The sequence below is a fragment of the Pelophylax lessonae genome (genome assembly GCF_965119305.1).
Source record: "Pelophylax lessonae genome assembly, chromosome: 13".
NCBI classification, from domain to species: Eukaryota; Metazoa; Chordata; class Amphibia; order Anura; family Ranidae; genus Pelophylax; species Pelophylax lessonae.
Window position 1 is genome coordinate 44,143,082 of NC_138780.1, and position 144,179 is coordinate 44,287,260.

Sequence of the window (144,179 nt, forward strand, 5' to 3'; positions counted from 1 at the left end):
ATATAGCAGCTTAATTAAAAAAAAAAAAAAGTTTTGGTATTAGTGCCGGTTCACACTTGTGCGGTTTGCGAGATTGCATGTAATTCGGAGCGCACTGCTCCTAAATTACATGCGATCTCATGTGCGGATGCGAGTTCAGCCATACATGAGGCTTTTTTTGAGCCGCCTCAGAATCGGATCGCACAGTGGTAAGTGGTTCACATTTGTGCAATCCGATTCTGTGCGAACTTGCAGATCGCACTGCAATATGCAATCGCAACTGGGGGTGTCGTTAACTTTTAATTTGCACCCCCTGCGTATCGCATATGGCAGTGTGAACTGCCAGATGTGCGGATGCGATGGCCTTAGTGCCGGTTCACATTTGTGCGATGCGGGAACGCTGCGAATATGCAGCGTGTTCCCGCATCGCATCCGCACATCTGGCAGTTCACACTGCCATATGCGATACGCAGGGGGTGCAAATTAAAAGTTAACGACACCCCCAGTTGCGATTGCATATTGCAGTGCGATCTGCAAGTTCGCACAGAATCAGATCGCACAAGTGTGAACCACTTACCACTGTGCGATCCGATTCTGAGGCGGCTCAAAAAAAGCCTCATGTGCGAGTTTGCTGTGGTTGCGCTGCGAATTCAGCCATACAAAGTGTATGGATGAACTTGCATCCGCACATGAGATCGCATGTAATTTAGGAGCAGTGCGCTCCGAATTACATGCGATTTCGCAAACCGCACAAGTGTGAACCGGCACTAACACTCTGTTTATTCATTATTATTTTAAATAAATGAAAAAAAAAGGCACATTGAGTTTTTTTATGATTTTAATCCGATTAATCGATTAATCGAAAAAATAATCGGCAACTAATCGATTATTAAAATAATCGTTAGTTGCAGCCCTAATGGACTGGTTAATGTGTTAGGATCTATACTGGTATGGACTGGGTAATGTGTTAGGATGGTATGGACTGGGTAATGTGTTAGGATCTATACTGGTATGGACTCTGTAATGTGTTAGGATGGTATGGACTGGGTAATGTGTTAGGATCTATACTGGTATGGACTGGGTAATGTGTTAGGATCTATACTGGTATGGACTGGGTAATGTGTTAGGATCTATACTGGTATGGACTGGGTAATGTGTTAGAATCTATACTGGTATGGACTGGGTAATGTGTTAGGATCTATACTGGTATGGACTGGGTAATGTGTTAGAATCTATACTGGTATGGACTGGGTAATGTGTTAGGATCTATACTGGTATGGACTGGGTAATGTGTTAGGAAGGAAAGGATGCCACATTGTTTTATGTAAATGAAAATTATCCCCCTACAGAGGGCTGAATTCAAAGACAGGTGAATAAAGTGTGAAATGTGCTCAGGTGTGACCATACAAAAAATGGAATATGTAAATCTAAATAAAGTGTTAGGTGTAAATAAGTACAATAAAACCTAATTATACCAGATAGTATAATCGTACTTATTTACACCTTGCACTTTATTTATATTTCCATATTACATTTTTTCTATGGTCACACCTGAGCACATTTCACATTTTAGAATTGCAGGGAATTGTGATGAGAATTTTAAACTTTAGGCAGAAGTGCAGCTGAATGGGAGAATTATTCCAACTCTGCTACTTTGGCCTTAAGTTTTCAATTCCCTTTTCAATTTCCTGTAATTTTCTCTTTATGAAGTAGACCCTATAATTTGATAAGTAGGCGGAGATTAATTATGCGGAGTGGGCGGACCTTCAGGGAAGTGGGTGTGGTAAGTAATTGATAGCTGTGCTGCAAAGTGTCCCTGGAAATTTTTTTCAAATGTTGGCAACTATGTATTCTGCCAACTGACAACAATGGGAAACCATTTCTCCCACTGACACCAACAACGGGGCGCTATTCCTCCCCCTAATACCAAACATGGCGATGTTTATTCTCACTGATGCCAGGAAATATTCCAATCCCATTGGACACAGTCTGGCCCCACTAATGTCTGAAGGATGATAAACTGGCCCTTTGTTTAGAAAGTTTGGAGACCCCTGATCTACAGACTAGGCAGGTAACAAAGGTCAGATGTTGCAGTGATAATACCGGCGCTGTATCTGCAGGAATTTGAATACAGGTTGGAACAACTTGGAAGGGAAAACTGGGGGTAAAGGATCGGGGATTCATACCCCATCATCATTTTCTTACCACTCTTTGCAGAAGTTCCATAAAACTGGCTTTCCAACCAATCAGGGAGCTTGGCATATGGTCCCATTAGCTCCCGCCAGCTGTCCTGATTGGTTTTAAACCCTGTACCACTCTCCCTTGTGGCACATTGCCAGTCAGAAAGGAGATCTTTCCGATCTCCCTGCCAGCATATTATGTGCCTGCCTGCAGATTCAGAATAAAAGAGAAGTACTGCCTTCCACACTTCTCATATAAGCAGTTGCTCAGTGGGAGATCTTTCCCATCTTCCCGCTGCCACAGAGCTATAATGGTAATGCACAGGGGGTGTGCCCAGGCACATCTGGCACACCCCATGCGCACTCCTATGATTTTCATACATGTCTGTGAGAATGCAGGACCATCTTAAAGCAGGTCACCTGCAGATCCAATGCACCTGTTAATAATTTCTGAACAATCAGAGAAGTATCTCAAACTGATATCCATCTGATACCACTGAAAGAAGCCCAGAGCCCTACAACACAGGTCCTTACTTTGTCTCCAGCTGGTTCTCAGGGGTGGGAATCGTCATTCTTACTAAAAAAACATATTAAGTTTTTTTTTCCCCCTTTCAAACATGGGACCAATCTCCTGACCAGGGTCTCATGTTGGGGGAGGATTTTAGGATTAGGGATGTGATCCTCCTATTGAATGTGATCCATATTTTGATTTGTTATCTCTTGAAACTGAATAAATATTATTGAAAGACAATAATACACGACTTAAAGCTTTAAATAGTCCATGCTAACAAATATCTTCTTTGTTTTCAGCATCAGAAATGAGCCTGCCAAGGCCGCTACGCTTGCCAAGGCCACTAAGCCGGCCAAGGCCACTAAGCCGGCCACTGCACCGAAGACACCGACCGGCCAGCCACAACATCAGCAGCTGAGGAAAGAGTCGGTTTCCAGCTTTTCCGAAGCTACGGGAATGTACCCAAGATGGGCCAAACTGTAAGTTTTTTTCTTAACATTTTTTGGGGTTCTTTGATATTTACAATGGAAAGAATAGTCATAAAAACGAAAAAGTCCTCAAACCCAGATAACCTTGTGACTGGGTCAGTAAATAATATGAGGCTTCCTTCATAAAGCTTTATCACCAGGATTAGTATACGTCTTTTCAAAATGGAAGTTCATTTCAGATAAGGCCAAAGAGGTTTGAACATTACAGTCATATGGCTGAAAAAAGAGTTCAGATGTTAAAGCTTTGTGAAATGTCAATAAAAATGTAAATATAAAGGCAAGCCATTGCCAGAAGCGACATGTTAAAAAGCATTATATAAAAGATTTACAACCTTCATAAAGACAATGAAAAATCTACGCAGTTCCTTATCACTGAATGAAGGTTTCCTGTCAGCTTTATCCCACAATGCAAAGTCTTAAGGCACTTATAGAAAATAAGGATGATTGGATCTTAATTAGAACATATATATTTAAAATATTGATGTTTCTGAAGCCAGTCTGAATTATGCAGGAAACATCATATGAAGACAATGTTTTCATTAACCAATTTACCACCGGAGGATTTTGCTGTCTTACGTCCAGGCCACTTTTTGCGATTCGGCGCTGTGCGACTTTAACGGACAATTCCGCGGTCGTACGACGCTGTACCTAAACTAATTTGACGTCCTTTTTTCCCACAAACAGAGCTTTCTTTTGGTGGTATTTGATCAGCTGTGCGATTTTTTGATCACGCGCTATAAACAAAAAAAGTGCGACAATTTTGCAAAAATAACAATATTTTTCACATTTTTTTATATGAAATTCCCAAAAAAAAAAAATGTAAAAATCAAAATTTTTTAACATTTTCGGCCAATTTGTTTTATGTTACATATGTTTGGTAAAAAAGGGAAAGATTTTTGTCATTTTTGTTTTTTTTAACACGTAATGGCGGCGGATTTTTTTTGCGGTACTGCGACATTGCGGCGGACAGATCAGACCCTTGACTGACATTTTTGACACTTTTGGGGTTACCAGTGACATTTCTACAGTAATCAGTGCTATACATATGCACTGTTACTGTAAAATGACACTGGTAGTGAAGGGGTTAACTTTTTTTGAGAGAGAGGGGTGGTGTGTGTCCCTAGGGGCGTGATTCTAACTGTGATTGGCTGTGGCTTGAGCTGTAGGAACAGTGATCAACGGTCCTACATAGCAGAACCGTATTATCACTGTTTCTACACAGGGGAGAATGACAGGCGGCTTGTTTACACTAGCCGACTGCCTTTCTCCCTCTCCACCGACGATCGCCGAGTGACCGGCGGACATCGGGTCCGCCGGTCACAAGCGCGGGGGGGTCCGTGACCGCGCGGGAGCGGGAGCGTGCCTCCGGCGGCGCGCGCTCGCTCCCCAGAGCCTCACAGGCTAGTGACGTACCTATACGTCACTTTGCCTGTGAGGGGCTGACCGCCGCAGTATATGTACTTGCTGTGGTCGGCAAGTGGTTAAAAAAAAACAATGTCTCCTAAGTTCAGAGTCGTCTTATAGTCTACTCCTGACCTGCAGGGTCCTAAATGGTTCTCTGGATTCCCCCGTCATGCACATCAATATAGGCACCATTTTGGAGTTTGGCCTCAGTTCTACAACATATTCTGCCCCGTGTCATTTAGCCTTACTAGAGCAGAATTGAGAAGATGTAGCCTGGTTGAAGAAATTGGTCTGATCACTTTAGGGAAAGTCCATTACTATAATCTCTGTTGTAGCATGGACTTCTCTTTACAGCTGAATCCGCCCAGAACTACATTTCTCTTTTGGTCTCTTATGGTTTAGATGGAACCTTTTATAAAATGTCAATGTCAATTCTTTGTGGATTTAACAGGGCTTCTGGCAATGAAAGGGAACCCATCAGATGGGAGGAATTTCACATTCCAGTACATATATTTGGAATGTGTTGGGTTTTTGAAACAATATAAATGACTTTCTTCTTTACGTGTCCTATTGTTATATTCTCTGCACCTTTTCTTACCAATATTTTTTTTCTAGGTGTCTCAGCCAAAACAACGGTGACTACAATCAAGCCATGATCATCTTCCAGAAGATGAAGGCTAAAGATGAAATCCCCAGCAATTTCTTTTTCAACGGGGGAAAAGTGGAGTCTAACCATGACGAAATCCGGGACAAGTTCATTGAAGCCACCGGAATGTTTGAGGAATACGCAGACAAGTAAGTTTCTGTTAAATCCATTGGAACTCTCAGTTTCTGGGGAATGGTTTTCACATACATTTTTGTTTTCCATTCTTTAACATCTAGGTCTGACAAGTTCTTATATGAGACTGTCAGTCCCATTTAGCTTCAACAATATGAACATGTGGAAACCCAGCAAATGGTTTACCTGTATTACTTATTTAAATGGGTCCATATGTCATTTATTTTTTACTTTCATCAAAATCAAATATTCTCTATTATGTCTTCTACAACCCGTCCTAACCTCCATTTGTCTTTACAGGTGTCTTCGGGAGAACAACTGGGACTGGGTCCAATCTTTGAATGATTTCAACTCCCTGAATTCAGGAGGCCAAATTCCCCCACAATGCTTTTACAGGCATGAGGGACAGAACATCTTCCCAACAAAGAAAAACTTGATGGTCTTTGAATTTGCCAGCCTGAGCAACATGCGCCCTCAGTGGGCGGAAAAGTAAGTCTATTTCTATTTTATTGTTTTTTATTCTATTAAAGCCGGCCATACACTAGAAGATTTTCATCAGGAGCCAGCAGAAATGATCTCCATGTGTGGCCCCCCCTCCCCCCTCCTGCCTGACATTCTTTGATTGAAAATGTTTGGACCAAAAACGACTGCATGCAGCTGCTGTTTGGGTATTCTGAAGGCCGTCACCAGCGGCAGTCAAAATACACAAGGAGCAGCAGGATGGATAGAGGAAGCTATTCAATTCTATTATTATTATTATTCCGCAGAATTACTCTAGTGATCTCCAAGTTTGCATTTTATGTTGAGGGGCTTTTGTTCACTTCAGGTGGATTCTGCATTCACAAACAAGTCAATAGGAATGCAAAAACAGTATGAAGCAGGTGAAATGCAGGTCAGAAGGAGTCCAAATGCAGGTCATATACACCTGTGAATTCATTCTGAATCATCTCAGAAATCTCTTCAACTAATATCAAACTGATGTCACAGCCACAAGCCCAAAACCCATCTACACAAGCACTTTGACACCAGATTTTCCTTTTCTATCGGCCTACTTTTTCTTGGTGGTACAAAACCTTTATTGTACTTGTCCATAGTGGAATTTTCACCTGCTCAGAGCAGAGTGTAGTCCTTTACTGCTCTTCTGTATGAAGTCTAGGCTGTTTATAATATCATCGCCCCTTACCAATGAGATAATCCATTCGCTGGATCTCTGACAAAATGGAGGTGACCCAGGAAGTCAGAGGGAAATTCTGCGCTTACCATTCTTCCCACTACATATACATGCTGCTTAGAAAATAAATGCCGAGTTTTGTGTATTAACCTTAAATATATATATATATGTCCTGTCATTGTATTGTCTGTTACTAATCTCACTGACACTTTTTTTTTCAGGTGCCTTTCTGATATGAAGTGGAGTTGGGAGGACGCAGAGGCCATCTTTACAAAGATGAAGGTAAGTAAGACTATCAGTATATAACTAAGGGGGGCATTTATAAAGTACAGCCATGGGGTTGTGAGAAATAAAAACTGGGGGACAGCCTGGTTATTTGACCGGACGAACACAAATGACCAGCTCTCCTCCAATCATAGAGCAGCTCAATGAACTATCACAGAGCACAAACTGTGACCCCCACATTGAAAGTTATCTATAAAATGTGGAGCACGGTGTGCATAGCCCTATGGAGTATAATGGGGAGCAGACAGCGACATCTGCCCTCTGCTATAAATAGGACCCTAAATTTACTTCTCTCCACAATAGCTTCTTTCTCAGTTTTTTAATCGTATTTCATTTTGATGTTTTGCAGATGGAAAACCAGATTCCGGAGGACTTCTTCTACAGAACCAATGGCTTTTATGACTTGGACGGCCCAAATGCAGCTGAAGCCTTTATTAAAAAGTTCTCAATGGGATCTGGACTTACAGAGGATTGGGCCAGAAAGTAAGTTTCCATTATTACTTCTCTTTCTATTCTGTTTCTTTTCTTTGGGGTTCAGAATCACATCAGCTATAAATGGATGGAGCTGCCTGGTCTGAACATCCTATAAAGTCTATTGCCAGATTTAGTTGTCTGTTCATTATGTTTATATGGTTTACTTCTTTATCTTTCAGATTCCTGGAGAATGCCCAGTGGAATTACATTCAGGCAAGACGTGACTTCGCGTATATGAAGGTAAGAACATTCGACTAGAACTAGATTTGATTTTTCCACAATACTTTATCACCCAGTAAGCCCCGGACTGTTGCAATTTCATATGAGTTCCAGAACGCATAGAATCGCATGACAAGTGAAATTACACGACTTTCTATGGTGGCCATTCACATATATGGAGTCCAAATGCAATGCATTATTAATAAGGGTCCTGTGTGTGTGGTGCGATTTACATCTCTATAGAGTCTAATGGAAACTGCATGGAAAACGCATAGGTGTTCACTGACTAAGCAATTCCAGTGCCCTTTCTAGCAGGCTATAATGTCTTTATGAGCTAATTTTCATAGAGAGAGATAAAGAGAGAATCGTAACTGTATCCAAATCACATTGTAATCTCTCGTGAATTTGCATGAAGTCACATTGGAAATTATCCTTGATATCACACTAAACATTGAACTGTATAAGTGTGAATCTAGGCTAAGAGTTTATTCACACAAGCAGTGTTGCCCAACACAGTTTAAATGCAGGCACAAGGAAAATAGTCTTGTTTTCTATTGTTTCAGATTACCCTAATACCCTCCATTGGTTTGCACTGAAAAAAAAAAGGACGTAGTAAAAGAGAAAAGGTAATAAAATGCACTGGAACACCTGCAAAAAATGCATTATAGTGCAACTTAACCACTTAACGAGCAGCCACGTAGACCTACGTCAGCTGACTTTAGGTGGTTCTAGCTAGAGGCATCACCCCAGTACGGTTCTTTAGAGCCGGTGGTCGGCTTCCGGCGGTAACAACCGATGTGGCCAGGACAGGAGCCGCTCGATCATTACCCCAGTGAGCGGGAGGGGACACCCCCCCCTCCTGCGGCTCTGCTCGGGTCTCCCGTCCCACCGGGAGACCCATGCAACTGCTGGCTGGATGGATTTCCAGTCAAAGCCGAATGCGGCTTCGATCGGGTCTCCGATGACGTAACCCGAAAGGCGGCGTTCATGACGTCACATCCGGGTTACTCGGCTTTTAAAGGCGCCGGATTTAAAAAGTGAATGTATTCAAAAATGCAGTTTTTGGCGTTTTGAATACATGGAAGTGTATTGGAGGGGTCTGGGGTCTTTTAGACCCCAATCTCTCCATAAAGAGTACCTGTCACTGCCTATTGCTGTCACAAGGGATGTTTACATTACTTGTGACAGCAATAAAAGTGATCAGAGTTTTTTTTTTTTTTTTTTTTAAAAACCTGTGGTAAAATGTAAAAAAAAAATAAAATAAATAGGAAAAAAATATATATATTTTTAGCCGCCCCCGTCGCCGTGAGCATATACGGAAGTCGCGTTGCAAATGAAATTGCTGTTTAAACCACACATGTGAGGTATCGCCACGATCACCAGAACGAGAGCAATAATTTAGAAAGAAGAGCTACACTCTAACTCTAAACTGGTAACTGTTAAAAATTCTCAAAAACGTCGCCTATGGAGATTTTTATTGACTGTAGTTTGTCGCCATTCCGCAGGTGTGCGCAATTTTTAAACCATAACATGTTGGGTATCTATTTACTCGGCGTGACATCATCTTTCACAATATATAAAAAGAAATGGGCTAACTTTACTGTTTAAGAAAAAATAAAGGATGGCGCTCAAGTGTATTAATAACTGGTGATTACCCCAAAAGAGACATAGATAAATGGTCCAATAAAAGTTTATTCTGTGAATCCAAAGATAAAGAAGCAATATGTATATAAAAGAAGTAATTCCTCCTACCAGTCCATGAAGCCTCTGTGTGTCACTGCTGCCTCAGCACGATTTCCTGATGTCAATCCCAAGGAAGGGAGAAAGCTGACAGATGGAAATGGAATGTGGCGCTCACAGCGGGCGTCAGCGTAGTACAGCGTGGGCTCCGGTCCAGGAAGCGGCCGCACACCGGACCGTGTGAGCCCCCACCTCCGCTGGGACCCGCTCCTCTTTTCCACTGACTTATGCCACATTCCATTTCCATCTGTCAGCTTTCCCCCTTCCTTGGGATTGACATCAGGAAATCGTGCTGAGGCAGCAGTGACACACAGAGGCTTCATGGACTGGTAGGAGGAATTACTTCTTTTATATACATATTGCTTCTTTATCTTTGGATTCACAGAATAAACTTTTATTGGACCATTTATCTATGTCTCTTTTGGGGTAATCACCAGTTATTAATACACTTGAGCGCCATCCTTCATTCATTCATTCATTTTTTCTTCATCACGTTTACAAGCTATCCAATATATAGGATTGGGCGAACAGTGTTCTCATGGACATTCGTGTTCCACATACTCGTATGTATTCTCCAGGAGACTACCTTTGGGAGTAGCGCCAGAACTTCTCTTTTGAGCTATAACTTTACTGTTTAGTTTTTTCAAATGCAGTGAAATGTAATTTTTTGGAATTTTTCCCCAAAAAATGGCATTTGAAAGACTGCCGCGCAAATACAGCGTGACAAAAAATATTGCAATGACCGCCATTTTATTCTCCAGAGTCTTTGCTAAAAAAATTTAAAAAAAAAATATATATATATATATATAATGTTTGGGGGTTCTAAGTAGTTTTCTAGCAAAAAAATACTGATTTTAACTTGTGAACAAAATGTGTCAAAAATGGGCTGGGGCTAAAGTGGTTACAAACACATGCCAGCATGCACGGCAACCATAACTTACACACTTTCTTTTTTATATTTTGCAGGCACAAAAGGACATTCCAGCAGATGCCTTCATTCCTTAGTTCCATAGGAGCATTCAAGATTTGGACCCTGTTCTACAGAGACTTTTAATGGAAACAGCCAAGAGTGTTACCCTGTTCTACAGAGACTTTTAATGGAAACAGCCAAGGGTATTACCCTGTTCTACAGACTTTTAATGGAAACAGCCAAGAGTATTACCCTGTTCTACAGACTTTTAATGGAAACAGCCAAGCGTCGTACCCTGTTCTACAGAGACTTTTAATGGAAACAGTCAAGCGTCTTACCCTGTTCTACAGAGACTTTTGATAGAAATCAGCAAAGCATATTGGACGTTGTTCTAAGAAGAAACCACCAAGCTCGGCAATCCAAATATATAAACCAACATATCTGGCTAAATCAAACATTTATGGAAGACTGCCCCAGCCAGATTTTGCTTATTCCATGCCTGCTGCCCATTTAGACAATGCTGATTCCCTGCCTGCTACCCAGCTGGATTCCGGTACGAAGGTTAAGCCCCCGTCTGCTGATGGGTCTGACACTTCCAAGTTTCCATTACGGTCACATACCTTACATGGGTTGCCTGTCTAGCCTAAGATTCTTCCAATATTTGCATTATTCAAGTCCCTTTTGGAGCGTATTTCTCCTGTGGTTTCAAAGCCTGGTGGTCCAGACATTTCAACTGTAACCAGTAGCTGTATTTGCCATAACAACCCCAATAATAGCACTATTCTGGGTAGTGGTCGAGTACCAAATGGGCTTTGTCACGACCCAGATGAAATTGCTGTGCATTTGCCATAACAGCCTAGAAAGTAGCAATCTTTTGGGGGGTGGTCGAGTACCATATGTACCTTGTCACATTCCAGATGCTCTTGCTGAAACTTCAAGTGGACTTGGGGACCTTTGCTGGGTAACCAGAGCCTTGGAAAGACCTAGGTGGCAGTTGAAATGCCGAACAATTTTTTGGGGACCAGGCAAGCTACTTGGTTATAACAAGACACCCTGATGTCAGGGCACCGATACTGTCAAATGACTCCAGTGCTAAGTCTTCAGATAACCCATGGCATCTGAGCTTTGGGGTATCTACTGTGTTGAGGCACTGAAATTTTGCAATTTTGTATCTCTTAGGAAATCCAGATAACAGGACACCCAACCAGTTGCCAGACCCCAGCAGTTGAGCATCTAGCCTCATAACTGATTCTGAAGGCAGGGCATCTTGCTGGTTACCAGACTTCAGAAGAAGGGAATCCGGTACGTCTTTCGAGTATGGAAGATTCTTTCTTTCAACTTATTTAGCAAGTGGATATCTCATATGGACTTGTTTAATAAAGTCTGGTTGGAGCATCAGGAGGCCACTCTTTAGAGGTGGGAACTGTCAGGCAGAGCTGCCATCGGGAGGGGGGGGTGGAATGGGGGGGTTGACCAATACACAAATGAGGGGCCTGGGGCGTCTCCAGGGGCCCAACTGCCGAGCAGGACTGGGAGGAGCCTGGTTGCCCTGCTGTCTTTCTCTATGTTCATTCCCAAAAGAGTCGGCAGCTGCTGCTCTGTTGCTTTTCTTATATCTGGCTCTTTACTGTCACCTGTGGCTGTTTCCTGCATGTGCAGTCCTCATGTGAGTACTGCTTGTATGTATTATGGATTGTGATTGGCTGTAGCTCTTCTCTGAGTCCCAGGGACATGTGTCAACTTTGTGAAAACGAGCTGGGACTAGGAAGACCTAATTTATATGTATGATCTGTGTGTATAAGTGAGGGGATGGGTTGTTTCTGTACTGGGGGGGGGGTGGGGGCTAGATTGCTGTATGTGTGCTGTGTGTGTGGTGTGTGTGGTGTGTGTGGTGTGTGTGTGTTGTGTTGTGTGCTGTGTGTGTGTGTGTGTATATTTAGATAGATAGATTAGTATAGTGTATGGACTGGCCAGAGAGGGATTCCTTTGACGCAGCTGGCCAGCTTAAAGATATATTGCAATGCATGTGAACCAAAAAAAGTTTGCAAGAAATGTATAAAAATGTTTTTTTTTAAAGAAATCACCAAACTTATGTATTCTGTTCTACAGAGAATGTATGTTATCTAATGAAAAATCTGCTTTATTCAATAAAAATTTTTTGGAAAAAAAAAAAAATAAGTTTCTATTTCTGTACAAAACTGATTGTACCATTTGATGTTGCAACTCTTTCATTTTGCTGTATGACTTTGATTCTTTATTCTATAAAATTATTTTGGAAAAAAAAAAAAATCTGTTTGACCATGTGAGGGACAGTCTGATTATTTTACTTGTCAAACACCCATGACCTCCTCCAATAACAGGGACACCCTGTGAACTACAATGCAACTTTCCACATGTAGCCACACACCGAGTGTTGGCCTGTGGATGTCCGAGCTGGACACGGCTATATGGGAATAGCTGAGGCCGTTGTCAGCCTTTCATTAGTTTAAAGAGGCTGACCGCCCGCTGCTGTTCATATTATTAGGTTATTAACCCTTTCCCAGCCAGTGTCATTAGTAAAGTGACAGTGCATATTTTTTAGCACTGATCACCGTAATAATGTCACTGGTCCCCAAAAGGTGTCAAAAGTGTCAGAAAGTGTTCAAATTGTCTGCCACAATATCGCAGTGCCGCAATAAGTCGCTGAGCGCCGCGATTACCAGTAAATAAATAAAAATATCCCATTTTGTAGACACTATAACTTGCGCAAAGCAATCAATATACACTTATTGGGATTTTTTTTACCAAGGATATGTAGCTCAATACATTGGCATGAATTAGTAAAGAATTTTGATTTTTTTACATTTATTTATTTATTGGATGTTTTATAGCAGAAAAAAAAATATGTTTTTTTTTCAAAATTTTCGGTTTTATAGAGGAAAAAAAAAACGCAGTGGTGATCAAATATCTCTGTGATCTGTGGGTGTCTGGGGCAATGCAGAGGCTCCCACAGACTATTCCTTTAGCCCCAGGTCTGTATAAAAGGTAACAACCTTTGGTTATGGGACTGCAGGAAATAATCAATGGACTACGAGTGCAGCAATGTCACCACACTTGTACTCCATTGAATAAATGGTGGCATATGGAACTTGTAGTCTTTCCTAACACAGATCTGAGTGAATGGATGATATGACTTAGGACAGAGGGGGGCAGATAGAGGGTAGGGGTCTGGAGAATGGCCCCATGATTTATGTTACACTACAGGTATCAGTGTAACATTGGTATGGTCAGAAAGGTGGAAATAGCTTTTAAGAGAAGCTACAGGTGATATTATCTAAACTATAGCAAAGAAGGATGGCGCACTGTGGCGTGCATATTAAAAATGCTGTATAGATTACTGACAAGAGAGTGTCAAGATGAACCATGGAAGTTTAATAAAGTCAAGTTATAAAAAACAAATATAAATAGTCAGCCAAACCGGTCCTGGAGTATCCGGGTCTCCCTGGGGTGCTGTGGGAATCCCAAGTTGTAAAGGCATATAAAAGGGGGGAGAAGGGCGGGACTTTAAATGAAACGCACGGTGGGAATGGCCGTGCGCCTCCATCCCTAATATCAGTTGAGACAATACAAAAAGGTTGGGACTTTGAATGAGAGACATGACTTGGTAAAAAATGATATCACATTTATTGATACATATAAGGGTAATCATGATGTAATACAAGTATAGGCTGAGATGATATGGTATTAAATAAATAGTAAAGTACATAGTTATACACCCCAACAAAGGCAATCTCAAAAGAACCAGCATAACAATGAGACAGTAGTAACAGAGTAATAAAATGACATCATAACATCCATAGACTGACGCGTTTCGTGGACTACATTCGCCACTTCTTCAGAGTCGGTGTATGATCATATCTATGAAAGTAAATAAGTATATGCGTATAGGTACATTGTATTAGATGGTAATTTGGAAATTGGGGGAGAAGGGGAGAAAGGGGGGATAGGAAACAGAGTCCCCATGATCCCTAAACTTACACGGTAGTTCCAACAGTAACTGGTCCTGGAGGTGGGGGCATCAACCCAGATGTCTCCCCCGGGAGCTGAGGGCACGTGGGGCCCACGGGTGAGGCGAAGGTGTCACATACAGAAAAGGATATGAGTAAGTTTTGTTGAAATGTTGCAGGGTAAGCAGAGTATATCTAAATAGAGTAAATAATAATAATGATAATGGTAAATAGTTGTATTGTATACAGAAGACGTAGTATTACTGAACTGATATGTATGGTGAGGGGAAAGTGACAAGGTGATGTGGGCATAAGGGATGAGTTGGGTGGAGGGGGGGGGTGTGATAAGGAAGTGAACTGTTGAGGAATAATAAGTTGATCGTAAATATGGTAAGAGTATTACTGAGTAGCCAGAGTGTGTCTATATAGAATGAGTAAAAATATTGGCAGTCGTAAGTAAGTATGTACTATATAGAGGTCGTAATGCTACTTAAATAGTATGTATAGTAATTATATACCTGCATGATTATATACTATGTAGAGGTCATGATGCTACTTAATGATATGTATGGTAAGGGAAATTGACAAGGTAATGTGAACCTGAGAAATTAATGAATGAATTGAAGTGGGGGTGAATATATGGTAAAGTGGGCTAATTAAGCAAAAAGAGGGTGATGTGAAAGTGGACTGGTGAGGGTTGTGAGTGAGATGAAGGGAATTAGATGAAGTCGGATGCAACCGACTAACAACTGTGCCTGAATTATAGGAAGTGTAGTGGTGACTGAGTGGAAGAAGGGGGTAATGGGGGAAAGGAAAATATATAGAAAATATAAAAGATATTGAAGGTAAGTTGAAGTAACCTGTAGAAGAATGAATCCAGAAGAAGGAAGAGAACGTGACACAATAACGCAAAAACCCGCCGGCCATCAAGCGCCCAGCGTCACGAGGTGCATAGACATGGAGCCGCACAGCGGAGGCAGACGCCATGCCGCCCTGCTGGCTTCCTCTTATGCACCAGATGGAACAGCAGCCGTCGGCGTGCGGCGCCAAAATGACGTCACACGTCGGCGCAGAGCGTGACGCCGATGTGCGTCGGGACCGCCCACCCGATCCGCCGTGCTCAAGAGAGCCTGGGGGGAAGGGGAGGGCACCTGTCACACATCGCAGCTCCCGAGGAAAGCAAGGGCGGAAAAGCCATCACCGCCAGCCAGCAAAGTGGGAGCAAGCTGGAAAGCAAATTGTATAGCCACATATCAGCCAATAAAAGTCAAAAGAAGGAAGAGAACGTGACACAATAACGCCAAAACCCACTGGCCATCAAGCGCCCAGCGTCACGAGGTGCATAGACATGTAGCCGCAGAGCGGAGGCAGACGCCACGAAACGCGTCAGTCTATGGATGTTATGATGTCATTTTATTACTCTGTTACTACTGTCTCATTGTTATGCTGGTTCTTTTGAGATTGCCTTTGTTGGGGTGTATAACTATGTACTTTACTATTTATTTAATACCATATCATCTCAGCCTATACGTGTATTACATCATGATAACCCTTATATGTATCAATAAATGTGATATCATTTTTTACCAAGTCATGTCTCTCATTCAAAGTCCCAACCTTTTTGGATTGTCTCTATTGATATTAGGGATGGAGGCACACGGCCATTCCCACCGTGCGTTTCATTTAAAGTCCCGCCCTTCTCCCCCCTTTTATATCCGAATCAGGGATGGAGAGACATGACAGGTTGATACATTTTTGTTTCACTGTGCATTGACTGCACATATTGGCTTACATTTTTTTGAGCCTAATGTGCTGTGTCAATATAGATTCCCCCCGTATGAGTTGGGGGTTTCTTTGCACTTTAGTTACATGTATAAACCTGCGCTATATATCTATATTTTTTTTTTTTATACATACTCCAAATACTGGATACATAATTGACTTTTATTGGCTGATATGTGGCTATACAATTTGCTTTCCAGCTTGCTCCCACTTTGCTGGCTGGCGGTGATGGCTTTTCCCCCCTTGCTTTCCTCGGGAGCTGCGATGTGTGACAGATGCCCTCCCCTTCCCCCCAGGCTCTCTTGAGCACGGCGGATCGGGTGGGCGGTCCCGACGCACATCGGCGTCACGCTCTGCGCCGACGTGTGACGTCATTTTGGAGCCGCACGCCGACGGCTGCTGTTCCATCTGGTGCATAAGAGGTAGCCAGCAGGGCGGCATGGCGTCTGCCTCCGCTCTGCGGCTCCATGTCTATGCACCTCGTGACGCTGGGCGCTTGATGGCCGGCGGGTTTTGGCGTTATTGTGTCACGTTCTCTTCCTTCTTCTGGATTCATTCTTCTACAGGTTACTTCAACTTCCCTTCAATATCTTTTATATTTTCTATATATTTTCCTTTCCCCCATTACCCCCATCTTCCACTCAGTCACCACTACACTTCCTATAATTCAGGCACAGTTGTTAGTCGGTTGCCTCCGACTTCATCTAATTCCCTTCATCTCACTCACAACCCTCACCAGTCCACTTTCACATCACCCTCTTTTTGCTTAATTAGCCCACTTTACCATATATTCACCCCCACTTCAATTCATTCATTAATTTCTCAGGTTCACATTACCTTGTCAATTTCCCTTACCATACAAATCATTAAGTAGCATCATGACCTCTACATAGTATATAATCATGCAGGTATATAATTACTATACATACTATTTAAGTAGCATTCCGACCTCTATATAGTACATACTTATGGCGCTTTTCCACTGCATGGAACCGTACCGGTTCGGCACGCTTTTGTGCTTTTCCACTGCGGTACCGCATGGTATAGGGTCGGAACGGTTCGGTACGGTACGGTATAGGTTTGCTTTTCCACTGCATGGAACCGAACGGTACGGTACGGCTCTGAAAAAACAGTACCTACTCGATTGTGGTTCCAACAGGTACCAAACTGGTACCATATCCCACAATCCTTTGCATGCAGTCACTACTAGCCACTGATTGGTCAGAGAATCACACCCACCCCGTTGTTATCCCACCCACTTAACTTTAGTACTACTTTAGTGGAAAAGCAAACCTATACCGTACCGTACCCAACCGTTCCGACACTATACCATGCGGTACCGCAGTGGAAAAGCAAACCGGGCCAAGCAGGGCCGAGTAGAGCCGAGCCGGTACTAGCCGGTACTTGCAGTGGAAAAGTGCCAATACTTACGACTGCCAATATTTTTACTCATTCTATATAGACACACTCTGGCTACTCAGTAATACTCTTACCATATTTACGATCAACTTATTATTCCTCAACAGTTCACTTCCTTATCACACCCCCCCCACTCCACCCAACTCATCTGGGAGACATCTGGGTCGATGCCCCCACCTCCAGGACCAGTTACTGTTGGAACTACCGTGTAAGTTTTGGGATCATGGGGACTCTGTTTCCTATCCCCCCTTTCTCCCCTTTTCCCACAATTTCCAAATTACCATCTAATACAATGTACCTATACGCATATACTTATTTACTTTTATAGATATGATCATACACCGACTCTGAAGAAGTGGCAAATGTAATCCACGAAACGCGTCAGTCTATGGATGTTATGATGTCATTTTATTACTCTGTTACTACTGTCTCATTGTTATGCTGGTTCTTTTGAGATTGCCTTTGTTGGGGTGTATAACTATGTACTTTACTATTTATTTAATACCATATCATCTCAGCCTATACTTGTATTACATCATGATTACCCTTATATGTATCAATAAATGTGATATAATTTTTTACCAAGTCCTGTCTCTCATTCAAAGTCCCAACCTTCAAGTTGTAAAGGCAGGGCAATCCGATCACAATGGATAGTACCAAGCAGGGAGAGGTAATCCAGTGTGCCAAAGGACATCGCTGCGGTAGTGGGAGACAGGATGGGTACTGTGTGCGGCCGCTACACAGACCCAGAGCCGGATCCTCCGCAATCACCGCATCCTATGCAATCGCCGAAAGTGGCACGCAGTTGATGTCACCGGAAGTGACGGCCGGAAGCTCAGTAGGACGCTGGGCTGGATGTTGGCGGTGACACGCAAGCTTCTGGTTGCCGCAACTACATGTTTCGCGCGCATGCGCTTTGTCAAGTTGCGTCAACTGGCAACCAGAAGCCATATAAAGCAGGAATAGTGGGCGGAATTGAAACAAGCGGCCAATAGCGACCAAAAAAAGAAAAATTGGGGGAGGAGAAAACAAGAAAAAAACGAGGAAAAAACGGGAATCCCAAAGCAACCCTGGAGATATGGGATATACTCCATTGGTTAATGAATTAAATAAATAACAATATTAAAAGATTAAAAAAGAATACGGCATAGATCTATAAATGTATATTATACATAATTACAAAGTACATCATCATTCAGTCTCTTGTGGTATAAAACTATAATTATTGATAAAAATGTTTAAATATATTAAGAGATCTATAAGAAATAAATAAATGAAAAATAATAATAATGGATAAGAAGGGCTATCCATAGCAAATGCCTGTGCATATCTCACCCAAATATACACGCATACCCATAGATGTCCTCTCATTTGTGTACCAAGATAAATAGACCAAGGATCAATACCTAAAGTCCATTAAAAAATTAAAAACTATCAAATTTCATATAGGAAATACATATAAAAATTTGACACATGTAAAAATTTGAATAAAAAATGGAAAGAGAAGATTTTTATTGGTCACATTCCTAACATCATAGCCATCTGGATTTATGACCTTTCAGGAATCTGTTCAAGGGATTAGCGCCTGGACCATTTTTTGTTTGAGGTGATATTATCTGAAGATCCTAACCAGACAGATATACAGAGCTCTACATTTTATAGGCCAGTGTGGAGCAGCAGATGGGTTTGGAGCAGCTCCTCCACGCTGGGCTTAAGGGAGTTACTTAGGCCAGCCAAACATGGATCAATATTCAGCTGCTTCAGCAGGGACCGGCTGATATTCAAACCATGTATGGACACTGTGCTCTATCTACTAATCCACTTCTGTACATCCGCCCTGTCAGATTTCCCCCACTCGATCAGCTCTGCAGGCTATAGCCTACAACACTGATTAGGGTACTATGATGGTGGGGAAGTCTCCCTGTCATCAGAAAACAAAAGCTCAGAAGGGAGCAAATAGCTGAAGTGTGTGGAAGGGGGAATCCAGGCTGTTTTTTTGCCAATTGAACCCATGGTTGAATGGAAAAACTGACTTATCTATGGGCTGTCTTACACTGACACCATCCTTTGGGCCACTTAAAACATGAGGGGAATCTCGTTACCATTTTTCTTAAAAACATAAAACCCTTAAAGATGAACGAAAGCCTTACATTGAGTCTTGCACAGTTGTACAAAATCCTCTCCTATACTTAAAGGATGAGTCCACCCTAACACTGAAATCCCTGTATCTATAGACCTCCACTATCTAACACTAACCTATCTAGCCCTGTAATGAAGAAATCAGTATAAATACCTTTTTTGAAGCCGATCCAACCCGATCCCACTCTGAGCTGTCAGTCGTGGCTTCACTGTGCAGGCGGGTGCAGAGGACACAGCCAACAACGGAAACCCCAAAGTCTATGGGTGAGGTCACTTCCCATTCATTTCATAGCCGCTGTCAGCCGTGTCGTCCGCAGAGCTTCCGCCGCTGGAGACCGGATTGGATCCACTTTAAATAAGATCTGTATACTGATTTCTTCTTTATAGGGCTAGATAGGGTAGTGTTAGATTGTGGAGGTCTATAGATGCAGAGATTTTACTTTTAGGGTGGACTCATCCTTTAAAGTATAACAAAAGACAAAACTTTTTCTAGATTTGGAAAGAGTGGAGAGGGATTAGAACATCTTTCAGGTTTTTATTGATGTCCCAGTTAGGCAGATTCACCCTCTCTTTGTCCTGATTACTGTTGTCACCAAACATGAACGTAAAAGAAAAACACAAATTTTGGGTTGTCCCCAGAACAGGAATGGAGGGGAAATATTCCAATGAAGAAAGCAGTTCTGGTGACAACCAGGGAGTCCTTTACTTTGGAGGCATATTCTCCCACTTCATGTTTTGACTATAGGACAATAAATGATGGGAAATTTCCCAATGGGACACAGACAGCAAAAATAAACCTTACAGGGGTATAAATTATTCTCTACATACTCTACTATACTCTAAATACTCTATCCAAAATGAGCGGAGGAAAAAACTTGCCTATAGTTCTACTTGAAATATCTTTCTCTGATTTCACTGCACACTGTGAGCTTCTCACACTGTGCATTAGAAGCTGCAGGAGGTCAGATAGAGCCGGTCTCATTTCCTAGCTGTGGAATGTAAAGCACCTTCTAGTCCTTTCCTCCTTAGCCTGACTGTCCTTGGCTGTCCTTTTCATTCCTTGAATTTCAGTTCCTTAAATTATGGAGGCTCAGCATCACATGTGGGCATTACCCAAGGTGGTCGGCATGAAAATCCCAACTGCCTAGGAAGGCCCACTTCTCTAGACTAACAATCTCCCCATTAAAATATTTTTATATTTCCATAACTCCTCCAAAGAGTCAATCCACTGCTTGTATCAGAGCTGAGAGGTCCTGAGAGAAGTACTGAGGGACGGTGCTGGGAAGTTTTCAGGAAGTTATGTACAATATCCTGCCAGATCCAATCAAACTAATCTCAGCCTCAAAGTAGTTTAAAGTCCGATGTCCCTGCCATAGCTATACGTGGGTATCCATACACTATGGCCAAGCTGTATAGAAACCCATCAATATACCAGAATGTTTCTGAGCCATTACCAACCCATGTCCCTTTACACATTGTCTGACTACTCACAGAGAAAGTAGATGCTGGACTCGGGTCTGCGAAGCTCCTTGATCAAATATTCTACATTTTCCTGTATGGGAAAAAGAAAAACATTGGATTTTAAAAGCCGGTTCCCCTAACACTCATCATGCACAGGTTTAGTTTAAAAGGAAGCTCCACTTTTCTGGAAAAAATAGCAAATAAAAAAATAATATAGCATATACAATTGCTGCACAAGTCCTATGGTAATTGCAGGTTATTGTAAATGACGTTTCCTTTCTAATCTACAGCGCTGTCATTTTCTCTAACATGCAATGTAATATGGTGACAGAACCCCCCCCCCCCCCCCTCCCTCCCAAAATATAATTTACTGCTTGTGTGATTGGCTCACTGATTTTCCCAGAAGTCTGCACACTAAGATAAAATCCTTTTTGGTGAGATACTCCCAAAGGTTAATCACTTCTAAAGGGGTGCAGATGCTGCCACTTTCCTCATCGGAATCCTTCAAGTGCTGCAGCTGATGATAATTATAAAATCTCTCCCGTTCACATTCACTCATGGACACAGACAGACAAACAGCCTTTTCTTCAGAATAACAATTAGTAGGAATCTACTATAAAGTTCATTAAAATCTGTGCAAAGTACACAGATCACCCAGAGGGGAATGTTTTATTCTCAATAAAAGTGGAGTTACTCTTTACAGCCTACATCCAAGATAGGCAGCCCCCCGACCTCTTTGTAGCACCCCCTTCATTCCTTTGTTAAATAAAGGAATATTTATTGGATGAATTAACACAAAGCTAACAGAAAAGGGAATAAACGTTCAGCATGTAATGCAGTGTAAGTAACTCAATATTTCACATTTTAAAAAACATTTTCTATGCACATCTTTATTGAAGCCGTCTTTGCAGCAGTCACACATGACATCCTGGGGTCCATTAGAATGCAGAAAACCCGGATTGAATAAGAGGGGGAAGTTTTAAACTGCAATTTGTGCTTGACTGTATGCAGTACAATGGGGGGGGGAGGGTCAGAAGTATTTGAAAGGTGGAAGTTATAAAGACTAAACTTCTACTATAAAGTGAACCTGTCATCGCTGATGTTTAGCGTGTTAGTTCCTTGGCTCTCTTACTGCAATTTCAGAGTCCCTTACATTACATAGGTTTTCATGACGGGGACAGGAGGAAAAAGATAGAGGGGTTATGTTACTGACAGAGTACAGCTCCCTATGCTGAAAAAAAAAATGTTAAGGTCAATTAAGTTATAATTGTTGCTGGGCCAATATTGAATCAGTGCTCACCGCTCCCCCACCCTACGGAAACCCAAGACATTGCAGTCAAAGAAGAAAAAGGCATGGCCTGACCACCAAGCTAGCGTAAACCAGGGGACTCCAAACTTTCTAAATAAAGGGCCCTTTTTTGTTCCTTCAGACTTTAGGTGGGCCGGACTGTGGACTCTGGGAATAGAAAATCCATCAGGCTTGATGGTCAGTGGGAGTAAAATAATTGCATCGCACCCCAGTGGTTATTAGGAGGAATAGCGCCCCATTGTTGGTGTTAGTGGAAGGAATAAATATCTAATCGGCAGTAGTAGGAGAAATAGTGTCCCGTCGGTGTCAGTGGGAGGAATAGCATCCCCATCATTTGACATCAGTAGGAGAAATAGCGCCCAATCACTGGCATCAGTGGGAGGAATAGCGCCCAATCACTGGCATCAGTGGGAGGAATAGCACCCAATCACTGGCATCAGTGGGAGGAATAGCACACCATTCTTTTGGTGTTAGTGGGAAGAATGGTGCCCCATGATTAGTATCAGTGGCAGGAAAGGTGCCCCATCATTGGTATCAGTGTGAAGAAAAGCTCCCAATCATTGGTATCAGTGGCAGAAAAGGTGCCCCATCATTGGTATCAGTGGGAAGAATAGCACCCCATCATTGACATCAGTGGCAGGAATGGTGCCCCATCATTGGTATTAGAAATAAAGAAGGGTTGGGACTTTATATGAGAGACACAATAAGGCTGGTAGGGTAAAATATAACACCTTCATTGGTACATACATATATATATACACAAGCATGACATGTAAAATATGTACAAAAAACAAGATAGTAGAGAAACGTGTAAGTGGTCCCCAGTCCAGATTCAGAAGAAACATCATGGCAAAGTACCAAAGGTAGTGGTTAACTGTAATCATAACATCAGCAGACTCGACACCAGATGTGGTGCGCCTACTCTGTGCGCCCTCAGCTCCCGGGGGAGACATCCAGGGTCATGCAATTACCTCCAGTGCCCGGTATTGCCTGAGTTGCAATGTAAGTCTAGGGAATTTGGGGGCTCTGTTGTCCCCCCTTCCCCCCTCCCAGCTTCTTCTAATCATCATTGCTGAAATTTTTTTCATACTCATATATATATTTTTTATAGACACATTTCATACATCTTCTTATGATTAAGTGGCATTTCTATTCCATGAAACGCATCTGCTGATGTTATGATTACAGTCAACCACTACCTTTGGTACTTTGCCATGATGTTTCTTATGAACCTGGACTGGGGACCACTTACAAGCTTCTCTACTATCTTGGTTTTTCTATATATTTTACATGTCATGCTTGTATATATATGTATGTACCAATAAAGGTGTTATATTTTACCCTACCAGCCTTATCCTGTCTCTCATATAAAGTCCAAACCCTTCTTTATTTCTACTTGAATAGTGATGAAGGTGCACGATACATCCCACCGTGCGCCTCATTTAAAGTCCCACACCTCCCCCCCTCTTTACATCATTGGTATTAATGGGAGGAATGGTGCCTCATTATTGATATCAGTGGGAGAAATGGTGCCCCATCATTGGTATCAGTAGGAGGAATGGTGCTCCATCATTGGTATAAGTGAAGCAAAGGAGACCCGTCATTGGTATTGGTGGCAGGAATGGTGCCCCATCATTGGTATTAGTGGGAGGAAAGGTGCCTCATTATTGATATCAGTGGCAGGAATGGTGCCCCATCATTGGTATCAGTGGGAGGAAAGGTGCCTCATTATTGATATCAGTGGGAGGAATGGTGCCCCTCCACTGCCATCGGTAGGATAAATGGTACCCCATCATTGGTATCAGTGGGAGGAATGGTGCCCCTTCATTGGTATAAGTGAAGCAATGGAGACCCGTCATTGGTATTAGTGGGAGGAATGGTGCACCATCATTGATGTCAGTGGGAGGAATGGTGCCCATCATTAATGTCAGTGGGAGGAATGGTGCCCATCATTAATGTCAGAGGGAGGAATGGTGGCCATCATTAATGTCAGAGGGAGGAATGTTTCCCCATCATTGGTGTCAGTGGGAGGAATGGTGTCTTATCACTGGAATCAGAGGGAGGAATAGTGCCCCATCACTGGTATCAGTGGGAAGAATGGAGCCCCATCATTGGTATCAGTGGGAGGGGAGGAATAGTGCATCATCACTGATGTCAGTGGGAAGAATAGTGTCCCATCACTGGTATCATTGGGAGGAATAGCACCTCATTTTTTGGCGTTAGTGGGAAGAATAATGTCCCAAGAGCCAAATGAAGACAAGCAAAGGGCCGCAGTTTGGAGACCATTGGCATAGACAATGGTGGTCACAGTGTAAAGGAGGAGCTGAAGGCACCGATAGGGAAAGATTTGCAGGACATCCACCCAAACAATGATATCCCATTCACACTCTACTTTGCTGTTGCTTTTTATATTGACCCCAGCCTTCAACTTCACACATGTGCTCCTACCTGGAAGTAATAGAAAGCATGACCTGCTGGTCTGTGCTGAGGGTCAGACACAAGAAGAACTGCTGCAGGAAAGAAAGACAAATTCTTCCACTTTAATTGCAAAATGATTTTGTTGTATTGTTATTATAACTCATTAAAAAGTCACAGAGGTGTCTTTGGGGCCATTTACCCCAGTGGTCTCCAAACTGTAGCCCGCGGGCTGAATGCATCCCTTTGTTTGCATTTATCTGTCCCTCTGGGAACCATTTCTCCTAATAACACCAACAATGGAGGACTGTTCCTCTCAATGACACCAAAGATGGGGCACTATTTCTCCAATACTAATGATAGTTTATTATTCCTGGGTCTTTCTGACAAAAGGTGATATGTCTCTTTTTTTTTTTTTCACTCCCATTGACCACCAAGTCAGAGGCATTGTTTATTCCCACTTTCGCTGGGGCATTTTCTACTCCTGAGGGACCACAGTCCAGTATGCCTAATATCTGAAGGACAATAAACTGGTCCTTTGTTTAGAAAGTTTGGAGACCCCTGATCTAGACAAAAGGAGGATAAAATAGATGGTGAAGGAGAGACATGCTGTGGACTGTTAGAGGTAATGCGGCCTCTTGTGGTAGGCTGCTAAAATTGTGACCTCTAGTGGAGAGATGGAGGAAGTTCAGGTAAGAGAGAAAATAAAGCACCAGGGAGTGACCCAGAGGAGCTTTGTGTGTGTAAAGAAGCAATAACTGTGCAGAGAGGTATTCCTCTAGCATATAGGCATACAAATACCCAGTGAAGATAATAAAAGTCTAATGATGTACAGTATCTCATAGAACTAAGTACATCTCTCATATTTTTGTAAATGTTTTATTATAGCCTTTTATGTGACAACACTGAGGAAATGACACTTTGCTACAATGTAAAGTAGTGAATGTACAGCTTGTATAACAGTGTACATTTGCTGTCCCCTCAAAATAACTCAACACACAGCCATTAGTGTCTAAACCACTGGCAACAAAAGTGAGTACAACCCTAAGAGAAAATGTCCAAAATGGGCCCAAAGTGCCAATATTGTGTGTGGCCACCATTATTTTCTAGCACTGTCTTAACCCTCTTGGGTATGAAGTTCACCAGAGCTTCACAGGTTGCCACTGGAGTCCTCTTCCATTCCTCCATGAAGACATCACAGAGCTGGTGGATGTTAGAGACCTTGCACTCCTCCACCTTCCGTTTGAGGATGCCCCACAGATACTCAATAGGCTTTAGGTCTGGAGACATGCTTGGCCAGTCCATCACCTTTACCCTCAGCTTCTTTAGCAAGGCAGTGGTCATCTTGGAGGTGTGTTTGGGGTCGTTATCATGTTGGAATACTGCCCTGCGGCCCTGTCTCTGAAGTGAGGGGATCATGCTCTGCTTCAGTATGTCACAGCACATGTTGGCATTCATGGTTCCCTCAATGAACTGTAGCTCCCCAGTGCCGGAAGCACTCATGCAGCCCCAGACCATGACACTGCCATCACCATGCTTGACTGTAGGCAAGACACACTTGTCTTTGTACTCCTCACCTGGTTGCAGCCACACACGCTTGACACCATCTGAACCAAATACGTTTATCTTGGTCTCATCAGACCACAGGACATGGTTCTAGTAATCCATGTCCTTAGTCTGCTTGTCTTCAGCAAACTGTTTGCAGGCTTTCTTGTGCATCATCTTTAGAAGAGGCTTCCTTCTGGGATGACAGCCATGCAGACCAATTTGATGCAGTGTGTGGCGTATGGTCTTAGCACTGACAGGCTGATCCCCCCCCCCCCCACCCCTTCAACCTCTGCAGCAATGCTGGCAGCACTCATACGTCTATTTCCAAAGGACAACCTCTGGATATGACGCTGAGCTAATGGCTATATGAGCCCAATTTGGGCATTTTCACTTAGGGGTGTACTCACTTTAGTTGCCAGCGGTTTAGACATAAAAATGGCTGTGTGTTGAGTTATTTTGAGGGGACAGCACATATACACTGTTATACAAGCTGTACACTCACTACTTTACATTGTAGCAAAGTGTCATTTCTTCAGTGTTGTCACATGAAAAGTTATAATAAAATATTTACAAAAATGTGAGGGGTGTACTCAGTTTTGTGAGATACTGTAAATCCAATATTACATAGAAGATGTGAATGCATTGTTGTTCCTGTACAGAGTATTTGATCTGGCTATAATATGGGAGGACATTTGGAGGACTGTCACTTGGGAGTTGTTTTATCAAGGTGTGAGAATGGGGAAAAAGCACAAGCAATGTCTCCAGCTGTTTCATTCTAACCTACAGAGTGCCAGCAACCATTCTGCCATCTGTTTTAGGGATACTTCATTTACAATAGAGCAATAGATGTTTTCTATAGTGTACCAGTCAGCCACACCACCCTTTCTTAAAGTAGAACTGAAGGTAAAACTTTTATCTTTATTTTGGATAGAGTGGAAATAGATTAGAACACCCACCAGGTTTTTATTGCTGTCTGTGTCCCCATTAGGGAGATTTACCCTCTTCATTTGTCCTGGTGACCATTATAAAGAAAAAAAAAAACTTAAAAAAAAGGTGTCACCATAATAGAAATAAAGAGGACATCTTCAAATGGGGACACTAGTTCTGGTGACAACTAGGGATTCCCTGACTTTGGAGGGATTTCCGCTCACTCGCTGTTTTGGCTATGGGACAGGAAGTAAAGGGAAATCTCACTGGGACACAAAAAGCAAAAACATGACAGAGGTTTAAACCCTCCCCTACTCTATCCAAAATGAAAAAAAAAAAGAAGCCTTTAATAACAGGATACTTACCGGCCCAGGAATCCAGCGCTGTCCTCACCCAGGCTGGTTCTTTGTGTTCCTGGCACCGGCATGTTTAGTGTGGGAAGTCGGCCGTCACTCCTTGCGGCTTCACAACTGGCTTCTCAATGTGCATGAGCAAAATGTGCTGCACAAATGATCCCTCAGCCTCCTAGGACCTGTGACATGTCCCCAAAGGTTGTGGGAGGGAACTTACAGTAGAATGGTCTCGTTTTTTTAAGTACGCACCCCCCCCAAAAATAAAAAGTTTCAAAAGAAGAAGAGCGGAGGAGAAGTGGAACTTCCCCAATAGGGTGTAATTCTGCTTTAATGATCTGAGAACCCTGCTAATGATACAGGAGAGCTATTCCCAATCACACCCACTGGAAGGGACTTCTTGTCTCTCACATGCAGAAAACCCGATGTATCCGAGTGTCAGAACAAAGACTTCTCACATTCCACAATTAACCACTTCAGCTCCAGGAGGTTAAACCCCCTTCCTGACCAGGCCCCCGTGTTTTGCCATACGGCACTGCAATGCTTTACCTGATAATTGTGCGGCCGTGTGAAGCTGTACCCAAATGAATAAATATTTGATCACTGCTGTGAAAAAGTAAAACTAATTCAGCCATCAGATCTAAGGACAGGTAATACTCAGCTTCCTTTCCACTGCTCTGGGATGATGCCGTCTCAGCTCTGGAACACGGGTCTGGGAATGATATGTCCAGCTCTCACCGGCTCCCCCTCCTCTGTGTACCACCATTCTGTATCGGTGGGTTTCCTGAAGAAAAATCTCTGGTTAGTATGAAGCAATATTCGATCACCGAAATCACACCCCTATGGACGCCAGATAACATGGAAAGGAGGTCAGTGATGTCTGACCAGCACAGATGTACAATAGGACAGTCCTGAATAAAATGTATGTGATCCCCTGGACCTCCAATCTTATCCTGACAATTCACCTCACCATAGACTCAGGATGATGTGTACACAGATGTTAAACGCCACGTTCTGATCTGCATAGTGCTTTTTTTGTACAGATGTGAACACAGCTCAATGATAGCTGATGTGTCCATACACTCAGAAGGGTTTAGCAGAAAGTATGCAAAAAGTATGCAGGGTTTTAAAAGTATGCAAAATCTCAAGGCAATCCAGTCTGACATTGGGTTCCCTGTCACATCAGAGACCTCAGTCACTGTCCCCAAACTTCTGTCTATCAGACTTTAGAGGGGGCCAGACTAGGGCCAATGGGAGTAGAAAATGTCCTGGCATCCAGTGTGGGTAAGCAAAGCCCCATTGTTGGTGTCAGTGGGAGGACTAGTGCCCCATCGTTGGTGTCCGTGGGACAAATTTTTGCCCATCGTTAGCATTAGTGGGACAAATTCTGCCCCATCATTAGTGTCAGTGGGAGGAATTGTGTCCTTTCGTTGGTGTCAGTGGGAGGAGCAATGCCCCATCATTGGTGTCAGTGGGAGGAATTGTGCCCTTTCATTGATGTCAGTGGGAGGAGCTGTGCCCCATTGTTAGTGTCAGTGGGAGGAACAGTGGCTCATTGTTGGTGACAATGGAAGGAATTTTTTCCCCACCATTGGCAGTCACAGACGCCCTGCAGACCAACGGGGCCACATCCAGGGAGGCTTTACGGATATACTGCAACCCCTGTATCAACTGGTCCGTCAATTCCGCCAGCTCCGGGGGATGTTGACTCCCTTCCAAATCCTGGCGCAGGATTCTAGCCCATTTCGTTAAAGTCGGAGAGACCAAGGCAATGGCGAACACCGGCCTCAATATTGAACCTGTCACAGTGAAAAGATGGCGGACCAGGGCCTCAGCCTTCCTGTCTGCAGGATCTTTAAAGGACAGAGTGTCCTCCACTGGTAACAAGGTGGCTGTAACGGAACAGCGACCCACACTGTGTTTGTGGGCCTCCGTCAGTATACCGCTTCCTCCCACTCTTAAACATAGATATCAAATATCCTAGCCGCCACCATACAAAGCTAGCCAACAACTTAGCTTGTACAAGTTCTGGAACCTTCTCTTTATTAAACAGTTTCACACTCAATATATACAGCACAAGGAAACATCCCCCTCCTGATCAATCTACTACCCCAGGTCAGGTGGGCCTGATTACATTATCATATGCAGATAGCCTTGTATACAGAATTATAATTACCCTGAACTCATTATCTAAAGGACAGCCAACACAAACAGTATTCTACTTTTCTACCAGTAACTAATAGATGACAATGATTCAATCAACCTGAGCCAATTACCTAGCAGACTGCCGTCCTCGAGCTTCTGAAATACAATACACATTATTATGAGTGTAAACACAGAACCCATTGCAGATAACAGGTGAGTAAATCAGCTTATTCAACAATGTCTGGAAGACAAGTGGTTGAGTTGATATTAGCATTTGCCTTGAGTCTTACTGTCTTGGGGAGACATGGACTTGAATCCAAAGTAACATTACTGCAAATGCCCCACATATAGTGTCTGTCTTTAATTCCCAGTGATGGTGAGTAACGTCACAATGGCCTTCTTCAGCCTGGAAACCTGTGAATCTACCACCAGCAGAACCGTCAGTTTCTTCAAGAGGGAATCCTCAAAGGGGTACCTCTGAGCCAAATGCTTTTGTATCCCAACCTTTAATTTTGGGGAACTCCACTCACTAGTGACAATCTCATCAAAATAGGGGGGAAACAGAAATGCCTTAATCGCCTTGGATGGTCTGCGGGTACCTAACTGCACCGGCGCAGCTGACGTAGCGCCGGCTGTGTCTTCCATCTTTAAAGTTTCCCGCACTGATACTATCAGTGCCTCCAGAAGTGACTTTTCTTGTGCGGAAGACGTGGAAGAGGGCTCATCCTCACTATCAGAGCCATCCATTGCGTGGATGCAGACCCCATGGGGTTGCTGGCGTCCACGGCGGCCACATCAGCCTTTAGAACAGTGGTTCTTAACCTTGTTGGAGGTACTGAACCCCACCAGTTTCATATGCGCATTCACCGAACCCTTCTTAATTGAAAAAATAAAATATGATTTTTTCAAATTCAAAATATAGGTATATATTTAGATATATATTTATACATAGGTGCACAAAATGAACAAAACCATTAAAAAAACAAAACCATAAAAAAAAAAAAAAAAAAAAAAAAAAGAAAAAGGCTCCATAGCTCAGGGGTTAGAGCACTGGTCTTGTAAACCAGGGGTCGCGAGTTCAAATCTCGCTGGGGCCTCCCTGCAAGTGTTGGCGACTGTATCTCAAAAAACAAAACCATTAAGAACAAAGAACAAAACCATTAAAACATGGGGTGTCAGGAGGGCACACCATGGGGTGTCAGGAGAGAACACACTGAGGGGGGAGGTGTTGGGAGGGCATACTATGGGGTATCAGGAGGGCACACACTGGGGGGAACACACTGGGGGGAGGTGTTGGGAGGGAATTCCATGGGGTATCAGGAGGACATACACTGGGGGGGTTGGGAGGACATAGCATGGGGAGTCAAGAGGGAACACACTTTGGGGAGGTGTTTGGAGGGCATACCATGGGGTGTTAGGAGGGCCCACATTGGGGGGAGGTGTTGGGAGAGCATTCCATGGGGTATCAGGAGGGCACACACCAGGGGGTATTCACAATGCTTTATTGAGCTAAATGAAAAGGACATGCATTTCCATCTGTCAGCTAACAGCACCTCTATGCTAAGCTGCAGTAACTCAGCAGACGTAGCATAGAGGTCCTTGTACAAATCCACCATGTACAGCTAGCTGAGCCTACCTCCAGGAACATTCACTCGGCTCCCTCTGCTCACACTTCTCTCTTCTAGGCGGGCGCGATCTCCGTGGTCAGGTACATCCCCATCCCGCCCACTCACGCAGCAAGCAGCCTGCAGGAGATAGGCTGGAAACCTGTTGGGGGAGGTACAGGGGGCGGAGTGTCAAGTGTCTATGTGTAATGGCTGTGAGTTGTCCCGACCGCAGCTCTGATTTCCCGGGGTGCGCTCGGCCTCACAATCAGTAATATTTTCTCGGGGGGGCAATTGCCCCTTTGTCCCCCCGCCGAACCCCGGAGACTGACTCACCGAACCCCTGGGGTTCGATCGAACCCAGGTTAAGAACCACTGCTTTAGAATCTGAGGACACAGAGGGGGCAGGTGACGGTGGAGGGTGCTTCTTTCCCTGTCTGTTCTACAGGGTCAAATCCACCTTTGATACCAGCGACTGCAGGACCGCCATCATGGCCGCCAGGGCGGACGTAGATTTGGAGGGTCCCGCAGCCTCTGAGAGTGGGTCCGGTGGTGACACTAGCTCTGAATGTTCCATTGAGCAACCTGGGACCACTAGATTTGCAAAAACATTTTGGTCAAAAAATGTTTGTAATATGACCACTTTAATTGTGGCACTACAGCTCCCAGTCACAGCAGGAAGGAGGGCCGCATACACCCCCGTAGACTCACCACACTGCACAGAGTGAGAACCAGCAGTGTCAGTCAGCCTGCTCCATGCCATTCTTAAAAGAAGTGGAACGGCTGTGTCACCACTAGAGGCCCCCACTGCACACTGCTCCCGTGCCTACAAGAAAATGGCAGCCCATAAACTTCCATGGGAGCCTCAACAAACATGGCTGCCGAGTACAATGTATGAACTACAATAAAATGGCGGCACCACGCGCCGGAAGCGTGGCACACTAGACCCCAGGGCTAATTGCAGGTATTTAAAACTTCAATGGAGGGCTTACCAGGGATCCCCTACCATGATCAAAACATGTGCTATTTGTAGCGGGAGCTGCTGCATTGTGCTCCCAGCCCCTGCCAGCCACAGCTCCCCATACGCATCTTACACCACCAAGACAGCCTGGGGGGGTAGCACGGAAGACCTTCTTAGAAATGGGGTACCAGAGGGGTCGGGAGGTCACAGGAAGGACCGACCACCTCAGAATGGGCCACTTAAATCTTGGAATGGGGGAGCTGTGGGCCAGGGGTATGCTGCGACTCAGGCCACGATCTGGTCATGTGCGTCCTTGTGAGGTGTTACACTCATCGCCCAGCCCCCTTCCAGTGGGGCTATATCATGGCCGACTGAGCGCAGAGCTACAATCTGCACACACTCGCTGGCCAGACTGGGAGGACCGTAAGGATCTAGCATATCCAGTGCGTCATCTAGTCCGGCACTTGATTCTAGTTCTCACAGGAACAACTTGATTGTAGAAGGAAAAAAACAAAAAAAGGAAAAAAGTTCCATTCAGTGGCGGCAGGCCGATAGGGGGCGCCACCCCCCCCCCCCGACAAAAAGAAGAAAAAAAAAAGTCAATTTTTAGCCCACTAGGGGCGCCTGACTTAGTGGTGGGTATAGGGGGGGGTGTGGTTTTGCCTCCCCCGTCAGGCAGACAGAGGGGCTGATTGGCAGCCTTCTGGGGGTCTTCGGGGCACAGAGCAATGCGCCCCGACACTCCCCTTTTTAATGGACCCCTGGCTGTGATTGGTCCAGACTCCAGCTTGGACCAATCACAGGAGGACATCCCGGGACGGTCCTGTGGTCACGTGACATGTGGGGGGCGGTGCACCGCCCTGGCGTCACGTCCTTCCCACCCGCCGGCACAGAGTGAGAGCCTGAGAGCCGCATGGAGAACGGACAGAGTTGGACTATCGTACCGCCGCGGCTGCCGCTATCATCAGCAAGCATTCCATTGAAGTTCGCAGTCAGCATCGGCAAGAACTGTCTTGAAGCTGCTTGTGAGGTGAGGAGACGCTGGTGACGTGAGCGGAGTGTGTCGGACCATTGGAGGACCAGAACGTTCCGTTCGTCTGATCGTCATTCGTCTCTCGGCCCAGACTTACCCGCCTCCTAATTTCTGGACTGGAGCCTCTTCCTTCCTTAACAGGTAAGCAAATTCAATCCCCAGGCCTGCCCTGAGCTAGCTTGAACTAAAAAAAACAACAGACCAGTCATGACTCATGAGAGACCAAGACTACACTACAACAAACCCATGCTGATCAGGTCACTGTGCATTGATGGGACATGCTTATCAGGTCACTGTGCATTGATGGGACATGCTTATAAGGTCACTGTGCATTGATGGGACATGCTGATCAGGTCACTGTGCATTGATGGGACATGCTTATCGGGTCACTGTGCATTGATGGGACATGCTGATCAGGTCACTGTGCATTGATGGGACATACTGATCAGGTCACTGTGCATTGATGGGACATGCTGATCAGGTCACTGTGCATTGATGGGACATGCTGATCAGGTCACTATGCATTGATGGGACATGCTGATCAAGTCACTGTGCATGGATGGGAGATGCTGGTCAGGTCACTGTGCATTGATGGGGCATGCTGATCAGGTTACTGTGCATTGATGGGACATGCTTATCAGATCACTGTGCATTGATGGGACATGCTGATCAGGTCATTGTGCATTGATGAGACATGCTGATCAGGTCACTGTGCATTGATGAGACATGCTGATCAGGTCATTGTGCATTGATGGGACATGCTGATCAGGTCACTGTGCATTGATGACACATGCTGATCAAGTCACTGTGCATCAATGGGACATGATGATCAGGTCACTGTGCATTGATGGGACATGCTTATCAGGTCGCTGTGCATAGATGGGACATGCTGGTCAGGTCACTGTGCATTGATGGGACATGCTGATCAGGTCACTGTGCATTGATGGGACATGCTGATCAGGTAACTGTGCATTGATGGGACATGCCTATCAGGTCACTGTGCATTGATGGGACATACTTATCAGGTCACTGTGAATTGATGGGACATGCTGATCAAGTCACTGTGCATTGATGGGACATGCTTATCAGGCCACTGTGCATTGATGGGACATGCTTATCATGTCACTGTGCATTGATTGGACATGCTGATCAGGTCACTGTGCATTGATGGGACATGCTTATCAGATCACTGTGCATTGATGGGACATGCTGGTCAGGTCACTGTGCATTGATGGGACATGCTGGTCAGGTCACTGTGCATTGATGGGACATGCTTATCAGGTCACTGTGCATTGATGGGACATGCTTATCAGGTCACTGTGCATTAATGGGACATGCTGATTAGGTCACTGTTTATTGATGGGACATGCTGATCAGGTCACTGTGCATTGATGGGACATGCTGATCAGGTCACTGTGCATTGATGGGACATACTTATCAGGTCACTGAGCATTGATGGGACATGCTTATCAGGTCACTGTGCATTGATGGGACATGCTTATCATGTCACTGTGCATTGATGGGACATGCTGGTCAGGTCACTGTGCATTGACGGGACATGCTGATCAGGACACTGTGCATTGATGGGACATGCTTATCAAGTCACTGTGCATTGATGGGACATGCTTATCATGTCACTGTGAATTGATGGGACATGCTGATCAGGTCACTGTGCATTGATGGGACATGCTGGTCAGGTCACTGTGCATTGATGGGACATGCTGATCAGGTCACTGTGCATTGATGGGACATGCTTATCAGGTCACTGTGCATTGATGGGACATGCTGGTCAGGTCACTGTGCATTGATGGGACATGCTTATCAGGTCACTGTGCATTGATGGGACATGCTTATCAGATCACTGTGCATTGATGGGACATGCTTAACAGGTCACTGTGCATGGATGGGACATGCTGGTCAGGTCACTGTGCATTGATGGGACATGCTGATCAGGTCACTGTGCATTGATGGGGCATGCTGGTCAGGTCACTGTGCATTGATGGGACATGCTTATCAGGTCACTGTGCATTGATGGGACATGCTAATCAGGTCACTGTGCATTGATGAGACATGCTGATCAGGTCATTGTGCATTGATGGGACATGCTGATCAGGTCACTGTGCATTGATGACACATGCTGATCAAGTCACTGTGCATCGATGGGACATGATGATCAGGTCACTGTGCATTGATGGGACATGCTGGTCAGGTCACTTTGCATTGATGGGACATGCTGATCAGGTCACTGTGCATTGATGGGACATGCTGATCAGGTCACTGTGCATTGATGGGACATGCTTATCAGGTCACTGTGCATTGATGGGACATGCTGGTCAGGTCACTGTGCATTGATGGGACATGCTTATCAGGTCACTGTGCATTGATGGGACATGCTTATCAGATCACTGTGCATTGATGGGACATGCTTAACAGGTCACTGTGCATGGATGGGACATGCTGGTCAGGTCACTGTGCATTGATGGGACATGCTGATCAGGTCACTGTGCATTGATGGGGCATGCTGGTCAGGTCACTGTGCATTGATGGGACATGCTTATCAGGTCACTGTGCATTGATGGGACATGCTAATCAGGTCACTGTGCATTGATGAGACATGCTGATCAGGTCATTGTGCATTGATGGGACATGCTGATCAGGTCACTGTGCATTGATGACACATGCTGATCAAGTCATTGTGCATCGATGGGACATGATGATCAGGTCACTGTGCATTGATGGGACATGCTGGTCAGGTCACTTTGCATTGATGGGACATGCTGATCAAGTCACTGTGCATTGATGGGACATGCTGATCAGGTAACTGTGCATTGATGGGACATGCCTATCAGGTCACTGTGCATTGATGGGACATACTTATCAGGTCACTGTGAATTGATGGGACATGCTTATCAGGTCACTGTGCATTGATGGGACATGCTAATCAGGTCACTGTGCATTGATGGGACATGCTGGTCAGGTCACTGTGCATTGATGGGACATGCTGATTAGGTCACTGTTTATTGATGGGACATGCTGATCAGGTCACTGTGCATTGTTGGAACATACTTATCAGGTCACTGAGCATTGATGGGACATGCTTATCAGGTCACTGTGTATTGACTGGACATGCTTATCATGTCACTGTGCATTGATGGGACATGCTGGTCAGGACACTGTGCATTGATGGGACATGCTTATCAGGTCACCGTGCATTAATGGGACATGCTGATTAGGTCACTGTTTATTGATGGGACATGCTGATCAGGTCACTGTGCATTGATGGGACATGCTTACCAGGTCACTGTGCATTGATGGGACATACTTATCAGGTCACTGAGCATTGATGGGACATGCTTATCAGGTCACTGTGTATTGATGGGACATGCTTATCATGTCACTGTGCATTGATGGGACATGCTGGTCAGGACACTGTGCATTGATGGGACATGCTTAACAGGTCACTGTGCATTGATGGGACATGCTTATCAGGTCACTGTGCATTGATGGGACATGCTTAACAGGTCACTGTGCATGGATGGGACATGCTGGTCAGGTCACTGTGCATTGATGGGGCATGCTGGTCAGGTCACTGTGCATTGATGGGACATGCTTATCAGGTCACTGTGCATTGATGGGACATGCTAATCAGGTCACTGTGCATTGATGAGACATGCTGATCAGGTCATTGTGCATTGATGGGACATGCTGATCAGGTCATTGTGCATTGATGGGACATGCTGATCAGGTCACTGTGCATTGATGACACATGCTGATCAAGTCACTGTGCATCGATGGGACATGATGATCAGGTCACTGTGCATTGATGGGACATGCTTATTAGGTCACTTTGCATTGATGGGACATGCTGATCAGGTCACTGTGAATTGATGGGACATGCTTATCAGGTCTATGTGCATTGATGGGACATGCTTATCATGTCACTGTGCATTAATTGGACATGCTAATCAGGTCACTGTGCATTGATGGGACATGCTTATCATGTCACTGTGCATTAATTGGACATGCTTATCAAGTCACTGTGCATTGATGGGACATGCTGGTCAGGTCACTGTGCATTGATGGGACATGCTGTCAGGTCACTGTGCATTGATGGGACATGCTTATCAGGTCACTGTGCATTGATGGGACATGCTTATCAGGTCACCGTGCATTAATGGGACATGCTGATTAGGTCACTGTTTATTGATGGGACATGCTGATCAGGTCACTGTGCATTGATGGGACATGGTTATCAGGTCACTGTGCATTGATGGGACATAGTTATCAGGTCACTGAGCATTGATGGGACATGCTTATCAGGTCACTGTGTATTGATGGGACATGCTTATCATGTCACTGTGCATTGATGGGACATGCTGGTCAGGTCACTCTGCATTGACGGGACATGCTGATCAGGACACTGTGCATTGATGGGACATGCTTATCAAGTCACTGTGCATTGATGGGACATGCTTATGTGTCACTGTGCATTGATGGGACATGCTGATCAGGTCACTGTGCATTGATGGGACATGCTGGTCAGGTCACTGTGCATTGATGGGACATGCTGATCAGGTCACTGTGCATTGATGGGACATGCTGATCAGGTCACTGTGCATTGATGGGACATGCTGATTGATGGGACATGCCGGTCAGGTCACTGTGCATTAATGGGGACATGCTGGTCAGGTCACTGTGCATTGATGTGGGACATTCTGGTCACTGTGCATTGAATAGGAACACGCTGGTCAATCTTGAACCAACCTAATGATTGTTTGTTAAGTCACGCGTTTTTTGCCGCGAAGCAATACCTAAATTTTTAGAGCACCCCAAAGATTTTGAGCACCAGCCGCCACTGGTTCCATTTAAATTTTGAAAAAAAAGCTAAGGCCAGCAAGGAGCTAGGTCCTTACTCCTGAACAGGGAGTGGGAGTATACCCCCTGGGACTGCCCATGGGCGTAGTCAAAGCCTCGTTAAATAATGTTAACCCTTTTTTCACATAGTGTCCTACTCCTAGGAAGAGCAGCATAACCCAACGGTCAATGAAGATATGAAGCTGTGTCCATCAATGAATGAATGAAAGAGAAATATTGCTTTTTTTCAAAATCGTTGCTCTTTTTTTGCTTATAGCGCAAAAAATAAAAATCGCACAGGTGATCAAATACCACCAAAAGAAAGCTCTATTTGAATGAAAAAAAGGACATCAATTTTATTAGGGTAAAGCGTTGCACACAAGGAAGAGGGCCGCTAAGGTGCAAGTTCAGAACCTGGTGCAGGTCGGATCCGCCGTCCAAGCACAGAAACTTCCAAAAGATAAAGACCGCACTCAAGGTGTTTAAGATGAAAACAATCGAACTCCTTTATTCTTCATAGATGAAGCAGACAGACAGTACAATGCACAAACAGACGTGTCGGGTTGACGCGTTTCACGATGTAGATCGCTTACTCATAACCAGTAGCAGCAATGTGAGCAGAGTTAAAGTGGTTAATTTCCTGAAGTCACAGGAAGCAGCTAACTGATTGGACGCTGATCCCCCTTGTGACTCGAGGCAAAGTTTATTAAGGCTCTGGCTTCCAGATTTGGCACACTGTATACGAGTGGCTAGTGTAGGGACAGGTTCCCTGTCTGACAGAGACAGTACATAGAGGTAGGGAGAGGTTCCAGAGGAGTGGGGATCGTGTGGGGACTAAATCTATCTTGCTTCAGGAAACCTCCTTTTTGAGTGTGGATCAGCCAGGCCCCATTCCGCTCCTTGTTGCAGACACGGACAGCACCTTTCAAGTCTACAGAGCACTGTTACAGTTTGTAAGTGGCTCCGCATGGTTGCACCTGCCCGCCGGGCCTAACTGTGCTGTTTGACCTTCCTTTAATGGATTGCTATTGCCTAACCTGGACTGAGGTTGATTTACTAAAACTGGAAAGTGCAAAATCTGGTGCAGCTCTGCATAGAAACCAATCAGCTTCCAGGTTTTATTGTCAAATCTTAATTGAACAAGCTGAAGTAAGAAGCTGATTGGATGCCATGCACAGCTACATCAGATTCTGAATGAACCAGTTTTAAAGAGGAAGAAGAGCTTAATACTTACTGCGCATGCGTAGCAGGTTTGCTGATGTGACAGAATACCTGCAGTCAGAAGGCGGCAGCAGACACGTTACTACACTCAGCAACGTCTTGAATTTCACAGTCATTTTAGCAGTAAACTGAGTGGATATAAACATATATAGTATATTGACATTTGTGATGCTGTTTTGAATGTTACATTTTTAATGAAGCTGGATGCCAGAAGTAGGAAGGTGGCGGAGGCCATCTTGGTACACCCCACACTAGTCAGCGCTAAACCTTTAGGCATTGAAAATGTAACATAAAAACAGCATGACAGATCTCAATATACTATACTGATTTATGTACGCTCACTTTATTCATTAAATGACTGTGAAATTCAAGACATAGATGGGTGTAGTAAGATGTCCGCTGGCGCCTTATGGCTGCAGGTGTTTTGTCAAATTAGCAAACCTGCGCATGCCTAGTAAGTATTCAGCTGATGGAACGTCACTTCTGTTAGCTAACCTGACGGGTCGCCTATTCTGACAGAACACCAATTATTGGCTTTCCTTGCCCCACACTGACAGAGTGTGAGGAGAGGAGAGACGATCAGTGGCATCTCCACACAGGGGAGACCTGTACAGATAATCAGTGCCCTGATTATCAGTACAGCCCCAACAGTGCTCAGCAATGATGCCAGTCTGTGCCCAACAGTCAAGGAAGCAATAAAAGCTATTTCCTGCTAAAGGAAAAAAGAGAAGGAGAAAATATTGCTGTGACATGATCTACGGGGGAAGAGGGAGGTTTGGGGTTATATTGGTAATGCCTGGACATAAACTTTACCCGGGGGGGGGGGCAGAAACTCTTCAATTATGATCTACCATTTGATCATAGGCATGTTACAGGTATATAACAGACCCCTTTGTGCCATCCACTGCTATCTACAATGCAGGGGGAGGGGAAGAGGGGTAGACAGGGCAATCCCTGACTGTCTCTAGGATGTCTCTTCACAAAGTTCTGCTGGCCACAGGATCAACTACTGCCACCGCAGAGCATCTAACCACAGTGGCTGCCAGCAAGTGGAGAAAAATCCAGTAACAACCAGTAAATAGGGCTACAGCTGGGACTGGGAAGACTGGATATTGGACATGTGTAGCACTGGAGTAGTGGCAAGCTGGATGAGCATGTTGAAGTATGAGCAGTTGATGCTGTTAGGTATGCTGGGATTTTTATTTTTCAGTCAGTGATTTAACTATTTGGGTATTGCTGCTGTGATTGTGTTCATTTTCTAAATTCCTAGTCTAAGTAAGCTGATCTATTGCCTATACTGGGGATCGGCAACCAGCAGATCGCACTGCCTTAACCTATTTCAGGACTACCTGGCACTGAGGATAACATCATACACAGTATACACCACAGCCTACAATTAGCAGCTGCCATAGATTTTCAAGCAATGTAAAAACATCCAAACACCCATGTTAGGGGTCACGTAGAAGGGCATTTCTTTCCTGTGTTTGACATGTGATTGGAACGGATGTCAAACGCAGGCCAGCAAAATGCTACTGACTTTGAGTAGTAGACATGGCAGGTGAGAAGTTATGTTGAAGCGTGTCTGGCCTCAGACAAAAGCAGAATAAATGGAGCCTTTTCTTGTCAAATGTCACTTCTGCCTTTCAAACACGTGTTTGCATTTGACTAGATGATGCAGCATTTGATAAGAACGTCCATTGACATGAGTCAGATGGACTATGCACAGTATGAAATGATTCCAGAGGGAACTTACCTGTCTGGGGGGCCACTAGTGACACCTGATATACCAGGAGAGGGGTTCACTCAGTAAATACTGGAAGTCCCCCAACCTTCTGATGGAACAGCAACGCTGAAGAGTGAAAAAAAAAAAGAAAAAACAGGTAAAACTTATTTATAAAGTGTATGTAAACCCTAAAAATATCTGTCGATCCTACCGGAGTCAATTAAGCTCCTAATTTCCAATGCAATGTGCCTCTGCTGGCTGTTATCAGTTACTCTATTTCCAGCTCTCTATGTGGACTACAAAACAACCCCCACCTCCCTTATGTAACGGGGAAGAGGAGAGAGGGAGGTGTTCTGTAGTCATGTCTTAGGGTGGCAATGCTGCTTCTCCAGAGATACAATATGGTGAGCATTTTCTAAAAAGAGTCACTGGCAAATTCACAGGTAAAAATAAAAAGCCTAATAAATGAAAACGAATGCAGCCATTACATTGAAGAACTGGTATGATGCAATATATTAACACCGATCCTTAAATCTGCCAAAGTTCGACCTGCTCTGACAGATCTTTGATAGTGCTGAAGTATGCCCGCCCCTTTCCCACCATCTTTGAGTTCCTATTGGTGAATAGGGTTGCCTATCATACTGATGAACCAATAGGAGTGTGGCGGAGTAAGCTTCAACACTGCTCAGAAATGTGAGATCTTCACCTGTCAGAAGGACCTGGTGCCATCCAGGAAGGTTTAAAAGGCTTTGGTAGGTATGAGCACCTCTAGGTACCGGCACTTCATGACAATGATTGTTTGCTCCCCTTTTCCCCCCTTTAACCACTTCCCTACAGGGGCAATTTTTACATTTTTCATACACGTAAAAAATCACCTTTTTTGTTAGAAAATTACTTTGAACCTCCATACATTTATTTTCTGAAAGCAGAATCCCCTATCTTCCCCCTCAAGCATTCTTCATGCACTTCTCCCTTACTCTCCTAACATCTCCAACCACCCCATCCCCCCATCATTTCCCTTTCGTACATCCCCCCTTACCCTCTGAGTCCTATTGAATCTTCTTCCATTATGACTTCTATTATAGGGAGTTTGGAATGTCCCCAATACACTCCAGGCCCCACCTAGGCAACCACAAGAGCCTTGGATCAGGTTGCCACCCTGCCATCCTTTATCCAGAGGTGGCATGCTCCACCATCAGCAGTCCCAGATGGGTCCGATCTGTCCAACCCTAACATGACTTAGCTGTGTGCCCATCGCTTTCTATACCCGCTGGTAGGAGCCAACTACATGCAGCACAGCATCAATTATAAACCTATTCAAGATTCCGAACTTTTCCAGGGATCCCCACCTTTCCTCTGTTCATGTGTTTATAAGTTCATATGTCTGTAAGTATTCCTTATCAACAACTCTTCATCTACAGTGCCTTGAAAAACTATTCATACCCCTTGACATTTTACATATTTTGTCATGTTACAACCAAAAACGTAAATTATTTTATTGGGATTTTATGTGATAGACCAACACAAAGTGACACATAATTGTGAAATGGAAGGAAAATGATAAATGGTTTTCATTTTTTTCATAAATATGTGAAAAGTGTGGCGTGCATTTGTATTCAGCCCCCTTTACTCGGATACCCCTAACTAAACTCTAGTGGAACCAACTGCCTTCAGAAGTCATCTAATTAGTAAATAGAGTCCACCTGTGTGTCATTTTAATCTCAGTATAAATACAGCTGTTCTGTGAAGCCCTCAGAGGATTGTTAGAGAAGCTTAGTGAACAAACAGCATCATGAAGGCCAAGAAACACCCCCAACAGGTCAGGGATAAAGTTGTGGAGAAGTTAATCACTTCTGGACCAGAAGGATTTGCCCCCTTAATGACCAGGTTTTTTTTGGGGATTCGGCACTGCGTTACTTTAATGGAATATTGCGCGGTTGTGCGACGCTGTACCCAGATGAAATGTTCTTTTTTTCCCACAAATAGAGCTTTCTTTTGGTGGTATTTGATCACTTGTGCAATTTTTATTTTTGGCGCTATAAACAAAAAAGAGCGACAATTCTGAAAAAACAAAAAACAATATTTTTCACTTTCTGCTATATAACATTCCCCCCAAAATGTAAAAATCAAATTTTTTTCAAAAATCTTAGGCCAATTTGTTTTCTGGTCTAAGGCGTATTTTTATTGGTTTGCGAAAAATTATCGCATCTACTAACTACGGGAAAGATTTTTGTCATTTTTATTGTTTTTTTTTACTAGTAATGGCGGCGATCTGCGATTTTTAGCGCGACTGCGACATTGCGGCAGACAGATCTGACCCCTAACTGACATTTTTGACTCTTTTGGGTGGACCAGTGACATTACTACAGTAATCAGTGCAATTTGCACTGTTACTGAAATAACAATGGCAGCGAAGGGGTTAACACTGTGGGTGATCAAAAGGTTAAATGTGAGCCTAGGGGAGTGATTCTAGCTGTATGGGGGGTGGGGATTATGGAATGACCATAGAGACATGTGATTCTATATTGAAGGATCACAGGCACTCTGTGACCATTCCAGAGAGAAGAAGGGTTTACAACAGCTGACCGTTCTTCTCTCTCAGTGGGGAGCGCTCGCCCCCTAGCTGCATGTGTATGACTGACATAGCCCTACGTCGGTTCACGCAGGAGGGACAGCCTGCAGCAGTATATCTGCGGCGGGCAGTCCAGAAGCGGTTAAACAGGGTTGGGTTATAGAAAAATATCCCAAGCTTTGAACATCTCATGGAGCTCTGTTCAATCCATCATCCGAAAATGGAAAGAGTATGGCACAACTGCAAACCTACCAAGACATGGCCGTCCACCTAAACTGACAGGATGGGCAAGGAGAGCATTCATCAGAGAAGCAGCCAAGAGGCCCCCCATGGAAACTCTGGAGGAGATTCAGAGATCCACAGTTCAGGTGAGAAAATCCTTCCCCAGGAGAAGTATTAGTCGTGCTCTCCACAAATCCGGCCTTTATGGAAGAGTGGCAAGAAGAAAGCCAGTGTTGAAAGAAAGCCATAAGAAGTCCCGTTTTCCATTTGTGAGAAGCCATGTGGGGGACACAGCAAACATGTGGAAGAAGGTGTAATATATATTGGGAATAAAGGGAAAAATGGGGAGGGAAAGGGGGCAATAGAAGGAGGGAAGGACAGGGAGATGGGACTTTATGTGGAAGAAGGTGTTCAGGTCAGATGAGATCAAAATTAAACTTTTTGGCCTAAAAGCTAAATGCTATGTGTGGTGGAAAACTAACACTGCAAATCTCCCTGGACACACCATCCACACCGTGAAACATGGTGGTGGTCGCATCATATTGTGGGGATGCTTTTCTTCAGCAGGGACAGTAAAGGTGGTCAGAGTTGATGGGAAGATGGATGGAGCCAAATACAGGGCAATCTATAAAGAAAACATGTTAAGAGTCTGCAAAAGACTTGAGAAGGGGCAGAGGTTTAACTTCCAGCAGGACAACGACCCTAAACATACAGCCAGACCTACAATGGAATGGATTAGATCACAGAATATGCATGTGTTAGAATGGCCCAGTCAAAGTCCAGACCTAAATACAATTGAGAGTCTGTGGCAAGACTTGAAAATTGCTGTTCACAGACGCTCTCCATCCAATCTGACAGAGCTTGAGATATTTTACAAAGAAGAATGGGCAAAAATGTCCCTCTCTAGATGTGCAAAGCTGGTAGAGGTTGAATGACAATTGGGCGGTCATGCAATGCTGTACACAAATTACACACAAATAGAGCTCTCTTTTGGTGGTATTTTATCACTGCTGGGTTTTTTTATTTTTTGCTAAAAAAAAATATTGAAAATTAAAAAAAAAAAAGAGTTTCTGTCAGTAAATGTTATAAATAAATAATTTTTCTACTTCACTGATGTGCGCTGATCAGGTGGCACTGATAGGCTTCACTGATGGGCACTGATTAGACTACACTGATTAGGTGGCACTTATGAGGAGGCATTAACATGCCACACTGATGAGCACTGATAGGCGGCACTCATAGGTGGCACTGGTGGGCAATGATAGGCGGCACTGATGGGCAGGAACTGAAATGCAGCACTGACTGGCATCACTTATAGGCACTGATTGGTGATACTGATGGGCACTGCTGGGGTTGTGCTAAAATCAGGGCACTGATGATCATCGTCTCAGAACAAGAGTGCTTTCCACCCGCCGTCCTTTTACTATAGAGCGGTTGGGAAGTGGTTAAAGTGACACTGATATAGTGTCTTCACTGTTAGGGCTCTTTTACACGAGCGCTCCGATCAGATCCGTCTGTCACTTTTTTAGGCGGATCTGATCGGATCCTCCATGCATCCCTATGGGGCAGCGGATGTCAGTGGTGACATGTCCGCTGACACCCGCTGCCATCCGCATCCGATCCTGTCCGTGAAATCCGGATGGATGGAAACCCTATTTTCCATCTGTCCAGGGGATCGGATCGGATCGGATGAGAGCGGACAGGCAGTCTGCTCTCATCTGATTCCCCCATAGAGATGCATGGGGCTCTGACTACTCCCTCTCCGCACACATTGCAGGGAGGGAGCTGTCACCTTCCTGCTCAGTGGGGATCTGTGTTTACGATCTCCCGCTGAGCAGCACGGATCCGCCTACGGAGGCGGACTGTGTGAAAGAGCCCTTATTCTTACATTGTGTTGTCTTTGTAAGAGGATTCACATATAGCACTGGGATTATTATTTTTATACTCCTCAGGGTGGCGCTGTACCGCTACAGTTTATTTACCATGGTTTCCTATGGGACACATTCCCATCTATGATTTTTTCAGAGACTTTTTAAAAATACAAAACGGTGCTTTTTTTTTGCGTTTTTGGTTCAATAGACTTCAATGGAGAAGCTGCAGAAAAGCATGTCGTGCGTCTTGCTGCGACTTGTGTTTTTTAATCTGCTCAACAACAAATTACCCCCAAAAAAAGCAATGAGAATGCAAAAATGCAAATCGCGGTAAAATCAAGTGTGCAAAAACGTACAACAAAAATCACTGCAGAAACTGATCAAACGCAAACTACATAGGGGTAAACCGAGCCACACCTATGCGTTTTTTGGTGCTTTTTGCAAAAATGCACTACAGTTCATTTAACATGGTTTCCTATGGGACACGTTCACATCTATGCTTTTTCCAGCCACTGTGTTTTTGGAAAGTGTCAGGGAATTTTTTAGCCACTTTGCCGCTGCTCACTAGAGCTCTACTGCGGCAAAGTGGCTCTTGTAGGTCTGACGACGTAGACCTACGTCGCCAGACACTCCCCCATCTCGGCGGCGCGTGCGCCCCGCCGGAGGCTCGCTCCCGCTGTATTCAGTCACAGTGGGAGTCGGGCCGGGGGAGGAGCAGCGGTGATCGCTGCTGCTCTTCCCCGATCGACGGGGAATCGAGTCTGGAGATCCGCCCGCTTGTGTAAACAGAGCGGGCGGATCTCCTAAGTGACAGGCAGGGTCAGATTGCAGGGTTCAGCATAGCTGAACCTGCCATCTGTCCCTGTGTCACATAGTCCCCTCCCCCCACACACGTCAGTAAGCACCAGGCATACATTAACCCCTCCCTCTCCAATAAAATTAACCCCTTCCCTGCCAGTGTCATTTTTACAGTAACAGTGCATATATATATAGCACTGATTACTGCATTAATGTCACTGGTACCCCCAAAAGTGTCAAAAATGTCAGTCAAGGGTCCGATCTGTCCGCCGCAATGTCGCAGTCCTGCAAAAAAAAATCGCAGATCGCCGCCATTACTCGTTAAAAAAAAAAAAAAACACCAAAAACGACGGAAATCTTTCCCTTAGTAAACGCAATAACTTTTGCGCAAACCAATCAAAATACGCTTATTGTGATTTTTTTTTACCAAAAATATGTAGCAGAAAACAAATTGGCCTAAAATGATAAAAAATTTTGATTTTTACATTTTTTTGGGGGGAATTTCATATAAATAATGTGAAAAATATTGTTATTTTTTCAAAATTGTCACTCTTTTTTTGTTTATAGCGCAAAAAGTAAAAATCGCACAGGTGATCAAATACCACCAAAAGAAAGCGCTGTTGGTGGGAAAAAAAAATGACTTAAATTTCGTTTGGGTATGGCGTTGCATGACCGCGCAATTGTCAGTTAAAGTTGCACAGTGCCGAATCGCAAAAAGTGGCAGCAAAATCCTCCGGTGGTAAAGTGGTTAAATGTAAAACTGCGCTTTTTTGGTTCAATAGACTTCAATGGAGAAGCTGCAGAAAAGCATGTAGAAAGTTTTTCAACATGCAAATTTATTGTGATTTGCATTTTTTTTTTTAATCTGCCCAACAACAAATTGGCCAAAAATAAAATGCAAAAAATGTAAAACACAAATCATGGTAAAATCACATGTGCAAAAATGCAAAACACACCGCAAAATTCACTGCAGAAACCAATCAAAAGCAAACTGCATAGATGGTAAACAAGCCTAACAGTTGCTTGCCCTCAGTCACTAAGGGGTTAACTAACTGTATACGTGTCATAGTGGCAGCTTGCAGCAAAAGCCATAAAAGGGGTGGAGCTTAGAAAGCCATGCAAGGGGCGGAGCTTAGAAAACAACAAAAGGGCGGAGCTTAGTCGGCAGTTAAATGGGTGGAGCTTAACCGGCAGTTAAAAGGGCGGAGCTTAGTTGGCAGTTAAAAGGGGCGGAGCCTATTAGACTATATAAGAAGGCAGCGCCAGGTCTCAGTGTGGGAGTTAGGAGTTGGATTTGAGAAGTAAACATCTTTGTTTCTTCTCTGTGATTATTCGTGTTGTCCATAGTGTGATTTAGAGATTTACTAGATTTCTGTGATCTGGTAATTTTCTCTACAATTACAGGATATCGAATTTAGCTTGCCAGGAATATTTACATCTTTTTCCAGGCAAAATGGTGAGATTAGATCGCACCGCCTACCAGCGTGTAGGAGAAAGCGGCCAACATCAACGCCGCAATAACAAAAAACATCAGGAGCAATATTGCCAGGAATCTTTACATCTCCTTCCAGGCAAAATGGTGAAATTCGATCACACCACCTACCAGCGTGTAGGAGAAAGCGGCCCACATCAACGCCGCAATAACAAAAAACATCAAGAAAAACAATGCCAGGCTCAGCCTTCTAGGAAGTAAGTATCTGATATTTCCGATCAATAACCAGTAGGGGGATCAATACAAACTGACAGCATATAAAACAGAATTTATTTATAAGTGATCAGCTAATCATTAGATTTTGTATTTCTCAGTAATGTGAAATACAGATCATACTATTGTCCATTTCATAGTCTATTATATAACCGACCCGACGAGTCTGTAGCTAAAAATAGACCAACTGTCAAATAGATCAACTGCCTAGCTAACGGACACAATCTGATCAATGAGTTGGCTTTAATAATTGTGCAGACTAATAATGACAGATGTATAGTTTCTCTAGATTTTAGGACCTGCGTCACCTGGGGCTTTTATTCACTTCAGGCACATTTTACATTCTCATCATAGGAGTGCGCAGCCTATTGCTTTAGCGTGTGCACTCCATAGCCCAAACACACATGTCTGTGTATGTATATATATATATAATTATGATTGCAGAGTATTTTCTCTGTCATTGGTCTTATTTTTTGTGCAACCCAATTTGCTGCTTATGATTATAGTATGAATTTAGTTACTAAATAGTAAGTTATGAACACAAATCAGAGATTTAATTTTGTCCCAAACAGCTCAGCAGGAAAAATAGATGAACTGGGGCTTTTTTTTCACAGTTGATCTATATTTACAAAGACCTTGACAATTGTCCATAATCACCTGTTTAGTGAATAAACCCCATTTGTGACAATCTAAAGAAGTGGTCACTAAACTGTGGCCTGAGGGCCAGATGTGGCCCTTTGCTTGCCTTTATCCGGCCCTCGGGGCACTTGTCCCACTGATAGAACACTATTCTCATACCTGCCAACTGTTCCGTTTTTCCCGGGACAATCCCGGCAAATAGGAGCCTGTCCTGGGTATTTTACATTGTCCCTGTTAATCAGGGACTATGTAAATCATTTAAAATTTTTTTTTTTTTTTTTTTTTTTATTTTGTGCCACACAGTGTCGCTCTCACCCCAGCTAGGAGTTGTAGTTCTGGCAGCAGGTTGTCTCTCTCTCTGTGCCCGCTCACTCTTCCCGCCTGTCGCAAATTTAACGTGTCACCGAAGGCAGGGTGTCAGCATGGTGCACTTTCCAAAATCCGCCAGCAGGGGGAGGCAGAGCACCTTCCGACAAGCTGGAGGCCTCACACTCCATTAATTACTACTATCAATAATGTTTTTTTTATAGATATAATTTATACACCTGTTAATTGATACATATATATAGTTTTCTAGCTCTAGATAAATGTGTGTACATATCCGTGTATGTGTATGTGTGTGTATTTATATATATATGTATTGCTCCAAAAAATTAAAACAGACCTCAATCCTCAATGGGAAAAATCTCATGCTGGATATCTATACTGGTATGGACTTGGTATGTGTTAGGATAATATGGACTGGGTAATGTGTTAGGATCTATACTGGTATGGACTATACTGGTATGGACTCTGTAATGTGTTAGGATGGTATGGACTGGGTAATGTGTTAGGATCTATAGTGGTGTGAACTGGGTAATGTGTTAGGATCTATAGTGGTGTGAACTGGATAATGTGTTAGGATCTATACTGGTATGGACTGGGTAATGTGTTAGGATCTATACTGGTATGGACTGGGTAATGTGTTAGGATGATATGGACTGGGTAATGTGTTAGGATCTATCAATCTTTTGCTAAAAAAAAAAAAAAATATATTGAACATTTAAAAAAAAAAAGAGTTTCTGTCAGTAAATTTTATAAATAAATAATTTTTCTACTTCACTGATGTGTGCTGATCAGGTGGCACTGATAGGCTTCACTGATGGGCACTGATTAGACTACACTGATTAGGTGGCACTTATGAGGAGGCACTAACATGCCACACTGATGAGCACTGATAGGCGGGACTCATAGGTGGCACTGGTGGGCAATGATAGGCGGCAATGATGGGCAGGAACTGAAATGCAGCACTGACTGGCATCACTAATAGGCACTGATTGGTGATACTGATGGGCACTGCTGGGGCTGTGCTATAATCAGGGCACTGATTATCAGTGCACCGATTACCTGTACAGGTCTCCCCTGCGAGGAGATGCCGCTGATCGGCTGTCATCGCCACACGCAATGTCAGTGTGAGCCAAGGAGAGCCGATAAACGGCACTTCCTTGTTTACATGTAAACAGCTGTGATTGGACACAGCCGATCACATGGGTAAAGAGCCGCATCATCGGCTCTTTACTGAGATCAGGGGTTGCTCCATGTCCTAGGAACACGGCGTGACCAAGATCGCCACGCTGCATACCCCCGTGGGCACGCAAGAGAGGCGGTTCCGAGGCGCCATCATATGACATCGTCCCAGAACAAGAGTGCTTTCCACCCGCCGTCCTTTTACTATAGAGCAGGAGGGAAGTGGTTAAAGTGACACTGATATAGTGTCTTCACTGTTATTCTTACATTGTGTTGTCTTTGTAAGAGGATTCACATATAGCACTGGGATTATTATTTTTATACTCCTCAGGGTGGCGCTGTACCGCTACAGTTTATTTACCATGGTTTCCTATGGGACACATTCCCATCTATGCTTTTTTCAGGGACTTTTTAAAAATACAAAACGGTGCTTTTTTTTTGTGTTTTTGGTTCAATAGACTTCAATGGAGAAGCTGCAGAAAAGCATGTAGTCCGTCTTGCTGCGACTTGTGTTTTTTAATCTGCTCAACAACAAATTACCCCCCAAAAAAGCAATGAGAATGCAAAAATGCAAATCGTGGTAAAATCAAGTGTGCAAAAACGTACAACAAAAATCACTGCAGAAACTGATCAAAAGCAAACTACATAGGGGTAAACCGAGCCACACCTATGCGTTTTCTGGTGCTTTTTGCAAAAATGCACTACAGTTCATTTAACATGGTTTCCTATGGGACACGTTCACATCTATGCTTTTTCCAGCCGCTGTGTTTTTGGAAAGTGTCAGGGACTTTCTTAGCCACTTTGCCGCTGCTCACTAGAGCTCTACTGCGGCAAAGTGGCTCTTGTAGGTCTGGTGACGTAGACCTACGTCGCTAGACACTACCCCTTCTCGGCGGCGCGCGTGCGCCGCCGGAGGCTCGCTCCCGCTGTATTCAGTCACAGCGGGAGTCGGGCCAGGGGAGGAGGATCACCGCTGCTCTTCCCCGATCGTCGGGGAATCGAGTCTGGAGATCCGCCCGCTTGTGTAAACGGATCTCCTAAGTGACAGGCAGGGTCAGATTGCAGGGTTCAGCATAGCTGAACCTGCGATCTGTCCCTGTGTCACATAGTCCCCTCCCCCCACACATGTCAGTAAGCACCAGGCATACATCAACCCCTCCCTCTCCAATAAAATTAACCCCTTCCCTGCCAGTGTCATTTTTACAGTAACAGTGCATATATATATAGCACTGATTACTGCATTAATGTCACTGGTACCCCCAAAAGTGTCAAAAATGTCAGTCAAGGGTCCGATCTGTCCGCCGCAATGTCGCAGTCCCGCAAAAAAAAACGCAGATCGCCGCCATTACTCGTTAAAAAAAACCCACCAAAAACGACAGAAATCTTTCCCTTATTAAACACAATAACTTTTGCGCAAACCAATCAAAATACACTTATTGCGATTTTTTTATGAAAAATATGTAGCAGAAAACTGGCCTAAAATGATAAAAAATTTAGATTTTTACATTTTTTGGGGGGGAAATTTTATATAAAAAATGTGAAAAATAATGTTATTTTTTCAAAATTGTCGCTCTTTTTTTGTTTATAGCGCAAAAAGTAAAAATTGCACAGGTGATCAAATACCACCAAAAGAAAGCTCTGTTTGTGGGGAAAAAAAGGACTTAAATTTTGTTTGGGTACGGCGTTGTCTGACCACGCAATTGTCAGTTAAATTCGCACAGTGCCGAATCGCAAAAAGTGGCCTGGACGTAAGACAACAAAATCCTCCGGTGGTAAAGTGGTTAAATTTAAAACTTTTTTGGTTCAATAGACTTCAATGGTGAAGCTGCAGAAAAGCATGTAGAGAGTTTTTCAACATGCAAATTTATTGCGATTTGAATTTTTTTTTAATCTGCCCAACAACAAATTGGCCAAAAAAAAATGCAAAAAATGTAAAACACAAATCATGGTAAAATCACATGTGCAAAAATGCAAAACACACCACAAAAATCACTGCAGAAACAGATCAAAAGCAAACTGCATAGATGGTAAATGAGCCTAACAGTTGCTTGCCCTCAGTCACTAAGGGGTTAACTAACTGTATACGTGTCATAGTGGCAGCTTGCAGCAAAAGCCATAAAATGGGCGGAGCTTAGAAAGCCATGCAAGGGGCGGAGCTTAGAAAACAACGGAAGGGGTGAAGCTTAGCCGACAGTTAAAGGGGTGGGGCTTAACCGGCAGTTAAAGGGGTGGAGCTTAGTTGGCAGTTAAAAGGGGCGGAGCCTATTAGACTATATAAGAAGGCAGCGCCAGGGCTTAGTGTGGGAGTTAGGAGTTGGATTTGAGAAGTAAACATCTTTGTTTCTTCTCTGTGATTATTCGTGTTGTCCATAGTGTGATTTAGAGATTTACTAGATTTTTGCGATCTGGTAATTTTCTCTACAATTACAGGATATCGAATTTAGCTTGCCAGGAATATTTACATCTTTTTCCAGGCAAAATGGTGAGATTAGATCGCACCGCCTACCAGCGTGTAGGAGAAAGCGGCCAACATCAACGCCGCAATACCAAAAAACATCAGGAGCAATATTGCCAGGAATCTTTACATCTCCTTCCAGGCAAAATGGTGAGATTAGATCACACCGCCTACCAGCGTGTAGGAGAAAGCGGCCAACATCAACGCCGCAATAACAAAAAACATCAAGAAAAACAATGCCAGGCTCAGCCTTCTAGGAAGTAAGTATCTGATATTTCCGATCAATAACCAGTAGGGGGATCAATACAAACTGACAGCATATAAAACAGAATTTATTTATAAGTGATCAGCTAATCATTAGATTTTGTATTTCTCAGTAATGTGAAATACAGATCATACTATTGTCCATTTCATAGTCTGTTATATAACCGACCCGACGAGTCTGTAGCTAAAAATAGACCAACTGTCAAATAGATCAACTGCCTAGCTAACGGACACAATCTGATCAATGAGTTGGCTTTAATAATTGTGCAGACTAATAATGACAGATGTATAGTTTCTCTAGATTTTAGGACCTGCGTCACCTGGGGCTTTTATTCACTTCAGGCACATTTTACATTCTCATCATAGGAGTGCGCAGCCTATTGCTTTAGCGTGTGCACTCCATAGCCCAAACACACATGCGTGTATGTATATATATATATATATATTAATGATTGCAGAGTATTTTCTGTGTCATTGGTCTTATTTTTGTACAACCCAATTTGCCGCTTATGATTATAGTATGAATTTAGTTACTAAATAGTAAGTTATGAACACAAATCAGAGATTTAATTTTGGCCCAAACAGCTCAGCAGGAAAAATAGATGAACTGGGCTTTTTTTTCACAGTTGATCTATATTTACAAAGACCTTGACAATTGTCCATAATCACCTGTTTAGTGAATAAACCCCATTTGTGACAATCTAAAGAAGTGGTCACTAAACTATGGCCTGGGGGCCAGATGCGGCCCTTTGCTTGCCTTTATCCGGCCCTCAGGGCACTTCTCCCACTGATAGAACACTATTCTCATACCTGCCAACTGTTCCGTTTTTCCCGGGACAATCCCGGCAAATAGGAGCCTGTCCTGGGTATTTTACATTGTCTCTGTTAATCAGGGACTATGTAAATCATTAAAAAAAAAATTAATTTTGTGCCACACAGTGTCGCTCTCACCCCAGCTAGGAGTTGTAGTTCTGGCAGCAGGTTGTCTCTCTCTCTGTGCCCGCTCGCTCTTCCCGCCTGTCGCAAATTTAACGTGTCACCGAAGGCAGGGTGTCAGCATGGTGCACTTTCCAAAATCCGCCAGCAGGGGGAGGCAGAGCACCTTCCGACAAGCTGGAGGCCTCACACTCCATTAATTACTACTATCAATAATGTTTTTTTTTATAGATATAATTTATACACCTGTTAATTGATAAATATATATAGTTTTCTAGCTCTAGAGATAAATGTGTGTACATATCCGTGTATGTGTATGTGTGTGCATATATATATATATATATATATATATATATATATTGCTCAAAAAAATTAAAACAGACCTCAATGGGAAAAATCTCATGCTGGATATCTATACTGGTATGGACTTGGTATGTGTTAGGATAATATGGACTGGGTAATGTGTTAGGATCTATACTGGTATGGACTGTAGGGCTGAAACAACTAATCGACTAAATCGATAATAATCGATAATTACAATCGTTGTCAACGATTGTCATTATCGATTAGTTGCTCCGTCGATTAGTTGTGCTGCATTCTTGACATTCCCCGACAGTCAGCGAGCTCCGTCTGCTCTGTGAAGCAGCAGTGTGCCCTCTGTCTCTCTCACAGCTCTGCACTTCTGTGACCTCCCTCCTCCCTCCTCCTTTCCTCTCTGCCTTCTTGCTGAGTCAGTGAGGGAGTGAGTCATATCGAGCTGAGGGAGAAGCAGCAAAACGTGAGTGCCGAGCTTAGTACTAGTTACAGTGTCCATTCCATTCAATGCAGCCCGCCAAAAACAGAATAAAAGATTATCCAGATAAAAGAGTTAATATTCCTTATAAAGTGCAATATTATAATAGAAAAATAAGTGATTATAAACATCCATATAACACATATAGGTTGTCTTTCTTTGCTTCCTATTTCATATCTATGGCTGACATGGACGTTTTTATTCACGTATTTTTCTATTGTAATATTGCACCTTATAAGGAATATTAACTCTTTTATCTAGATAAGCATTTATTATATTATTTACAGTATATAGCAGCTTAATTAAAAAAAAAAAAAAGTTTTGGTATAAGTGCCGGTTCACACTTGTGCGGTTTGCGAGATTGCATGTAATTCGGAGCGCACTGCTCCTAAATTACATGCGATCTCATGTGCGGATGCGAGTTCAGCCATACATGAGGCTTTTTTTGAGCCGCCTCAGAATCGGATCGCACAGTGGTAAGTGGTTCACATTTGTGCAATCCGATTCTGTGCGAACTTGCAGATCGCACTGCAATATGCAATCGCAACTGGGGGTGTCGTTAACTTTTAATTTGCACCCCCTGCGTATCGCATATGGCAGTGTGAACTGCCAGATGTGCGGATGCGATGGCCTTAGTGCCGGTTCACATTTGTGCGATGCGGGAACGCTGCGAATATGCAGCGTGTTCCCGCATCGCATCCGCACATCTGGCAGTTCACACTGCCATATGCGATACGCAGGGGGTGCAAATTAAAAGTTAACGACACCCCCAGTTGCGATTGCATATTGCAGTGCGATCTGCAAGTTCGCACAGAATCAGATCGCACAAGTGTGAACCACTTACCACTGTGCGATCCGATTCTGAGGCGGCTCAAAAAAAGCCTCATGTGCGAGTTTGCTGTGGTTGTGCTGCGAATTCAGCCATACAAAGTGTATGGATGAACTTGCATCCGCACATGAGATCGCATGTAATTTAGGAGCAATGCGCTCCGAATTACATGCGATCTCGCAAACCGCACGAGTGTGAACCGGCACTAACACTCTGTTTGTTCATTATTATTTTAAATAAATGAAAAAAAAAGGCATATTGAGTTTTTTTATGATTTTAATCCGATTAATCGATTAATCGAAAAAATAATCGGCAACTAATCGATTATTAAAATAATCGTTAGTTGCAGCCCTAATGGACTGGTTAATGTGTTAGGATCTATACTGGTATGGACTGGGTAATGTGTTAGGATCTATACTGGTATGGACTGGGTAATGTGTTAGGATCTATACTGGTATGGACTGGGTAATGTGTTAGGATCTATACTGGTATGGACTGGGTAATGTGTTAGGAAGGAAAGGATGCCACATTGTTTTATGTAAATGAAAATTATCCCCCTACAGAGGGCTGAATTCAAAGACAGGTGAATAAAGTGTGAAATGTGCTCAGGTGTGACCATACAAAAAATGGAATATGTAAATCTAAATAAAGTGTTAGGTGTAAATAAGTACAATAAAACCTAATTATACCAGATAGTATAATCGTACTTATTTACACCTTGCACTTTATTTATATTTCCATATTACATTTTTTCTATGGTCACACCTGAGCACATTTCACATTTTAGAATTGCAGGGAATTGTGATGAGAATTTTAAACTTTAGGCAGAAGTGCAGCTGAATGGGAGAATTATTCCAACTCTGCTACTTTGGCCTTAAGTTTTCAATTTCCTGTAATTTTCTCTTTATGAAGTAGACCCTATAATCTGATAAGTAGGCGGAGATTAATTATGCGGAGTGGGCGGAGCTTCAGGGAAGTGGGTGTGGTAAGTAATTGATAGCTGTGCTGCAAAGTGTCCCTGTAATTTTTTTTCAAATGTTGGCAACTATGTATTCTGCCAACTGACAACAATGGGAAACCATTTCTCCCACTGACACCAACAATGGGGCGCTATTCCTCCCCCTAATACCAAACATGGCGATGTTTATTCTCACTGATGCCAGGAAATATTCCAATCCCATTGGACACAGTCTGGCCCCACTAATGTCTGAAGGATGATAAACTGGCCCTTTGTTTAGAAAGTTTGGAGACCCCTGATCTACAGACTAGGCAGGTAACAAAGGTCAGATGTTGCAGTGATAATACCGGCACTCTATCTGCAGGAATTTGAATACAGGTTGGAACAACTTGGAAGGGAAAACTGGGGGTAAAGGATCGGGGATTCATACCACATCATCATTTTCTTACCACCCTTTGCAGAAGTTCCATAAAACTGGCTTTCCAACCAATCAGGGAGCTTGGCGTATGGTCCCATTAGCTCCCGCCAGCTGTCCTGATTGGTTTTAAACCCTGTACCACTCTCCCTTGTGGCACATTGCCAGTCAGAAAGGAGATCTTTCCGATCTCCCTGCCAGCATATTATGTGCCTGCCTGCAGATTCAGAATAAAAGAGAAGTACTGCCTTCCACACTTCTCATATAAGCAGTTGCTCAGTGGGAGATCTTTCCCATCTTCCCGCTGCCACAGAGCAATAACGGTAATGCACAGGGGGTGTGCCCAGGCACATCTGGCACACCCCATGCGCACTCCTATGATTTTCATACATGTCTGTGGGAATGCAGGACCATCTTAAAGCAGGTCACCTGCAGATCCAATGCACCTGTTAATAATTTCTGAATGATCAGAGAAGTATCTCAAACTGATATCCATCTGATACCACTGAAAGAAGCCCAGAGCCCTACAACACAGGTCCTTACTTTGTCTCCAGCTGGTTCTCAGGGGTGGGAATCGTCATTCTTACTAAAAAAACATATTAACTTTTTTTTCCCCCTTTCAAACATTGGACCAATCTCCTGACCAGGGTCTCATGTTGGGGGAGGATTTTAGGATTAGGGATGTGATCCTCCTATTGAATGTGATCCATATTTTGATTTGTTATCTCTTGAAACTGAATAAATATTATTGAAAGACAATAATACACGACTTAAAGCTTTAAATAGTCCATGCTAACAAATATCTTCTTTGTTTTCAGCATCAGAAATGAGCCTGCCAAGGCCGCTACGCTTGCCAAGGCCACTAAGCCGGCCAAGGCCACTAAGCCGGCCACTGCACCGAAGACACCGACCGGCCAGCCACAACATCAGCAGCTGAGGAAAGAGTCGGTTTCCAGCTTTTCCGAAGCTACGGGAATGTACCCAAGATGGGCCAAACTGTAAGTTTTTTTCTTAACATTTTTTGGGGTTCTTTGATATTTACAATGGAAAGAATAGTCATAAAAACTAAAAAGTCCTCAAACCCAGATAACCTTGTGACTGGGTCAGTAAATAATATGAGGCTTCCTTCATAAAGCTTTATCACCAGGATTAGTATACGTCTTTTCAAAATGGAAGTTCATTTCAGATAAGGCCAAAGAGGTTTGAACATTACAGTCATATGGCTGAAAAAAGAGTTCAGATGTTAAAGCTTTGTGAAATGTCAATAAAAATGTAAATATAAAGGCAAGCCATTGCCAGAAGCGACATGTTAAAAAGCATTATATAAAAGATTTACAACCTTCATAAAGACAATGAAAAATCTACGCAGTTCCTTATCACTGAATGAAGGTTTCCTGTCAGCTTTATCCCACAATGCAAAGTCTTAAGGCACTTATAGAAAATAAGGATGATTGGATCTTAATTAGAACATATATATTTAAAATATTGATGTTTCTGAAGCCAGTCTGAATTATGCAGGAAACATCATATGAAGACAATGTTTTCATTAACCAATTTACCACCGGAGGATTTTGCTGTCTTACGTCCAGGCCACTTTTTGCGATTCGGCGCTGTGCGACTTTAACGGACAATTCCGCGGTCGTACGACGCTGTACCTAAACGAATTTGACGTCCTTTTTTCCCACAAACAGAGCTTTCTTTTGGTGGTATTTGATCAGCTGTGCGATTTTTTGATCACGCGCTATAAACAAAAAAAGTGCGACAATTTTGCAAAAATAACAATATTTTTCACATTTTTTTATATGAAATTCCCAAAAAAAAAAAATGTAAAAATCAAAATTTTTTAACATTTTCGGCCAATTTGTTTTATGTTACATATGTTTGGTAAAAAAGGGAAAGATTTTTGTCATTTTTGTTTTTTTTAACACGTAATGGCGGCGGATTTTTTTTGCGGTACTGCGACATTGCGGCGGACAGATCAGACCCTTGACTGACATTTTTGACACTTTTGGGGTTACCAGTGACATTTCTACAGTAATCAGTGCTATACATATGCACTGTTACTGTAAAATGACACTGGTAGTGAAGGGGTTAACTTTTTTTGAGAGAGAGGGGTGGTGTGTGTCCCTAGGGGCGTGATTCTAACTGTGATTGGCTGTGGCTTGAGCTGTAGGAACAGTGATCAACGGTCCTACATAGCAGAACCGTATTATCACTGTTTCTACACAGGGGAGAATGACAGGCGGCTTGTTTACACTAGCCGACTGCCTTTCTCCCTCTCCACCGACGATCGCCGAGTGACCGGCGGACATCGGGTCCGCCGGTCACAAGCGCGGGGGGGTCCGTGACCGCGCGGGAGCGGGAGCGTGCCTCCGGCGGCGCGCGCTCGCTCCCCAGAGCCTCACAGGCTAGTGACGTACCTATACGTCACTTTGCCTGTGAGGGGCTGACCGCCGCAGTATATGTACTTGCTGTGGTCGGCAAGTGGTTAAAAAAAAACAATGTCTCCTAAGTTCAGAGTCGTCTTATAGTCTACTCCTGACCTGCAGGGTCCTAAATGGTTCTCTGGATTCCCCCGTCATGCACATCAATATAGGCACCATTTTGGAGTTTGGCCTCAGTTCTACAACATATTCTGTCCCGTGTCATTTAGCCTTACTAGAGCAGAATTGAGAAGATGTAGCCTGGTTGAAGAAATTGGTCTGATCACTTTAGGGAAAGTCCATTACTATAATCTCTGTTGTAGCATGGACTTCTCTTTACAGCTGAATCCACCCAGAACTACATTTCTCTTTTGGTCTCTTATGGTTTAGATGGAACCTTTTATAAAATGTCAATGTCAATTCTTTGTGGATTTAACAGGGCTTCTGGCAATGAAAGGGAACCCATCAGATGGGAGGAATTTCACATTCCAGTACATATATTTGGAATGTGTTGGGTTTTTGAAACAATATAAATGACTTTCTTCTTTACGTGTCCTATTGTTATATTCTCTGCACCTTTTCTTACCAATATTTTTTTCTCTAGGTGTCTCAGCCAAAACAACGGTGACTACAATCAAGCCATGATCATCTTCCAGAAGATGAAGGCTAAAGATGAAATCCCCAGCAATTTCTTTTTCAACGGGGGAAAAGTGGAGTCTAACCATGACGAAATCCGGGACAAGTTCATTGAAGCCACCGGAATGTTTGAGGAATACGCAGACAAGTAAGTTTCTGTTAAATCCATTGGAACTCTCAGTTTCTGGGGAATGGTTTTCACATACATTTTTGTTTTCCATTCTTTAACATCTAGGTCTGACAAGTTCTTATATGAGACTGTCAGTCCCATTTAGCTTCAACAATATGAACATGTGGAAACCCAGCAAATGGTTTACCTGTATTACTTATTTAAATGTGTCCATATGTCATTTATTTTTTACTTTCATCAAAATCAAATATTCTCTATTATGTCTTCTACAACCCGTCCTAACCTCCATTTGTCTTTACAGGTGTCTTCGGGAGAACAACTGGGACTGGGTCCAATCTTTGAATGATTTCAACTCCCTGAATTCAGGAGGCCAAATTCCACCACAATGCTTTTACAGGCATGAGGGACAGAACATCTTCCCAACAAAGAAAAACTTGATGGTCTTTGAATTTGCCAGCCTGAGCAACATGCGCCCTCAGTGGGCGGAAAAGTAAGTCTGGGTTTCTATTTCTATTTTATTGTTTTTTATGCTATTAAAGCCGGCCATACACTAGAAGATTTTCATCAGGAGCCAGCAGAAATGATCTCCATGTGTGGCCGCCCTCCCCCCTCCTGCCTGACATTCTTTGATTGAAAATGTTTGGACCAAAAACGACTGCATGCAGCTGCTGTTTGGGTATTCTGAAGGCCGTCACCAGCGGCAGTCAAAATACACAAGGAGCAGCAGGATGGATAGAGGAAGCTATTCAATTCTATTATTATTATTATTCCGCAGAATTACTCTAGTGATCTCCAAGTTTGCATTTTATGTTGAGGGGCTTTTGTTCACTTCAGGTGGATTCTGCATTCACAAACAAGTCAATAGGAATGCAAAAACAGTATGAAGCAGGTGAAATGCAGGTCAGAAGGAGTCCAAATGCAGGTCATATACACCTGTGAATTCATTCTGAATCATCTCAGAAATCTCTTCAACTAATATCAAACTGATGTCACAGCCACAAGCCCAAAATCCATCTACACAAGCACTTTGACACCAGATTTTCCTTTTCTATCGGCCTACTTTTTCTTGGTGGTACAAAACCTTTATTGTACTTGTCCATAGTGGAATTTTCACCTGCTCAGAGCAGAGTGTAGTCCTTTACTGCTCTTCTGTATGAAGTCTAGGCTGTTTATAATATCATCGCCCCTTACCAATGAGATAATCCATTCGCTGGATCTCTGACAAAATGGAGGTGACCCAGGAAGTCAGAGGGAAATTCTGTGCTTACCATTCTTCCCACTACATATACATGCTGCTTAGAAAATAAATGCCGAGTTTTGTGTATTAACCTTAAGGCTCGGGTCACACTATTGCGATGCGGGAAGGCTGCGAATTCGCAGCCTTTTCCCGCATCGCACACGCACCCCCGGCAGTTCACACTGCCATATGCGATACGCTGGGGGTGTCAATGTAATCTTAACGACACCCCCAGTTTGATCGCATATCGCAGTGCGATCGTGCAGTTCGCACAGGATGGGATCGCACAAGTGTGAACCGCTGTGCGATCCGATCCTGATGCGGCTGCAAAAATGCCTCCTGTGCGTGTTTGCACCGGGTGCGATGCGAATTTAGCCATACAAACTGTATGGCTAAACTCGCACCGCACAGCTGATCGCATGTAATGTCGGAGCAGTGCGCTCCGACATTACATGCGAACCCGGCACTCGCATGAGTGTGAACCGGGTCTAAATATATATATATATGTCCTGTCATTGTATTGTCTGTTACTAATCTCACTGACACTTTTTTTTTCAGGTGCCTTTCTGATATGAAGTGGAGTTGGGAGGACGCAGAGGCCATCTTTACAAAGATGAAGGTAAGTAAGACTATCAGTATATAACTAAGGGGGGCATTTATAAAGTACAGCCATGGGGTTGTGAGAAATAAAAATTGGGGGACAGCCTGGTTATTTGACCGGACGAACACAAATGACCAGCTCTCCTCCAATCATAGAGCAGCTCAATGAACTATCACAGAGCACAAACTGTGACCCCCACATTGAAAGTTATCTATAAAATGTGGAGCACGGTGTGCATAGCCCTATGGAGTATAATGGGGAGCAGACAGCGACATCTGCCCTCTGCTATAAATAGGACCCTAAATTTACTTCTCTCCACAATAGCTTCTTTCCCAGTTTTTTAATCGTATTTCATTTTGATGTTTTGCAGATGGAAAACCAGATTCCGGAGGACTTCTTCTACAGAACCAATGGCTTTTATGACTTGGATGGCCCAAATGCAGCTGAAGCCTTTATTAAAAAGTTCTCAATGGGATCTGGACTTACAGAGGATTGGGCCAGAAAGTAAGTTTCCATTATTACTTCTCTTTCTATTCTGTTTCTTTTCTTTGGGGTTCAGAATCACATCAGCTATAAATGGATGGAGCTGCCTGGTCTGAACATCCTATAAAGTCTATTGCCAGATTTAGTTGTCTGTTCATTATGTTTATATGGTTTACTTCTTTATCTTTCAGATTCCTGGAGAATGCCCAGTGGAATTACATTCAGGCAAGACGTGACTTCGCGTATATGAAGGTAAGAACATTTGACTAAAACTAGATTTGATTTTTCCACAATACTTTATCACCCAGTAAGCCCCGGACTGTTGCAATTTCATATGAGTTCCAGAACGCATAGAATCGCATGACAAGTGAAATTACACGACTTTCTATGGTGGCCATTCACATATATGGAGTCCAAATGCAATGCATTATTAATAAGGGTCCTGTGTGTGTGGTGCGATTTATATCTCTATAGAGTCTAATGGAAACTGCATGGAAAACGCATAGGTGTTCACTGACTAAGCAATTCCAGTGCCCTTTCTAGCAGGCTATAATGTCTTTATGAGCTAATTTTCATAGAGAGAGATAAAGAGAGAATCGTAACTGTATCCAAATCACATTGTAATCTCTCGTGAATTTGCATGAAGTCACATTGGAAATTATCCTTGATATCACACTAAACATTGAACTGTATAAGTGTGAATCTAGGCTAAGAGTTTATTCACACAAGCAGTGTTGCCCAACACAGTTTAAATGCAGGCACAAGGAAAATAGTCTTGTTTTCTATTGTTTCAGATTACCCTAATACCCTCCATTGGTTTGCACTGAAAAAAAAAAGGACGTAGTAAAAGAGAAAAGGTAATAAAATGCACTGGAACACCTGCAAAAAATGCATTATAGTGCAACTTAACCACTTAACGAGCAGCCACGTAGACCTACGTCAGCTGACTTTAAGTGGTTCTAGCTAGAGGCATCACCCCAGTACGGTTCTTTAGAGCCGGTGGTCGGCTTCCGGCGGTAACAACCGATGTGGCCAGGACAGGAGCCGCTCGATCATTACCCCAGTGAGCGGGAGGAGACACCCCCCCCCCTCCTGCGGCTCTGCTCGGGTCTCCCGTCCCACCGGGAGACCCATGCAACTGCTGGCTGGATGGATTTCCAGTCAAAGCCGAATGCGGCTTCGATCGGGTCTCCGATGACGTAACCCGAAAGGCGGCGTTCATGACGTCACATCCGGGTTACTCGGCTTTTAAAGGCGCCGGATTTAAAAAGTGAATGTATTCAAAAATGCATTTTTTTGCGTTTTGAATACATGGAAGTGTATTGGAGGGGTCTGGGGTCTTTTAGACCCCGATCTCTCCATAAAGAGTACCTGTCACTGCCTATTGCTGTCACAAGGGATGTTTACATTACTTGTGACAGCAATAAAAGTGATCAGATTTTTATTTATTTTTTTAAAAACCTGTGGTAAAATGTAAAAAAAAAATAAAATAAATAGGAAAAAAATATATATATTTTTAGCCGCCCCCGTCGCCGTGAGCATATACGGAAGTCGCGTTGCAAATGAAATTGCTGTTTAAACCACACATGTGAGGTATCGCCACGATCACCAGAACGAGACCAATAATTTAGAAAGAAGAGCTACACTCTAACTCTAAACTGGTAACTGTTAAAAATTCTCAAAAACGTCGCCTATGGAGATTTTTATTGACTGTAGTTTGTCGCCATTCCGCAGGTGTGCGCAATTTTTAAACCATAACATGTAGGGGAATCTATTTACTCGGCGTGACATCATCTTTCACAATATATAAAAAGAAATGGGCTAACTTTACTGTTTAAGAAAAAATGAAGGATGGTGCTCAAGTATATTAATAACTGGTGATTACCCCAAAAGAGACATAGATAAATGGTCCAATAAAAGTTTATTCTGTGAATCCAAAGATAAAGAAGCAATATGTATATAAAAGAAGTAATTCCTCCTACCAGTCCATGAAGCCTCTGTGTGTCACTGCTGCCTCAGCACGATTTCCTGATGTCAATCCCAAGGAAGGGAGAAAGCTGACAGATGGAAATGGAATGTGGCGCTCACAGCGGGCGTCAGCATAGTACAGCGTGGGCTCCGATCCAGGAAGCGGCCGCACACCGGACCGTGTGAGCCCCCACCTCCGCTGGGACCCGCTCCTCTTTTCCACTGACTTATGCCACATTCCATTTCCATCTGTCAGCTTTCTCCCTTCCTTGGGATTGACATCAGGAAATCGTGCTGAGGCAGCAGTGACACACAGAGGCTTCATGGACTGGTAGGAGGAATTACTTCTTTTATATACATATTGCTTCTTTATCTTTGGATTCACAGAATAAACTTTTATTGGACCATTTATCTATGTCTCTTTTTGGGTAATCACCAGTTATTAATACACTTGAGCGCCATCCTTCATTCATTCATTTTTTCTTCATCACGTTTACAAGCTATCCAATATATAGGATTGGGCGAACAGTGTTCTCATGGACATTCGTGTTCCACATACTCGTATGTATTCTCCAGGAGACTACCTTTGGGAGTAGCGCCAGAACTTCTCTTTTGAGCTATAACTTTACTGTTTAGTTTTTTCAAATGAAGTGAAATGTCATTTTTTGAAATTTTTCCCCAAAAAATGGCATTTGAAAGACCGCCGCGCAAATACAGCGTGACAAAAAATATTGCAATGACCGCCATTTTATTCTCCAGAGTCTTTGCTAAAAAAATTAAAAAAAAAAATATATATATATAATGTTTGGGGGTTCTAAGTAGTTTTCTAGCAAAAAAATACTGATTTTAACTTGTGAACAAAATGTGTCAAAAATGGGCTATGGGGCTAAAGTGGTTACAAACACATGCCAGCATGCACAGCAACCATAACTTACACACTTTCTTTTTTATATTTTGCAGGCACAAAAGGACATTCCAGCAGATGCCTTCATTCCTTAGTTCCATAGGAGCATTCAAGATTTGGACCCTGTTCTACAGAGACTTTTAATGGAAACAGCCAAGAGTATTACCCTGTTCTACAGAGACTTTTAATGGAAACAGCCAAGAGTATTACCCTGTTCTACAGAGACTTTTAATGGAAACAGCCAAGAGTGTTACCCTGTTCTACAGAGACTTTTAATGCAAACAGCCAAGAGTGTTACCCTGTTCTACAGAGACTTTTAATGGAAACAGCCACGAGTGTTACCCTGTTCTAGAGAGACTTTTAATGGAAACAGCCAAGAGTATTACCCTGTTCTACAGAGACTTTTAATGGAAACAGCCAAGAGTATTACCCTGTTCTACAGACTTTTAATGGAAACAGCCAAGCGTCGTACCCTGTTCTACAGAGACTTTTAATGGAAACAGTCAAGCGTCTTACCCTGTTCTACAGAGACTTTTGATAGAAATCAGCAAAGCATATTGGACGTTGTTCTAAGAAGAAACCACCAAGCTCGGCAATCCAAATATATAAACCAACATATCTGGCTAAATCAAACATTTATGGAAGACTGCCCCAGCCAGATTTTGCTTATTCCATGCCTGCTGCCCATTTAGACAATGCTGATTCCCTGCCTGCTACCCAGCTGGATTCCGGTACGAAGGTTAAGCCCCCGTCTGCTGATGGGTCTGACACTTCCAAGTTTCCATTACGGTCACATACCTTACATGGGTTGCCTGTCTAGCCTAAGATTCTTCCAATATTTGCATTATTCAAGTCCCTTTTGGAGCGTATTTCTCCTGTTGTTTCAAAGCCTGGTGGTCCAGACATTTCAACTGTAACCAGTAGCTGTATTTGCCATAACAACCCCAATAATAGCGCTATTCTGGGTAGTGGTCGAGTACCAAATGGGCTTTGTCACGACCCAGATGAAATTGCTGTGCATTTGCCATAACAGCCTAGAAAGTAGCAATCTTTTGGGGGGTGGTCGAGTACCATATGTACCTTGTCACATTCCAGATGCTCTTGCTGAAACTTCAAGTGGACTTGGGGACCTTTGCTGGGTAACCAGAGCCTTGGAAAGACCTAGGTGGCAGTTGAAATGCCAAACAATTTTTTGGGGACCAGGCAAGCTACTTGGTTATAACAAGACACCCTGATGTCAGGGCACCGATACTGTCAAATGACTCCAGTGCGAAGTCTTCAGATAACCCATGGCATCTGAGCTTTGGGGTATCTACTGTGTTGAGGCACTGAAATTTTGCAATTTTGTATCTCTTAGGAAATCCAGATGACAGGACACCCAACCAGTTGCCAGACCCCAGCAGTTGAGCATCTAGCCTCATAACTGATTCTGAAGGCAGGGCATCTTGCTGGTTACCAGACTTCAGAAGAAGGGAATCTGGTACGTCTTTCGAGTATGGAAGATTCTCTCTTTCAACTTATTTAGCAAGTGGATATCTCATATGGACTTGTTTAATAAAGTCTGGTTGGAGCATCAGGAGGCCACTCTTTGGAGGTGGGAACTGTCAGGCAGAGCTGCCATCGGGAGGGGGGGGGTGGAATGGGGGGGAGGTGACCAATACACAAATGAGGGGCCTGGGGCGTCTCCAGGGGCCCAACTGCCGAGCAGGGCCGGGAGGAGCCTGGTTGCCCTGCTGTCTTTCTCTATGTTCATTCCCAAAAGAGTCGGCAGCTACTGCTCTGTTGCTTTTCTTATATCTGGCTCTTTACTGTCACCTGTGGCTGTTTCCTGCATGTGCAGTCCTCATGTGAGTACTGCTTGTATGTGTTATGGATTGTGATTGGCTGTAGCTCTTCTCTGAGTCCCAGGGACATGTGTCAACTTTGTGAAAACGAGCTGGGACTAGGAAGACCTAATTTATATGTATGATCTGTGTGTATAAGTGAGGGGATGGGTTGTTTCTGTACTGGGGGGGGGGGGGCTAGATTGCTGTATGTGTGCTGTGTGTGTGGTGTGTGTGTGCTGTGTGTGTGTGTGTGTGTGTGTGTGTGTGTGTGTGTGTGTGTGTGTGTGTGTGTGTGTGTGTGTATATTTAGATAGATAGATTAGTATAGTGTATGGACTGGCCAGAGAGGGATTCCTTTGACGCAGCTGGCCAGCTTAAAGATGTATTGCAATGCATGTGAACCAAAAAAAAGTTTGCAAGAAATGTATAAAAATGTTTTTTTTTTAAGAAATCACCAAACTTATGTATTCTGTTCTACTGAGAATGTATGTTATCTAATGAAAAATCTGCTTTATTCAATAAAATTCTTTTGGAAAAAAAAAAATGATTTTCTATTTCTGTACAAAACTGATTGTACCATTTGATGTTGCAACTCTTTCATTTTGCTGTATGACTTTGATTCTTTATTCAATAAACATTATTTTGGAAAAAAAAAAAAAAATCAGTTTGACCATGTGGGGGACAGCCTGATTATTTTACTTGTCAAACACCCATGACCAGCTCTCCTCCAATAACAGGGACACCCTGTGACCTACAATGTAACTTTCCACATGTAGCCACACACCGAGTGTTGGTCTGTGGATGTCCGAGCTGGACACGGCTATATGGGAATAGCTGAGGCCGTTGTCAGCCTTTCATTAGTTTAAAGAGGCTGACCGGCCGCTGCTGTTCATATTATTAGGTTATTAACCCTTTCCCAGCCAGTGTCATTAGTACAGTGACAGTGCATATCTTTTTAGCACTGATCACTGTAATAATGTCACTGGTCCCCAAAAGGTGTCAAAAGTGTCAGAAAGTGTTCAAATTGTCTGCCACAATATCGCAGTGCCGCAATAAGTCGCTGAGCGCCGCGATTACCAGTAAATAAATAAAAATATCCCATTTTGTAGACACTATAACTTGCGCAAAGCAATCAATATACACTTATTGGGATTTTTTTTTTACCAAGGATATGTAGCTCAATACATTGGCATGAATTAGTAAAGAATTTCGATTTTTTACATTTATTTATTTATTGGATGTTTTATAGCAGAAAAAAAAAAATATGTTTTTTTTTCAAAATTTTCGGTTTTATAGAGGAAAAAAAAAAACGCAGTGGTGATCAAATATCTCTGTGATCTGTGGGTGTCTGGGGCAATGCAGAGGCTCCCACAGACTATTCCTTTAGCCCCAGGTCTGTATAAAAGGTAACAACCTTTGGTTATGGGACTGCAGGAAATAATCAATGGACTACGAGTGCAGCAATGTCACCACACTTGTACTCCATTGTAATCTGTAAGTACCTCTGCCATGGTGGTGTATGGAACTTGTAGTCTCACACAGATTCACAGAGTCTTGTAGTCCTAACACAGATCTGAGTGAATGGATGATATGACTTAGGACAGAGGGGGGCAGATAGAGGGTAGGGGTCTGGAGAATGGCCCCATGATTTATGTTACACTACAGGTATCAGTGTAACATTGGTATGGTCAGAAAGGTGGAAATAGCCTTTAAGAGAAGCTACAGGTGATATTATCTAAACTATAGCAAAGAAGGATGGCGCACTGTGGCGTGCATATTAAAAATGCTGTATAGATTACTAACAAGAGAGTGTCAAGATGAACCATGGAAGTTTAATAAAGTCAAGTTATAAAAAACAAATATAATATAAATAGTCAGCCAAACCGGTCCTGGAGTATCCGGGTCTCCCTGGGGTGCTGTGGTAATCCCAAGTTGTAAAGGCATATAAAAGGGGGGAGAAGGGCGGGACTTTAAATGAAACGCACGGTGGGAATGGCCGTGCGCCTCCATCCCTAATATCAGTTGAGACAATACAAAAAGGTTGGGACTTTGAATGAGAGACATGACTTGGTAAAAAATGATATCACATTTATTGATACATATAAGGGTAATCATGATGTAATACACATATAGGCTGAGATGATATGGTATTAAATAAATAGTAAAGTACATAGTTATACACCCCAACAAAGGCAATCTCAAAAGAACCAGCATAACAATGCGACAGTAGTAACAGAGTAATAAAATGACATCATAACATCCATAGACTGACGCGTTTCGTGGACTACATTCGCCACTTCTTTAGAGTCGGTGTATGATCATATCTATAAAAGTAAATAAGTATATGTGTATAGGTACATTGTATTAGATGGTAATTTGGAAATTGGGGGAGAAGGGGAGAAAGGGGGGATAGGAAACAGAGTCCCCATGATCCCAAAACTTACACGGTAGTTCCAACAGTAACTGGTCCTGGAGGTGGGGGCATCGACCCAGATGTCTCCCCCGGGAGCTGAGGGCACGTGGGGCCCACGGGTGAGGCGAAGGTGTCACATACAGAAAAGGATATGAGTAAGTTTTGTTGAAATGTTGCAGGGTAAGCAGAGTATATATAAATAGAGTAAATAATAATAATGATAATGGTAAATAGTTGTATTGTATACAGAAGACGTAGTATTACTGAACTGATATGTATGGTGAGGGTAAAGTGACAAGGTGATGTGGGCATAAGGGATGAGTTGGGTGGAGTGGGGGGGTGTGATAAGGAAGTGAACTGTTGAGGAATAATAAGTTGATCGTAAATATGGTAAGAGTATTACTGAGTAGCCAGAGTGTGTCTATATAGAATGAGTAAAAATATTGGCAGTCGTAAGTAAGTATGTACTATATAGAGGTCGTAATGCTACTTAAATAGTATGTATAGTAATTATATACCTGCATGATTATATACTATGTAGAGGTCATGATGATGCTACTTAATGATATGTATGGTAAGGGAAATTGACAAGGTAATGTGAACCTGAGAAATTAATGAATGAATTGAAGTGGGGGTGAATATATGGTAAAGTGGGCTAATTAAGCAAAAAGAGGGTGATGTGAAAGTGGACTGGTGAGGGTTGTGAGTGAGATGAAGGGAATTAGATGAAGTCAGATGCAACTGACTAACAACTGTGCCTGAATTATAGGAAGTGTAGTGGTGACTGAGTGGAAGAAGGGGGTAATGGGGGGAAAGGAAAATATATAGAAAATATAAAAGATATTGAAGGTAAGTTGAAGTAACCTGTAAAAGAATGAATCCAGAAGAAGGAAGAGAACGTGACACAATAACGCCAAAACCCGCCGGCCATCAAGCGCCCAGCGTCACGAGGTGCAAAGACATGGAGCCGCAGAGCGGAGGCAGACTCCATGCCGCCCTGCTGGCTACCTCTTATGCACCAGATGGAACAGCAGCCGTCGGCGTGCGGCGCCAAAATGACGTCACACGTCGGCGCAGAGCGTGACGCCGATGTGCGTCGGGACCGCCCACCCGATTCCGCCGTGCTCAAGAGAGCCTGGGGGGAAGGGGAGGGCACCTGTCACACATCGCAGCTCCAGAGGAAAGCAAGGGGGGAAAAGGCATCACCGCCAGCCAGCAAAGTGGGAGCAAGCTGGAAAGCAAATTGTATAGCCACATATCAGCCAATAAAAGTCAAAAGAAGGAAGAGAACGTGACACAATAACGCCAAAACCCACTAGCCATCAAGCGCCCAGCGTCACGAGGTGCATAGACATGTAGCCGCAGAGCGGAGGCAGACACCACGAAACGCGTCAGTCTATGGATGTTATGATGTCATTTTATTACTCTGTTACTACTGTCTCATTGTTATGCTGGTTCTTTTGAGATTGCCTTTGTTGGGGTGTATAACTATGTACTTTACTATTTATTTAATACCATATCATCTCAGCCTATACGTGTATTACATCATGATTACCCTTATATGTATCAAGAAATGTGATATCATTTTTTACCAAGTCCTGTCTCTCATTCAAAGTCCCAACCTTCAAGTTGTAAAGGCAGGGCAATCCGATCACAATGGATAGTACCAAGCAGGGAGAGGTAATCCAGTGTGCCAAAGGACATCGCTGCGGTAGTGGGAGACAGGATGGGTACTGTGTGCGGCCGCTACACAGACCCAGAGCCGGATCCTCCGCAATCGCCGCATCCTATGCAATCGCCGAAAGTGGCAAGCAGGTGACGTCACCGGAAGTGACGGCCGGAAGCTCAGTAGGACGCCGGGCTGGATGTTGGCGGTGACACGCAAGCTTCTGGTTGCCGCAACGACATGTTTCGCGCGCATGCGCTTTGTCAAGTTGCGTCAACTGGCAACCAGAAGACATATAAAGCCGGAATAGTGGGCGGAATTGAAACAAGCGGCCAATAGAGACCAAAAAAAGAAAAATTGGGGGAGGAGAAAACAAGAAAAAAAACGATGAAAAAACGGGAATCCCAAAGCAACCCTGGGGTTATGGGATATACTCCATTGGTTAATGAATTAAATAAAATAACAATATTAAAAGATTAAAAAATAATACGGCATAGATCTATAAATGTATATTATACATAATTACAAAGTACATCATCATTCAGTCTCTTGTGGTATAAAACTACAATTATTGATAAAAAATGTTTAAATATATTAAGAGATCTATAAGAAATACATAAATGAAAAATAAAAATAATGGATAAGAAGGGCTATCCATAGCAAATGCCTGTGCATATCTCACCCGAATATACACGCATACCCATAGATGTCCTCTCATTTGTGTACCAAGATAAATAGACCAAGGATCAATACCTAAAGTCCATAAAAAAATTAAAAACTATCAAATTTCATATAGGAAATACATATAAAAATTTGACACATGTAAAAATTTGAATAAAAAATGGAAAGAGAAGATTTTTATTGGTCACATTCCTAACATCATAGCCATCTGGATTTATGACCTTTCAGGAATCTGTTCAAGGGATTAGCGCCTGGACCATTTTTTGTTTGAGGTGATATTATCTGAAGATCCTAACCAGACAGATATACAGAGCTCTACATTTTAAAGGCCAGTGTGGAGCAGCAGATGGGTTTGGAGCAGCTCCTCCACACTGGGCTTAGGGGAGTTACTTAGGCCAGCCAAACATGGATCAATATTCAGCTGCTTCAGCAGGGACCGGCTGATATTCGATCCATGTATGGACACTGTGCTCTATCTACTAATCCACTTCTGTACATCCGCCCTGTCAGATTTCCCCCACTCGATCAGCTCTGCAGGCTATAGCCTACAACACTGATTAGGGTACTATGATGGTGGGGAAGTCTCCCTGTCATTAGAAAACAAAAGCTCAGAAGGGAGCAAATAGCTGAAGTGTGTGGAAGGGGGAATCCAGGCTGTTTTTTGCCAATTGAACCCATGGTTGAATGGAAAAACTGACTTATCTATGGGCTGTCTTACACTGACACCATCCTTTGGGCCACTTAAAACATGAGGGGAATCTCGTTACCATTTTTCTTAAAAACATAAAACCCTTAAAGATGAACGAAAGCCTTACATTGAGTCTTGCACAGTTGTACAAAATCCTCTCCTATACTTAAAGGATAAGTCCACCCTAACACTGAAATCCCTGTATCTATAGACCTCCACTATCTAACACTAACCTATCTAGCCCTGTAATGAAGAAATCAGTATAAATACCTTTTTTGAAGCCGATCCAACCCGATCCTACTCTGAGCTGTCAGTCGTGGCTTCACTGTGCAGGCGGGTGCAGAGGACACAGCCAACAACGGAAACCCCAAAGTCTATGGGTGAGGTCACTTCCCATTCATTTCATAGCCGCTGTCAGCCGTGTCGTCCGCAGAGCTTCCGCCGCTGGAGACTGCATTAGATCGGCTTTAAATAAGATCTGTATACTGATTTCTTCTTTATAGGGCTAGATAGGGTAGTGTTAGATTGTGGAGGTCTATAGATGCATGGATTTTAGTTTTAGGGTGGACTCATACTTTAACGTATAACAAAAGACAAAACTTTTTCTAGATTTGGAAAGAGTGAAGAGGGATTAGAACATCTTTCAGGTTTTTATTGATGTCCCAGTTAGGCAGATTCACCCTCTCTTTGTCCTGTTTACTGTTGTCACCAAACGTGAAAGTAAAAGAAAAACACAAATTTTGGGTTGTCCCCAGAACAGGAATAGAGGGGAAATATTCCTTTACTTTGGAGGGATTTTCTCCCACTTCATGTTTTGACTATAGGACAATAAATGATGGGAAATTTTCCAATGGGACACAGACAGCAAAAATAAACCTTACAGGGGTATAAATTATTCTCTACATACTCTACTATACTCTAAATACTCTATCCAAAATGAGCGGAGGAAAAAACTTGCCTATAGTTCTACTTTAAATATCTTTCTCTGATTTCACTGCACACTGTGCATTAGAAGCTGCAGGAGGTCAGATAGAGCCGGTCTCATTTCCTAGCTATGGAATGTAAAGCATTGTCTAGTCCTTTCCTCCTTAGCCTGACTGTCCTTGGCTGTCCTTTTCATTCCTTGAATTTCAGTTCCTTAAATTATGGAGGCTCAGCATCACATGTGGGCATTACCCAAGGTAGTCGGCATGAAAATCCCAACTGCCTAGGAAGGCCCACTTCTCTAGACTAACAATCTCCCCATTAAAATATTTTTATATTTCCATAACTCCTCCAAAGAGTCAACCCATTGCTTGCATCAGAGCTGAGAGGTCCTGAGAGAAGTACTGAGGGACGGTGCTGGGAAGTTTTCAGGAAGTTATGTACAATATCCTGCCAGATCCAATCAAACTAATCTCAGCCTCAAAGTAGTTTAAAGTCCGATGTCCCTGCCATAGCTATACGTGGGTATCCATACACTATGGCCAAGCTATATAGAAACCCATCAATATACCAGAATGTTTCTGAGCCATTACCAACCCATGTCCCTTTACACATTGTCTGACTACTCACAGAGAAAGTAGATGCTGGACTCGGGTCTGCAAAGCTCCTTGATCAAATATTCTACATTTTCCTGTATGGGAAAAAGAAAAACATTGGATTTAAAAAGCCGGTTCCCCTAACACGCATCATGCACAGGTTTAGTTTAAAAGGAAGCTCCACTTTTCTGGAAAAAATAGCAAAGAAAAAAATAATATAGCATATACAATCGCTGCACAAGTCCTATGGTAATTGCAGGTTATTGTAAATGATGTTTCCTTCTTAATCTACAGCGCTGTCATTTTCTCTAACATGCAATGTAATATGGCGATAGAACACCCCCCCCCCTCCCTCCCAAAATATAATTTACTGCTTGTATGATTGGCTCACTGATTTTCCCAGAAGTCTGCACACTAAGATAAAATCCTTTTTGGTGAGATACTCCCAAAGGTTAATCACTTCTAAAGGGGTGCAGACGCTGCCACTTTCCTCATTGGAATCCTTCAAGTGCTGCAGCTGATGAGAATTATAAAATCTCTCCCGTTCACATTCACTCATGGACACAGACAGACAAACAGCCTTTTCTTCAGAATAACAATTAGTAGGAATCTACTATAAAGTTCATTAAAATCTGTGCAAAGTACACAGATCACCCAGAGGGGAATGTTTTATTCTCAATAAAAGTGGAGTTACTCTTTACAGCCTACATCCAAGATAGGCAGCCCCCCGACCTCTTTGTAGCACCCCCTTCATTCCTTTGTTAAATAAAGGAATATTTATTGGATGAATTAACACAAAGCTAACAGAAAAGGGAATAAACGTTCAGCATGTAATGCAGTGTAAGTAACTCAATATTTCACATTTTAAAAAACATTTTCTATGCACACCTTTATTGAAGCCGTCTTTGCAGCAGTCACACGTGACATCCTGGGGTCCATTAGAATGCAGAAAACCCGGATTGAATAAGAGGGGGAAATTTTAAACTGCAATTTGTGCTCAATTGTTCGCAGTACAATTGGTGGGCAGAAGTATTTGAAAGGTGGAAGTTATAAAGACTAAACTTCTACTATAAAGTGAACCTGTCATCGCTGATGTTTAGCGTGTTAGTTCCTTGGCTCTCTTACTGCAATTTCAGAGTCCCTTACATTGCATAGGTTTTCATGACGGGGACAGGAGGAAAAAGATAGAGGGGTTATGTTAGTGACAGAGTACAGCTCCCTATGCTGAAAAAAAAAATGTTAAGATCAATTAAGTTATAATTGTTGCTGGGCCGATATTGAATCAGTGCCCACCGCTCCCCCACCCTACAGAAACCCAAGACATTGCAGTCAAAGAAGAAAAAGTCATGGCCTGACCACCAAAGTAGAGTAAACCAGGGGACTCCAAACTTTCTAAATAAAGGGCCCTTTTTTGTTCCTTCAGACTTTAGGTGGGCCGGACTGTGGACACTGGAAATAGAAAAGGCATCAGGCTTGGTGGTCAGTGGGAGTAAAATAATTGCATTGCACCCCAGTGGTTAGTAGAAGAAATAGCGCCCCATTGTTGGTGGTAGTGGAAGGAATAAATATCTAATCGGCAGTAGTGGATGAAAGAGTGTCCCGTCGGTGTCAGTGGGAGGAATAGCATCCCCATCATTTGACATCAGTAGGAGAAATAGCGCCCAATCACTGGCATCAGTGGGAGGAATAGCACCCAATCACTGGCATCAGTGGGAGGAATAGCACACCATTCTTTTGGTGTTAGTGGGAAGAATGGTGCCCCATGATTAGTATCAGTGGCAGGAAAGGTGCCCCATCATTGGTATCAGTGTGAAGAAAAGCTCCCAATCATTGGTATCAGTGGCAGAAAAGGTGCCCCATCATTGGTATCAGTGGGAAGAATAGCACCCCATCATTGACATCAGTGGCAGGAATGGTGCCCCATCATTGGTATTAGAAATATAGAAGGGTTGGGACTTTATATGAGAGACACAATAAGGCTGGTAGGGTAAAATATAACACCTTCATTGGTACATACATATATATATGCACAAGCATGACATGTAAAATATATACAAAAAACAAGATAGTAGAGAAACTTGTAAGTTGTCCCCAGTCCAGATTCATAAGAAACATCATGGCAAAGTACCAAAGGTAGTGGTTGACTGTAATCATAACATCAGCAGACTCGACGCCAGATGTGGTGCGCCTACTCTGTGCGCCCTCAGCTCCCGGGGGAGACATCCAGGGTCATGCAATTACCTCCAGTGCCCGGTATTGCCTGAGTTGCAATGTAAGTCTAGGGAATTTGGGGGCTCTGTTGTCCCCCCTTCCCCCCTCCCAGCTTCTTCTAATCATCATTGCTGAAATTTTTTTCATACTCATATATATATTTTTTATAGACACATTTTATACATCTTCTTATGATTAAGTGGCATTTCTAGTCCATGAAACGCATCTGCTGATGTTATGATTACAGTCAACCACAACCTTTGGTACTTTGCCATGATGTTTCTTATGAACCTGGACTGGGGACCACTTACAAGCTTCTCTACTATCTTGGTTTTTCTATATATTTTACTTGTCATGCTTGTATATATATGTATGTACCAATAAAGGTGTTATATTTTACCCTACCAGCCTTATCCTGTGTCTCATATAAAGTCCCAACCCTTCTTTATTTCTACTTGAATAGTGATGAAGGTGGGAGGAATGGTGCCCCTTCATTGGTATAAGTGAAGCAAAGGAGACCCGTCATTGGTATTGGTGGCAGGAATGGTGCCCCATCATTGGTATCAGTGGGAGGAAAGGTGCCTCATTATTGGTGTCAGTGGGAGGAATGGTGCTCCATCATTGGTATTAGTGGGAGGAAAGGTGCCTCATTATTGATATCAGTGGGAGGAATGGTGCCCCTCCACTGCCATCGGTAGGATAAATGGTACCCCATCATTGGTATCGGTGGGAGGAATGGTGCCCCTTCATTGGTATAAGTGAAGCAATAGAGACCCGTCATTGGTATTAGTGGGAGGAATGGTGCACCATCATTGATGTCAGTGGGAGGAATGGTGCTCCATCATTGGTGTCAGTGGGAGGAATGTTTCCCCATCATTGGTGTTAGTGCAAAGAATTGTATCTCATCATTGGTATCAGTGAGAAGAATACAGCCCCATTATTGGTGCTCGTGAGAGCAATGGCTCCCCATCATTGGTATCAGTGAGAAGAATACAGCCCCATTATTGGTGCTCGTGAGAGCAATGGCTCCCCATCATTGGTATCAGTAGGAAGAATGGTGAACCATCATTCGTATCGGTGAGAGGAATAGTGTCCCTTTAGGGTCAGTGGAAGGAATAGTGCCCCATCATTGGTATCAGTGGGAGGAATGGTGTCTTATCACTGGAATCAGAGGGAGGAATAGTGCATCATCACTGATGTCAGTGGGAAGAATAGTGTCCCATCACTGGTATCAGTGGGAGGAATAGCACCTCATTTTTTGGCGTTAGTGGGAAGAATAATGTCCCAAGAGCCGAATGAAGACAAGCAAAGGGCCGCAGTTTGGAGACCATTGGCATAGACAATGGTGGTCACAGTGTAAAGGAGGAGCTGAAGGCACCGATAGGGAAAGATTTGCAGGACATCCACCCAAACAATGATATCCCATTCACACTCTACTTTGCTGTTGCCTTTTATATTGACCCCGGCCTTCAACTTCACACATGTGCTCCTACCTGGAAGTAATAGAAAGCATGACCTGCTGGTCTGTGCTGAGGGTCAGACACAAGAAGAACTGCTGCAGGAAAGAAAGACAAATTCTTCCACTTTAATTGCAAAATGATTTTGTTGTATTGTTATTATAACTCATTAAAAAGTCACAGAGATGTCTTTGGGGCCATTTACCCCAGTGGTCTCCAAACTGCAGCCCGCGGGCTGAATGCATCCCTTTGTTTTCATTTATCTGTCCCTCTGGGAACCATTTCTCCTAATAACACCAACAATGGAGGACTATTCCTCTCAATGACACCAAAGATGGGGCACTATTTCTCCAATACTAATGATAGTTTATTATTCCTGGGTCTTTCTGACAAAAGGTGATATGTCTCTTTTTTTTTTTTTTCACTCCCATTGACCACCAAGTCAGAGGCATTGTTTATTCCCTCTTTCGCTGGGGCATTTTCTACTCCTGAGGGACCACAGTCCAGTATGCCTAATATCTGAAGGACAATAAACTGGTCCTTTGTTTAGAAAGATTGGAGACCCCTGATCTAGACAAAAGGAGGATAAAATAGATGGTGAAGGAGAGACATGCTGTGGACTGTTATGCCCCATACACACGTGCAGATTATCTGCAGACTTTTGTCTGCAGACTTACCAAAACCATATAATATGAGGTCAAACCTAAACACTTTCAATTTGTATGCAATCCGGCAGGCCCTTGCATTACATAGAAAAGGTAAGTCTGCAGACAAAAGTCTGCAGATAATCTGCACGTGTGTATGGGGCATTAGAGGTAATGCGGCCTCTTGTGGTAGGCTGCTAAAATTGTGACCTCTAGTGGAGAGATGGAGGAAGTTCAGGTAAGAGAGAAAATAAAGCACCAGGGGGTGACCCAGAGGAGTTTTGTGTGTGTAAAGAAGCAATAACTGTGCAGAGAGGTATTTCTCTAGCATATAGGCATACAAATACCCAGTAAAGATAATAAAAGTCTAATGATGTACAGTATCTCATAGAACTAAGTACATCTCTCATATTTTTGTAAATGTTTTATTATAGCCTTTTATGTGACAACACTGAGGAAATGACACTTTGCTACAATGTAAAGTAGTGAGTGTACAGCTTGTATAACAGTGTACATTTGCTGTCCCCTCAAAATAACTCAACACACAGCCATTAGTGTCTAAACCACTGGCAACAAAAGTGAGTACAACCCTAAGAGAAAATGTCCAAAATGGGCCCAAAGTGCCAATATTGTGTGTGGCCACCATTATTTTCTAGCACTGTCTTATCCCTCTTGGGTATGAAGTTCACCAGAGCTTCACAGGTTGCCACTGGAGTCCTCTTCCATTCCTCCATGAAGACATCACAGAGCTGGTGGATGTTAGAGACCTTGCACTCCTCCACCCTCCGTTTGAGGATGCCCCACAGATGCTCAATAGGGTTTAGGTCTAGAGACATGCTTGGCCAGTCCATCACCTTTACCCTCATCTACTTTAGCAAGGCAGTGGTCATCTTGGAGGTGTGTTTGGGGTCGTTATCATGTTGGAATACTGCCCTGCGGCCCAGTCTCTGAAGGGAGGGGATCATGCTCTGCTTCAGTATGTCACAGCACATGTTGGCATTCATGGTTCCCTCAATGAACTGTAGCTCCCCAGTGCTGGCAGCACTCATGCAGCCCCAGACCATGACACTCCCACCACCATGCTTGACTGTAGGCAAGACACACTTGTCTTTGTACTCCTCACCTGGTTGCAGCCACACACGCTTGACACCATCTGAACCAAATACGTTTATCTTGGTCTCATCAGACCACAGGACATGGTTCCAGTAATCCATGTCCTTAGTCTGCTTGTCTTCAGCAAACTGTTTGCAGGCTTTCTTGTGCATCATCTTTAGAAGAGTCTTCCTTCTGGGATGACAGCCATGCAGACCAATTTGATGCAGTGTGTGGCGTATGGTCTGAGCACTGACAGGCTGACTCCCCACCCCTTCAACCTCTGCAGCAATGCTGGCAGCACTCATACGTCTATTTCCCAAGGACAACCTCTGGATATGACGCTCAGCAAATGGCTATATGAGCCCAATTTGGACATTTTCACTTAGGGGTGTACTCACTTTAGTTGCCAGCGGTTTAGACATAAAAATGGCTGTGTGTTGAGATATTTTGAGGGGACAGCACATATACACTGTTATACAAGCTGTACACTCACTACTTTACATTGTAGCAAAGTGTCATTTCTTCAGTGTTGTCACATGAAAAGATATAATAAAATATTTACAAAAATGTGAGGGGTGTACTCAGTTTTGTGAGATACTGTAAATCCAATATTACATAGAAGATGTGAATGCATTGTTGTTCCTGTACAGAGTATTTGATCTGGCTATAATATGGGAGGACATTTGGAGGACTGTCACTTGGGAGTTGTTTTATCAAGGTGTGAGAATGGGGAAAAAAGCACAAGCAATGTCTCCAGCTGTTTCATTCTAACCTACAGAGTGCCAGCAACCATTCTGCCATCTGTTTTAGGGATACTTCATTTACAATAGAGCAATAGATGTTTTCTATAGTGTACCAGTCAGCCACACCACCCTTTCTTAAAGTAGAACTGAAGGTAAAACTTTTATCTTTATTTTGGATAGAGTGGAAATAGATTAGAACACCCGCCAGGTTTTTATTGCTGTCTGTGTCCCCATTAGGGAGATTTACCCTCTTCATTTGTTCTGGTGACCATTATAAAGAAAAAAGAAAAACTTAAAAAAAAGGTGTCACCATAATAGAAATAAAGAGGACATCTTCCAATGGGGACACTAGTTCTGGTGACAACTAGGGATTCCCTCACTTTGGAGGGATTTCCGCTCACTCCCTGTTTTGGCTATGGGACAGGAAGTAAAGGGAGATCTCACTGGGACACAAAAAGCAAAACATGACAGAGGTTTAAACCCTCCCCTACTCTATCCAAAATGATAAAAAAGAAGCTTTTAATAACAGGGTACTTACCGGCCCAGGGATCCAGCGCTGTCCTCACCCAGGCTGGTTCTTTGTATTCCTATCACCAGCATGTTTAGTGTGGGAAGCCGGCTGTCACTCCTTGCGGCTTCACAACTGGCTTCTCAATGTGCATGAGCAAAATGTGCTGCACAAATGATCCCTCAGCCTCCTAGGACCTGCGACATGTTCCCAAAGTTTGTGGGAGGGAACTTACAGTAGAATGGTCTCGTTTTTTTAAGTACGCACTCCCCCCAAAAATAAAAAGTTTCAAAAGAAGAAGAGCGGAGGAGAACATAAAGTGGAACTTCCCCAATAGGGTGTAATTCTGCTTTAATGATCTGAGAACCCTGCTAATGATACAGGAGAGCTATTCCCAATCACACCCACTGGAAGGGACTTCTTGTCTCTCACATGCAGAAAACCCGATGTAGCCGAGTGTCAGAACAAAGACTTCTCACATTCCACAATTAACCACTTCAGCTCCAGGAGGTTAAACCCCCTTCCTGACCAGGCCCCCGTGTTTTGCGATACGGCACTGCAATGCTTTACCTGATAATTGTGCGGCCGTGTGAAGCTGTACCCAAATGAATAAATATTTGATCACTGCTGTGAAAAAGTAAAACTAATGCAGCCATCAGATCTAAGGACAGGTAATACTCAGCTTCCTTTCCACTGCTCTGGGATGATGCCGTCTCATCTCTGGAACACGGGTCTGGGAATGATATGTCCAGCTCTCACCGGCTCCCCCTCCTCTGTGTACCACCATTCTGTATCGGTGGGTTTCCTGAAGAACAATCTCCGGTTAGTATGAAGCAATATTCGATCACCGAAATCACACCGCTATGGACACCAGATAACATGGAAAGGAGGTCAATGATGTCTGACCAGCACAGATGTACAATAGGACAGTCCTGAATAAAATGTATGTGATCCCCTGGACCTCCAATCTTATCCTGACAATTCACCTCCCATCGACTCACGATGATGTGTACACAGATGTTAAAAACGCCACGTTCAAATCTGCATAGTGCTTTTTTTGTACAGATGTGAACGCAGCTCAATGATAGCTGATGTGTCCATACACACAGAAGGGTTTAGCAGAAAGTATGCAAAAAGTATGCAGGGTTTTAAAAGTATGCAAAATCTCAAGGCAATCCAGTCTGACATTGGGTCCCCTGTCACATCAGAGACCTCAGTCACTGTCCCCAAACTTCTGTCTATCAGACTTTAGAGGGGGCCAGACTAGGGCCAATGGGAGTAGAAAATGTCCTGGCATCCAGTGTGGGTAAGCAAAGCCCCATTGTTGGTGTCAGTGGGAGGACTAGTGCCCCATCGTTGGTGTCCGTGGGACAAATTTTTGCCCATCGTTAGCATTAGCGGGACAAATTCTTCCCCATCATTAGTGTCAGTGGGAGGAATTGTGTCCTTTTGTTGGTGTCAGTGGGAGGAGCAATGCCCCATCATTGGTGTCAGTGGGAGGAATTGTGCCCTTTCATTGATGTCAGTGGGAGGAGCTGTGCCCCATTGTTAGTGTCAGTGGGAGGAACAGTGGCTCATTGTTGGTGACAATGGAAGGAATTTTTTCCCCACCATTGGCAGTCACAGACGCCCTGCAGACCAACGGGGCCACATCCAGGGAGGCTTTACGGATATACTGCAACCCCTGTATCAACTGGTCCGTCAATTCCGCCAGTTCCGGGGGATGTTGACTCCCTTCCAAATCCTGGCGCAGGATTCTAGCCCATTCCGTTAAAGTCGGAGAGACCAAGGCAATGGCGAACACCGGCCTCAATATTGAACCTGTCACAGTGAAAAGATGGCGGACCAGGGCCTCAGCCTTCCTGTCTGCAGGATCTTTAAAGGACAGAGTGTCCTCCACTGGTAACAAGGTGGCTGTAACGGAACCGCGACCCACACTGTGTTTGTGGGCCTCCGTCAGTATACCGCTTCCTCCCACTCTTAAACATAGATATCAAATATCCTAGCCACCACCATACAAAGCTAGCCGACAACTTAGCTTGTACAAGTTCTGGAACCTTCTCTTTATTAAACAGTTTCACACTCAATATATACAGCACAAGGAAACATCCCCCTCCTGATCAATCTACTACCCCAGGTCAGGTGGGCCTGATTACATTATCATATGCAGATAGCCTTGTATACAGAATTATAATTACCCTGAACTCATTATCTAAAGGACAGCCAACACAAACAGTATTCTACTTTTCTACCAGTAACTAATAGATGACAATGATTCAATCAACCTGAGCCAATTAACTAGCAGACTGCCGTCCTCGAGCTCCTGAAATACAATACACATTATTATGAGTGTAAACACAGAACCCATTGTAGATAACAGGTGAGTAAATCAGCTTATTCAACAATGTCTGGAAGACAAGTGGTTGAGTTGATATTAGCATTTGCCTTGAGTCTTACTGTCTTGGGGAGACATGGACTTGAATCCAAAGTAACATTACTGCAAATGCCCCACATATAGTGTCTGTCTTTCATTCCCAGTGATGGTGAGTAACGTCACAATGGCCTTCTTCAGCCTGGAAACCTGTGAATCTACCACCAGCAGAACCGTCAGTTTCTTCAAGAGGGAATCCTCAAAGGGGTACCTCTGAGCCAAACGCTTTTGTATCCCAACCTTTAATTTTGGGGAACTCCACTCACTAGTGACAATCTCATCAAAATAGGGGGGAAACAGAAATGCCTTAATCGCCTTGGACGGTCTGCGGGTACCTAACTGCACCGGCGCAGCTGATGTAGCGCCGGCTGTGTCTTCCATCTTTAAAGTTTCCCGCACTGATACTATAAGTGCCTCCAGAAGTGACTTTTCTTGTGCGGAAGACGTGGAAGAGGACTCATCCTCACTATCAGAGCCATCCATTGCGTGGATGCAGACCCCATGGGGTTGCTGGCGTCCACGGCGGCCACATCAGCCTTTAGAACAGTGGTTCTTAACCTTGTTGGAGGTACTGAACCCCACCAGTTTCATATGCGCATTCACCGAACCCTTCTTAATTGAAAAAATAAAATATGATTTTTTCAAATTCAAAACATAGGTATATATTTAGATATATATTTATACATAGGTGCACAAAATGAACAAAACTATTAAAAAAACAAAACCATAAAAAAAAAAAAAAAAAAAAGGCTCCATAGCTCAGGGGTTAGAGCACTGGTCTTGTAAACCAGGGGTCGCGAGTTCAAATCTCGCTGGGGCCTCCCTGCAAGTGTTGGCGACTGTATCTCAAAAAACAAAACCATTAAGAACAAAGAACAAAACCATTAAAACATGGGGTGTCAGGAGGGCACACCATGGGGTGTCAGGAGAGAACACACTGAGGGGGGAGGTGTTGGGAGGGCATACACTGGGGGGAACACACTGGGGGGAGGTGTTGGGAGGGCATACCATGGGGTATCAGGAGGGCACACACTGGGGGGGTTGGGAGGACATAGCATGGGGTGTCAAGAGGGAACACACTTTGGGGAGGTGTTTGGAGGGCATACCATGGGGTGTTAGGAGGGCACACATTGGGGGGAGGTGTTGGGAGAGCATTCCATGGGGTATCAGGAGGGCACACACCAGGGGGTATTCACAATGCTTTATTGAGCTAAATGAAAAGGACATGCATTTCCATCTGTCAGCTAACAGCACCTCTATGCTAAGCTGCAGTAACTCAGCAGACGTAGCATAGAGGTCCTTGTAAACGAATCCACCATGTACAGCTAGCTGAGCCTACCTCCAGGAACATTCACTCGGCTCCCTCTGCTCACACTTCCCTCTTCCAGGCGGGCGCGATCTCCGTGGTCAGGTACATCCCCATCCCGCCCACTCACGCAGCAAGCAGCCTGCAGGAGATAGGCTGGAAACCTGCTGGGGGAGGTACAGGGGGCGGAGTGTCAAGTGTCTATGTGTAATGGCTGTGAGTTGTCCCGACCGCAGCTCTGATTTCCCGGGGTGCGCTCGGCCTCACAATCAGCAATATTTTCTCGGGGGGAGCAATTGCCCCTTTGTCCCCCCGCCGAACCCCAGAGACTGACTCACCGAACCCCTGGGGTTCGATCGAACCCAGGTTAAGAACCACTGCTTTAGAATCTGAGGACACAGAGGGGGCAGGTGACGGTGGAGGGTGCTTCTTTCCCTGTCTGTTCTACAGGGTCAAATCCACCTTTGATACCAGCGACTGCAGGACCGCCATCATGGCCGCCAGGGCGGATGTAGATTTGGAGGGTCCCGCAGCCTCTGAGAGTGGGTCCGGTGGTGACACCAGTGTTGCCAACCGCCCGTAGATTTACGGACAGCCCGTAAAAACAGGGCACTTTTCTCCTGCCCGTAAATGCCCGTAGCAGGAGAAAAGTGCCCGTAAATCTATGGCGGCGGCGGCACTGTCAGAACTGCGCGTGCGCGGCGCGCAGTTCCGAAGATCCCCGAGCTCTCTCGCACTCGCAGAGAGATGCAGACTCGCACTGGATGGTGATCGTCGCCGGACGAGTGCCACGGCCCGCCTGCGCCCGCCCCTGCCTCCGCCCCTGCCTCCGCCCCCCGCCGTCATTTAAACTTTCCCGCCGGCCGCCAGGCGCTGCGCCAGCAGTATGGATTGGAGTCTGTGCTCCAGCGCAGCTGTGGAGTGTGGACAAGAACTAGAACGGACGGATGGTGGAGTGGAGTGGACAGAGCAGACAGGCTGCGACAGCAGAGGCAGAGAGAGCACACAGAAGAGCAGGAGGACTGGTCTGGTGAGTGGGGTTCTGAGCCACCGAGGCTCAGACACTCAGCTAGCAGTAGCAGCGTAGACTGTCACTGAAGTAGTAGAGAGATGAGTCAGGGGGCAGAGGACATCAGTGTCCTGCTCCTGTGCCCCCTTCACCTCTCCACAGGCAGAGTCACACAGCTTCACTCTGCAGTAATGTCACTGATATTGCTATGGAGAGGTGAAGGGGACTTAGGAGGAGGACACTGATGTGGAGAGCTAATATGAAGGGGGACAGAGGAAGAAACTGCTGTGAGGGGGTGAGGAGGGCACTTCCATTGTCCACGCAGGCTCTGACCACCCCCTGTGCCATGACCGCAGTCTCTGACCACCCCCTGTGCCATGACCGCAGTCTCTGACCACCCCCTGTGCCATGACCGCAGTCTCTGACCACCCCCTGTGCCATGACCGCAGTCTCTGACCACCCCCTGTGCCATCTCCGCAGTCTCTGACCACCCCCCTGTGCCATGACCGCAGTCTCTGACCACCCCCCTGTGCCATGACCGCAGTCTCTGACCACCCCCTGTGCCATGACCGCAGTCTCTGACCACCCCCTGTACCATCTCCGCAGTCTCTGACCACCCCCCTGTGCCATGACCGCAGTCTCTGACCACCCCCTGTACCATGTCCGCAGTCTCTGACCACCTCCTGTACCATGTCCGCAGTCTCTGACCACCCCCTGTACCATGTCCGCAGTCTCTGACCACCCCCTGTACCATGTCCGCAGTCTCTGACCACCCCCTGTACCATGTCCGCAGTCTCTGACCACCCCCTGTACCATGACCGCAGTCTCTGACCACCCCCTGTACCATGTCCGCAGTCTCTGACCACCCCCTGTACCATGTCCGCAGTCTCTGACCACCCCCTGTACCATGTCCGCAGTCTCTGACCACCCCCTGTACCATGTCCGCAGTCTCTGACCACCCCCTGTACCATGTCCGCAGTCTCTGACCACCCCCTGTACCGTGTCCGCAGTCTCTGACCACCCCCTGTACCGTGTCCGCAGTCTCTGACCACCCCCTGTACCGTGTCCGCAGTCTCTGACCACCCCCTGTACCGTGTCCGCAGTCTCTGACCACCCCCTGTACTGTGTCCGCAGTCTCTGACCACCCCCTGTACCGTGTCCGCAGTCTCTGACCACCCCCTGTACCGTGTCCGCAGTCTCTGACCACCCCCTGTACCGTGTCCGCAGTCTCTGACCACCCCCTGTACCATGCCCGCAGTGTCTGCCCACCCCCTTCACCATGCCCGCAGTGTCTGCCCACCCCCTTCACCATGTCTGCAGTGTCTGCCCACCCCCTTCACCATGTCCGCAGTGTCTGCCCACCCCCTTCACCATGTCCGCAGTGTCTGCCCACCTCCTGTACCATGTCCGCAGTCTCTGACCACCCCCTGTACCATGTCCGCAGTCTCTGACCACCCCCTGTACCATGCCGCAGTCTCTGACCACCCCCTTCACCATGTCCGCAGTGTCTGCCCACCTCCTGTACCATGTCCGCAGTGTTTGCCCACCTCCTGTACCATGCCCACCCACCTCCTGTACCATGTCTGCCGTGTCTGCCCACCTCCTGTACCGTCTCTGACCACCCCCTGTACCATGTCTGACCAGAGTCTGCAGACTCTGATGTAAGGGGGAACTCTGTGCTGGCTGGGTTATGGTAACCCAACCTTCATGTAAATTTGAGAAATATGTTTTTTGACTTTTGTTTAACTTTAACACATTGCTAATAGCACTAGCTATATGTTTATAGTTAAAATATTGATATTTGCACGGTTTAGCACTGAAAATTGTTATTTTAGGTACTTTTTTCAGTGTCCGTAAAAAATTGGTGCTGTCCGTAAATTTTGGACGTTCTGCCAGTAAATTTCCCTCCGGGGGGTTGGCAACACTGGGTGACACTCGCTCTGAATGTTCCATTGAGCAACCTGGGACCACTAGATTTGCAAAAACATTTTGGTCAAAAAATGTTTGTAATATGACCACTTTAATTGTGGCACTACAGCTCCCAGTCACAGCAGGAAGGAGGGCCGCATACACCCCCGTAGACTCACCACACTGCACAGAGTGGGAACCAGCAGTGTCAGTCAGCCTGCTCCATTCCATTCTTAAAAGAAGTGGAAGGGCTGTGTCACCACTAGAGGCCCCCACTGCACACCGCTCCCGTGCCTACAAGAAAATGGCAGCCCATAAACTTCCATGGGAGCCTCAACAAACATGGCTGCCGAGTACAATGTATGAACTACAATAAAATGGCGGCACCACGCGCCGGAAGCGTGGCACACTAGACCCCAGGGCTAATTGCAGGTATTTAAAACATCAATGGAGGGCTTACCAGGGACCCCCTACCATGATCAAAACATGTGCTATTTGTAGCGGGAGCAGCTGCATTGTGCTCCCAGCCCCTGCCAGCCACAGCTCCCCATACGCATCTTACACCACCAAGACAGCACGGAAGACCTTCTTAGAAATGGGGTACCAGAGGGGTCGGGAGGTCACAGGAAGGACCGACCACCTCAGAATGGGCCGCTTAAATCTTGGAATGGGGGAGCTGTGGGCCAGGGGTATGCTGCGACTCAGGCCATTATCTGGTCATGTGCGTCCTTGTGAGGTGTTACACTCATCGCCCAGCCCCCTTCCAGTGGGGCTATATCATGGCCGACTGAGCGCAGAGCTACAATCTGCACACACTCGCTGGCCAGACTGGGAGGACCGTAAGGATCTAGCATATCCAGTGCGTCATCTAGTCCGGCACTTGATTCTAGTTCTCACAGGAACAACTTGATTGTAGAAGAAAAAAAACAAAAAAAGGAAAAAAGTTCCATTCAGTGGCGGCAGGCCGATAGGGGGCGCAGGGGCGCCACCCCCCCGACAAAAAGAAGAAAAAAAAAGTCAATTTTTAGCCCACTAGGGGCGCCTGACTTAGTGGTGGGTATAGGGGGGGTGTGGTTTTGCCTCCCACGTGAGGCAGACAGAGGGGCTGATTGGCAGCCTTCTGGGGGTCTTCGGGGCACAGAGCAATGCGCCCCGACACTCCCCTTTTTAATGGACCCCTGGCTGTGATTGGTCCAGACTCCAGATTGGAACAATCACAGGAGGACATCCCGGGACGGTCCTGTGGTCACGTGACATGTGGGAGCGGTGCACCGACCTGGCGTCACGTCCTTCCCACCCGCCGGCACAGAGTGAGAGCCTGAGAGCCGCATGGAGAACGGACGGAGTTGGACTATCGTACCGCCGTGGCTGCCGCTATCATCAGCAAGCATTCCATTGAAGTTCGCAGTCAGCATCGGCAAGAACTGTCTTGAAGCTGCTTGTGAGGTGAGGAGACGCTGGTGACGTGAGCGGAGTGTGTCGGACCATTGGAGGACCAGAACGTTCCATTCGTCTGATCGTCATTCGTCTCTCGGCCCAGACTTACCCGCCTCCTAATTTCTGGACTGGAGCCTATTCCTTCCTTAACAGGTAAGCAAATTCAATCCCCAGGCCTGCCCTGAGCTAGCTTGAACTAAAAAAACCAACAGACCAGTCATGACTCATGAGAGACCAAGACTACACTACAACAAACCCATGCTGGTCAGGTCACTGTGCATTGATGGGACATGCTTATCAGGTCACTGTGCATTGATGGGACATGCTTATAAGGTCACTGTGCATTGATGGGACATGCTGATCAGGTCACTGTGCATTGATGGGACATGCTTATCGGGTCACTGTGCATTGATGGGACATGCTGATCAGGTCACTGTGCATTGATGGGACATGCTGATCAGGTCACTGTGCATTGATGGGACATGCTTATCAGATCACTGTGCATTGATGGGACATGCTTAACAGGTCACTGTGCATGGATGGGACATGCTGGTCAGGTCACTGTGCATTGATGGGGCATGCTGGTCAGGTCACTGTGCATTGATGGGACATGCTTATCAGGTCACTGTGCATTGATGGGACATGCTGATCAGGTCACTGTGCATTGATGAGACATGCTGATCAGGTCATTGTGCATTGATGGGACATGCTGATCAGGTCACTGTGCATTGATGACACATGCTGATCAAGTCACTGTGCATCGATGGGACATGATGATCAGGTCACTGTGCATTGATGGGACATGCTTATCAGGTCGCTGTGCATTGATGGGACATGCTGGTCAGGTCACTGTGCATTGATGGGACATGCTGATCAGGTCACTGTGCATTGATGGGACATGCTGATCAGGTAACTGTGCTTTGATGGGACATGCCTATCAGGTCACTGTGCATTGATGGGACAAACTTATCAGGTCACTGTGAATTGATGGGGCATGCTGGTCAGGTCACTGTGCATTGATGGGACATGCTGATCAGGTAACTGTGCATTGATGGGACATGCCTATCAGGTCACTGTGCATTGATGGGACATACTTATCAGGTTACTGTGAATTGATGGGACATGCTTATCAGGTCACTGTGCATTGATGGGACATGCTTATCAGGTCACTGCGCATTGATTGGACATGCTGATCAGGTCACTGTGCATTGATGGGACATGCTTATCAAGTCACTGTGCATTGATGGGGCATGCTGGTCAGGTCACTGTGCATTGATGGGACATGCTTATCAGGTCACTGTGCATTGATGGGACATGCTGGTCATGTCACTGTGCATTGATGGGACATGCTTATCATGTCACTGTGCATTGATGGGACATGCTGGTCATGTCACTGTGCATTGATGGGACATGCTTATCATGTCACTGTGCATTGATGGGACATGCTTATCATGTCACTGTGCATTGATGGGACATGCTGGTCAGGTCACTGTGCATTAACGGGACATGCTGATCAGGACACTGTGCATTGATGGGACATGCTTATCAAGTCACTCTGCATTGATGGGACATGCTGATCAGGTCACTGTGCATTGATGGGACATGCTGATCAGGTCACTGTGCTTTGATGGGACATGCTTATCAGATCACTGTGCATTGATGGGACATGCTTAACAGGTCACTGTGCATGGATGGGACATGCTGGTCAGGTCACTGTGCATTGATGGGGCATGCTGGTCAGGTCACTGTGCATTGATGGGACATGCTTATCAGGTCACTGTGCATTGATGGGACATGCTGATCAGGTCACTGTGCATTGATGAGACATGCTGATCAGGTCATTGTGCATTGATGGGACATGCTGATCAGGTCACTGTGCATTGATGACACATGCTGATCAAGTCACTGTGCATCGATGGGACATGATGATCAGGTCACTGTGCATTGATGGGACATGCTTATCAGGTCGCTGTGCATTGATGGGACATGCTGGTCAGGTCACTGTGCATTGATGGGATATGCTGATCAGGTCACTGTGCATTGATGGGACATGCTGATCAGGTAACTGTGCTTTGATGGGACATGCCTATCAGGTCACTGTGCATTGATGGGACATACTTATCAGGTCACTGTGAATTGATGGGGCATGCTGGTCAGGTCACTGTGCATTGATGGGACATGCTGATCAGGTAACTGTGCATTGATGGGACATGCCTATCAGGTCACTGTGCATTGATGGGACATACTTATCAGGTTACTGTGAATTGATGGGACATGCTTATCAGGTCACTGTGCATTGATGGGACATGCTTATCAGGTCACTGCGCATTGATTGGACATGCTGATCAGGTCACTGTGCATTGATGGGACATGCTTATCAAGTCACTGTGCATTGATGGGGCATGCTGGTCAGGTCACTGTGCATTGATGGGACATGCTTATCAGGTCACTGTGCATTGATGGGACATGCTGGTCATGTCACTGTGCATTGATGGGACATGCTTATCATGTCACTGTGCATTGATGGGACATGCTGGTCATGTCACTGTGCATTGATGGGACATGCTTATCATGTCACTGTGCATTGATGGGACATGCTTATCATGTCACTGTGCATTGATGGGACATGCTGGTCAGGTCACTGTGCATTGACGGGACATGCTGATCAGGACACTGTGCATTGATGGGACATGCTTATCAAGTCACTCTGCATTGATGGGACATGCTTATCATGTCACTGTGCATTGATGGGACATGCTGATCAGGCCACTGTGCATTGATGGGATATGCTGATCAGGCCACTGTGCATTGATGGGACATGATGGTCAGGTCACTGTGCATTGATGGGACATGCTGATCAGGTCACTGTGCATTGATGGGACATGCTGATCAGGTCACTGTGCATTGATGGGACATGCTGATCAGGTCACTGTGCATTGATGGGACATGCTGATCAGGTCACTGTGCATTGATGGGACATGCTGATCAGGTCACTGTGCATTGATGGGACATGCTTATCATGTCACTGTGCATTGATGGGATATGCTGGTCGGGTCACTGTGCATTGGTGGGACATGCCTATCAGGTCACTGTGCATTGATTGGGACATGCTGATCAGGTCACTGTGCATTGATGGGACATGCTGATCAGGTCACTGTGCATTGATGCTGATCAGGTCACTGTGCATTGATGGGACATGCTGGTCAGGTCACTGTGCATTGATGGGACATGCTAGTCAGGTGACTGTGCATTGATGGGACATGCTTATCAGGTGACTGTGCATTGATGGGACATGCTGATCAGATCACTGTGCATTGATGGGACATGCTGTTCAGGTCACTGTGCATTGATGGGACATGCTTATAAGTCACTGTGCATTGATTGGACATGCTGATCAAATCACTGTGCATTGATGGGACATGCTGGCCAGGTCACAGTGCATTGATGGGACATGCTGATCAGGTCACTGTGCATTGATGGGACATGCTTATCGGGTCACTGTACATTGATGGGACATGCTGATCAGGTCACTATGCATTGATGGGACATGCTGATCAAGTCACTGTGCATGGATGGGACATGCTGGTCAGGTCACTGTGCATTGATGGGGCATGCTGATCAGGTCACTGTGCATTGATGGGACATGCTTATCAGATCACTGTGCATTGATGGGACATGCTTAACAGGTCACTGTGCATGGATGGGACATGCTGGTCAGGTCACTGTGCATTGATGGGGCATGCTGGTCAGGTCACTGTCCATTGATGGGACATGCTTATCAGGTCACTGTGCATTGATGGGACATGCTGATCAGGTCATTGTGCATTGATGGGACATGCAGATCAGGTCACTGTGCATTGATGAGACATGCTGATCAGGTCATTGTGCATTGATGGGACATGCTGATCAAGTCACTGTGCATCGATGGGACATGCTGATCAGGTCACTGTGCATTGATGACATATGCTGATCAAGTCACTGTGCTTCGATGGGACATGCTTATCAGGTCGCTGTGCATTGATGGGACATGCTGGTCAGGTCACTGTGCATTGATGGGACATGCTGATCAGGTCACTGTGCATTGATGGGACATGCTGATCAGGTAACTGTGCTTTGATGGGACATGCTTGTCAGGTCACTGTGAATTGATGGGACATGCTTATCAGGTCACTGTGCATTGATGGGACATGCTTATCATGTCACTGTGCATTGATTGGACATGCTGATCAGGTCACTGTGCATTGATGGGACATGCTTATCAAGTCACTGTGCATTGATGGGACATGCTTATCAGATCACTGTGCATTGATGGGACATGCTGGTCAGGTCACTGTGCATTGATGGGACATGCTGGTCAGGTCACTGTGCATTGATGGGACATGCTTATCAGGTCACTGTGCATTGATGGGACATGCTTATCAGGTCACTGTGCATTAATGGGACATGCTGATTAGGTCACTGTTTATTGATGGGACATGCTGATCAGGTCACTGTGCATTGATGGGACATGCTTATCAGGTCACTGTGCATTGATGGGACATACTTATCAGGTCACTGAGCATTGATGGGACATGCTTATCAGGTCACTGTGCATTGATGGGACATGCTTATCATGTCACTGTGCATTGATGGGACATGCAGGTCAGGTCACTGTGCATTGACGGGACATGCTGATCACGACACTGTGCATTGATGGGACATGCTTATCAAGTCACTGTGCATTGATGGGACATGCTTATCATGTCACTGTGCATTGATGGGACATGCTGATCAGGTCACTGTGCATTGATGGGACATGCTGGTCAGGTCACTGTGCATTGATGGGACATGCTGATCAGGTCACTGTGCATTGATGGGACATGCTGATCAGGTCACTGTGCATGGATGGGACATGCTGGTCAGGTCACTGTGCATTGATGGGGCATGCTGATCAGGTTACTGTGCATTGATGGGACATGCCTATCAGGTCACTGTGCATTGATGGGACATGCTGATCAGGTCACTGTGCATTGATGGGACATGCTGATCAGGTCACTGTGCATTGATGCTGATCAGGTCACTGTGCATTGATGGGACATGCTGGTCAGGTCACTGTGCATTGATGGGACATGCTAGTCAGGTCACTGTGCATTGATGGGACATGCTTATCAGGTCACTGTGCATTGATGGGACATGCTTATCAGGTCACTGTGCATTGATGGGACATGCTGATCAAGTCACTGTGCATTGATGGGACATGCTGGTCAGGTCACTGTGCATTGATGGGACATGCTGATCAGGTCACTGTGCATTGATAGGACATGCTTATGATGTCACTGTACATTGATGGGACATGCCTATCAGGTCACTGTGCATTGATGGGACATGCTTATCATGTCACTGTGCATTGATGGGACATACTTATCAGGTCACTGTGCATTGATGGGACATACTTATCAGGTCACTGGGCATTGATGGGACATGCTTATCAGGTCACTGTGCATTGATGGGACATGCTTATCAGGTCACTGTGCATTGATGGGACATACTTATCAGGTCACTGTGCATTGATGGGACATGCTTATCAGGTCACTGTGCATTGATGGGACATGCTTATCATGTCACTGTGCATTGATGGGACATGCTGGTCAGGTCACTGTGCATTGATGGGACATGCTGATCAGGTCACTGTGCATTGATGGGACATGCTGATCAGGTCACTGTGCATTAATGGGACATGCTGATCAGGTCACTGTGCATTGATGGGACATGCTTATTAAGTCACTGTGCATTGATGGGACATGCTTATTAAGTCACTGTGCATTGATGGGACATGCTGGTCAGGTCACTGTGCATTGATGGGACATGCTTATCAGGTCACTGTGCATTGATGGGACATGCTGGTCAGGTCACTGTGCATTGATGGGACATGCTGATCAGGTCACTGTGCATTGATGGGACATGCTGATCAGGTCACTGTGCATTGATGGGACATGCTTATCATGTCACTGTGCATTGATGGGATATGCTGGTCAGGTCACTGTGCATTGGTGGGACATGCCTATCAGGTCACTGTGCATTGATGGGACATGCTGATCAGGTCACTGTGCATTGATGGGACATGCTGATCAGGTCACTGTGCATTGATGCTGATCAGGTCACTGTGCATTGATGGGACATGCTGGTCAGGTCACTGTGCATTGATGGGACATGCTAGTCAGGTCACTGTGCATTGATGGGACATGCTTATCAGGTGACTGTGCATTGATGGGACATGCTGATCAGATCACTGTGCATTGATGGGACATGCTGATCAGGTCACTGTGCATTGATGGGACATGCTTATGAGTCACTGTGCATTGATTGGACATGCTGATCAAATCACTGTGCATTGATGGGACATGCTGGCCAGGTCACTGTGCATTGATGGGACATGCTGATCAGGTCACTGTGCATTGATGGGACATGCTTATCAGGTCACTGTACATTGATGGGACATGCTGATTAGGTCACTATGCATTGATGGGACATGCTGATCAAGTCACTGTCCATTGATGGGACATGCTTATCAGGTCACTGTGCATTGATGGGACATGCTGATCAGGTCATTGTGCATTGATGGGACATGCTGATCAGGTCACTGTGCATTGATGAGACATGCTGATCAGGTCATTGTGCATTGATGGGACATGCTGATCAAGTCACTGTGCATCGATGGGACATGCTGATCAGGTTACTGTGCATTGATGACACATGCTGATCAAGTCACTGTGCATCGATGGGACATGCTTATCAGGTCGCTGTGCATTGATGGGACATGCTGGTCAGGTCACTGTGCATTGATGGGACATGCTGATCAGGTCACTGTGCATTGATGGGACATGCTGATCAGGTAACTGTGCTTTGATGGGACATGCTTATCAGGTCACTGTGAATTGATGGGACATGCTTATCAGGTCACTGTGCATTGATGGGACATGCTTATCATGTCACTGTGCATTGATTGGACATGCTGATCAGGTCACTGTGCATTGATGGGACATGCTTATCAAGTCACTGTGCTTTGATGGGACATGCTGGTCAGGTCACTGTGCATTGATGGGACATGCTGGTCAGGTCACTGTGCATTGATGGGACATGCTTATCAGGTCACTGTGCATTGATGGGACATGCTTATCAAGTCACTGTGCATTGATGGGACATGCTGGTCAGGTCACTGTGCATTGATGGGACATGCTGGTCAGGTCACTGTGCATTGATGGGACATGCTTATCAGGTCACTGTGCATTGATGGGACATGCTTATCAAGTCACTGTGCATTAATGGGACATGCTGATTAGGTCACTGTTTATTGATGGGACATGCTGATCAGGTCACTGTGCATTGATGGGACATGCTTATCAGGTCACTGTGCATTGATGGGACATACTTATCAGGTCACTGAGCATTGATGGGACATGCTTATCAGGTCACTGTGCATTGATGGGACATGCAGGTCAGGTCACTGTGCATTGACGGGACATGCTGATCACGACACTGTGCATTGATGGGACATGCTTATCAAGTCACTGTGCATTGATGGGACATGCTTATCATGCCACTGTGCATTGATGGGACATGCTGATCAGGTCACTGTGCATTGATGGGACATGCTGGTCAGGTCACTGTGCATTGATGGGACATGCTGATCAGGTCACTGTGCATTGATGGGACATGCTGATCAGGTCACTGTGCATGGATGGGACATGCTGGTCAGGTCACTGTGCATTGATGGGGCATGCTGATCAGGTTACTGTGCATTGATGGGACATGCCTATCAGGTCACTGTGCATTGATGGGACATGCTGATCAGGTCACTGTGCATTGATGGGACATGCTGATCAGGTCACTGTGCATTGATGCTGATCAGGTCACTGTGCATTGATGGGACATGCTGGTCAGGTCACTGTGCATTGATGGGACATGCTAGTCAGGTCACTGTGCATTGATGGGACATGCTTATCAGGTCACTGTGCATTGATGGGACATGCTTATCAGGTCACTGTGCATTGATGGGACATGCTTATCAGGTCACTGTGCATTGATGGGACATGCTGATCAAGTCACTGTGCATTGATGGGACATGCTGATCAGGTCACTGTGCATTGATAGGACATGCTTATGATGTCACTGTACATTGATGGGACATGCCTATCAGGTCACTGTGCATTGATGGGACATGCTTATCATGTCACTGTGCATTGATGGGACATACTTATCAGGTCACTGTGCATTGATGGGACATGCTTATCAGGTCACTGTGCATTGATGGGACATGCTTATCATGTCACTGTGCATTGATGGGACATGCTGATCAGGTAACTGTGCTTTGATGGGACATGCTTATCAGGTCACTGTGAATTGATGGGACATGCTTATCAGGTCACTGTGCATTGATGGGACATGCTTATCATGTCACTGTGCATTGATTGGACATGCTGATCAGGTCACTGTGCATTGATGGGACATGCTTATCAAGTCACTGTGCTTTGATGGGACATGCTGGTCAGGTCACTGTGCATTGATGGGACATGCTGGTCAGGTCACTGTGCATTGATGGGACATGCTTATCAGGTCACTGTGCATTGATGGGACATGCTTATCAAGTCACTGTGCATTGATGGGACATGCTGGTCAGGTCACTGTGCATTGATGGGACATGCTGGTCAGGTCACTGTGCATTGATGGGACATGCTTATCAGGTCACTGTGCATTGATGGGACATGCTTATCAAGTCACTGTGCATTAATGGGACATGCTGATTAGGTCACTGTTTATTGATGGGACATGCTGATCAGGTCACTGTGCATTGATGGGACATGCTTATCAGGTCACTGTGCATTGATGGGACATACTTATCAGGTCACTGAGCATTGATGGGACATGCTTATCAGGTCACTGTGCATTGATGGGACATGCAGGTCAGGTCACTGTGCATTGACGGGACATGCTGATCACGACACTGTGCATTGATGGGACATGCTTATCAAGTCACTGTGCATTGATGGGACATGCTTATCATGCCACTGTGCATTGATGGGACATGCTGATCAGGTCACTGTGCATTGATGGGACATGCTGGTCAGGTCACTGTGCATTGATGGGACATGCTGATCAGGTCACTGTGCATTGATGGGACATGCTGATCAGGTCACTGTGCATGGATGGGACATGCTGGTCAGGTCACTGTGCATTGATGGGGCATGCTGATCAGGTTACTGTGCATTGATGGGACATGCCTATCAGGTCACTGTGCATTGATGGGACATGCTGATCAGGTCACTGTGCATTGATGGGACATGCTGATCAGGTCACTGTGCATTGATGCTGATCAGGTCACTGTGCATTGATGGGACATGCTGGTCAGGTCACTGTGCATTGATGGGACATGCTAGTCAGGTCACTGTGCATTGATGGGACATGCTTATCAGGTCACTGTGCATTGATGGGACATGCTTATCAGGTCACTGTGCATTGATGGGACATGCTTATCAGGTCACTGTGCATTGATGGGACATGCTGATCAAGTCACTGTGCATTGATGGGACATGCTGATCAGGTCACTGTGCATTGATAGGACATGCTTATGATGTCACTGTACATTGATGGGACATGCCTATCAGGTCACTGTGCATTGATGGGACATGCTTATCATGTCACTGTGCATTGATGGGACATACTTATCAGGTCACTGTGCATTGATGGGACATGCTTATCAGGTCACTGTGCATTGATGGGACATGCTTATCATGTCACTGTGCATTGATGGGACATGCTTATCAGGTCACTGTGCATTGATTTGACATGCTGATCAGGTCACTGTGCATTGATGGGACATGCTTATCATGTCACTGTGCATTGATGGGACATGCTGATCAGGTCACTGTGCATTGATGGGACATGCTTATCAGGTCACTGTACATTGATCGGACATGCTTATCAGGTCACTGTGCATTGATGGGACATGCTTATCAGGTCACTGTGCATTGATGGGACATGCTTATCAGGTCACTGTGCATTGATGGGACATACTTATCAGGTCACTGTGCATTGATGGGACATGCTTATCAGGTCACTGTGCATTGATTTGACATGCTGATCAGGTCACTGTGCATTAATGGGACATGCTGATCAGGTCACTGTGCATTGATGGGACATGCTTATTAAGTCACTGTGCATTGATGGGACATGCTTATTAAGTCACTGTGCATTGATGGGACATGCTTATCAGGTCACTGTGCATTGATGGGACATGCTTATCAGGTCACTGTGCATTGATGGGACATGCTGGTCAGGTCACTGTGCATTGATGGGACATGCTGATCAGGTCACTGTGCATTGATGGGACATGCTTATCAGGTCACTGTGCATTGATGGGACATGCTGATCAGGTCACTCTGCATTGATGGGACATGCTTATCAAGTCACTGTGCATTGATAGGACATGCTTATCAGGTCACTGTGCATTGATGGGACATGCTGGTCAGGTCACTGTGCATCGATGAGGCATGCTTATCAGGTCACGGTGCATTGATGGGACATGCTGATCAGGTCACTGTGCATTGATGGGACATGCTTATCAGGTCACTGTGCATTGATGGGACATGCTGATCAGGTCACTGTGCATTGATGGGACATGCTGATCAGGTCACTGTGCATTAATGGGACATGCTGGTCAGGTCACTGTGCATTGATGGGACATGCTGATCAGGTCACTGTGCATTGATGGGACATGCTGGTCAGGTCACTGTGCATTGACGGGACATGCTTGCCAGGTCAATGTGCATTGATGGGACATGCTTATCAGGTCACTGTGCATTGATGGGACATGCTGGTCAGGTCACTGTGCATCGATGGTACATGCTTATCAGGTCACTATGCATTGATGGGGACATGCTGGTCAGGTCACTGTGCATTGATGGGACATGTTTATCAGGTCACTGTGCATTGATGGGACATGCTTATCGGGTCACTGTGCATTGATGGGATATGCTTATCAGGTCACTGTGCATTGATGGGACATTCTGATCAGGTCACTGTGCATTGATGGGACATGCTGGTCAGGTCACTGTGCATTGATGGGACATGCTTATCAGGTCACTGTACATTGATGGGACATGCTGGTCAGGTCACTGTACATTGATGCTGGTCAGGTCACTGTGCATTGATGGGACATGTTTATCAGGTCACTGTGCATTGATGGGGACGTGCTGGTCAGGTCACTGTGCATTGATGGGACATGCTGGTGAGGTCACTGCGCATTAATGGGGACATGCTGGTCAGGTCACTGTGCATTGATGTGGGACATTCTGGTCACTGTGCATTGAATAGGAACACGCTGGTCAATCTTGAACCAACCTAATGATTGTTTGTTAAGTCACGCGTTTTTTGCCGTGAAGCAATACCTAAATTTTTAGAGCACCCCAAAGATTTTGAGCACCAGCCGCCACTGGTTCCATTTAAATTTTGAAAAAAAAGCTAGGGCCAGCAAGGAGCTAGGTCCTTACTCCTGAACAGGGAGTGGGAGTATACCCCCTGGGATTGCCCATGGGCGTAGTCAAAGCCTCGTTAAATAATGTTAACCCTTTTTCCACATAGTGTCCTACTCCTAGGAAGAGCAGCATAACCCAACGGTCAATGAAGATATGAAGCTGTGTCCATCAATGAATGAATGAAAGAGAAATATTGCTTTTTTTCAAAATTGTTGCTCTTTTTTTGCTTATAGCGCAAAAAATAAAAATCGCACAGGTGATCAAATACCACCAAAAGAAATCTCTATTTGAATGAAAAAAAGGACATTAATTTTATTAGGGTAAAGCGTTGCACACAAGGAAGAGGGCCGCTCAGGTGCAAGTTCAGAACCTGGTGCAGGTCGGATCCGCAGTCCAAGCACAGAAACTTCCAAAAGATAAAGACCGCACTCAAGGTGTTTAATATAAAAACAATCGAACTCCTTTATTCTTCATAGATGAAGCAGACAGATAGTACAATGCACAAACAGACGTGTCGGGTTGACGCGTTTCACGATGTAGATCGCTTACTCATAACCAGTAGCAGCAATGTGAGCAGAGTTAAAGTGGTTAATTTCCTGAAGTCACAGGAAGCAGCTAACTGATTGGACGCTGATCCCCCTTGTGACTCGAGGCAAAGTTTATTAAGGCTCTGGCTTCCAGATTTGGCACACTGTATACGAGTGGCTAGTGTAGGGACAGGTTCCCTGTCTGACAGAGACAGTACATAGAGGTAGGGAGAGGTTCCAGAGGAGTGGGGATCGTGTGGGGACTAAATCTATCTTGCTTCAGGAAACCTCCTTTTTGAGTGTGGATCAGCCAGGCCCCATTCCGCTCCTTGTTGCAGACACGGACAGCATCTTTCAAGTCTACAGAGCACTGTTACAGTTTGTAAGTGGCTCCGCATGGTTGCACCTGCCCGCCGGGCCTAACTGTGCTGTTTGACCTTCCTTTAATGGATTGCTATTGCCTAACCTGGACTGAGGTTGATTTACTAAAACTGGAAAGTGCAAAATCTGGTGCAGCTCTGCATAGAAACCAATCAGCTTCCAGGTTTTATTGTCAAATCTTAATTGAACAAGCTGAAGTAAGAAGCTGATTGGATGCCATGCACAGCTACATCAGATTCTGAATGAACCAGTTTTAAAGAGGAAGAAGAGCTTAATACTTACTGCGCATGCGTAGCAGGTTTGCTTATGTGACAGAATACCTGCAGTCAGAAGGCGGCAGCAGACACGTTACTACACTCAGCAACGTCTTGAATTTCACAGTCATTTTAGCAATAAACTGAGTGGATATAAACATATATAGTATATTGACATTTGTGATGCTGTTTTGAATGTTACATTTTTAATGAAGCTGGATGCCAGAAGTAGGAAGGTGGCGGAGGCCATCTTGGTACACCCCACACTGGTCAGCGCTAAACCTTTAGGCTTAGAAAATGTAACATAAAAACAGCATGACAGATCTCAATATACTATACTGATTTATGTACGCTCACTTTATTCATTAAATGACTGTGAAATTCAAGACATAGATGGGTGTAGTAAGATGTCCGCTGGCGCCTTATGGCTGCAGGTGTTTTGTCAAATTAGCAAACCTGCGCATGCCTAGTAAGTATTCAGCTGATGGAACGTCACTTCTGTTAGCTAATCTGACGGGTCGCCTATTCTGACAGAACACCAATTATTGGCTTTCCTTGCCCCACACTGACAGAGTGTGAGGAGAGGAGAGACGATCAGTGGCATCTCCACACAGGGGAGACCTGTACAGATAATCAGTGCCCTGATTATCAGTGCAGCCCCAACAGTGCTCAGCAATGATGCCAGTCTGTGCCCATCAGTCAAGGAAGCAATAAAAGCTATTTCCTGCTAAAGGAAAAAAGAGAAGGAGAAAATATTGCTGTGACATGATCTACGGGGGAAGAGGGAGGTTTGGGGTTATATTGGTAATGCCTGGACATACACTTTACCCAGGGGGGGAGGGGGCAGAAACTCTTCAATTATGATCTACCATTTGATCATAGGCATGTTACAGGTATATAACAGACCCCTTTGTGCCATCCACTGCTATCTACAATGCAGGGGGAGGGGAAGAGGGGTAGACAGGGCAGTCCCTGACTGTCTCTAGGATGTCTCTTCACAAAGTTCTGCTGGCCACAGGATCAACTACTGTCACCGCAGAGCATCTAACCACAGTGGCTGCCGGCAAGTGGAGAAAAATCCAGACCTGATAGTCTGACACCACCAGTAACAACCAGTAAATAGGGCTACAGCTGGGACTGGGAAGACTGGATATTGGACATGTGTAGCACTGGAGTAGTGGCAAGCTGGATGAGCATGTTGAAGTATGAGCAGTTGATGCTGTTAGGTATGCTGGGATTTTTATTTTTCAGTCAGTGATTTAACTATTTGGGTATTGCTGCTGTGATTGCGTTCATTTTCTAAATTCCTAGTCTAAGTAAGCTGATCTATTGCCTATACTGGGGATCAGCAACCAGCAGATCGCACTGCCTTAACCTATTTCAGGACGACCTGGCACTGAGGATAACATCATACACAGTATACACCACAGCCTACAATTAGCAGCTGCCATAGATTTTCAAGCAATGTAAAAACATCCAAACACCCATGTTAGGGGTCAGGTAGAAGGGCATTTCTTTCCTGTGTTTGACATGTGATTGGAACGGATGTCAAACGCAGGCCAGCAAAATGCTACTGACTTTGAGTAGTAGTCATGGCAGGTGAGAAGTTATGTTGAAGCGTGTCTGGCCTCAGACAAAAGCAGAATAAATGGAGCCTTTTCTTGTCAAATGTCACTTCTGCCTTTCAAACACGTGTTTGCTTTGACTAGATGATGCAGCATTTGATAAGAACGTCCATTGACATGAGTCAGATGGACTATGCACAGTATGAAATGATTCCATAGGGAACTTACCTGTCTGGGGGCCACTAGTGACACCTGATATACCAGGAGAGGGGTTCACTCAGTACATACTGGAAGTCCCCCAACCTTCTGATGGAACAGCAGTGCTGAAGAGTGAAAAAAAGAAAAAACAGGTAAAATGTATTTATAAAGTGTATGTAAACCCTAAAAATATCTGTCGATCCTACCGGAGTCAATTAAGCTCCTAATTTCCAATGCAATGTGCCTCTGCTGACTGTTATCAGTTACTCTATTTCCAGCTCTCTATGTGGACTAAAAAAACAACCCCCACCTCCCTTATGTAATGGAGAAGAGGAGAGAGGGAGGTGTTCTGTAGTCATGTCTTAGGGTGGCAATGCTGCTTCTTCAGAGATACAATATGGTGAGCATTTTCTAAAAAGAGTCACTGGCAAATTCACAGGTAAAAATAAAAAGCCTAATAAATGAAAACGAATGCGGCCATTACATTGAAGAACTGGTATGATGCAATATATTAACATTGATGCTCAGGTGTGCCAAAGTTCGACCTGCTCTGGCAGATCTTTGATAGTGCTGAAGTATGCCCGCCCCTTTCCCACCATCTTTGAGTTCCTATTGGTGAATAGGGTTGCTTTTCATACTGATGAACCAATAAGAGTGTGGCGGAGTAAGCTTCAACACTGCTGAGAAATGTGAGATCTTCACCTGTCAGAAGGACCTGGTGCCATCCAGGAAGGTTTAAAAGGCTTTGGTAGGTATGAGCACCTCTAGGTACCGGCACTTCATGACAATGATCGTTTGCTCCCCTTTTCCCCCCTTTAACCACTTCCCTACAGGGGCAATTTTTACATTTTTCATACACGTAAAAAATCACCTTTTTTGTTAGAAAATGACTTTGAACCTCCATACATTTATTTTCTGAAAGCAGAATCCCCTATCTTCCCCCTCAAGCATCCTTCATGCACTTCTCCCTTACTCTCCTAACATCTCCAACCACCCCATCCCCCATCATTTCCTTTTCTTACATCCCCCCTTACCCTCTGAGTCCTATTGAATCTTCTTCCATTATGACTTCAATTATAGGGAGTTTGGAATGTCCCCAATACACTCCAGGCCCCACCTAGGCAACCACAAGAGCCTTGGATCAGGTTGCCACCCTGCCATCCTTTATCCAGAGGTGGCATGCTGCACCATCAGCAGTCCCAGATGGGTCCGATCTGTCAAACCCTAACATGACTTAGCTGTGTGCCCATCGCTTTCTATACCCACTGGTAGGAGCCAACTACATGCAGCACAGCATCAATTATAAACCTATTCAAGATTCTGAACTTTTCCAGGGATCCCCACCTTTCCTCTGTTCATGTGTTTATAAGTTCATATGTCTGTAAGTATTCCTTACCAACAACTCTTCATCTACAGTGCCTTGGAAAACTATTCATACCCCTTGACATTTTACACATTTTGTCATGTTACAACCAAAAACATAAATTATTTTATTGGGATTTTATGTGATAGACCAACACAAAGTGACACATAATTGTGAAATGGAAGGAAAATGATAAATGGTTTTCATTTTTTTCATAAATATGTGAAAAGTGTGGCGTGCATTTGTATTCAGCCCCCTTTACTCGGATACCCCTAACTAAACTCTAGTGGAACCAATTGCCTTCAGAAGTCATCTAATTAGTAAATAGAGTCCACCTGTGTGTCATTTTAATCTCATTATAAATACAGCTGCTCTCTGAAGCCCTCAGAGGTTTGTTAGAGAAGCTTAGTGAATAAACAGCATCATGAAGGCCAAGAAACACACCCAACAGGTCAGGGATAAAGTTGTGGAGAAGTTAACCACTTCTGGACCGGAAGGATTTGCCCCCTTAATGACCAGGCCATTTTTTGCGATTCGGTACTGCGTTACCTTAACGGACAATTGCGTGATCGTGCGACGCTGTACCCAAATTATATGTCCTTTTTTCCCACAAATAGAGCTTTCTTTTGGTGGTATTTGATCACCTGTGCGATTTTTATTTTTTGCGCTATAAACAAAAAAAGAGCGACAATTCGGAAAAAAAACAATATTTTTCACTTTCTGCTATATAACATTCCCCAAAAAGAAATTTAAAAATCAAAATTTTATAACATTTTAGGCCAATTTGTTTTCTGCTATATATTATTGGTAAAAAAATCACAATAAGCGTATTTTGATTGGTTTGCACAAAAGTTATCGCGTCTACTAAATACGGGAAAGATTTGTCATATTTATTGTTTATTTTCTTTTTTTACTAGTAATGGTGGCGATCTGCGATTTTTAGCGGGGCTGCGACATTGCGGTAGACAGATCGGACCCCTAACTGACATTTTTGACACTTTTGGGGGACCAGTGACATTACTACAGTAATGTGTGCTAACAAATTTGCACTGTTACTGTAATAATGACACTGGCAGGGAAGGGGTTAACACTGTGGGTGATCAAAAGGTTAAATGTGAGCCTAGGGGAGTGATTCTAGCTGTATGGGGGGTGGGGATTATGGAATGATCATAGAGACCTGTGATTCTATATTAAAGGATCACAGGCACTCTGTGATCATTCCAGAGAGAAGAAGTGTTTACAACAGCTGACCGTTCTTCTCTCTCAGTGGGGAGCGCTCGCCCCCTAGCTGCATGTGTATGACTGACGTAGCCCTACGTCGGTTCACGCAGGAGGACCAGCCTGCAGCAGTATATCTGTGGCGGGCAGTCCAGAAGTGGTTAAACAGGGTTAGGTTATATAAAAATATTCCAAGCTTTGAACATCTCATGGAGCTCTGTTCAATCCATCATCCGAAAATGGAAAGAGTATGGCACAACTGCAAACCTACCAAGACATGGCCGTCCACCTAAACTGACAGGATGGGCAAGGAGAGCATTCATCAGAGAAGCAGCCAAGAGGCCCCCCATGGTAACTCTGGAGGAGATTCAGAGATCCACAGTTCAGGTAAGAGAATCCTTCCACAGGAGAACTATTAGTCGTGCTCTCCACAAATCTGTCCTTTATGGAAGAGTGGCAAGAAGAAAGCCATTGTTGAAAGAAAGCCATAAGAAGTCCCGTTTTCCATTTGCGAGAAGCCATGTGGGGGACACAGCAAACATGTGGAAGAAGGTATAATATATATTGGGAATAAAGGAAAAAATGGGGAGGGAAAGGGGGCAATAGAAGGAGGGAAGGACAGGAAGATGGGACTTTATGTGGAAGAAGGTGTTCAGGTCAGATGAGACCAAAATTAAACTTTTTGGCCTAAAAGCTAAATGCTATGTGTGGCGGAAAACTAACACTGCAAATCTCCCTGGACACAACATCCACACCGTGAAACATGGTGGTGGCAGCATCATATTGTGGGGATGCTTTTCTTCAGCAGGGACAGTAAAGGTGGTCAGAGTTGATGGGAAGATGGATGGAGCCAAATACAGGGCAATCTATAAAGAAAACATGTTAAGAGTCTGCAAAAGACTTGAGAAGGGGCAGAGGTTTAACTTCCAACAGGACAACGACCCTAAACATACAGCCAGACCTACAATGGAATGGATTAGATCAAAGAATATGCATGTGTTAGAATGGCCTAGTCAAAGTCCAGACCTAAATACAATTGAGAGTCTGTGGCAAGACTTGAAAATTGCTGTTCACAGACGCTCTCCATCCAATCTGACAGAGCTTGAGATATTTCACAAAGAAGAATGGGCAAAAATGTCCCTCTCTAGATGTGCAAAGCTGGTAGAGATTGAATGACAATTGGGCGGTCATGCAATGCTGTACACAAATTACACACAAATAGAGCTTTCTTTTGGTGGTATTTTATCACTGCTGGGTTTTTTATTTTTTGCTAAAAAAAATATTGAAAATTAAAAAAAAAAAAAAAGAGTTTCTGTCAGTAAATTTTATAAATAAATAATTTTTCTACTTCACTGATGTGCGCTGATCAGGTGGCACTGATAGGCTTCACTGATGGGCACTGATTAGACTACACTGATTAGGTGGCACTTATGAGGAGGCATTAACATGCCACACTGATGAGCACTGATAGGCAGCACTCATAGGTGGCACTGGTGGGCAATGATAGGCGGCACTGATGGGCAGGAACTGAAATGCAGCACTGACTGGCATCACTAATATGAACTAATTGGTGATACTGATGGGCACTGCTGGGGTTGTGCTAAAATCAGGGCACTGATGATCATCGTCAACAGAACAAGAGTGCTTTCCACCCGCCGTCCTTTTACTATAGAGCGGTTGGGAAGTGGTTAAAGTGACACTGATATAGTGTCTTCACTGTTAGGGCTCTTTTACACGAGCGCTCCGATCAGATCCGTCTGTCACTTTTTTAGGCGGATCTGATCGGATCCTCCATGCATCCCTATGGGGCAGCGGATGTCAGTGGTGACATGTCCGCTGACACCCGCTGCCATCCGCATCCGATCCTGTCCGTGAAATCCGGATGGATGGAAACCCTATTTTCCATCTGTCCAGGGGATCGGATCGGATCGGATCGGATGAGAGCGGACAGGCAGTCTGCTCTCATCTGATTCCCCCATAGAGATGCATGGGGCTCTGACTACTCCCTCTCCGCACACATTGCAGGGAGGGAGCTGTCACCTTCCTGCTCAGTGGGGATCTGTGTTTACGATCTCCCGCTGAGCAGCACGGATCCGCCTACGGAGGCGGACTGTGTGAAAGAGCCCTTATTCTTACATTGTGTTGTCTTTGTAAGAGGATTCACATATAGCACTGGGATTATTATTTTTATACTCCTCAGGGTGGCGCTGTACCGCTACAGTTTATTTACCATGGTTTCCTATGGGACACATTCCCATCTATGATTTTTTCAGGGACTTTTTAAAAATACAAAACGGTGCTTTTTTTTTGCGTTTTTGGTTCAATAGACTTCAATGGAGAAGCTGCAGAAAAGCATGTAGTGCGTCTTGCTGCGACTTGTGTTTTTTAATCTGCTCAACAACAAATTACCCCCAAAAAAAGCAATGAGAATGCAAAAATGCAAATCGCGGTAAAATCAAGTGTGCAAAAACGTACAACAAAAATCACTGCAGAAACTGATCAAACGCAAACTACATAGGGGTAAACCGAGCCACACCTATGCGTTTTTTGGTGCTTTTTGCAAAAATGCACTACAGTTCATTTAACATGGTTTCCTATGGGACACGTTCACATCTATGCTTTTTCCAGCCACTGTGTTTTTGGAAAGTGTCAGGGAATTTTTTAGCCACTTTGCCGCTGCTCACTAGAGCTCTATTGCGGCAAAGTGGCTCTTGTAGGTCTGACGACGTAGACCTACGTCGCCAGACACTCCCCCATCTCGGCGGCGCGTGCGCCCCGCCGGAGGCTCGCTCCCGCTGTATTCAGTCACAGTGGGAGTCGGGCCGGGGGAGGAGCAGCGGTGATCGCTGCTGCTCTTCCCCGATCGACGGGGAATCGAGTCTGGAGATCCGCCCGCTTGTGTAAACAGAGCGGGCGGATCTCCTAAGTGACAGGCAGGGTCAGATTGCAGGATTCAGCATAGCTGAACCTGCCATCTGTCCCTGTGTCACATAGTCCCCTCCCCCCACACACGTCAGTAAGCACCAGGCATACATTAACCCCTCCCGCTCCAATAAAATTAACCCCTTCCCTGCCAGTGTCATTTTTACAGTAACAGTGCATATATATAGCACTGATTACTGCATTAATGTCACTGGTACCCCCAAAAATGTCAAAAATGTCAGTCAAGGGTCCGATCTGTCCGCCGCAATGTCGCAGTCCTGCAAAAAAAATCGCAGATCGCCGCCATTACTCGTTAAAAAAAAAAAAAACACCAAAAACGACGGAAATCTTTCCCTTAGTAAACGCAATAACTTTTGCGCAAACCAATCAAAATACGCTTATTGCGATTTTTTTTTACCAAAAATATGTAGCAGAAAACAAATTGGCCTAAAATGATAAAAAATTTTGATTTTTACATTTTTTTGGGGGGAATTTCATATAAATAATGTGAAAAATATTGTTATTTTTTCAAAATTGTCACTCTTTTTTTGTTTATAGCGCAAAAAGTAAAAATCGCACAGGTGATCAAATACCACCAAAAGAAAGCTCTGTTGGTGTTGAAAAAAAATGACTTAAATTTCGTTTGGGTATGGCGTTGCATGACCGCGCAATTGTCAGTTAAAGTCGCACAGTGCCGAATCGCAAAAAGTGGCAGCAAAATCCTCCGGTGGTAAAGTGGTTAAATGTAAAACTGCGCTTTTTTGGTTCAATAGACTTCAATGGAGAAGCTGCAGAAAAGCATGTAGAGAGTTTTTCAACATGCAAATTTATTGTGATTTGCATTTTTTTTTTTAATCTGCCCAACAACAAATTGGCCAAAAAAAAAATGCAAAAAATGTAAAACACAAATCATGGTAAAATCACATGTGCAAAAATGTAAAACACACCGCAAAATTCACTGCAGAAACCAATCAAAAGCAAACTGCATAGATGGTAAACAAGCCTAACAGTTGCTTGCCCTCAGTCACTAAGGGGTTAACTAACTGTATACGTGTCATAGTGGCAGCTTGCAGCAAAAGCCATAAAAGGGGTGGAGCTTAGAAAGCCATGCAAGGGGCGGAGCTTAGAAAACAACAAAAGGGCGGAGCTTAGTCGGCAGTTAAATGGGTGGAGCTTAACCGGCAGTTAAAAGGGCGGAGCTTAGTTGGCAGTTAAAAGGGGCGGAGCCTATTAGACTATATAAGAAGGCAGCGCCAGGTCTCAGTGTGGGAGTTAGGAGTTGGATTTGAGAAGTAAACATCTTTGTTTCTTCTCTGTGATTATTCGTGTTGTCCATAGTGTGATTTAGAGATTTACTAGATTTCTGCGATCTGGTAATTTTCTCTACAATTACAGGATATCGAATTTAGCTTGCCAGGAATATTTACATCTTTTTCCAGGCAAAATGGTGAGATTAGATCGCACCGCCTACCAGCGTGTAGGAGAAAGCGGCCAACATCAACGCCGCAATACCAAAAAACATCAGGAGCAATATTGCCAGGAATCTTTACATCTCCTTCCAGGCAAAATGGTGAAATTCGATCACACCACCTACCAGCGTGTAGGAGAAAGCGGCCCATATCAACGCCGCAATAACAAAAAACATCAAGAAAAACAATGCCAGGCTCAGCCTTCTAGGAAGTAAGTATCTGATATTTCCGATCAATAACCAGTAGGGGGATCAATACAAACTGACAGCATATAAAACAGAATTTATTTATAAGTGATCAGCTAATCATTAGATTTTGTATTTCTCAGTAATGTGAAATACAGATCATACTATTGTCCATTTCATAGTCTGTTATATAACCGACCCGACGAGTCTGTAGCTAAAAATAGACCAACTGTCAAATAGATCAACTGCCTAGCTAACGGACACAATCTGATCAATGAGTTGGCTTTAATAACTGTGCAGACTAATAATGACAGATGTATAGTTTCTCTAGATTTTAGGACCTGCGTCACCTGGGGCTTTTATTCACTTCAGGCACATTTTACATTCTCATCATAGGAGTGCGCAGCCTATTGCTTTAGCGTGTGCACTCCATAGCCCAAACACACATGCGTGTGTATATATATATATATAGATTAATGATTGCAGAGTATTTTCTCTGTCATTGATCTTATTTTTTTGTACAACCCAATTTGCCGCTTATGATTATAGTATGAATTTAGTTACTAAATAGTAAGTTATGAACACAAATCAGAGATTTAATTTTGTCCCAAACAGCTCAGCAGGAAAAATAGATGAACTGGGGCTTTTTTTTCACAGTTGATCTATATTTACAAAGACCTTGACAATTGTCCATAATCACCTGTTTAGTGAATAAACCCCATTTGTGACAATCTAAAGAAGTGGTCACTAAACTGTGGCCTGAGGGCCAGATGTGGCCCTTTGCTTGCCTTTATCCGGCCCTCGGGGCACTTGTCCCACTGATAGAACACTATTCTCATACCTGCCAACTGTTCCGTTTTTCCCGGGACAATCCCGGCAAATAGGAGCCTGTCCTGGGTATTTTACATTGTCCCTGTTAATCTGGGACTATGTAAATCATTTAAATTTTTTTTTTTTTTTTTTTTATTTTGTGCCACACAGTGTCGCTCTCACCCCAGCTAGGAGTTGTAGTTGTGGCAGCAGGTTGTCTCTCTCTCTGTGCCCGCTCACTCTTCCCGCCTGTCGCAAATTTAACGTGTCACCGAAGGCAGGGTGTCAGCATGGTGCACTTTCCAAAATCCGCCAGCAGGGGGAGGCAGAGCACCTTCCGACAAGCTGGAGGCCTCACACTCCATTAATTACTACTATCAATAATGGTTTTTTTATAGATATAATTTATACACCTGTTAATTGATACATATATATAGTTTTCTAGCTCTAGATAAATGTGTGTACATATCCGTGTATGTGTATGTGTGTGTATATATATATATATATATATATATATATATATATATTGCTCAAAAAAATTAAAACAGACCTCAATCCTCAATGGGAAAAATCTCATGCTGGATATCTATACTGGTATGGACTTGGTATGTGTTAGGATAATATGGACTGGGTAATGTGTTAGGATCTATACTGGTATGGACTATACTGGTATGGACTCTGTAATGTGTTAGGATGGTATGGACTGGGTAATGTGTTAGGATCTATACTGGTATGGACTATACTGGTATGGACTCTGTAATGTGTTAGGATGGTATGGACTGGGTAATGTGTTAGGATCTATAGTGGTGTGAACTGGGTAATGTGTTAGGATCTATACTGGTGTGAACTGGGTAATGTGTTAGGATCTATACTGGTATGGACTGGGTAATGTGTTAGGATGATATGGACTGGGTAATGTGTTAGGATCTATCAATCTTTTGCTAAAAAAAAAAAATATATTGAACATTTAAAAAAAAAAAAGAGTTTCTGTCAGTAAATTTTATAAATAAATAATTTTTCTACTTCACTGATGTGCGCTGATCAGGTGGCACTGATAGGCTTCACTGATGGGCACTGATTAGACTACACTGATTAGGTGGCACTTATGAGGAGGCACTAACATGCCACACTGATGAGCACTGATAGGCGGCACTCATAGGTGGCACTGGTGGGCAATGATAGGCGGCACTGATGGGCAGGAACTGAAATGCAGCACTGACTGGCATCACTAATAGGCACTGATTGGTGATACTGATGGGCACTGCTGGGGCTGTGCTATAATCAGGGCACTGATGATCAGTGCCCCGATTACCTGTACAGGTCTCCCCTGCGAGGAGATGCCGCTGATCGGCTGTCATCGCCACGCGCAATGTCAGTGTGAGCCAAGGAGAGCCGATAAACGGCACTTCCTTGTTTACATGTAAACAGCTGTGATTGGACACAGCCGATCACATGGGTAAAGAGCCGCATCATCGGCTCTTTACTGAGATCAGGGGTTGCTCCATGTCCTAGGAACACGTTGTGACCAAGATCGCCACGCTGCATACCCCCGTGGGCACACAAGAGAGGCGGTTCCGAGGCGCCATCATATGACATCGTCCCAGAACAAGAGTGCTTTCCACCCGCCGTCCTTTTACTATAGAGCAGGAGGGAAGTGGTTAAAGTGACACTGATATAGTGTCTTCACTGTTATTCTTACATTGTGTTGTCTTTGTAAGAGGATTCACATATAGCACTGGGATTATTATTTTTATACTCCTCAGGGTGGCGCTGTACCGCTACAGTTTATTTACCATGGTTTCCTATGGGACACATTCCCATCTATGCTTTTTTCAGGGACTTTTTAAAAATACAAAACGGTGCTTTTTTTTTGTGTTTTTGGTTCAATAGACTTCAATGGAGAAGCTGCAGAAAAGCATGTAGTGCGTCTTGCTGCGACTTGTGTTTTTTAATCTGCTCAACAACAAATTACCCCCCAAAAAAGCAATGAGAATGCAAAAATGCAAATCGCTGTAAAATCAAGTGTGCAAAAACGTACAACAAAAATCACTGCAGAAACTGATCAAAAGCAAACTACATAGGGGTAAACCGAGCCACACCTATGCGTTTTCTGGTGCTTTTTGCAAAAATGCACTACAGTTCATTTAACATGGTTTCCTATGGGACACGTTCACATCTATGCTTTTTCCAGCCGCTGTGTTTTTGGAAAGTGTCAGGGACTTTCTTAGCCACTTTGCCGCTGCTCACTAGAGCTCTACTGCGGCAAAGTGGCTCTTGTAGGTCTGGTGACGTAGACCTACGTCGCTAGACACTACCCCTTCTCGGCGGCGCGCGTGCGCCGCCGGAGGCTCGCTCCCGCTGTATTCAGTCACAGCGGGAGTCGGGCCAGGGGAGGAGCGGCGGTGATCACCGCTGCTCTTCCCCGATCGTCGGGGAATTGAGTCTGGAGATCCGCCCGCTTGTGTAAACAGAGCGGGCGGATCTCCTAAGTGACAGGCAGGGTCAGATTGCAGGGTTCAGCATAGCTGAACCTGCGATCTGTCCCTGTGTCACATAGTCCCCTCCCCCCACACATGTGAGTAAGCACCAGGCATACATCAACCCCTCCCTCTCCAATAAAATGAACCCCTTCCCTGCCAGTGTCATTTTTACAGTAACAGTGCATACATATATAGCACTGATTACTGTAGTAATGTCACTGGTACCCCCAAAAGTGTCAAAAATGTCAGTCAAGGGTCCGATCTGTCCGCCGCAATGTCGCAGTCCCGCAAAAAAAATCGCAGATCGCCGCCATTACTCGTTAAAAAAAACCCACCAAAAACGACAGAAATCTTTCCCTTAGTAAACACAATAACTTTTGCGCAAACCAATCAAAATACACTTATTGCGATTTTTTTATGAAAAATATGTAGCAGAAAACAAATTGGCCTAAAATGATAAAAAATTTTGATTTTTACATTTTTTGGGGGGAAATTTTATATAAAAAATGTGAAAAATAATGTTATTTTTTCAAAATTGTCACTCTTTTTTGTTTATAGCGCAAAAAGTAAAAATCGCACAGGTGATCAAATACCACCAAAAGAAAGCTCTGTTTGTGGGGAAAAAAAGGACTTAAATTTTGTTTGGGTACGGCGTTGTCTGACCACGCAATTGTCAGTTAAATTCGCACAGTGCCGAATCGCAAAAAGTGGCCTGGACGTAAGACAGCAAAATCCTCCGGTGGTAAAGTGGTTAAATGTAAAACTTTTTTGGTTCAATAGACTTCAATGGTGAAGCTGCAGAAAAGCATGTAGAGAGTTTTTCAACATGCAAATTTATTGCGATTTGAATTTTTTTTTAATCTGCCCAACAACAAATTGGCCAAAAAAAATGCAAAAAATGTAAAACACAAATCATGGTAAAATCACATGTGCAAAAATGCAAAACACACCGCAAAAATCACTGCAGAAACCGATCAAAAGCAAACTGCATAGATGGTAAATGAGCCTAACAGTTGCTTGCCCTCAGTCACTAAGGGGTTAACTAACTGTATACGTGTCATAGTGGCAGCTTGCAGCAAAAGCCATAAAATGGGCGGAGCTTAGAAAGCCATGCAAGGGGCGGAGCTTAGAAAACAACGGAAGGGGTGGAGCTTAGCCGACAGTTAAAGGGGTGGGGCTTAACCGGCAGTTAAAGGGGTGGAGCTTAGTTGGCAGTTAAAAGGGGCGGAGCCTATTAGACTATATAAGAAGGCAGCGCCAGGGCTTAGTGTGGGAGTTAGGAGTTGGATTTGAGAAGTAAACATCTTTGTTTCTTCTCTGTGATTATTCGTGTTGTCCATAGTGTGATTTAGAGATTTACTAGATTTTTGCGATCTGGTAATTTTCTCTACAATTACAGGATATCGAATTTAGCTTGCCAGGAATATTTACATCTTTTTCCAGGCAAAATGGTGAAATTCGATCACACCACCTACCAGCGTGTAGGAGAAAGCGGCCAACATCAACGCCGCAATAACAAAAAACATCAAGAAAAACAATGCCAGGCTCAGCCTTCTAGGAAGTAAGTATCTGATATTTCCGATCAATAACCAGTAGGGGGATCAATACAAACTGACAGCATATAAAACAGAATTTATTTATAAGTGACCAGCTAATCATTAGATTTTGTATTTCTCAGTAATGTGAAATACAGATCATACTATTGTCCATTTCATAGTCTGTTATATAACCGACCCGACGAGTCTGTAGCTAAAAATAGACCAACTGTCAAATAGATCAACTGCCTAGCTAACGGACACAATCTGATCAATGAGTTGGCTTTAATAATTGTGCAGACTAATAATGACAGATGTATAGTTTCTCTAGATTTTAGGACCTGCGTCACCTGGGGCTTTTATTCACTTCAGGCACATTTTACATTCTCATCATAGGAGTGCGCAGCCTATTGCTTTAGCGTGTGCACTCCATAGCCCAAACACACATGCGTGTATGTATATATATATATATTAATGATTGCAGAGTGTTTTCTGTGTCATTGGTCTTATTTTTGTACAACCCAATTTGCCGCTTATGATTATAGTATGAATTTAGTTACTAAATAGTAAGTTATGAACACAAATCAGAGATTTAATTTTGGCCCAAACAGCTCAGCAGGAAAAATAGATGAACTGGGCTTTTTTTTCACAGTTGATCTATATTTACAAAGACCTTGACAATTGTCCATAATCACCTGTTTAGTGAATAAACCCCATTTGTGACAATCTAAAGAAGTGGTCACTAAACTGCGGCCTGAGGGCCAGATGCGGCCCTTTGCTTGCCTTTATCCGGCCCTCAGGGCACTTCTCCCACTGATAGAACACTATTCTCATACCTGCCAACTGTTCCGTTTTTCCCGGGACAATCCCGGCAAATAGGAGCCTGTCCTGGGTATTTTACATTGTCTCTGTTAATCAGGGACTATGTAAATCATTAAAAAAAAAATTAATTTTGTGCCACACAGTGTCGCTCTCACCCCAGCTAGGAGTTGTAGTTCTGGCAGCAGGTTGTCTCTCTCTCTCTGCCCGCTCGCTCTTCCCGCCTGTCGCAAATTTAACGTGTCACCGAAGGCAGGGTGTCAGCATGGTGCACTTTCCAAAATCCGCCAGCAGGGGGAGGCAGAGCACCTTCCGACAAGCTGGAGGCCTCACACTCCATTAATTACTACTATCAATAATGTTTTTTTTTATAGATATAATTTATACACCTGTTAATTGATAAATATATATAGTTTTCTAGCTCTAGAGATAAATGTGTGTACATATCCGTGTATGTGTATGTGTGTGCATACATATATATATATATATATATATATATATATATATATATATATTGCTCAAAAAAATTAAAACAGACCTCAATGGGAAAAATCTCATGCTGGATATCTATACTGGTATGGACTTGGTATGTGTTAGGATAATATGGACTGGGTAATGTGTTAGGATCTATACTGGTATGGACTGTAGGGCTGAAACAACTAATCGACTAAATCGATAATAATCGATAATTACAATCGTTGTCAACGATTGTCATTATCGATTAGTTGCTCCGTCGATTAGTTGTGCTGCATTCTTGACATTCCCCGACAGTCAGCGAGCTCCGTCTGCTCTGTGAAGCAGCAGTGTGCCCTCTGTCTCTCTCACAGCTCGGCACTTCCGTGACCTCCCTCCTCCCTCCTCCTTTCCTCTCTGCCTTCTTGCTGAGTCAGTGAGGGAGTGAGTCATATCGAGCTGAGGGAGAAGCAGCAAAACGTGAGTGCCGAGCTTAGTACTAGTTACAGTGTCCATTCCATGCAATGCAGCCCGCCAAAAAACAGAATAAAAGATTATCCAGATAAAAGAGTTAATATTCCTTATAAAGTGCAATATTATAATAGAAAAATAAGTGATTATAAACATCCATATAACACATATAGGTTGTCTTTCTTTGCTCCCTATTTCATATCTATGGCTGACATGGACGTTTTTATTCACGTATTTTTCTATTGTAATATTGCACCTTATAAGGAATATTAACTATTTTATCTAGATAAGCATTTATTATATTATTTACAGTATATAGCAGCTTAATTAAAAAAAAAAAAAAGTTTTGGTATAAGTGCCGGTTCACACTTGTGCGGTTTGCGAGATTGCATGTAATTCGGAGCGCACTGCTCCTAAATTACATGCGATCTCATGTGCGGATGCGAGTTCAGCCATACATGAGGCTTTTTTTGAGCCGCCTCAGAATCGGATCGCACAGTGGTAAGTGGTTCACATTTGTGCGATCCGATTCTGTGCGAACTTGCAGATCGCACTGCAATATGCAATCGCAACTGGGGGTGTTGTTAACTTTTAATTTGCACCCCCTGCGTATCGCATATGGCAGTGTGAACTGCCAGATGTGCGGATGCGATGGCACTAGTGCCGGTTCACATTTGTGCGATGCGGGAACGCTGCGAATATGCAGCGTGTTCCCGCATCGCATCCGCACATCTGGCAGTTCACACTGCCATATGCGATACGCAGGGGGTGCAAATTAAAAGTTAACGACACCCCCAGTTGCGATTGCATATTGCAGTGCGATCTGCAAGTTCGCACAGAATCAGATCGCACAAGTGTGAACCACTTACCACTGTGCGATCCGATTCTGAGGCGGCTCAAAAAAAGCCTCATGTGCGAGTTTGCTGTGGTTGCGCTGCGAATTCAGCCATACAAAGTGTATGGATGAACTTGCATCCGCACATGAGATCGCATGTAATTTAGGAGCAGTGCGCTCCGAATTACATGCGATCTCGCAAACCGCACAAGTGTGAACCGGCACTAACACTCTGTTTGTTCATTATTATTTTAAATAAATGAAAAAAAAAAGGCACATTGAGTTTTTTTATGATTTTAATCCGATTAATCGATTAATCGAAAAAATAATCGGCAACTAATCGATTATTAAAATAATCGTTAGTTGCAGCCCTAATGGACTGGTTAATGTGTTAGGATCTATACTGGTATGGACTGGGTAATGTGTTAGGATCTATACTGGTATGGACTGGGTAATGTGTTAGGATCTATACTGCTATGGACTGGGTAATGTGTTAGGATCTATACTGGTATGGACTGGGTAATGTGTTAGGATCTATACTGGTATGGACTGGGTAATGTGTTAGAATCTATACTGGTATGGACTGGGTAATGTGTTAGGATCTATACTGGTATGGACTGGGTAATGTGTTAGGATCTATACTGGTATGGACTGGGTAATGTGTTAGAATCTATACTGGTATGGACTGGGTAATGTGTTAGGATCTATACTGGTATGGACTGGGTAATGTGTTAGGAAGGAAAGGATGCCACATGGTTTTATGTAAATGAAAATTATCCCCCTACAGAGGGCTGAATTCAAAGACAGGTGAATAAAGTGTGAAATGTGCTCAGGTGTGACCATAGAAAAAATGGAATATGTAAATCTAAATAAAGTGTTAGGTGTAAATAAGTACAATAAAACCTAATTATACCAGATAGTATAATCGTACTTATTTACACCTTGCACTTTATTTATATTTACATATTACATTTTTTCTATGGTCACACCTGAGCACATTTCACATTTTAGAATTGCAGGGAATTGTGATGAGAATTTTAAACTTTAGGCAGAAGTGCAGCTGAATGGGAGAATTATTCCAACACTGCTACTTTGGCCTTAAGTTTTCAATTCCCTTTTCAATTTCCTGTAATTTTCTCTTTATGAAGTAGACCCTATAATTTGATAAGTAGGCGGAGATTAATTATGCGGAGTGGGCGGACCTTCAGGGAAGTGGGTGTGGTAAGTAATTGATAGCTGTGCTGCAAAGTGTCCCTGGGAATTTTTTTCAAATGTTGGCAACTATGTATTCTGCCAACTGACAACAATGGGAAACCATTTCTCCCACTGGCACCAACAATGGGGCGCTATTCCTCCCCCTAATACCAAACATGGCGATGTTTATTCTCACTGATGCCAGGAAATATTCCAATCCCATTGGACACAGTCTGGCCCCACTAATGTCTGAAGGATGATAAACTGGCCCTTTGTTTAGAAAGTTTGGAGACCCCTGATCTACAGACTAGGCAGGTAACAAAGGTCAGATGTTGCAGTGATAATACCGGCGCTGTATCTGCAGGAATTTGAATACAGGTTGGAACAACTTGGAAGGGAAAACTGGGGGTAAAGGATCGGGGATTCATACCCCATCATCATTTTCTTACCACTCTTTGCAGAAGTTCCATAAAACTGGCTTTCCAACCAATCAGGGAGCTTGGCGTATGGTCCCATTAGCTCCCGCCAGCTGTCCTGATTGGTTTTAAACCCTGTACCACTCTCCCTTGTGGCACATTGCCAGTCAGAAAGGAGATCTTTCCGATCTCTCTGCCAGCATATTATGTGCCTGCCTGCAGATTCAGAATAAAAGAGAAGTACTGCCTTCCACACTTCTCATATAAGCAGTTGCTCAGTGGGAGATCTTTCCCATCTTCCCGCTGCCACAGAGCAATAATGGTAATGCACAGGGGGTGTGCCCAGGCACATCTGGCACACCCCATGCGCACTCCTATGATTTTCATACATGTCTGTGAGAATGCAGGACCATCTTAAAGCAGGTCACCTGCAGATCCAATGCACCTGCTAATAATTTCTGAATGATCAGAGAAGTATCTCAAACTGATATCCATCTGATACCACTGAAAGAAGCCCAGAGCCCTACAACACAGGTCCTTACTTTGTCTCCAGCTGGTTCTCAGGGGTGGGAATCGTCATTCTTACTAAAAAAACATATTAACTTTTTTTCCCCCTTTCAAACATGGGACCAATCTCCTGACCAGGGTATCATGTTGGGGGAGGATTTTAGGATTAGGGATGTGATCCTCCTATTGAATGTGATCCATATTTTGATTTGTATCTCTTCAAACTGAATAAATATTATTGAAAGACAATAATACACGACTTAAAGCTTTAAATAGTCCATGCTAACAAATATCTTCTTTGTTTTCAGCATCAGAAATGAGCCTGCCAAGGCCACTAAGCCGGCCAAGGCCACTAAGCCGGCCACTGCACCGAAGACACCGACCGGCCAGCCACAACAACAGCAGCTGAGGAAAGAGTCGGTTTCCAGCTTTTCCGAAGCTACGGGAATGTACCCAAGATGGGCCAAACTGTAAGTTTTTTTCTTAACATTTTTTGGGGTTCTTTGATATTTACAATGGAAAGAATAGTCATAAAAACTAAAAAGTCCTCAAACCCAGATAACCTTGTGACTGGGTCAGTAAATAATATGAGGCTTCCTTCATAAAGCTTTATCACCAGGATTAGTATACGTCTTTTCAAAATGGAAGTTCATTTCAGATAAGGCCAAAGAGGTTTGAACATTACAGTCATATGGCTGAAAAAAGAGTTCAGATGTTAAAGCTTTGTGAAATGTCAATAAAAATGTAAATATAAAGGCAAGTCATTGCCAGAAGCGACATGTTAAAAAGCATTATATAAAAGATTTACAACCTTCATAAAGAAAATGAAAAATCTACGCAGTTCCTTATCACTGAATGAAGGTTTCCTGTCAGCTTTATCCCACAATGCAAAGTCTTAAGGCACTTATAGAAAATAAGGATGATTGGATCTTAATTAGAACATATATATTTAAAATATTGATGTTTCTGAAGCCAGTCTGAATTATGCAGGAAACATCATATGAAGACAATGTTTTCATTAACCACTTTACCACCGGAGGATTTTGCTGTCTTACGTCCAGGCCACTTTTTGCGATTCGGCGCTGTGCGACTTTAACGGACAATTGCGCGGTCGTGCGACGCTGTACCTAAACGAATTTGACATCCTTTTTTCCCACAAACAGAGCTTTCTTTTGGTGGTATTTGATCACCTGTGCGATTTTTTGATCACGCGCTATAAACAAAAAAAGTGCGACAATTTTGCAAAAATAACAATATTTTTCACATTTTTTTATATGAAATTCCCAAAAAAAAAAAAAATGTAAAAATCAAAATTTTTTAACATTTTCAGCCAATTTGTTTTATGTTACATATGTTTGGTAAAAAAAAATCGCAAAAAGCGTATTTTGATTGGTTTGCGCAAATGTTATCGCGTTTACTAACAAAGGGAAAGATTTTTGTCATTTTTGTTTTTTTTAACACGTAATTGCGGCGGATTTTTTTTGCAGTACTGCGACATTGCGGCGGACAGATCAGACCCTTGACTGACATTTTTGACACTTTTGGGGTTACCAGTGACATTTCTACAGTAATCAGTGCTATACATATGCACTGTTACTGTAAAATGACACTGGTAGTGAAGGGGTTAACTTTTTTTGAGAGAGAGGGGTGGTGTGTGTCCCTAGGGGCGTGATTCTAACTGTGATTGGCTGTGGCTTGAGCTGTAGGAACAGTGATCAACGGTCCTACATAGCAGAACCGTATTATCACTGTTTCTACACAGGGGAGAATGACAGGCGGCTTGTTTACACTAGCCGACTGCCTTTCTCCCTCTCCACCGACGATCGCCGAGTGACCGGCGGACATCGGGTCCGCCGGTCACAAGCGCGGGGGGGTCCGTGACCGCGCGGGAGCGGGAGCGTGCCTCCGGCGGCACGCGCTCGCTCCCCAGAGCCTCACAGGCTAGTGACGTACCTATACGTCACTTTGCCTGTGAGGGGCTGACCGCCGCAGTATATGTACTTGCTGTGGTCGGCAAGTGGTTAAAAAAAAACAATGTCTCCTAAGTTCAGAGTCGTCTTATAGTCTACTCCTGACCTGCAGGGTCCTGATTGGTTCTCTGGATTCCCCCGTCATGCACATCAATATAGCCACCATTTTGGAGTTTGGCCTCAGTTCTACAACATACAGTGGGTACGGAAAGTATTCAGACCCCCTTAAATTTTTCACTCTTTGTTATATTGCAGCCATTTGCTAAAATCATTTAAGTTCATTCTTCTTCCTCATGAATGTACACATAGCACCCCATACTGACAGAAAAACACAGAATTGTTGACATTGTTACAGATTTATTAAAAAAGAAAAACTGAAATATCACATGGTCCTAAGTATTCAGACCCTTTGCTGTGACACTCATATATTTAACTCAGGTGCTTTCCATTTCTTCTGATCATCCTTGAGATGGTTCTACACCTTCATTTGAGTCCAGCTGTGTTTGATTATACTGATTGGACTTGATTAGGAAAGCCACACACCTGTCTATATAAGACCTTCCAGATCACAATGCATGTCAGAGCAAATGAGAATCATGAGGTCAAAGGAACTGCCTGAAGAGCTCAGAGACAGAATTGTGGCAAGGCACAGATCTGGCCAAGGTTACAAAAAGATTTCTGCTGCACTTAAGGTTCCTAAGAGCACAGTGGCCTCCATAATCCTCAAATGGAAGACGTTTGGGACGACCAGAACCCTTCCTAGAGCTGGCCATCCGGCCAAACTGAGCTATCGGGGGAGAAGAGCCTTGGTGAGAGAGGTAAAGAAGAACCCAAAGATCACTATGGCTGAGCTCCAGAGATGCAGTCAGGAGATGGGAGAAAGTTGTAGAAAGTCAACCATCACTGCAGCCCTCCACCAGTCGGGGCTTTATGGCAGAGTGGCCCGACGGAAGCCTCTCCTCAGTGTAAGACACATGAAAGCCTGCATGGAGTTTGCTAAAAAACACCTGAAGGACTCCAAGATGGTGAGAAATAAGATTCTCTGGTCTGATGAGACCAAAATAGAACTTTTTGGCCTTAATTCTAAGCGGTATGTGTGGAGAAAACCAGGCACTGCTCATCACCTGTCCAATACAGTCCCAACAGTGAAGCATGGTGGTGGCAGCATCATGCTGTGGGGGTGTTTTTCAGCTGCAGGGACAGGACGACTGGTTGCAATCGAGGGAAAGATGAATGCGGCCAAGTACAGGGATATCCTGGACAAAAACCTTCTCCAGAGTGCTCTGGACCTCAGACTGGGCCGAAGGTTTACCTTCCAACAAGACAATGACCCCAAGCACACAGCTAAAATAACGAAGGAGTGGCTTCACAACAACTCCGTGACTGTTCTTGAATGGCCCAGCCAGAGCCCTGACTTAAACCCAATTGAGCATCTCTGGAGAGACCTAAAAATGTCTGTCCACCAACGTTTACCATCCAACCTGACAGAACTGGAGAGGATCTGCAAGGAGGAATGGCAGAGGATCCCCAAATCCAGGTGTGAAAGACTTGTTTCATCTTTCCCAAAAAGACTCCTGGCTGTATTAGAGCAAAAGGGGGCTTCTACTAAATACTGAGCAAAGGGTCTGAATACTTAGGACCATGTGATATTTCAGTTTTTCTTTTTTAATAAATCTGCAACAATGTCAACAATTCTGTGTTTTTCTGTCAGTATGGGGTGCTATGTGTACATTCATGAGGAAGAAGAATGAACTTAAATGATTTTAGCAAATGGCTGCAATATAACAAAGAGTGAAAAATTTAAGGGGGTCTGAATACTTTCCGTACCCACTGTATTCTGCCCCGTGTCATTTAGCCTTACTAGAGCAGAATTGAGAAGATGTAGCCTGGTTAAAGAAATTGGTCTGATCACTTTAGGGAAAGTCCATTACTATAATCTCTGTTGTAGCATGGACTTCTCTTTACAGCTGAATCCACCCAGAACTACATTTCTCTTTTGGTCTCTTATGGTTTAGATGGAACCTTTTATAAAATGTCAATGTCAATTCTTTGTGGATTTAACAGGGCTTCTGGCAATGAAAGGGAACCCATCAGATGGGAGGAATTTCACATTCCAGTACATATATTTGGAATGTGTTGGGTTTTTGAAACAATATAAATGACTTTCTTCTTTACGTGTCCTATTGTTATATTCTCTGCACCTTTTCTTACCAATATTTTTTTCTCTAGGTGTCTCAGCCAAAACAACGGTGACTACAATCAAGCCATGATCATCTTCCAGAAGATGAAGGCTAAAGATGAAATCCCCAGCAATTTCTTTTTCAACGGGGGAAAAGTGGAGTCTAACCATGACGAAATCCGGGACAAGTTCATTGAAGCCACCGGAATGTTTGAGGAATACGCAGACAAGTAAGTTTCTGTTAAATCCATTGGAACTCTCAGTTTCTGGGGAATGGTTTTCACATACATTTTTGTTTTCCATTCTTTAACATCTAGGTCTGACAAGTTCTTATATGAGACTGTCAGTCCCATTTAGCTTCAACAATATGAACATGTGGAAACCCAGCAAATGGTTTACCTGTATTACTTATTTAAATGTGTCCATATGTCATTTATTTTTTACTTTCATCAAAATCAAATATTCTCTATTATGTCTTCTACAACCCGTCCTAACCTCCATTTTTCTTTACAGGTGTCTTCGGGAGAACAACTGGGACTGGGTCCAATCTTTGAATGATTTCAACTCCCTGAATTCAGGAGGCCAAATTCCACCACAATGCTTTTACAGGCATGAGGGACAGAACATCTTCCCAACAAAGAAAAACTTGATGGTCTTTGAATTTGCCAGCCTGAGCAACATGCGCCCTCAGTGGGCGGAAAAGTAAGTCTGGGTTTCTATTTCTATTTTATTGTTTTTTATGCTATTAAAGCCGGCCATACACTAGAAGATTTTCATCAGGAGCCAGCAGAAATGATCTCCATGTGTGGCCCCCCTCCCCCCTCCTGCCTGACATTCTTTGATTGAAAATGTTTGGACCAAAAACGACTGCATGCAGCTGCTGTTTGGGTATTCTGAAGGCCGTCACCAGCGGCAGTCAAAATACACAAGGAGCAGCAGGATGGATAGAGGAAGCTATTCAATTCTATTATTATTATTATTATTATTCCGCAGAATTACTCTAGTGATCTCCAAGTTTGCATTTTATGTTGAGGGGCTTTTGTTCACTTCAGGTGAATTCTGCATTCACAAACAAGTCAATAGGAATGCAAAAACAGTATGAAGCAGGTGAAATGCAGGTCAGAAGGAGTCCAAATGCAGGTCATATACACCTGTGAATTCATTCTGAATCATCTCCGAAATCTCTTCAACTAATATCAAACTGATGTCACAGCCACAAGCCCAAAATCCATCTACACAAGCACTTTGACACCAGATTTTCCTTTTCTATCGGCCTACTTTTTCTTGGTGGTACAAAACCTTTATTGTACTTGTCCATAGTGGAATTTTCACCTGCTCAGAGCAGAGTGTAGTCCTTTACTGCTCTTCTGTATGAAGTCTAGGCTGTTTATAATATCATCGCCCCTTACCAATGAGATAATCCATTCGCTGGATCTCTGACAAAATGGAGGTGACCCAGGAAGTCAGAGGGAAATTCTGTGCTTACCATTCTTCCCACTACATATACATGCTGCTTAGAAAATAAATGCCGAGTTTTGTGTATTAACCTTAAATATATGTATATATATGTCCTGTCATTGTATTGTCTGTTACTAATCTCACTGACACTTTTTTTTTCAGGTGCCTTTCTGATATGAAGTGGAGTTGGGAGGACGCAGAGGCCATCTTTACAAAGATGAAGGTAAGACTATCAGTATATAACTAAGGGGGGCATTTATAAAGTACAGCCATGGGGTTGTGAGAAAAAAAAACTGGGGGACAGCCTGGTTATTTGACCGGAGGAACACAAATGACCAGCTCTCCTCCAATCATAGAGCAGCTCAATGAACTATCACAGAGTACAAACTGTGACCCCCACATTGAAAGTTATCTATAAAATGTGGAGCACGGTGTGCATAGCCCTATGGAGTATAATGGGGAGCAGACAGCGACATCTGCCCTCTGCTATAAATAGGACCCTAAATTTACTTCTCTCCACAATAGCTTCTTTCTCAGTTTTTTAATCGTATTTCATTTTGATGTTTTGCAGATGGAAAACCAGATTCCGGAGGACTTCTTCTACAGCACCAATGGCTTTTATGACTTGGACGGCCCAAATGCAGCTGAAGCCTTTATTAAAAAGTTCTCAATGGGATCTGGACTTACAGAGGATTGGGCCAGAAAGTAAGTTTTCATTATTACTTCTCTTTCTATTCTGTTTCTTTTCTTTGGGGTTCAGAATCACATCAGCTATAAATGGATGGAGCTGCCTGGTCTGAACATCCTATAAAGTCTATTGCCAGATTTAGTTGTCTGTTCATTATGTTTATATGGTTTACTTCTTTATCTTTCAGATTCCTGGAGAATGCCCAGTGGAATTACATTCAGGCAAGACGTGACTTCGCGTATATGAAGGTAAGAACATTCGACTAGAACTAGATTTGATTTTTCCACAATACTTTTGCAATTTCATATGAGTTCCAGAACGCATAGAATCGCATGACAAGTGAAATTACACAACTTTCTATGGTGGCCATTCACAAATATGGAGTCCAAATGCAATGCATTATTAATAAGGGTCCTGTGTGTGTGGTGCGATTTACATCTCTATAGAGTCTAATGGAAACTGCATGGAAAACGCATAGGTGTTCACTGACTAAGCAATTCCAGTGCCCTTTCTAGCAGGCTATAATGTCTTTATGAGCTAATTTTCATAGAGAGAGATAAAGAGAGAATCGTAACTGTATCCAAATCGCATTGTAATCTCTCGTGAATTTGAAAGAAGTCACATTGGAAATTATCCTTGATATCACACTAAACATTGCACCGCATAAGTGTGAATCTAGGCTAAGGGTTTATTCACACAAGCAGTGTTGCCCAACACAGTTTAAATGCAAGCACAAGGAAAATAGTCTTGTTTTCTATTGTTTCAGATTACCCTAATACCCTCCATTGGTTTGCACTGAAAAAAAAAAGGACATAGTAAAAGAATACATTACAAAAAAAGAGAAAGGGTAATAAAATGCACTGGAACACCTGCAAAAAATGCATTATAGTGCAACTTAACCACTTAACGAGCAGCCACGTAGACCTACGTCAGCTGACTTTAGGTGGTTCTAGCTAGAGGCATCACCCCGGTACGTTTTTTTAGAGCCGGTGGTCGGCTTCCGGCGGTAACAACCGATGTGGCCAGGACAGGAGCCGCTCGATCATTACCCCAGTGAGCGGGAGGGGACACCCCCCCCTCCTGCGGCTCTGCTCGGGTCTCCCGTCCCACCGGGAGACCCATGCAACTGCCGGCTGGAATCCCAGTCAAAGCCGAATGCGGCTTCGATCGGGTCTCCGATGACGTAACCCGAAAGGCGGCGTTCATGACGTCACATCCGGGTTACTCGGCTTCTAAAGGCGCCGGATTTAAAAAGTGAATGTATTCAAAAATGCAGTTTTTGGCGCTTTGAATACATGGAAGTGTATTGGAGGGGTCTGGGGTCTTTTAGACCCCGATCTCTCCATAAAGAGTACCTGTCACTGCCTATTGCTGTCACAAGGGATGTTTACATTACTTGTGACAGCAATAAAAGTGATCCGATTTTTTTTTTTTTTTAAAAACCTGTGGTAAAATGTAAAAAAAAAATAAAATAAATAGGAAAAAAATATATATATTTTTAGCCGCCCCCGTCGCCGTGAGCATATACGGAAGTCGCGTTGCAAATGAAATTGCTGTTTAAACCACACATGTGAGGTATCGCCACGATCACCAGAACGAGAGCAATAATTTAGAAAGAAGAGCTACACTCTAACTCTAAACTGGTAACTGTTAAAAATTCTCAAAAACGTCGCCTATGGAGATTTTTATTGACTGTAGTTTGTCGCCATTCCGCAGGTGTGTGCAATTTTTAAACCATAACATGTTGGGTATCTATTTACTCGGCGTGACATCATCTTTCACAATATATAAAAAGAAATGGGCTAACTTTACTGTTTAAGAAAAAATGAAGGATGGCGCTCAAGTGTATTAATAACTGGTGATTACCCCAAAAGAGACATAGATAAATGGTCCAATAAAAGTTTATTCTGTGAATCCAAAGATAAAGAAGCAATATGTATATAAAAGAAGTAATTCCTCCTACCAGTCCATGAAGCCTCTGTGTGTCACTGCTGCCTCAGCACGATTTCCTGATGTCAATCCCAAGGAAGGGAGAAAGCTGACAGATGGAAATGGAATGTGGCGCTCACAGCGGGCGTCAGCGTAGTACAGCGTGGGCTCCGGTCCAGGAAGCGGCCGCACACCGGACCGTGTGAGCCCCCACCTCCGCTGGGACCCGCTCCTCTTTTCCACTGACTTATGCCACATTCCATTTCCATCTGTCAGCTTTCTCCCTTCCTTGGGATTGACATCAGGAAATCGTGCTGAGGCAGCAGTGACACACAGAGGCTTCATGGACTGGTAGGAGGAATTACTTCTTTTATATACATATTGCTTCTTTATCTTTGGATTCACAGAATAAACTTTTATTGGACCATTTATCTATGTCTCTTTTGGGGTAATCACCAGTTATTAATACACTTGAGCGCCATCCTTCATTCATTCATTCATTTTTTCTTCATCACGTTTACAAGCTATCCAATATATAGGATTGGGCGAACAGTGTTCTCATGGACATTCGTGTTCCACATACTCGTATGTATTCTCCAGGAGACTACCTTTGGGAGTAGCGCCAGAACTTCTCTTTTGAGCTATAACTTTACTGTTTAGTTTTTTCAAATGCAGTGAAATGTAATTTTTTGGAATTTTCCCCAAAAAATGGCATTTGAAAGACCGCCGCGCAAATACAGCGTGACAAAAAATATTGCAATGACCGCCATTTTATTCTCCAGAGTCTTTGCTAAAAAAATTAAAAAAAAATATATATATATATATAATGTTTGGGGGTTCTAAGTAGTTTTCTAGCAAAAAAATACTGATTTTAACTTGTGAACAAAATGTGTCAAAAATGGGCTTGGGGCTAAAGTGGTTACAAACACATGCCAGCATGCACGGCAACCATAACTTACACACTTTCTTTTTTATATTTTGCAGGCACAAAAGGACATTCCAGCAGATGCCTTCATTCCTTAGTTCCATAGGAGCATTCAAGATTTGGACCCTGTTCTACAGAGACTTTTAATGGAAACAGCCAAGAGTGTTACCCTGTTCTACAGAGACTTTTAATGGAAACAGCCAAGAGTGTTACCCTGTTCTACAGAGACTTTTAATGGAAACAGCCAAGAGTGTTACCCTGTTCTACAGAGACTTTTAATGGAAACAGCCAAGGGTATTACCCTGTTCTACAGACTTTTAATGGAAACAGCCAAGAGTATTACCCTGTTCTACAGACTTTTAATGGAAACAGCCAAGCGTCGTACCCTGTTCTACAGAGACTTTTAATGGAAACAGTCAAGCGTCTTACCCTGTTCTACAGAGACTTTTGATAGAAATCAGCAAAGCATATTGGACGTTGTTCTAAGAAGAAACCACCAAGCTCGGCAATCCAAATATATAAACCAACATATCTGGCTAAATCGAACATTTATGGAAGACTGCCCCAGCCAGATTTTGCTTATTCCATGCCTGCTGCCCATTTAGACAATGCTGATTCCCTGCCTGCTACCCAGCTGGATTCCGGTACGAAGGTTAAGCCCCCGTCTGCTGATGGGTCTGACACTTCCAAGTTTCCATTACGGTCACATTCCTTACATGGGTTGCCTGTCTAGCCTAAGATTCTTCCAATATTTGCATTATTCAAGTCCCTTTTGGAGCGTATTTCTCCTGTTGTTTCAAAGCCTGGTGGTCCAGACATTTCAACTGTAACCAGTAGCTGTATTTGCCATAACAACCCCAATAATAGCGCTATTCTGGGTAGTGGTCGAGTACCAAATGGGCTTTGTCACGACCCAGATGAAATTGCTGTGCATTTGCCATAACAGCCTAGAAAGTAGCAATCTTTTGGGGGGTGGTCGAGTACCATATGTACCTTGTCACATTCCAGATGCTCTTGCTGAAACTTCAAGTGGACTTGGGGACCTTTGCTGGGTAACCAGAGCCTTGGAAAGACCTAGGTGGCAGTTGAAATGCCGAACAATTTTTTGGGGACCAGGCAAGCTACTTGGTTATAACAAGACACCCTGATGTCAGGGCACCGATACTGTCAAATGACTCCAGTGCTAAGTCTTCAGATAACCCATGGCATCTGAGCTTTGGGGTATCTACTGTGTTGAGGCACTGAAATTTAGCAATTTTGTATCTCTTAGGAAATCCAGATAACAGGACACCCAACCAGTTGCCAGACCCCAGCAGTTGAGCATCTAGCCTCATAACTGATTCTGAAGGCAGGGCATCTTGCTGGTTACCAGACTTCAGAAGAAGGGAATCTGGTACGTCTTTCGAGTATGAAAGATTCTTTCTTTCAACTTATTTAGCAAGTGGATATCTCATATGGACTTGTTTAATAAAGTCTGGTTGGAGCATCAGGAGGCCACTCTTTAGAGGTGGGAACTGTCAGGCAGAGCTGCCATCGGGAGGGGGGGGTGGAATGGGGGGGTTGACCAATACACAAATGAGGGGCCTGGGGCGTCTCCAGGGGCCCAACTGCCGAGCAGGGCCGGGAGGAGCCTGGTTGCCCTGCTGTCTTTCTCTATGTTCATTCCCAAAAGAGTCGGCAGCTGCTGCTCTGTTGCTTTTCTTATATCTGGCTCTTTACTGTCACCTGTGGCTGTTTCCTGCATGTGCAGTCCTCATGTGAGTACTGCTTGTATGTGTTATGGATTGTGATTGGCTGTAGCTCTTCTCTGAGTCCCAGGGACATGTGTCAACTTTGTGAAAACGAGCTGGGACTAGGAAGACCTAATTTATATGTATGATCTGTGTGTATAAGTGAGGGGATGGGTTGTTTCTGTACTGGGGGGGGGGGGGGGTGGGGGTTAGATTGCTGTATGTGTGCTGTGTGTGTGGTGTGTGTGGTGTGTGTGGTGTGTGTGGTGTGTGTGTGTTGTGTTGTGTGCTGTGTGTGTGTGTGTGTGTGTGTATATTTAGATAGATAGATTAGTATAGTGTAGAGACTGGCCAGAGAGGGATTCCTTTGACGCAGCTGGCCAGCTTAAAGATGTATTGCAATGCATGTGAACCAAAAAAAGTTTGCAAGAAATGTATAAAAATGTTTTTTTTTAAAGAAATCACCAAACTTATGTATTCTGTTCTACAGAGAATGTATGTTATCTAATGAAAAATCTGCTTTATTCAATAAAAATTTTTTGGAAAAAAAAAAAAAATAAGTTTCTATTTCTGTACAAAACTGATTGTACCATTTGATGTTGCAACTCTTTCATTTTGCTGTATGACTTTGATTCTTTATTCTATAAAATTATTTTGGAAAAAAAAAAAAATCTGTTTGACCATGTGAGAGACAGTCTGATTATTTTACTTGTCAAACACCCATGACCTCCTCCAATAACAGGGACACCCTGAGAACTACAATGTAACTTTCCACATGTAGCCACACACCGAGTGTTGACCTGTGGATGTCCGAGCTGGACACGGCTATATGGGAATAGCTGAGGCCGTTGTCAGCCTTTCATTAGTTTAAAGAGGCTGACCGCCCGCTGCTGTTCATATTATTAGGTTATTAACCCTTTCCCAGCCAGTGTCATTAGTAAAGTGACAGTGCATATTTTTTAGCACTGATCACCGTAATAATGTCACTGGTCCCCAAAAGGTGTCAAAAGTGTCAGAAAGTGTTCAAATTGTCTGCCACAATATCGCAGTGCCGCAATAAGTCGCTGAGCGCCGCGATTACCAGTAAATAAATAAAAATATCCCATTTTGTAGACACTATAACTTGCGCAAAGCAATCAATATACACTTATTGGGATTTTTTTTTTACCAAGGATATGTAGCTCAATACATTGGCATGAATTAGTAAAGAATTTTGATTTTTTACATTTATTTATTTATTGGATGTTTTATAGCAGAAAAAAAAAATATGTTTTTTTTTCAAAATTTTCGGTTTTATAGAGGAAAAAAAAAAACGCAGTGGTGATCAAATATCTCTGTGATCTGTGGGTGTCTGGGGCAATGCAGAGGCTCCCACAGACTATTCCTTTAGCCCCAGGTCTGTATAAAAGGTAAAAACCTTTGGTTATGGGACTGCAGGAAATAATCAATGGACTACGAGTGCAGCAATGTCACCACACTTGTACTCCATTGAATAAATGGTGGCATATGGAACTTGTAGTCTTTCCTAACACAGACCTGAGTGAATGGATGATATGACTTAGGACAGAGGGGGGCAGATAGAGGGTAGGGGTCTGGAGAATGGCCCCATGATTTATGTTACACTACAGGTATCAGTGTAACATTGGTATGGTCAGAAAGGTGGAAATAGCCTTTAAGAGAAGCTACAGGTGATATTATCTAAACTATAGCAAAGAAGGATGGCGCACTGTGGCGTGCATATTAAAAATGCTGTATAGATTACTGACAAGAGAGTGTCAAGATGAACCATGGAAGTTTAATAAAGTCAAGTTATAAAAAACAAATATAATATAAATAGTCAGCCAAACCGGTCCTGGAGTATCCGGGTCTCCCTGGGGTGCTGTGGTAATCCCAAGTTGTAAAGGCATATAAAAGGGGGGAGAAGGGCGGGACTTTAAATGAAACGCACGGTGGGAATGGCCGTGCGCCTCCATCCCTAATATCAATTGAGACAATACAAAAAGGTTGGGACTTTGAATGAGAGACATGACTTGGTAAAAAATGATATCACATTTATTGATACATATAAGGGTAATCATGATGTAATACACGTATAGGCTGAGATGATATGGTATTAAATAAATAGTAAAGTACATAGTTATACACCCCAACAAAGGCAATCTCAAAAGAACCAGCATAACAATGAGACAGTAGTAACAGAGTAATAAAATGACATCATAACATCCATAGACTGACGCGTTTCGTGGACTACATTCGCCACTTCTTCAGAGTCGGTGTATGATCATATCTATGAAAGTAAATAAGTATATGCGTATAGGTACATTGTATTAGATGGTAATTTGGAAATTGGGGGAGAAGGGGAGAAAGGGGGGATAGGAAACAGAGTCCCCATGATCCCAAAACTTACACGGTAGTTCCAACAGTAACTGGTCCTGGGAGGTGGGGGCATCGACCCAGATGTCTCCCCCGGGAGCTGAGGGCACGTGGGGCCCACGGGTGAGGCGAAGGTGTCACATACAGAAAAGGATATGAGTACGTTTTGTTGAAATGTTGCAGGGTAAGCAGAGTATATCTAAATAGAGTAAATAATAATAATGATAATGGTAAATAGTTGTATTGTATACAGAAGACGTAGTATTACTGAACTGATATGTATGGTGAGGGGAAAGTGACAAGGTGATGTGGGCATAAGGGATGAGTTGGGTGGAGTGGGGGGGGGTGTGATAAGGAAGTGAACTGTTGAGGAATAATAAGTTGATCGTAAATATGGTAAGAGTATTACTGAGTAGCCAGAGTGTGTCTATATAGAATGAGTAAAAATATTGGCAGTCGTAAGTAAGTATGTACTATATAGAGGTCGTAATGCTACTTAAATAGTATGTATAGTAATTATATACCTGCATGATTATATACTATGTAGAGGTCATGATGCTACTTAATGATATGTATGGTAAGGGAAATTGACAAGGTAATGTGAACCTGAGAAATTAATGAATGAATTGAAGTGGGGGTGAATATATGGTAAAGTGGGCTAATTAAGCAAAAAGAGGGTGATGTGAAAGTGGACTGGTGAGGGTTGTGAGTGAGATGAAGGGAATTAGATGAAGTCGGATGCAACTGACTAACAACTGTGCCTGAATTATAGGAAGTGTAGTGGTGACTGAGTGGAAGAAGGGGGTAATGGGGGAAAGGAAAATATATAGAAAATATAAAAGATATTGAAGGTAAGTTGAAGTAACCTGTAGAAGAATGAATCCAGAAGAAGGAAGAGAACGTGACACAATAACGCCAAAACCCGCCGGCCATCAAGCGCCCAGCGTCACGAGGTGCAAAGACATGGAGCCGCAGAGCGGAGGCAGACGCCATGCCGCCCTGCTGGCTACCTCTTATGCACCAGATGGAACAGCAGCCGTCGGCGTGCGTCGCAAAAATGACGTCACACGTCGGCGCAGAGCGTGACGCCGATGTGCGTCGGGACCGCCCACCCGATCCGCCGTGCTCAAGAGAGCCTGGGGGGAAGGGGAGGGCACCTGTCACACATCGCAGCTCCCGAGGAAAGCAAGGGGGGAAAAGCCATCACCGCCAGCCAGCAAAGTGGGAGCAAGCTGGAAAGCAAATTGTATAGCCACATATCAGCCAATAAAAGTCAAAAGAAGGAAGAGAACGTGACACAATAACGCCAAAACCCACTGGCCATCAAGCGCCCAGCGTCACGAGGTGCATAGACATGTAGCCGCAGAGCGGAGGCAGACGCCACGAAACGCGTCAGTCTATGGATGTTATGATGTCATTTTATTACTCTGTTACTACTGTCTCATTGTTATGCTGGTTCTTTTGAGATTGCCTTTGTTGGGGTGTATAACTATGTACTTTACTATTTATTTAATACCATATCATCTCAGCCTATACGTGTATTACATCATGATTACCCTTATATGTATCAATAAATGTGATATCATTTTTTACCAAGTCCTGTCTCTCATTCAAAGTCCCAACCTTCAAGTTGTAAAGGCAGGGCAATCCGATCACAATGGATAGTACCAAGCAGGGAGAGGTAATCCAGTGTGCCAAAGGACATCGCTGCGGTAGTGGGAGACAGGATGGGTACTGTGTGCGGCCGCTACACAGACCCAGAGCCGGATCCTCCGCAATCGCCGCATCCTATGCAATCGCCGAAAGTGGCAAGCAGGTGACGTCACCGGAAGTGACGGTCGGAAGCTCAGTAGGACGCCGGGCTGGATGTTGGCGGTGACACGCAAGCTTCTGGTTGCCGCAACTACATGTTTCGCGCGCATGCGCTTTGTCAAGTTGCGTCAACTGGCAACCAGAAGCCATATAAAGCCGGAATAGTGGGCGGAATTGAAACAAGCGGCCAATAGCGACCAAAAAAAGAAAAATTGGGGGAGGAGAAAACAAGAAAAAAACGAGGAAAAAATGGGAATCCCAAAGCAACCCTGGAGATATGGGATATACTCCATTGGTTAATGAATTAAATAAATAACAATATTAAAAGATTAAAAAAGAATACGGCATAGATCTATAAATGTATATTATACATAATTACAAAGTACATCATCATTCAGTCTCTTGTGGTATAAAACTACAATTATTGATAAAAAATGTTTAAATATATTAAGAGATCTATAAGAAATACATAAATGAAAAATAATAATAATGGATAAGAAGGGCTATCCATAGCAAATGCCTGTGCATATCTCACCCGAATATACACGCATACCCATAGATGTCCTCTCATTTGTGTACCAAGATAAATAGACCAAGGATCAATACCTAAAGTCCATAAAAAAATTAAAAACTATCAAATTTCATATAGGAAATACATATAAAAATTTGACACATGTAAATATTTGAATAAAAAATGGAAAGAGAAGATTTTTATTGGTCACATTCCTAACATCATAGCCATCTGGATTTATGACCTTTCAGGAATCTGTTCAAAGGATTAGCGCCTGGACCATTTTTTGTTTGAGGTGATATTATCTGAAGATCCTAACCAGACACATATACAGAGCTCTACATTTTAAAGGCCAGTGTGGAGCAGCAGATGGGTTTGGAGCAGCTCCTCCACGCTGGGCTTAAGGGAGTTACTTAGGCCAGCCAAACATGGATCAATATTCAGCTGCTTCAGCAGGGACCGGCTGATATTCGATCCATGTATGGACACTGTGCTCTATCTACTAATCCACTTCTGTACATCCGCCCTGTCAGATTTCCCCCACTCGATCAGCTCTGCAGGCTATAGCCTACAACACTGATTAGGGTACTATGATGGTGGGGAAGTCTCCCTGTCATCAGAAAACAAAAGCTCAGAAGGGAGCAAATAGCTCATGTGTGTGGAAGGGGGAATCCAGGCTGTTTTTTTGCCCATTGAACCCATGGTTGAATGGAAAAACTGACTTATCTATGGGCTGTCTTACACTGACACCATCCTTTGGGCCACTTAAAACATGAGGGGAATCTCGTTACCATTTTTCTTAAAAACATAAAACCCTTAAAGATGAACGAAAGCCTTACATTGAGTCTTGCACAGTTTTACAAAATCCTCTCCTATACTTAAAGGATAAGTCCACCCTAACACTGAAATCCCTGTATCTATAGACCTCCACTATCTAACACTAACCTATCTAGCCCTGTAAAGAAGAAATCAGTATAAATACCTTTTTTTGAAGCCGATCCAACCCGATCCCACTCTGAGCTGTCAGTCGTGGCTTCAATGTGCAGGCGGGTGCAGAGGACACAGCCGACAACGGAAACCCCAAAGTCTATGGGTGAGGTCACTTCCCATTCATTTCATAGCCGCTGTCAGCCGTGTCGTCCGCAGAGCTTCCGCCGCTGGAGACTGCATTAGATCGGCTTTAAATAAGATCTGTGTACTGATTTCTTCTTTATAGGACTAGATAGGGTAGTGTTAGATTGTGGAGGTCTATAGATGCAGGGATTTTAGTTTTAGGGTGGACTCATTCTTTAAAGTATAACAAAAGACAAAACTTTTTCTAGATTTGGAAAGAGTGGAGAGGGATTAGAACATCTTTCAGGTTTTTATTGATGTCCCAGTTAGGCAGATTCACCCTCTCTTTGTCCTGATTACTGTTGTCACCAAACGTGAAAGTAAAAGAAAAACACAAATTTTGGGTTGTCCCCAGAACAGGAATAGAGGGGAAATATTCCAATGAAGAAAGCAGTTCTGGTGACAACCAGGGAGTCCTTTACTTTGGAGGGATTTTCTCCCACTTCATGTTTTGGCTATAGGACAATAAATGATGGGAAATTTCCCAATGGGACACAGACAGCAAAAATAAACCTTACAGGGGTATAAATTATTCTCTACATACTCTACTATACTCTAAATACTCTATCCAAAATGAGCGGAGGAAAAAACTTGCCATTAGTTCTACTTTAAATATCTTTCTCTGATTTCACTGCACACTGTGAGCTTCTCACACTGTGCATTAGAAGCTGCAGGAGGTCAGATAGAGCCGGTCTCATTTCCTAGCTGTGCAATGTAAAGCATTGTCTAGTCCTTTCCTCCTTAGCCTGACTGTCCCTGGCTGTCCTTTTCATTCCTTGAATTTCAGTTCCTTAAATTATGGAGGCTCAGCATCACATGTGGGCATTACCCAAGGTGGTCGGCATGAAAATCCCAACTGCCTAGGAAGGCCCACTTCTCTAGACTAACAATCTCCCCATTAAAATATTTTTATATTTCCATAACTCCTCCAAAGAGTCAACCCACTGCTTGTATCAGAGCTGAGAGGTCCTGAGAGAAGTACTGAGGGACGGTGCTGGGAAGTTTTCAGGAAGTTATGTACAATATCCTGCCAGATCCAATCAAACTAATCTCAGCCTCAAAGTAGTTTAAAGTCCGATGTCCCTGCCATAGCTATACGTGGGTATCCATACACTATGGCCAAGCTATATAGAAACCCATCAATATACCAGAATGTTTCTGAGCCATTACCAACCCATGTCCCTTTACACATTGTCTGACTACTCACAGAGAAAGTAGATGCTGGACTCGGGTCTGCGAAGCTCCTTGATCAAATATTCTACATTTTCCTGTATGGGAAAAAGAAAAACATTGGATTTGAAAAGCCGGTTCCCCTAACACGCATCATGCACAGGTTTAGTTTAAAAGGAAGCTCCACTTTTCTGGAAAAAATAGCAAAGAAAAAAATAATATAGCATATACAATCGCTGCACAAGTCCTATGGTAATTGCAGGTTATTGTAAATGACGTTTCCTTTCTAATCTACAGCGCTGTCATTTTCTCTAACATGCAATGTAATATGGCGACAGAACACCCCCCCCCCCTCCCTCCCAAAATATAATTTACTGCTTGTATGATTGGCTCACTGATTTTCCCAGAAGTCTGCACACTAAGATAAAATCCTTTTTGGTGAGATACTCCCAAAGGTTAATCCCTTCTAAAGGGGTGCAGACGCTGCCACTTTCCTCATTGGAATCCTTCAAGTGCTGCAGCTGATGAGAATTATAAAATCTCTCCCGTTCACATTCACTCATGGACACAGACAGACAAACAGCCTTTTCTTCAGAATAGCAATTAGTAGGAATCTACTATAAAGTTCATTAAAATCTGTGCAAAGTACACAGATCACCCAGAGGGGAATGTTTTATTCTCAATGAAAGTGGAGTTACTCTTTACAGCCTACATCCAAGATAGGCAGCCCCCCGACCTCTTTGTAGCACCCCCTTCATTCCTTTGTTAAATAAAGGAATATTTATTGGATGAATTAACACAAAGCTAACAGAAAAGGGAATAAACGTTCAGCATGTAATGCAATGTAAGGAACTCAATATTTCACATTTTAAAAAACATTTTCTATGCACATCTTTATTGAAGCCGTCTTTGCAGCAGTCACACATGACATCCTGGGGTCCATTAGAATGCAGAAAACCCGGACTGAATAAGAGGGGGAAGTTTTAAACTGCAATTTGTGCTCAATTGTTCGCAGTACAATTGGTGGGCAGAAGTATTTGAAAGGTGGAAGTTATAAAGACTAAACTTCTACTATAAAGTGAACCTGTCATCGCTGATGTTTAGCGTGTTAGTTCCTTGGCTCTCTTACTGCAATTTCAGAGTCCCTTACATTACATAGGTTTTCATGACGGGGACAGGAGGAAAAAGATAGAGGGGTTATGTTAGTGACAGAGTACAGCTCCCTATGCTGAAAAAAAAAATGTTAAGATCAATTAAGTTATAATTGTTGCTGGGCCGATATTGAATCAGTGCCCACCGCTCCCCCACCCTACAGAAACCCAAGACATTGCAGTCAAAGAAGAAAAAGTCATGGCCTGACCACCAAAGTAGAGTAAACCAGGGGACTCCAAACTTTCTAAATAAAGGGCCCTTTTTTGTTCCTTCAGACTTTAGGTGGGCCGGACTGTGGACACTGGAAATAGAAAAGGCATCAGGCTTGGTGGTCAGTGGGAGTAAAATAATTGCATCGCACCCCAGTGGTTAGTAGAAGAAATAGCGCCCCATTGTTGGTGGTAGTGGAAGGAATAAATATCTAATCGGCAGTAGTGGATGAAAGAGTGTCCCGTCGGTGTCAGTGGGAGGAATAGCATCCCCATCATTTGACATCAGTAGGAGAAATAGCGCCCAATCACTGGCATCAGTGGGAGGAATAGCACCCAATCACTGGCATCAGTGGGAGGAATAGCACACCATTCTTTTGGTGTTAGTGGGAAGAATGGTGCCCCATGATTAGTATCAGTGGCAGGAAAGGTGCCCCATCATTAGTATCAGTGTGAAGAAAAGCTCCCAATCATTGGTATCAGTGGCAGAAAAGGTGCCCCATCATTGGTATCAGTGGGAAGAATAGCACCCCATCATTGACATCAGTGGCAGGAATGGTGCCCCATCATTGGTATTAGAAATATAGAAGGGTTGGGACTTTATATGAGAGACACAATAAGGCTGGTAGGGTAAAATATAACACCTTCATTGGTACATACATATATATATGCACAAGCATGACATGTAAAATATATACAAAAAACAAGATAGTAGAGAAACTTGTAAGTTGTCCCCAGTCCAGATTCATAAGAAACATCATGGCAAAGTACCAAAGGTAGTGGTTGACTGTAATCATAACATCAGCAGACTCGACGCCAGATGTGGTGCGCCTACTCTGTGCGCCCTCAGCTCCCGGGGGAGACATCCAGGGTCATGCAATTACCTCCAGTGCCCGGTATTGCCTGAGTTGCAATGTAAGTCTAGGGAATTTGGGGGCTCTGTTGTCCCCCCTTCCCCCCTCCCAGCTTCTTCTAATCATCATTGCTGAAATTTTTTTCATACTCATATATATATTTTTTATAGACACATTTTATACATCTTCTTATGATTAAGTGGCATTTCTAGTCCATGAAACGCATCTGCTGATGTTATGATTACAGTCAACCACTACCTTTGGTACTTTGCCATGATGTTTCTTATGAACCTGGACTGGGGACCACTTACAAGCTTCTCTACTATCTTGGTTTTTCTATATATTTTACTTGTCATGCTTGTATATATATGTATGTACCAATAAAGGTGTTATATTTTACCCTACCAGCCTTATCCTGTCTCTCATATAAAGTCCAAACCTTCTTTATTTCTACTTGAATAGTGATGAAGGTGCACGATACATCCCACCGTGCGCCTCATTTAAAGTCCCACACCTCCCCCCCTCTTTACATCATTGGTATTAATGGGAGGAATGGTGCCTCATTATTGATATCAGTGGGAGAAATGGTGCCCCATCATTGGTATCAGTAGGAGGAATGGTGCCCCTTCATTGGTATAAGTGAAGCAAAGGAGACCCGTCATTGGTATTGGTGGCAGGAATGGTGCCCCATCATTGGTATTAGTGGGAGGAAAGGTGCCTCATTATTGATATCAGTGGCAGGAATGGTGCCCCATCATTGGTATCAGTGGGAGGAATGGTGTCTTATCACTGGTATCAGTGGGAAGAATGGAGCCCCATCATTGGTATCAGTGGGAGGGGAGGAATAGTGCATCATCACTGATGTCAGTGGGAAGAATAGTGTCCCATCACTGGTATCAGTGGGAGGAATAGCACCTCATTTTTTGGCGTTAGTGGGAAGAATAATGTCCCAAGAGCCGAATGAAGACAAGCAAAGGGCCGCAGTTTGGAGACCATTGGCATAGACAATGGTGGTCGCAGTGTAAAGGAGGAGCTGAAGGCACCGATAGGGAAAGATTTGCAGGACATCCACCCAAACAATGATATCCCATTCACACTCTACTTTGCTGTTGCTTTTTATATTGACCCCAGCCTTCAACTTCACACATGTGCTCCTACCTGGAAGTAATAGAAAGCATGACCTGCTGGTCTGTGCTGAGGGCCAGACACAAGAAGAACTGCTTCAGGAAAGAAAGACAAATTCTTCCACTTTAATTGCAAAATGATTTTGTTGTATTGTTATTATAACTCATTAAAAAGTCACAGAGGTGTCTTTGGGGCCATTTACCCCAGTGGTCTCCAAACTGCAGCCCGCAGGCTGAATGCATCCCTTTGTTTTCATTTATCTGTCCCTCTGGGAACCATTTCTCCTAATAACACCAACAATGGAGGACTGTTCCTCTCAATGACACCAAAGATGGGGCACTATTTCTCCAATACTAATGATAGTTTACTATTCCTGGGTCTTTCTGACAAAAGGTGATATGTCTCTTTTTTTTTTTTTCACACCCATTGACCACCAAGTCAGAGGCATTGTTTATTCCCACTTTCGCTGGGGCATTTTCTACTCCTGAGGGACCACAGTCCGGTCTGCCTAATATCTGAAGGACAATAAACTGGTCCTTTGTTTAGAAAGTTTGGAGACCCCTGATCTAGACAAAAGGAGGATAAAATAGATGGTGAAGGAGAGACATGCTGTGGACTGTTAGAGGTAATGCGGCCTCTTGTGGTAGGCTGCTAAAATTGTGACCTCTAGTGGAAAGATGGAGGAAGTTCAGGTAAGAGAGAAAATAAAGCACCAGGGGGTGACCCAGAGGAGCTTTGTGTGTGTAAAGAAGCAATAACTGTGCAGAGAGGTATTCCTCTAGCATATAGGCATACAAATACCCAGTAAAGTTAATAAAAGTCTAATGATGTACAGTATCTCATAGAACTAAGTACACCTCTCATATTTTTGTAAATGTTTTATTATAGCCTTTTATGTGACAACACTGAGGAAATTACACTTTGCTACAATGTAAAGTAGTGAATGTACAGCTTGTATAACAGTGTACATTTGCTGTCCCCTCAAAATAACTCAACACACAGCCATTAGTGTCTAAACCACTGGCAACAAAAGTGAGTACAACCCTAAGAGAAAATGTCCAAAATGGGCCCAAAGTGCCAATATTGTGTGTGGCCACCATTATTTTCTAGCACTGTCTTAACCCTCTTGGGTATGAAGTTCACCAGAGCTTCACAGGTTGCCACTGGAGTTCTCTTCCATTCCTCCATGAAGACATCACAGAGCTGGTGGATGTTAGAGACCTTGCACTCCTCCACCTTCCGTTTGAGGATGCCCCACAGATGCTCAATAGGGTTTAGGTCTGGAGACATGCTTGGCCAGTCCATCACCTTTACCCTCAGCTTCTTTAGCAAGGCAGTGGTCATCTTGGAGGTGTGTTTGGGGTCGTTATCATGTTGGAATACTGTCCTGCGGCCCAGTCTCTGAAGTGAGGGGATCATGCTCTGCTTCAGTATGTCACAGCACATGTTGGCATTCATGGTACCCTCAATGAACTGTAGCTCCCCAGTGCCAGCAGCACTCATGCAGCCCCAGACCATGACACTCCCACCACCATGCTTGACTGTAGGCAAGACACACTTGTCTTTGTACTCCTCACCTGGTTGCAGCCACACACGCTTGACACCATCTGAACCAAATACGTTTATCTTGGTCTCATCAGACCACAGGACATGGTTCCAGTAATCCATGTCCTTAGTCTGCTTGTCTTCGGCAAACTGTTTGCAGGCTTTCTTGTGCATCATCTTTAGAAGATTCTTCCTTCTGGGATGACAGCCATGCAGACCAATTTGATGCAGTGTGTGGCGTATGGTCTGAGCACTGACAGGCTGATCCCCCCACCCCTTCAACCTCTGCAGCAATGCTGGCAGCACTCATACGTCTATTTCCCAAGGACAACCTCTGGATATGACGCTCAGCAAATGGCTATATGAGCCCAATTTGGACATTTTCACCTAGGGGTGTACTCACTTTAGTTGCCAGCGGTTTAGACATAAAAATGGCTGTGTGTTGAGATATTTTGAGGGGACAGCACATATACACTGTTATACAAGCTGTACACTCACTACTTTACATTGTAGCAAAGTGTCATTTCTTCAGTGTTGTCACATGAAAAGATATAATAAAACATTTACAAAAATGTGAGGGGTGTACTCAGTTTTGTGAGATACTGTAAATCCAATATTACATAGAAGATGTGAATGCATTGTTGTTCCTGTACAGAGTATTTGATCTGGCTATAATATGGGAGGACATTTGGAGGACTGTCACTTGGGAGTTGTTTTATCAAGGTGTGAGAATGGGGAAAAAAGCACAAGCAATGTCTCCAGCTGTTTCATTCTAACCTACAGAGTGCCAGCAACCATTCTGCCATCTGTTTTAGGGATACTTCATTTACAATAGAGCAATAGATGTTTTCTATAGTGTACCAGTCAGCCACACCACCCTTTCTTAAAGTAGAACTGAAGGTAAAACTTTTATCTTTATTTTGGATAGAGTGGAAATAGATTAGAACACCCGCCAGGTTTTTATTGCTGTCTGTGTCCCCATTAGGGAGATTTACCCTCTTCATTTGTCCTGGTGACCATTATAAAGAAAAAAAAAAACTTAAAAAAAAGGTGTCACCATAATACAAATAAAGAGGACATCTTCAAATGGGGACACTAGTTCTGGTGACAACTAGGGATTCCCTGACTTTGGAGGGATTTCCGCTCACTCGCTGTTTTGGCTATGGGACAGGAAGTAAAGGGAAATCTCACTGGGACACAAAAAGCAAAAACATGACAGAGGTTTAAACCCTCCCCTACTCTATCCAAAATGAAAAAAAAAAAGAAGCTTTTAATAACAGGATACTTACCGGCCCAGGGATCCAGCGCTGTCCTCATCCAGGCTGGTTCTTTGTGTTCCTATCACCGGCATGTTTAGTGTGGGAAGCCGGCCGTCACTCCTTGCGGCTTCACAATTGGCTTCTCAATGTGCATGAGCAAA